General features: G+C 65.0%; 11 protein-coding genes and 1 long non-coding RNA gene across 44 annotated transcripts; 6 read left to right on the plus strand and 6 right to left on the minus strand.

Moving 5' to 3' along the window:
• Nucleotides 209-6470, plus strand: DUS1L (dihydrouridine synthase 1 like). Of its 3 annotated transcripts, XM_021066391.1 has the most exons (15): nucleotides 852-942; nucleotides 1447-1483; nucleotides 1786-2032; nucleotides 2406-2514; nucleotides 2900-2950; nucleotides 3240-3352; nucleotides 3716-3798; nucleotides 3916-4019; nucleotides 4260-4404; nucleotides 4558-4654; nucleotides 4734-4822; nucleotides 5275-5417; nucleotides 5703-5740; nucleotides 5913-5988; nucleotides 6084-6470. In XM_021066391.1, the coding sequence occupies exons 3-15, from the start codon at nucleotides 1796-1798 to the stop codon at nucleotides 6221-6223; spliced, it is 1425 nt and encodes a 474-aa protein (XP_020922050.1). In that variant the 5' UTR covers nucleotides 852-942; nucleotides 1447-1483; nucleotides 1786-1795; the 3' UTR covers nucleotides 6224-6470. The 3 variants fall into 3 exon arrangements, with proteins under 3 accessions (XP_020922051.1, XP_020922049.1, XP_020922050.1); XM_021066392.1 differs by lacking the exons at nucleotides 852-942; nucleotides 1447-1483 and adding an exon at nucleotides 209-268; XM_021066390.1 differs by lacking the exon at nucleotides 1447-1483 and having other exon boundaries at nucleotides 798-942.
• GPS1 (G protein pathway suppressor 1) lies at nucleotides 6615-13173 on the minus strand. 9 transcript variants are annotated; one of them, XM_021066384.1, is made up of 14 exons: nucleotides 11754-11858; nucleotides 10778-10870; nucleotides 10075-10256; nucleotides 9553-9717; nucleotides 8993-9128; nucleotides 8816-8893; nucleotides 8595-8655; nucleotides 8130-8215; nucleotides 7877-7971; nucleotides 7666-7771; nucleotides 7507-7587; nucleotides 7292-7429; nucleotides 7090-7224; nucleotides 6615-7003 (listed from the first exon to the last, which is right to left on the minus strand). In XM_021066384.1, exons 1-14 carry the CDS (start codon nucleotides 11784-11786, stop codon nucleotides 6929-6931), a joined length of 1464 nt encoding a protein of 487 aa, XP_020922043.1. In that variant the 5' UTR covers nucleotides 11787-11858; the 3' UTR covers nucleotides 6615-6928. The 9 variants fall into 9 exon arrangements, with proteins under 9 accessions (XP_020922043.1, XP_020922048.1, XP_020922041.1 ...); XM_021066389.1 differs by lacking the exon at nucleotides 11754-11858 and adding an exon at nucleotides 13064-13173 and having other exon boundaries at nucleotides 6617-7003; XM_021066382.1 differs by lacking the exon at nucleotides 11754-11858 and adding an exon at nucleotides 12301-12325 and having other exon boundaries at nucleotides 6617-7003; nucleotides 8595-8652.
• On the plus strand, nucleotides 11879-16507 carry RFNG (RFNG O-fucosylpeptide 3-beta-N-acetylglucosaminyltransferase). Of its 2 annotated transcripts, XM_021066394.1 has the most exons (8): nucleotides 11879-12212; nucleotides 12744-12792; nucleotides 13306-13408; nucleotides 13507-13660; nucleotides 13911-13999; nucleotides 14086-14251; nucleotides 14619-14704; nucleotides 14778-16507. In XM_021066394.1, exons 1-8 carry the CDS (start codon nucleotides 11925-11927, stop codon nucleotides 14857-14859), a joined length of 1017 nt encoding a protein of 338 aa, XP_020922053.1. In that variant the 5' UTR covers nucleotides 11879-11924; the 3' UTR covers nucleotides 14860-16507. The 2 variants fall into 2 exon arrangements, with proteins under 2 accessions (XP_020922053.1, XP_020922052.1); XM_021066393.1 differs by having other exon boundaries at nucleotides 12111-12212; nucleotides 12744-13408.
• Nucleotides 16450-18684, minus strand: LOC110255929. The gene is made up of 2 exons (XR_002336920.1): nucleotides 18513-18684; nucleotides 16450-16971 (listed from the first exon to the last, which is right to left on the minus strand). It is a non-coding gene; the product is annotated as an uncharacterized LOC110255929 (long non-coding RNA).
• LOC102160997 lies at nucleotides 23772-34478 on the minus strand. The gene is made up of 5 exons (XM_021068067.1): nucleotides 34419-34478; nucleotides 33691-33840; nucleotides 32390-33349; nucleotides 30851-30933; nucleotides 23772-24601 (listed from the first exon to the last, which is right to left on the minus strand). Exons 1-5 carry the CDS (start codon nucleotides 34476-34478, stop codon nucleotides 24127-24129), a joined length of 1728 nt encoding a protein of 575 aa, XP_020923726.1. The 3' UTR covers nucleotides 23772-24126.
• Nucleotides 28530-30767, plus strand: CBR2 (carbonyl reductase 2). The gene is given in 8 exon segments (NM_213827.1): nucleotides 28530-28587; nucleotides 28994-29091; nucleotides 29194-29348; nucleotides 29443-29485; nucleotides 29574-29673; nucleotides 29797-29861; nucleotides 30089-30206; nucleotides 30304-30767. Coding segments are annotated over 8 exon segments (735 nt in total). The 5' UTR covers nucleotides 28530-28535; the 3' UTR covers nucleotides 30408-30767.
• Nucleotides 32881-34792, plus strand: LOC110255927 (L-xylulose reductase). Its single transcript, XM_021066401.1, has 8 exons — nucleotides 32881-32999; nucleotides 33090-33187; nucleotides 33695-33849; nucleotides 33934-33976; nucleotides 34052-34151; nucleotides 34240-34304; nucleotides 34393-34510; nucleotides 34626-34792. Exons 1-8 carry the CDS (start codon nucleotides 32948-32950, stop codon nucleotides 34727-34729), a joined length of 735 nt encoding a protein of 244 aa, XP_020922060.1. The 5' UTR covers nucleotides 32881-32947; the 3' UTR covers nucleotides 34730-34792.
• Nucleotides 35822-38972, minus strand: RAC3 (ras-related C3 botulinum toxin substrate 3 (rho family, small GTP binding protein Rac3)). 2 transcript variants are annotated; one of them, XM_021066402.1, is made up of 6 exons: nucleotides 38817-38972; nucleotides 38223-38294; nucleotides 37931-38048; nucleotides 37756-37818; nucleotides 36404-36563; nucleotides 35822-36286 (listed from the first exon to the last, which is right to left on the minus strand). In XM_021066402.1, the coding sequence occupies exons 1-6, from the start codon at nucleotides 38849-38851 to the stop codon at nucleotides 36156-36158; spliced, it is 579 nt and encodes a 192-aa protein (XP_020922061.1). In that variant the 5' UTR covers nucleotides 38852-38972; the 3' UTR covers nucleotides 35822-36155. The 2 variants fall into 2 exon arrangements, with proteins under 2 accessions (XP_020922061.1, XP_020922062.1); XM_021066403.1 differs by having other exon boundaries at nucleotides 36400-36563; nucleotides 38817-38957.
• On the minus strand, nucleotides 39441-46261 carry LRRC45 (leucine rich repeat containing 45). Of its 5 annotated transcripts, none has more exons than XM_021066372.1 (17): nucleotides 45610-46261; nucleotides 45099-45160; nucleotides 44675-44745; nucleotides 44273-44451; nucleotides 43912-44052; nucleotides 43199-43311; nucleotides 42974-43032; nucleotides 42693-42770; nucleotides 42331-42466; nucleotides 42152-42229; nucleotides 41942-42053; nucleotides 41798-41868; nucleotides 41270-41362; nucleotides 41071-41163; nucleotides 40448-40618; nucleotides 40217-40364; nucleotides 39441-40015 (listed from the first exon to the last, which is right to left on the minus strand). In XM_021066372.1, the coding sequence occupies exons 1-17, from the start codon at nucleotides 45827-45829 to the stop codon at nucleotides 39819-39821; spliced, it is 2022 nt and encodes a 673-aa protein (XP_020922031.1). In that variant the 5' UTR covers nucleotides 45830-46261; the 3' UTR covers nucleotides 39441-39818. The 5 variants fall into 5 exon arrangements, with proteins under 5 accessions (XP_020922031.1, XP_020922030.1, XP_020922032.1 ...); XM_021066371.1 differs by having other exon boundaries at nucleotides 40448-40621; XM_021066373.1 differs by having other exon boundaries at nucleotides 39442-40015; nucleotides 40448-40621; nucleotides 43912-44040; nucleotides 45610-46246.
• Nucleotides 46368-49599, plus strand: CENPX (centromere protein X). Of its 6 annotated transcripts, none has more exons than XM_021066396.1 (5): nucleotides 46368-46500; nucleotides 48249-48300; nucleotides 48498-48551; nucleotides 48814-48893; nucleotides 49138-49599. In XM_021066396.1, the coding sequence occupies exons 1-5, from the start codon at nucleotides 46471-46473 to the stop codon at nucleotides 49582-49584; spliced, it is 663 nt and encodes a 220-aa protein (XP_020922055.1). In that variant the 5' UTR covers nucleotides 46368-46470; the 3' UTR covers nucleotides 49585-49599. The 6 variants fall into 6 exon arrangements, with proteins under 6 accessions (XP_020922055.1, XP_020922057.1, XP_020922056.1 ...); XM_021066398.1 differs by having other exon boundaries at nucleotides 48814-48902; nucleotides 49095-49497; XM_021066400.1 differs by having other exon boundaries at nucleotides 46396-46500; nucleotides 48814-48902; nucleotides 49000-49496.
• Nucleotides 50438-76682, minus strand: ASPSCR1 (ASPSCR1, UBX domain containing tether for SLC2A4). Of its 10 annotated transcripts, none has more exons than XM_021066377.1 (16): nucleotides 76505-76682; nucleotides 75653-75708; nucleotides 72793-72907; nucleotides 71166-71266; nucleotides 64133-64190; nucleotides 63237-63310; nucleotides 62541-62985; nucleotides 55293-55432; nucleotides 54969-55050; nucleotides 54692-54758; nucleotides 53973-54035; nucleotides 53547-53599; nucleotides 51120-51171; nucleotides 50868-50937; nucleotides 50617-50792; nucleotides 50438-50535 (listed from the first exon to the last, which is right to left on the minus strand). In XM_021066377.1, exons 1-16 carry the CDS (start codon nucleotides 76604-76606, stop codon nucleotides 50522-50524), a joined length of 1668 nt encoding a protein of 555 aa, XP_020922036.1. In that variant the 5' UTR covers nucleotides 76607-76682; the 3' UTR covers nucleotides 50438-50521. The 10 variants fall into 10 exon arrangements, 5 of the variants coding, with proteins under 5 accessions (XP_020922036.1, XP_020922035.1, XP_020922039.1 ...); XM_021066376.1 differs by having other exon boundaries at nucleotides 50438-50527; nucleotides 76505-76681; XM_021066380.1 differs by lacking the exon at nucleotides 76505-76682 and adding an exon at nucleotides 76116-76360.
• Nucleotides 88564-99162, plus strand: NOTUM (NOTUM, palmitoleoyl-protein carboxylesterase). Of its 3 annotated transcripts, none has more exons than XM_021066405.1 (13): nucleotides 88564-89385; nucleotides 90794-91029; nucleotides 92226-92581; nucleotides 93700-93752; nucleotides 93834-93929; nucleotides 94382-94442; nucleotides 94658-94716; nucleotides 95133-95235; nucleotides 95723-95914; nucleotides 95998-96098; nucleotides 96604-96751; nucleotides 98173-98220; nucleotides 98453-99162. In XM_021066405.1, the coding sequence occupies exons 2-13, from the start codon at nucleotides 90841-90843 to the stop codon at nucleotides 98757-98759; spliced, it is 1713 nt and encodes a 570-aa protein (XP_020922064.1). In that variant the 5' UTR covers nucleotides 88564-89385; nucleotides 90794-90840; the 3' UTR covers nucleotides 98760-99162. The 3 variants fall into 3 exon arrangements, with proteins under 3 accessions (XP_020922064.1, XP_020922065.1, XP_020922063.1); XM_021066406.1 differs by having other exon boundaries at nucleotides 90817-91029; XM_021066404.1 differs by having other exon boundaries at nucleotides 88564-91029.

Consider the following 103183-nt stretch of genomic DNA (forward strand, 5'->3'; position numbering starts at 1 on the left):
TGGTGGGGTTCATTACTGCCGAACCACAGTGGGAACTCCCGGGAAATTAATTTAATCTCATCGAAAGAGTGGTTCTGCTTCTTTCACAATCCTATCCTCGGGGCATGTGGAAATACTTAAGGATGAAATGGTAAAATGAAACTTGGCTCTGCCAGAGGGAAACCTTTCTGTCTTCCCTTTGGGAGGGTGCTTGGGAGGCCTGCAAACCACGCTGACAAAAGGCGGATGCACTGCGGCGGGGACAGAAGGCGTCCCTCTGTGATGAGAGGTGCGGGGAGAAAGGCAGGGCCAAGGCGCCACGGCGTCTGTAGGAAAGAGAGGCAGGGTTTGGGGGACAAGCAGGTTGTGATTCCGTTGGCCGCGCAGGTGGCGCGGGAACGCCTGGGCTCTAAAGCCGAGAACCTGTGGTTCCGGGCGGCCGAGCGCGGCGCCGTCGGGCCGCGGGCCGGGAAGCTCGCCGGCGTTGCCGCAGTAGCACAGCGGCTTCGCTCCTTCGCCGTTTTCACGAGGTTCCGCGCGGGCCCGGCGGCTCGGGCGCCCAGGCGGCACCCGGCCCAGCGAGAGGCGAGTCCTGCCGCCCCCGGCCCCGGCCCGGCCCCCGCACGCCCGCCTCCCCGCGCCGGGCGGAGCCGCTCTCCGGCCTCCGACCGCCGCCCCGCGCGCCGCGCCTCCGCCGCGGGGCGGCCCTTGCGCAGCCCGGCGCGGTTTCCCGGGGACGCGTTTCCCGCCGCACCGCGGGCCGCCCGGACCGCCCTGGCGGAGCACCTTCCGGCGGCCCCGGCGCGGAGCCCTGCGCTCGGCGGCGGCGGCGGCGGCGGCCCGGCGGTGGCCCCGGCGCGAGCCCGGAGCCGTACCCCGCGGGACCCCCGGCTCCGAAGGCCCAGCTGCGTCGGGAGGAGCCGCAGCCCGGCCCGGACGCCCGGGCGGCCCGGCTCCGCCCAGGTAGGCTCCGTGCGGGCTCGACCCGCGCTTCTCGGGCTCCCGGGGCCCTTCCTCGGGTGGGGGCGGAGAGCGCGCCGCCGGACGCGTCGTGCCCTGGTCTCTGGGCAAGACGTGGGCGGCCGAGGTGATTTTTACACGTAACGTCACAACTTCGCGAAAATATGAAACCCCCGTTGGGAACTTGGTCACTAAGCCGATGACCCCGCTTAATCAGCCCCTACCCAGGTCCGCCAGGTGAGCAGAAGGCGCCTCCCTCCCTGCCAGTCGGCGCCTCCGGTGTTTCCTGTTGTAATCAGGGCCGGGCGGCTGCCTGTTCAATCCTTCAGGGATTTAAGCAGGCTCCTTAGGGGCCCGGCAAGCCTGGCCAGGCTGCGTAAGGACCCCTGGAGGGAAATGCCCTCAGTACACTGCCATAGCGGGCCGACCCTCGGACCGCCAGAGGAGCTACAGAGTGGCCAGGTGGCCGCCTGGGCCCCCTGGTGGCCTCCAACAGTGTCGGCACAGGGGGTCCTGCCTCGGTGGGAGCCCCTGAGAATTGCAGGTGAGAGCTGCTCTGCGCCGGGCCGGCCCGGACGAGGCCCTTACGTTGAATTTCCTCTTCACACCCGTTCTGCCGGACACACACCTCATCCCGCTAAGAAGTGAGGGGTTCAGGCTCAGAGAGGTTGAGCGACCTGCCTAAGGTCTCCCCCGGCGCTGGGGTTTCCTTCTGCTCCTGGTCTGCACCAGCGTCACCCTTCGGGTCCCCGTTTGTGACCGAGAGGCAGCACCGGAGTGGCTTGGGGAGAGGTCGCTCCTGCCCTGTGCCCTGCCGGCCCCTGAGCCCCTGGTTGTACCCCTCAGTGTGGAGACGATGCCAAAGCTGCAGGGCTTTGAGTTCTGGAGCCGCACCCTGGGGGGGGCCCGCCACGTGGTGGCCCCCATGGTGGACCAGAGCGAGCTGGCCTGGAGGTTGCTGAGCCGCCGGCACGGCGCCCAGCTGTGCTACACACCCATGCTGCACGCCCAGGTCTTCGTCCGCGATGCCAACTACCGCAAAGAGAACCTGTACTGTGAAGCGTGCCCCGAGGACCGGCCCCTCATCGTGCAGGTGGGTGGCCCGGCCCCAGAGTGCTGGCGGCGGCGGCGGCGGGCAGGCAGCTTCCCGAGATCAGAGCGGAGGGGCTGCCCTTTCTCCCGGGGTTGTCCCCTTTCCTCTGGTGGCCGGCGCTGGGTGCTCTGCGAGATTTGCAGCACACGCCCCCCAACCCCTGCCACGTGTTCCCTCTGCACAGGCATGGTTAGGACAAGAGTGTGACGGGCCTGCTGGGCGCTGGGGGCGCCGCCTAGCGCAGCCCTGCTGTAAACATGCAGGAAGGGGCGCCCCCTGCCGTCGTTCTCACCCCCACACCCCCCGTCAGCTCTGAACCCCTTGTGGGACCAGGGCCTGGCTCAGGCTCTTGTGACCTCCGTGTCTCCCCCAGTTCTGCGCCAACGACCCAGAGGTGTTTGTCCAGGCGGCTCTCCTGGCACAGGATTACTGTGATGCCGTCGACCTGAACCTGGGCTGCCCGCAGATGATCGCCAAGCGAGGTGATTCGGGTTCCGGGGTTCTGCGTTGAGTGCCAGCCCCGGGCTGGGGCGAGGCTCTGAGCCCAGGGTGTGGCTGACGCCAGGGGCAGCTCGGGGGCAGCTGGCCCTCCCTGGGCTCCTTTCTCTGGAGGGTGGGGACGGGGTTCAGCTGGCTGTCAGAGGTTGTCGGGCTCCCTCGGGACAAGTGTGTCCTGCTGAACCGAGGTCTCCCCGCACCGCCGTGTAGCCGCTCTCCCGGCACCTCAGCTCCTCTCCCCCACTGGCTGGAGGAGTTAGGTGCTGGCCGCTCCGAGCGCGTGTCGGGAGGGTGCTCGGCGCGGGCTGGGCAGCCGGAGGCCTGTGTGGGCCCGGGAGCAGGCGCAGAGGGCGTGCCTGTCGTTCGCAGGCCACTACGGCGCCTTCCTGCAGGAGGAGTGGGACCTGCTGCGGAGGATGAGTGAGTTGGCCGCGTGCTGCCGGCGGGGACTTGGGGCCGCTTTGGGGGCGGGCTCCGGAGAGGACGGGGGCCGGCAGAGGCCTCCTGGCCCTGGTGCTGTCCCTGCTCTGGGAGGTGGCTGTGAGGAGTGGCCTGTCCCGCCGCAGCTGCCCCCTTAGAATCAGAGCGCGGGTGCCGGTCAGAGGCGGCTCTCTCCGCTGCCCCAAGCGGCAGCCCGCACACGGTCCCCTGGAGGCCTGCCCGGAGGTGGCCACCACAGCGCCCGGAAGCCCACTCTGCCTTTCCCCAGTTCTGCTGGCCCACGAGAAACTCTCTGTCCCCGTCACGTGCAAGATCCGTGTCTTCCCCGAGATCGACAAGACGGTGAGATACGCCCAGATGCTGGAGAAGGCTGGCTGCCAGGTGAGGGCCGGGGGCCCTGGGTGGGGCTGGGGGCGGGAGTCCCTGAGACGGATGGAGGAGCCCCACGCTCGTGCCGGGGCGGGGGCAGTACTGGGCAGACCGGCTGCTGGGCCTCGGCCACCTCCTCCCCAGTCCAGCCCACCCCCGCCTCGGGCAGTGGCGGTGCTGCCACTTCCGGGGGACTGGCCCTGGGAAGGGTCTGGGCCTCCCCGCCCCCTCACCCTGGGGGCACACGGGATGGCTCTGCCATGTCACCCGGCCCCGGTGCAGCCAGCCCAGAGGACTGGGCTCGGGACCGAGAGCCGGGCACGGCGCGGCCTCCCCGGAGTGGTCGGGTGCAGTTGAGGGCGGGCTGTGTTCCAGCTGCTGACCGTGCACGGGCGCACCAAGGAGCAGAAGGGGCCCCTGTCGGGCGCGGCGTCCTGGGAGCACATCAAGGCGGTGCGGTGAGCGGACCTGGGGGCCCAGGGTGGGCAGACGGGGGGGGGGGGGGGCTGGCCCTGCCGCGGGGTGAGGGGCCAGCGCCCTCTCTTCTGAGCCGCTGCCGCCCCGCTTGCCGACAGGAAGGCGGTGGCCATTCCCGTGTTTGCCAACGGCAACATCCAGTGCCTGCGGGACGTGGAGCGCTGCCTCCAGGACACGGGGGTGCAGGGGGTCATGAGTGCAGGTGAGGCTGGGCCCTGCCTGCTGTTGGGCCACCCCTGGCAGCCGCTAGAGGGGCTGTCTGCCCGTCTGCCTCGCGCCTCCACAGGCCCAGATGAATCGCCCTCAGGCCGCACGGTCCTCGCCAAGGGCTCCGTCTGCCCTGCGGGGCAGAGCCCTAGGGCCCGTGGCCAGCCTTGCCCTCGGGATGGCGCCACCTGGGGAGGACGTGCGCCCCTGACCCGCGCCCCGCCCCGCCCTGCAGAGGGACACCTGCACAACCCCGCTCTGTTCGAGGGCCGCAGCCCTGCCGTGTGGGAGCTGGCCGAGGAGTACCTGGACCTCGTGCGGCAGCACCCCTGCCCCCTGTCCTACGTCCGGGCCCACCTCTTCAAGCTGTGGCACCACACGTGAGTTGCCCCCCAGGGGACGCGGTCTGGTGACATGGCGAGGGCGGATGCAACGGCCAGGCCAGAGGAGAGAGCGCCCCTCTGCGCCAGGGCCCAGGGCCAGTGGTCGCCGAGCTGGGTGCTGGACCGGCCCTGACGGGGCGGCCGTCTCAGGCTGCAGGTACATCAGCAGCTTCGAGAGGAGCTCGCCAAAGTCAAGACCTTGGAGGGCATTGCTGCCGTGAGCCAGGAGCTGAAGCTGCGGTGCCAGGCAGGTGCCAGGGCGCCAGGCAGTGGGAGGGGCACTTGGGCTTCGGGCCCCTGACCAAGGGCCCCCTGGGCTCTTGCAGGAGGACATATCCAGGCAGAAGGAGGGAGAGAAACCCTCGGGCGGCCTGCCTTTCTTCCACTGGATCTGCCAGCCTTACTTCCGGCCAGGGTGAGCCTCCCTGTGTGTAGGTGGGCTGCGGGGTGGGGGACACACCTGCCTGGCCTTGGCCAAGGTGCAGTGGCTCAGCTGTGTCTCTCGGGCGGTGGCAGGGGCAGGCTCGCGCCTTTGTCAGACGCTTCGGTTTCTATGAGACGCTTCCCTGAGCAGCTCTGCCCTGGGGTCCCGAGGCTGACCCCCTGAGCTTCCTCTGGGTTTTCTGAGGAGGGGACAGACTGTCATCTGAAGCTGCAGCCCTATCCAGGGGCCAGTGGCTCAGACTCTGGTGTCCCCTGGTGTCCCAGCCTCCGCGCCAGCCACTCGGGCCAGCCCTGGCCCAGGCAGCCTGAGCCGAGCTGCCAGGGCCTCGGGAGAGCTGCACGCACGTCCTCACCCCAGGCTGTGGCTGGTGGGCTGCCTCTCATGGGCGTCCCCCAGCTCTGCCCACTCCCCCTCCCTCTCAGGCCCCAGGAGGGGAGCAAGGAGAACGGGGGTGCCCGCAGCAAGCGGGCCCTGGAGGAGGAGGGCAGCACAGAGGCCCTGTCCAAGAACAAGCAGAAGAAGCAGCTGAGGAACCCACACAAGACCTTTGACCCCTCGCTGAAACGTAAGCCGCGGCACCCCCCACGGGTCCCCGGGTTCGGGTGGTGCAGATGCCTCCTGAGTCGTGGGGAGTCCAGCAGGAAGGGCCCGTGACCCTTCCACATGTCCCCAAGGAGGCTGATGGGCCCCCCAGTGGGTGGGGTGAGATTTCCCAGCAGATCCCGCCCAGCGCCCCCCGCCCCCGCAGCCGCCCGGCCCAGGTGGACACCCGATGGGAGCCCCGTGCAGCGGCCGGCAGCAGTGGGTGGGCTCACCTAGGTCAGCTGACACCTCTTTGCTCTCTTCCCAGCAAAATACGCGAAGTGTGATCAATGTGGGAACCCAAAGGTGAGTGCGTCCTCGTGGCCCCACCACCAGCCCCAGCCCCAGGAAGGGCCCCGCACGAGCTGTCCTCGTCCTCAGCCGCGGGGGCAGCCTGGCCACCGCCCAGGGCGGGTGGCTTCTCCCCATCAGGCTGGCTCTGCCCAGGCTCATGGGCTTTCCCGTTTCCCGTGCCCAGGGCAACCGGTGTGTGTTTAACCTGTGCCGGGGCTGCTGCAAGAAGCGCGCTTTCAGGGAGACCGCCGACTGCCCAGGTGAGGGGCGCCCGCCGCCGCCGCCCCCCTGCCCAGAGTCAAGGGACCCTCGGCCTCCTTGAACCCACATTTCCTTCATCTCGCTTCTCTGCCAGGTCACGGGCTACTTTTTAAAACCAAACTGGAGAAGTCTCTGGCCTGGAAGGGGGCCCAGCTGCGGCCGCAGGAACCTCCGCAGGCAGGGCCAGCGCCGCTGGGTGGCCTCCCCGAGGCCGTGGGCAGCGCCCTGACCTGAGGGGCACCTGCAGCCCCAGGCTCCAGGCCTGCCCGCCGACGCCTGGACTCGTGCCCATTAAGGAAACGCCTTTTCTCAGGGAACCTCCTGCTCCTTCACGCGGAAGGACAAGCCGCTCTTCCCCTCGGCCCAGGCCGTGGGCTCGGCGAGGCCACACCGGGGAGCGGGCTCCCCGGCCGGACCTGTCCTGGGCTCCAGCCCGCCTGTGTCCCCAGTGAACAATAAATCACTTCAAAGCCGCCCCATTCCCGGGCCTGAGACCTGGGTGTTGGCAGGGCCGCTAGGGCCCAAGGCACCTCCTGCCAAATAGAGCCTCAGTCTCCTCCGTGCGGCCACCCTGTTCCCGGGGTGGGGGGGGAACCCCACGGAGACAGGAAGGAGCGGCGCCAGGGGCGCTTCTCAGGCTGCCCTTTAATGAACTCAGATTCAACAAGGCTGCGACCCCAAACGACACGTCCCCATGGAGGCTGGGAGGTGGGGCTGCCGGGTGGGGGCCCGGCCCTCCCGTTAAACCCACCTCCTCCCCGGGGCCCCCAGCACAGGGTGAACAGGGCCGTGGGAGAGGGGTGGGGGCCGAGGGCTGGCATCATCCGGCACGTGGGCTCCAGGCACCACCTCCACAGGCACTGCAGCAGCAGGAGGGAGCCCGGGCGTCCGGGGGTGGGGGTGGGGGGCGCAGACCGTCCCGGAGGCCGAAGGGGGCCCTCACATGTTGGTGCTCATCCGGGACTGGCTGTTGGCCGGCGTCAGCTCCCCCTGGCTCCCTTCTCGGGGAGGGGACTGCGGTGGAGACAGCGGCTCAGCCCAGGGAGGGGTGTGTGTGCCCGCCCCCCCTCCAGCCCAGCCCAGGGCGGCCCCCGCCCCACCTTGACGTGGATCTGGTTGCGCAGCACGGCCGCCCGCAGGATCATGGCTTTGACGCGGCGCTGGAACTCCTTGCCCATCAGCAGGGACTTCTCGAAGGTGGTGCTGCGCTGGTCCACGTCCCGGGCGTACAGGATCTGTGGGGGCGCAGGGGTCAGCGGGGCCCGGGTCGCCCGCCCCGCACCCCGGCCTGAGCCCGGCCACCTTGCTGTGGGAGTCGATGCGGGCGTTGATGAGCCCTTCCAGGATGAGCTGCGTCAGCTCGTCCTCCAGCGCCGCCACCGTGGTGTTGAAGGCCGTGGCCATCTTGCGCATGTCGGCCGACACGTAGGGGCTGAAGTACTGCAGGGCGGGGGCCGTGAGCAGAGCGCGGCCCCCCGGCCGCCCCCCGGCCGCCCCCGCCCCCGGCCCGGGTCTACCTGGATGAGGGCCCGGTTGCGGATCTGCGTGTACAGCGTCCTGACGTGCGGAGCCAGGTACATGTCCAGGAGCAGGTTGTCCTGGGGGCAGAGCCGGTGAGGACGGCTGCCCCCCCCCCGCAAGCGGCTGAATGCGCCGCCCCCCGCCTGGCCCCTCACCTTCATCTCGTCCAGCATCTTGAGGCACGAGGCGTACTTGGACTCGTAGAATTTAAAGATGATGTCCCGAACCTGCGGCTCCAGCTCCAGGAACAGCTTGAAGGAGCTGCAGGCGCCAGACTCCTCAGAGCCCGCCCGCCCGCCCACCCGGGAGGGGCCCGGCACGCGGGGCAGAGCCGGGCGCTGGAGCCCCACGGCCGCCCTCCCTCACCTGCTGGAGATGACGTTGCGCTGCAGCTCCTGCCGGTCAAAGGTGGCCAAGGCGCACAGGCCGCCGTAGACGGCCACGTTGCTGGGGGAGAGCAGCTAGGCAGCAAGAAGCGGGGAGCGGAGACCCGGGTCCCCAGCCGTCAGGACACGAGTCCGGCCTAGACCCGCCCACCACCCACTGGGAGAAGCCCACCCAGGGTGCCATGGGAGAGACCCCTCCGCCCCCGCAGAGCCAGACGCTGCTTCGCCCTCACCTCGGGGAAGTCGCAGTGATCGAAGGCGGCCAGGAGGAAGCACTTGGCAGCCTGCTTGTACTTGCGTGCCGCCAGCTCGGCCAGGCCTGGGGGCGAGGGGGAGGCGGGGTGAGGCAGGAGGAAGCTGCCAGGGCCGCGCAGGGCCGCCAAGAGGCGCACCCAGACGGGCCCTCCTCAGCGGCAGGGACAGAAACGCTGGCAGGCACCAAAGACAGTCCCCTGGGCCAGGCGCCCAGGGAGGCCGTGCGGCTGCTGTTGCTACTGCAAAGGGGCTTCTAGCTGATGCCAGCACCAGCTGGGGGTCAGGGAGGGGAGTGACCAGCCCCGGCAGCAGCTGTCAGAAAACAAGGCCTCCCCGAGGGGAACCTGAGCCGGGCAGGTGCCAGGTGCGGGGCGCATGGGTTTCGCTGGCTGGGACAGGGTCAGCTGTGGTGCCTGCCTGCCCCAGTGCCCCTGGGCCCTCACCTGCGGCACACTTGAGCTTGGTGAGGATGGCCTGAGTCTGGGTGTCACGCTCCCCACGCTGCTGCAGGAGAAGGGTGTGCACGTGAGCAGCCCGTAGCCCCCAGACCCTTCCCCACCGCAGGCCCGGCCCCGCCGAGGAAGAGCAGAGGCCAGAAGGACCAGGCCCGCGGGAGCCGGCAGCGGTCAGGGCTCCTGGGGCCGGGGCCCAGGGCTGGCGTTACCTCAGCAATTTCTGGGGTGGACTCGGCCTTGCTGACGTAGCTCAAGACATGAGACCAATTCTGCAAGTACACACTGACCTGCCGGGCGGGGGACGGGCTCAGCCTGGGGCACCCCCTCCTGGCCCACCAGCACCGCTGCCCGGCGGCCCCTCCCACGCCCCCCACACCAGGCCCCACCTTGATGACGTTCAGACACATGTTAATGACGTGCTTGGCGCTGGTGCAGTAGTCGCGGGCCCGGGAATAACACTTGAGGGCGTTGCTGAGGTCCCCACAGTCCAGATAGTGGTCGCCCAGGTCGTCATGGCCCCGCCTGTGGGCCCAGCCACGAGTGGACATGGGTCAAGCCATGAGCCTGGTTAGCCGCCCCCCAGCCCTGAGCACAGCTAAGGCTGCCCCCATGGAGCCCGCCCCCGGCCCCGGCGGGATGGAGCCCACCCCCGGCCCCGGGCACACCTGATGCTGCCGCCGGGATGGAGCCCACCCCCCGGCCCGGGCACACCTGATGCTGCCGCCGGGATGGAGCCTGCCCCCGGCCCCGGGCACACCTGATGCTGCCGCCCGGGATGGAGCCCACCCCCCGGCCCCGGGCACACCTGATGCTGCCGCCCGGGATGGAGCCCACCCCCCGGCCCCGGGCACACCTGATGCTGCCGCCGGGATGGAGCCCGCCCCCGGCCCCGGGCACACCTGATGCTGCCGCCGGGATGGAGCCCGCCCCCCGGCCCCGGGCACACCTGATGCTCTCCTTGATAGAATTGCCCTTGTAATTCTTCAGATCCGTGTCCAGCTTCTCCAGCTTCAGCAGGGCCTTCTTCCGAGTGGCCTCCACCCAGGCCGTGTCCAAGGGCGGGGGCTCCACCCCACTCTCGGGGATGGCGTCGGGCGTGTTCTGCAGCTCCCTGGGGAGGACCCGGCCGTCAGGGGGGCTGGGATGCTGCCAGCGGCCCTCGCCCCATGGGGAGAGCGCCCCGTTGACAGGGGCACAGCTCTGACCACGGAGGCCCGCCGCCTGGCGGGACGGCCCAGGGGGAAACGAGTCTCGGCGCCGCGCCGAGGGGCGAGGGGAACCCGCTGCGGTCTCCGCAGGCTCCGCGCGGCCCAGAACCGCGCGTGCGCACACGCGAGACGCCGCCGCAGACGCGGGGCGGGGCCGACTCTCGGCAGCGCGAGCGCCTCCCGCGTCGAGCGCCTCCCGCGACGGCTGCGCCTCCCGGCTCTGCCACGAGAAAACGAGGTCGCCGGGTCCTGGGCCTCACCTGGTGGCCTCCGAGAGCTTGCGGTGGATCTCCTCGTACATGTCCACGTTGAAGGTCCGCTGCACGAAGGAGAGGGCCATCTTCAGGGCCTCCGCCCGCAGCGGGGGGCAGTGGTCGGCGATGAACTGCAGCCGCTCGATGCGCATCAGGCCGCTGTAGCTGGCCGCATACTGCTCCAGATCCTGGGGGCAGGGGGCAGAGTGCTCGTCCCCCAGGCTGGGACCCCAGACCCCAAGCCCCAGCCAGTGGTCGGGAGCAGTGGCGTGGGGGCACCAAACAAATCGCCGACCGTCCAGGGGCTGAGGAGAGGCCGCTGGGAACGGGCCGGTGAAGGGGCCTCCGGGGTAAAGCTCTGGCCCGGGGTGAACGGCCGGAGGCACGTGGGCACCCGCCCAGACTGCCAGTCACCAGGCTGAGCAGTGAGGAGACCGAGCTTCACAGGCTGGGCCCCAAAGAAGACGTGTCCTTGCAGTGAGATGACCAAAGCGCAGCCTGGCACCCAGGGCTCCTCCGTGGGGGGGGGAGCAGATGAAAGGTCTGGAGCGGACTAGCAACCCATCAGAAATGAGCAACCGAAACCCGAGAGGTTTCCAGGTCAGAAAAAGACGTGGTCGGCGTGGGGAGCCCTAGCCCAGCCCTCACAGCAAGACTGACACCCCAACAAACCCACTGATCCCCTAGGAGCGGCTGCAAGGCTCCCTACCAGGGTGGGGTTCTCCACGACATAGTTGACATCGGGTGCGTTCTGCGGGTCCTCCTGGGGATCCACGTCAATCTGCATGGGCTCCACCGCCCCCTGCAACACGGGCGGCACCTTGGCACCTCTAGTGGGGGATGCCCAGGGAGAGCGAGAGACCCTCACTGTGCCCCAGCTCAGCTCTAACCCGGCTCCAGACAGGCCCCTCCCCACTGCCCGCCACGTCCAGCGCCGCCACATCAGGGAGGGGGCTCCCGGCGAGACCGGCGCTCAGGAGCAGAACCCCGCCCGACTGTGACAGCCTATCTCCGGGGCGGGAACCGGACGCCGGAGGACCGCTTCCCAGGGTCCCCCGAGGGTCCCTACACGCTCCCGGCCACCGTCCTGACGCAGCCTCCTCCGAGCCACGGGGAGGACCCTGGGCGGCCTCGATCGGGCGCATCCGAGCAGCGGGAGCAGCGGCACCCGGCGACGCCCGCCGGGGGCCGGCCGCGGCCGGAGGCGGGAGGGGGGCGCCCGGGCGCCCTGCGCGGCCCGCGCTCGGTGGGCGGGCGGGCTGGTCCCGGCCCCCGTCCTGGAAGGTACCTCATAAAGCAGCGTACAGGCCGACAGGCTGGCGCTCAGGCTGAAGTCCCCGGCCGTGCCCGGCAGGAAGAGCTCTGACCTACCGCTGGGAGGGGCGCAGTGCACATCTGCCACTGACGACGCGGCCGCACGGGGGGCCGGGCCACCCCGCATTCTGTCCTGACTCTCTGCACCCCCCGACCCTGACACAGAGCTGGCTGGCTGCTGAAGGAGAAAGAGCGTTAGCGCGCCGGGCCTGCCGGGCCTGCCGGGCCTGCCGGGCTGCCGGGGCCGACGGGCGGGACGCTGCGGCCGGAGCCCGGGCGCGGGGAGAACGCCGCGCGGGGGGCGCGCACGGCCGGCCCCCCTCCGGCCCGGCGGCGGGGGCGCGGAGGGGCCGCCGGCCGCGGCTCGTTACCTGCAAGTTAAACACCTGAACCGGCAGCGGCATCTTCGCCAACCCCGCCGCGGCGCGCCGTCCACTTCCGGGGCAGCGCGGCTGCCGCTTCCGGGTCGCGGCTCGGGCGGGGCGGCTCTTAAAGGGGCCGCGCCGCGCTGGCTGGGCAGTGCCCGCGGGTCCCGCGGTCGTATGAGCCGCGCGCGGGGGGCGCTCTGCCGGGCCTGCCTCGCGCTGGCCGCGGCCCTGGCCGCGCTGCTGCTGCTGCCGCTGCCGCTCCCCCGCGCGTCCGCGCCCGCGGCGGCCCCGACACGGGCCCGGGCCCCGGGCCCTGACTCGCGCGCGCCCCCTGCCCGGCCCGCCGCGGCCCCCCGACTGCGGCCCGACGACATCTTCATCGCGGTCAAGACCACCCGAAAGAACCACGGGCCGCGCCTGGGGCTGCTGCTGCGCACCTGGATCTCCCGGGCCCGACAGCAGGTGGGTCCCGCTCCGGGGCCCCGCAGACTTCGGGATTCCCGCCCCGCACCCTCCCACGCCCCGAGATCCCCGCTCCCCAGATGCCTGCCTTTGGGATCCCGCACCGCTGGCTTCCCAGGACCTCCACCGCCTTTGGACTCCGCTCCCTCATCTCTAAACTGGCATCCCTCCCTGAACCCCACCCCGGATCCCTTCCCCACCGCTGTGTCCCCAGCGTGGCCGTCAGGCCCCAAGCCCCGAGTACGTGGGGAATGGACGGGCACCCCCAGCACCCACCCTCCCAGATTCCAGGCTCGCATGAGTTCTCCCAGCTGACCCTGGGCTGAGACCCCTGAAACATGCCTGGCAAGAGCAGGGCCACCCCAACATTGCTGGGGACGCTGAGGGTACCGGCAGGCTGCTCTGCTCTCCTCTCTGATCTGCCCAAGCCCAGGCCCAGCCACTTGTGCTTCTGCGGCTTCAAGCCAAGGCCCTGCCAGACCTTGGGGTCCCCAGGGGGTGCCCCTTGACTCCTCACAACTCTCTTTCCAGACATTCATCTTTACTGATGGGGACGACCCCGAGTTGCAGCTCCAGGGTGGTGAGTGCCCCCGTCCCGTCCCGCCCTGCTAGCTGCCTCCTCAGCTGTCTCTCGGTCCAGGGCCACCCGGCCCTATGCTGTGTACGGGGGGGGGGGGGGGGGGGGGAAGGCACCTGCTCAGGGCCACACAGCTGGTGGAGGACAGAGCCCCGATGCCCACCCACCGCTGGCCCCGCATCCAGGGCCCCAGGCCCCAGCCCTGCTCTGCCTCCCTCAACCACGCCCCCTACAGGAGGGCCAGCAGGGAGCCCTCCCTTCCGGGCCTGCCCACCTCAGTCCTGCTCCCTGGCAGGTTTTCTCTCGTGAGATTCCAGGAGGAGGTTATCTGTCTCGACAGCAGCAACAGAGTCAGCCGAGCGAGGCCGGGACAGGGCTGTGATCGGCTCCGACGTCAGGGCCTCGAGCGGACAGACCTTGCGTCGCCAGCTAGCCACATCTTGCCTGACTTCAGCGGGGTGGGTACACTGGCCACAGACTTCCCTGGCACTCGCTCTTCTCCTCCTCCCACCGCAGGCAGCCACGTTGTCAACACCAACTGCTCAGCCGTGCACACCCGCCAGGCTCTGTGCTGCAAGATGGCAGTGGAATATGACAAGTTCATCGAGTCTGGACGCAAGTACGTGGTGGCCGCGCCCTGTCTCCTGCAAGCCCAGGGCCAATGCCGGGCGCGCCCCCTGGTCCGGGCTCACTGCAGGTTTCTGCACACCCCTCCAGGTGGTTCTGCCACGTGGATGACGACAACTACGTGAACCCCGATGGCCTGCTGCACCTGCTGTCCAGCTTCTCGCCCAGCCAAGACGTCTACCTGGGGCGGCCCAGCCTGGACCACCCCATCGAGGCTACCGAGAGGGTCCAGGGAGGTGGAACCGTGAGTGCCGGGGCCGGGGAGGCAAAGCAGAGAGGGGAGACCCCAGCAGGTGTCCCACCCACGTGTCCAGAGCTGAGGCCAGTGAGGGGGAGCCGTGGGAGGGGCCGAAGCCACAGGCGATCGTGGGCACCCCCACCCATTGCGCCCAGGGAGCTTTGGCCACCTGGCCGGAGAGCCCCGATGGGTGGCTGAAGAACAGGCCTCGGGGTGTGCAGGGCGAGGAGCTCTGATCGCGGCCCCTCCTCCCCAGGTGACCTCGGTCAAGTTCTGGTTCGCTACTGGGGGGGCCGGGTTCTGCCTGAGCAGAGGCCTTGCCCTCAAGATGAGCCCCTGGGCCAGGTGAGGGGGGACCTCTTGGGGCCTGGCTGCCTGGGAGGGGGTGCCCAGGGCTGGGCAGGCGCTGACCAGACCCCCTCGGCTCCCAGCCTGGGCAGCTTCATGAGCACAGCTGAGCGGGTGCGGCTGCCAGACGACTGCACCGTGGGCTACATCGTGGAGGGGCTGCTGGGCGCGCGCCTGTTGCGCAGCCCCCTCTTCCACTCCCACCTGGAGAACCTCCCGAGGCTGCCGCCCGACACCCTGCTCCAGCAGGTAGGCGTGCTGGGCCCCTGCCCGCACCTGGCTCCCTGACGGGTCACAGCACCGAGGCACAACTGCCATGGACTCGGGGTCCGGGGCTCACGTGGGGGCGCCTCTGTAAAGGGAGCCACTGGGCTTTCCCAGGGGCCCCAGCTGTCACAGACCCGGCCTGGAGAGGGGAGCAGCTTCGCGCAGGGGGTTGGGGACGGGCGCCAGCCGCCTCCCTGGGGTGTCATCTGTGCTGGCCACACCTCCGGCCCTTCCATGCTGTTCCTGAGCTGACCCCGGGGACGCTGGGGAGGCCAGGCGGCCTCTCCCGTGGAGAACACGGCGCGGTGGGAGATGCTGGCCCCGAGCGTGACGCCGTCCCTTCTCCCAGGTCACTTTGAGCTATGGGGGCCCTGAGAACCCGCACAACGTGGTGAACGTGGCCGGGGGCTTCAGCCTGCAGCAGGACCCCACGCGGTGAGCGGGCAGCGGGCAGGGGTGCCGGGCCAGCCTGCCCTTCCCGCAGCCCTGACCTCCCACTCCCTCCCAGGTTTCAGTCCGTCCACTGCCTCCTCTATCCGGACACGGACTGGTGTCCCGGGCAGAAGCAGAGCGACCTCGCCCCGCGGTGACCCTCAGCCCCTGGCCCAGAGGCGGCTCCGGCTCTGCCCCGCGGTGCAGGCGCAGGGCGAGGCCTCCGCGGGAGCAGGCTGCCCCCTCCTGGGCTCGGTTGGCTCCTCCAGGTGGCTGTGGCCACGGCCTCCCCCAGGCGGGTTAGGGGCACCTGCGGATACTCAGGCCGGCCGGCGGGCCCCGGAGACCCGGTGCTGCGGAGAGGACCGCAGCGCTGTGCTCCTGCCCGGGGGCCCAGCCCCAGTTCTCACCGGAAAGGGCTTCCAGGGCGGCGGCCTGCGCCCCTTACCTGCGGAAAAGGGGCCTCCAGGCCCGAGTGGCGCCTGAGGTGCTGCCGCCGTGCAGAGGTGTCTGCAGAGCCTCCTCCGGGGCCCCCGGGAAGCCGCCCTCCCACCGCAGGCTTGGCGCTGGCGGGCCGGCCCCAGCCCGATGCAGAGGTGCCGTCGTGCGGGCCCCGGGCCGAGGCTCCTCGCGGAGGGGCTTCGAAGACACCGTCGTCCACGCTGGCTCGTCGCTCCGTCCTCGTCCTCCCGCCTCAGGCCCCACGTCCACAAAACAGAAGGAGCCTTGGGTCTGGGGCTCCCGCTGCAGGGAGACAGCCCCGCCCGCCTGCCTTGGCCTTGACGGGGGTCGGGGGGACGAGGGGCCCGCACCTCCTCCTGGTCTCCCGCTCTGTGCCCGCAGCCGCTGAATAAAGGCCCGCTCGCTCCCGAGCTTCCTCGTTGTCTTCGCCAACCAGCCACACCTGGCAGCCCCGTCCTCCCCACCAAGGCTCTGCCCTGAGACCGGCTCCCCAGCGGGCCCGTCTGCGCTCCCGGCCCTGCCGGCGGGTCTCGAGCGGCCACTGGGCTCCTCGGTGTGAGCACAAGTGCCTGTGGACCGGGCTCCCTGCCGGGCGTGCTGGAACCAGGACAGCCCGCCCCGCAGACAGCCCGCCCCAGTGTGAGGCTTGCTGTTTTAGCACATTGTGCGCACCTGTGTGTGCGGCGTGTGGCTGCGCACACACAGGCGTGTGTGTGTGTGTGTGTGTGCGCGCGCGCGCGCGCATGCCGGCCAGGCCGGCAAACCCAAGAAGCGGGTTGAAGTCAGCACAGGCTGTGCTCAGGCTGAGGTTCCCGGGAGAGGAGCTCATGGCGGGTCACCAGGAACTGTCCCTGCTCAGCAGTCACCTCCCCTCACGTGCCCGGACGTGGACGTGTAGCCCCCGAGGCCTAGACCCGAGCTGCGCTTCCCAGACCCCGGCACACTGGGGTGTCCACACAGCAGCCCCCAGGATGCTGCAGTTGGGCTGCCCTGCCCTCCCCAGCCTGGACCGCCCCAGGCAGACGCCTCCCTCGCCCGGGCCCGAACCCCGGCACCCTCCAAGGCGAGTGTGACGGGCCAGCGCCCTGAGGCTGTGGGCACGGCCAGGGGGGTGGTCCATTTATTGCTGAGAGAGAAAAAAGCCTGGAAGGCAACACACGAAGGTGTCTGTGTGTGACGTCGCCCCGAGAGGCAGAAATTGGTGGAAGCGTTTTTTTCCTCTGACCCCTTTTTGGTATTTGGCAAGTAACAACATGTCTCCTCGTGGTCATAAAGCAGACGTATAATCAGGAAAAGTTAAAATTTTGTTAAATTAAGTTTCCAAATTAAATTGTGTATACTTGGCCCCCCATTCTAACGTTTTTTGGACGACTAAGTAAGCACACTCGGTCCCATGGCATTGCATGGCTGGCACTGAGCCAGCCCTGGAGGACTGCCCCGCTCCCCGGGGCCGCAGAGCATTGGCGTGAGGGCTGCGTAACCCCTGGGGGGTGCGGGCTTTCTGGGTGGGGGGCGGGGGGGTGAAAACAGGCATCCTCGTTACGCGAAGATTCTGTGTTTGCAGATTCACCCACTCGATGCAATGTATTCCTACCCCACATCCATACCTGCCTCCTGGTTGCTCTCCGGCTATGGAGACGCTGAGGCTGACCCGGGGAGGCTGGCCTCGGAGACGGGGACAGGACGCAGGCAGCAGGGGGCAGTGCCGAGTAGAGCAAGGAGTCCAGCGGGAATCAACTCATCCTGGAATGAGAGTTCGCTGATGGTTCCACAACTCGGAATGTTAGAAGAGCTACCACAGGTGGATCCTAAAAAAAAAAAAAAAAGGATGCGATTGAACTTATGTGCAGAACAGAAACAGGCTCACAGACTTGGAAAAACTTGGAGACCAAAGGGGACGGGTCCGGGGGCGGACGGGGTGTGGGATGGGCACAGGCGCCCTGAGGTCTATGGGGTGACTGGCCAACGGGGACCTGCTGTAGAGCACAGAGAACTCTACCCAGTCTTCTGGAATCATCTAGGTGGGGAAGGATTCAGAGCGTGAGAGAGAAGTTCCTGCTGTGGCGCCGTGGAAATAAATCTGACTAGGAACCATGAGGCTGCAAGTTTGATCCCTGGCCTCAGCTGGAAAAAGAACCAACTACTGCATTATACCCTTCAAAACTACACTTTTTGGAATTCCTTTGAGGCACAGTGGATTGAGGATCCAGCGTTGTCACTGCACAGCTTGGGTTGCTGCTATGGCGTGGGTTCAGTCCCTGGCGCAGGAACTTCCACATGCCCTGGGAGCAGGAAGGAAAAAACTCATGCACGTTTTAATTTTTGGCTGCGCTTGTGGCATGTGGAGGTTTCCGGGCCAGGGATCAAAACCATGCTACGGCAGTGACCCGAGCTAGAGTGGTGACAACACGGGAGCCTTAGCCTGCTGCGCCATCAGGGAAAGTCCAGGACAGTGCGCTTTTATTCTCTTTTTTGGCTGCTCCAGGCCAGGGGTCAGATCTGAGGCGCAGCCTCGACCCAAGCCACAGCTGCCGGATCCTTAACCCCCTGTGCCAGGCCGGGGATCCAACGTGTGTCCCAGCACGCCCAAGACTCTGCCAGTCCTGCAGCACAGCGGCAGCTCCAGGACTGTACACTTTTTGGTGCGCCTGAGTGCTATCTCAATAAAGACGTTATTTAAAAAAATCGAGCCAAGGAGTTCCCACTGTGGCGCAGTAGGAACAAGTCCAAATAGGAACGGGCTCAATCCCTGGCCTCGATCAGTGGATTAAGGATCCGGCCTTGCCGTGAGCTGTGGTGTAGGTCACAGACCTGGCTCGGATCCCGCGTTGCCGTGGCTGTGGTGCAGGCCGGCCCCCACAGCTCCCATTGGACCCCTAGCCTGGGAACCTCCATATGCCGCAGGTGCAGCCCTAAAAAGACAGGGAAAAAGAAAAAAAAAGCCAGCCTAGGGAAATGTGTCCATCAGGATGGGCCAGGCTGTGCGGCAGGAACTGCTAGGCCCTGGAAGTCTGCGTGTTCAGGTCACACTGTGACACGCATGGGTGCCCCTCCTCTCGGAGAGTCGAGGACCCAGACCCACGGGAAAGGAAGAGGAGTTAGGACGGAGCCACCAGCGCCTCACCACCTGAGCCCACAAAGGACGCTCGTTTCTCACGTTTCACAGGCTTGAAGAGGTCACGCAGCCACCGCAACACCCAGGGAAGCCAGAACGTGAGAAGAGGCCCAGGGTTTGCTGGGTGCTGGGCACCGATGACATGGAACAGGCGCATCGGAGCCCCCACGGGCGAGGCCACACGGGCCGGGTGTGGGGTCCGGAGCGGAGGGGAGTGCGGTGTGGCCCACTCACCTCAGCCCCCTGGATTCCCGGGTGGCTTGGGAAGAGAAGAAACGGGACACAGAGGGTGTTAGTCCCTGCGAGGGCCCCGCGGGGCCTCGGCGGCTGCTGGCGGCCCGCTCTCATCAGAGAAGAAAGACCAACTCCTGTGGTTTCGCCAAGTGCCGCCAGCTGGCAGCTGAAAGCACCCACCTCACCGGAAGCGGGCCGCGAGGTCCAGCAGCGCAGAGAGCTTCTGGAAGGAGTCGTAAAGGCAAGCAACGAAATAAACGAAATAAAGGAAAACAAAAAAGGAAATCAAAGGGCAGACGGACGAGCATGCGGGAGGAAGCGCCCTCGGCTTGAGAGGGCGGCTCTGTGTCGGTTCCACGCACACACTGCGCCGCACGCGGGCGGGACATCGGGAGCCGAGGGCTTCTGCTGGGAAACCCGCAGCCCCGGAGGTGGAGGGCGTGGGCTCGTGTCCCACAGAACCGTCCTGCCCGGGTTAGAACTCAGCTCTTCGTACTGCAAGGGCCGGGGCTCCAGGCCAGACGGGCGGGATGTCACGTTCCGCCCGCAGCCCTTCCCGGGGCCCTGGTCGGAGGGAGCGAAACAGGCCAGCTTCTTCGGCTTAAGGCTCAGCACCTGAGAGGCAGGGAGCCCGGTGTCAGGTGTCACTGGAGCTAAGAGGCCGCGTCCCTCCACTGAGGAACCTGTCGGGGAGTCGGTGCCGTGCACAGTTAGGGGAGGTTGGCCGTCCCTGTCCCTTAAGAGGAGGGGAGAAGCACCCCACTTCCACTTGGCTGGGGCGTTAGCAGCTTTGGAAACTTGACAGGCTGGAAGATGCTGGGTCGAGGTGACTATTCTGCACATGAGCTGCGTTCCAGACCGGGTCCCGTGTCGTCCCCTTGCCCAGCTCTGCTGGCGCCCGGCCTTCCCACGCCCTGTCTAATCCCCAACAGGGCTGGTGGCGAGGGCGGGCCTGGCTCCCCTGAGCTGTGCTCCTTCACTCACCGCACAGGCGCTGGTCTCTCCCTTGAACCCTTGGAACACATTTATAAAAGCTGCTTGCAAGTCTTGCTTGGCGAAGCCAGACAGGTTTGTTTTGTTTTAGGGCCGTACCCACGGCATATGGAGGTTCCCAGGCTACGGGTCTAATCAGAGCTGCAGCTGCCCGCCTACACCACAGCCACAGCCACAGCCACGCGGGATCCAAGCCGCGTCCGCAACCTACACCACAGGTCACGGCAACACCAGATCCTTAACCCACAGAGCGAGGCCAGGGATTGAACTCGCATCCTCATGGATGCTAGTTGGGTTCGTTAACCGCTGAGCCACGCCGGGAGCTCCCCATTTTGCTGCTCCTTTCCACGCCTAGCCTGTTTTCCTGTCCACGACACTCCAGGCCAGAGGCCATAGAGCGACTGGACCCTGTTTCCTTGCCCTCACGTGCTGACCTGTGCCCTGGCAGGCAGTTTACTGACTCATCACTCTGCCCTTGTTTGGCTTTGGTCAGGGGCTTCATTGGGGCCGCCTGTGGGAAAGCTGTGGCGTTTCCCCAGGGCCTCCAGCTTAATGGGATTCGGCTCCAAACTCCCATCTCCCTGTGCATTTTATCAAGGCTTCAGGGACTAGACCAGAGCAGCTTGCCTCGGACTTGGCAGGCCTCCGCTGGCAGAAGAGCTGAGGGGCCGTGACCTGACCCCTTCACCCCGAGGGTGACCTTGGACCCCAGAGCAGGGCCCTCCGCTTTGGACTTGGGGTACTCGGGGCCCTGTGCCTCCAGGCTGAGGTCACCCCCTCCAAATGTAGACTCCAGAAGGGATTAGGGCATCTGTGCCCCAGGCTGGGGCGGGATCCCCCAAGAGACCGCTTGCCTGCCGAAACCCGATGCCGCCCAGCTCTGCATCCCCGCTAATCCTGGAGTGGCCTGGGCGGCTTTCCCAGGGGCATCACCTTACAGGCTCCGCAAGAGCCTCTGTGCCTCAGGAGCTCCCCTCTCCCAGGAGCCCCTCCCTACAGGGAAGAGCTTAGCCTCCTGACAAAGGAGGGCAGGGCCGCTGCCATCCACACCCGCCCATCAGGCCATAATCCTATTAAATGGGGGGCCTTTCCCCACTTGGGGAGCCGTGGGCACTCCAGGGGGCAGAGGAGCCCCAGGGAGTGGGACCCGCCCAGTCACCTTGGCACGAGGTGCCCTTTCATTTCCCCAGACCCCGGTGCCGAGCTGCGGACAAGTCAGCTTCCCGGGGGGCAGAGCCCCCAGGGTGGGGGGTGTCCTGAGAAGGACAGACTCCCCAGTGGGGCGCCGCTACGTCCTGCGCGTCAGCCTGTGCCTCGCGCCCTGCCCCGTGTCTGCGGGGCCCCTCCCCGCGCGTCACTTTGCCCTCCGAGACTCTGGCCCCCATGGCAGGAAGTCACACTCCCTGCAGGTGAGGGAAGAGCACCCAGCCGAGTGCGAGGGGCCAGAAAGGCCACCGGCTGGGGCTGCCCTTCGGGGTAGAGGTGGCCACAGGCGTCCGAGGTCCTCAAAGCAGGCCTGCAGGGGAGTTCCGGCTGGGGCCCAGTAGGTTAGGGATCCGGTGTTGCTGCAGCTGTGGCTCAGATTCGATCCCTAGCCCAGACACGTCCATTTGCCACAGGTGTGGCCAAAAAAGGGAAAAAAGGGGAGGCCTGCAGGAGCCCATGCCCTGGGGGCCTGAGGGCCCAGGGGTGCCCATGGCAGGAAAGGCCTGGCGCTGAGCCTGCGTCGGTCCAGGAGGTGAGGCCCCAGCGGGGCTCCTGGGGCAGCGGGAGCCCTGGGTCTACTTGCAGGGAGCACAGAGGCCTAGGGTCGGGATCTCAACCTGGGGAGCTATGCCCCGCATGGTCAGCTGGCCGCAGGGGCCCTGGCCAACTGCCAGCCACACGAGGACTGTCCTGAGAGCCAGAAGGACCAGGACAGTGGCAGGAAAGCAAAGGCCGGACGGTCGTAGGTCCTTTCTCCTTTCAATCCCTCCCTTGTCCACAAGAAAATAAAATATGCCCTGCACGTGGCCCCCAGTCTCTCTCCCGGGGGGGCGAGCACTTCCCAGCCCCCTCCATGGTGACCTGCAAAGGCTGCAGTCCTGTCCCAGCTCCTGGGCCCTCGAGAGACTCTGCCCAGTGGGCACCCTGAGACCAGGCGGCAGCGGCCAGCGTGCCACAGCCGTCCTCCCTTGGCATCTGGCTGGGGTGACCTGCTCCAGCCAGTGCCAGGGTCCTGTCCCCACTTTAGTGTAGCTGTGCGGCAGGAGGACCCTAAGTGCAGTGACGAGGACACGGCCACACCTGGCTTCGGCTCAGCGGGCATCAGGAATGAACCTGCCAACCTCCGGGTCCTCTACATCCTACCACCCATGTGTGCGTGTGCTCACATGTGCCCGTGTGTCCCCGTGTGTGTGCCCAAGTGCGTGTGCCCACACCGCCCTGTGCCCGGGTGTGCACACACGAGCAGTGACAGGACTGGTGACTGCTTCCAGTGACCTGAACAGGTTCTCCAGATCCCCTTATGCGTTCTCTCGGCCGCACCTGCTGCTTCCTCCAAGAAGTCTGCCTGTGTTGCCTGCAGCCCAACACCGCTCTGGGGATTCAGACCCCATTAACCTCCAATTAGGGTTCACGCCCTGCGACAGGGAGGGCAATACATATATATATATAAAAGGCATCACTCATGGCATATGAAGTGCCCTGGCTAGGGATCAAATTGGAGCTGCAGCCACCGGCCAACCCCACAGCCACAGCTGATCCAAGCAGCATCTGTGAACTACACTGTGGCTTGCGGTAACGCCAGATCCTTAACCCACTGAGAAAGGCCAGGGATCGAACCCACTAGCTCATGGAGAGAGCAGGGTTCGTGACCTGCTGGGCCATGATGGAAATGCAATAGTGCTTTTTCTTTTTTCTTTTGCCTTTTTCTAGGGCTGCTCCCGTGGCATATGGAGGTTCCCAGGCTAGGGGTCCAAACAGAGCTGTAGCCGCCGGCCTCCACCACAGCCGCAGCAAAGCAGGATCCGAGCTTCATCTGCAACCTACACCACAGCTCACGGCAACGCCGGGTCCTTAACCGACTGAGCAAGGCCAGGGATCGAACCCACAACCTCACAGTTCCTAGTCGGATTCGTTAACCACTGCGCCACGACGGGAACTCCAATAGTGCTTTCTTGCTAACAGCCCTATTTATTGATGGTAATAAGGCCCCGTCCACTCACCATGGATGGGGACCAGGCCGGGGCTGTTATCCGAGCCCATGGACTGCCCGCTGGTCGGCCTGCTTGATTGGACGCTCCCTGGGCAGGCCCAGGTCACAGCCCGTGAGCCGTGGGGCCGCAGGCTGGCTGCCCTCCTTGCCTTCTTTTATTCATTTAAATGTTCATGACTTCACTCTGCAGACAGACGCTAGAAGTACACTCTCTGCCAAGGGCGGGGGGAACAGGGACAGCGGGCCCAGCCCCGCCCTCTCTCCTGCAAGTGACAGAACAAACGGAGGGTTGAGAGCCAGGCCAGGGTGCAGGAGCCCAGCGGGGTGGCGCCTGGAGGAGCTGAGGCTCCGCGGACATTCCCAGGTCAGTCTCGAGTGCGGCCTTGCCCCACGAGCACCTGAGGGCTGGCCCTTGGGGGGCCATTCCTTTCAAGGCTGCTTGTCCTGGACCCCGGGCAGCCCTGATCTCAGCCCCCCTCACCCCCCCCAAATGTCCCCTCTGAGGTCCGTTCCAGTTTCGAGTTTCAAGGGCCCTCTCCTCACCCTGAGAAACAAGAAAAGCAAATAAAACCACCCTCCCTCTCAAGGGCTCCAGAGAACGACATGAATAGGCTTCTGGGAAGAACCTTCACCCAGGTCACCCATCGGTCCACCTGCCGTCCCCTCGGGGGCCGAGCCCCCTCCCCCCCCGCCCCCCTGCCGCGCATGCGCGCGCGCGCGCTCACGCCCCCCACTTCAGCTCCCGGTGGCTGCGCTCCAGCCCTCGAAGGAGCCCCTTCCCACGCCGTCCTCCTCGTCCCCACGGCACAGCTCCATGGCCAGCACGTGTGTGCCCGCGTGTGTGTGCACACGAGCAAGTGCGTGCTGCCCTCCCCCTCCCAGGGCAGCCCCCGAGCTGAGTGCAGCCAAGAGCGTTAGAGGAACGAGGCCCGCCCAGCGAGGGCTGGCGGGGACCGCAGGACTGGCCGCAAGGAGCGGTCTGGGAACAGGCAGGGCTCCTGTGGGTTTAGCGGGGGAAGAGGGCAATGAGACTAGCACAAACATCAGGCTCGAGGGGTGCCCGCACGGGCTTTGGTTTCTGATGCCTCTGTGTTAAGGAGGGAGAAGGAATACAAGTTGCTTTTGTTGCAGAAAATTCCTTGGTGCAGAAGGGCCCAGCGGCTGGGGAAGGGAAGGTCACCGGGTCACTCCCGAGGGTGTGGGGCGTCAGAAGGGCTGGGGTTGGAGGCAGAAAGCCCGTGTGTGCTGGGCGGGGCGCCCCGGGCCGAGACGGGGGAGGGGCGCCGAGGGTCTGCAGAGAAGAGGGGGGAGCAGGCCACCTGGCCAGAGGACAGGCGATGTCACCATCCCTGCGGACTCAGGGGGCAGGAGGGTTGTGGTCATAGCTGTTTCCGTCCAAAACAGCGGGCAGGTGCAGTGGCGAAGTTAGGGCCCCGCACACTTGGCTGCTCTCTGCCAAGCCCCAGTGAGCCTGGGGGACTTGTCCTGGCCACGGTCACAGCATCCAAGAGCCAGGATCCAGGAGGCGGCCTCCATGGGCCTGAGCCTGAGCGCCGCCCCGGCTTCCTCAGGTGGAGCCACAGCAACGGTGGGGTTTGTCCCGTGGGTGCCCAGTAAACAGCGGTCTGAGGCCAGGTTCAGGGGACCCCACAACCACGTCCCGGTCCCACGATTTGCTAGGAAATTGCTGTCCTTGAGATAACGGGGGAGGGTTTCGGCCACCCCAAAGCATGTGCAGTTCTGGGCCAGACCTGAGCCACAGCTGTGACCTACACTACAGCTGCAGCAACGCCAGAGCCTGTAACCGCCATGCCGGGCCAGGGATCGAACCTGTGTCCTGATGCTGCAGAGATGCTGCCGATCCTGTTGGGCCACCGCAGGAATTGCGATCACAGTTCTACTAAAGCAAAAGGATACAGAAGGTCAGCCAAGGGAAGGGACACGGAGGGTGGGACCGGGAACCGTCGGAGCTTCCGGGGAGCTCCCACCGTGGCTCCGCGGAAATGAACTCCACTAGGATCCGTGAGGGTGTGAGTTCGATCCCTGGCCTCACTCTGTGATCAGGAGCCACATGGGTGGGGGGTGGGGGGACACTCTGCACCCCACGCCTGCCCCCTTGCCCCACGGCCACGGCATCTGAACCGGGGGGGGGGGCAGAGGGAAGCCCCCTGGCAGGAGGATTGTGGACAAGGAAGGACCCAGAATCCCAGGAGGAGAAAAACAGTCTGCCCTGCGGGGGTGGGGGTGGCCGCATGAGGCCCTCAGGCTGCCTGTCCCTCTGCCCGACTCCGGGTGCCCTCCCGGGTCTGTCTGTTGGCATCCGCTTCCCCTCCCCCAGCCCTTTTCCTTCCCCGGGACGCCCCCTCCCCCACTGCCCCTTGCTCCTGCTCCTGCCGGGACTCCTCGCCATGTCCCCTCCCCAGCGCCGGCCTTGCCCTGCACCTGTGCTCCTCAGCTCAGGTCTAACAGGACCAGCTGGTTGCTTCTAAGTGCCCAGGAGAGGCCAAAGTCCCCTCCAGGGAAGGACCAGCTCAGCCCAAGGCCTGGCAGAGGGGCCTGAACATGTCCGGCGCGGCCCTGGAAGAGGCGCGGATCCCCAGAGGACGCAGGCAGAGACGTCCAAACCCGACACCAAAGCTCAACCTGAATGCTGGGCAACATGGTTCCTGACCCCACAGGGAGCCTGTCGTTAAAGCTGCAGCATCGGCTGGTGATGGTGGCAGCTGGAGCAGGGGCCGGGCGAGGGGGTGATGCTTGGAGCTGCCTGCCCTGGAACTCAGAGCCAGAACCTGCTCCCTCCCCCGGCCCCGCCGGGCTGCAGGGAACAGCTGGTGCTTCCAAGCACACAGCTCATGGGCCCTCCTGCGCCAGACCTCAACCAGAGGCGGCCCTGAGAGAGGGCCTGGCGGGGACAGGTGGGGCTGTAAAAGGCACAGAATCGGGGAGAACGGCCCCGGGACTTGCAGAAGGCGGCGTAGACGGGGCTCCCTGAGCAGGGCTGCCGCATCAGGGCTCGATTGCCAGCAGCCAGGGGGCTCCACCATTGTGCTTAGTTGGCTGGCAAACCTGGGCCCCCAGGTGGCCACTCTAAACGAACAGAAAATGCCCGAATGTCTGTGCCAGGTGGTGGAGCAGGGGGTCAGGGAGCAGAGAGCGAATGTTGCAGTGGACTTAGCTTGTGAGACCCGCTCCCCCCCACTCACCCACCCAGAAAGCCCGGAGATGTGCTTCTCAGTACACACTTTTTTTTTTTTTTTTTTTTTTTTTTTTTTTGCCTTTTAGGACCTTGCCCGCAGCATGTGGAGGTTCCCAGGCTAGGGGTCGAATTGGAGATGTAGCCGCCGGCCTACACCACAGCCACAGCAACGCAGGATCCAAGCCACGTCTGCAACCTACACCATAGCTCACCACAATGCCAGACCCTTAACCCACTGAGCCAGGCCAGGGACTGAACCCACAACCTCATGGTACCTAGTTGGATTCGTTTCTGCTGCTCCTTGACGGGAAGAAATGCATGAGGGCACCCCAGCATCCTCGGGGCTCTGTGGGGCTCTTCTCCTCACAGGGCAAAAGCTGCCATGGAGCTGGGGTTCCTGAATTCGTGGTGTGAGGGGCCCAGGAGGGCAAGGGCCAAGGGCTAGCAAGCACTTGCCAACTTTACTGAGAGTAGCTGCTCCTTGCACCAGCGAGAGCAGGTTTATTCGGGAAGAGCAGAGGAATCACAGCCACAATCAATGAACTAGGGCAGAGCCTGGGAACAAGCGCGGACCCTGCTTTTACAGGGTGAGGAGGGGGCTGTGATAACTAGAATCCATTGGAGGAGCTGGGGGGGGGTTCCAGATACGGGGCTTCCCATTGGTTGGGCTGCGCCAGTCTCTGATTGGTGGATCCTAACCTACTGGAGTGGGGCCAGGATCCAACCCATATCCTCAGGGATACTAGTCCTGTTACCACTGAGCCACAGAGGGAACTCCTGCAGTTGGATTTTCAACTTACTGTGCCACAGTGGGAACTCCAGGAATGCTAGTTTGGAGCATGATGCTTCTCGAATGGCTTGGCCGGGTTGAGTGGGGGTGGGGAGTGGCTATTATCTTTGCAACTCTGAATTATTTCAAAATAAAACTTATCTCTAGAGAAAGACAAATACCATGATATCAGTGAAGTGGAATCACAAATATGACACAAATCAACATTAGCGAATGGACTCAGAGACCTAGAGAATTGATTTGTGGTTGCCAAGGGAGATGGATGGGTTGGGAGTTCAGAGTTAGCAGATGCAAACTATTGCATACAAAGGCCAGATAAACAAGGCCCTGCTGTATAGAACAGGGAGGTGTACGGGATGTCCCGGGAGAAACCACAAGCAAAAGAATACGAACACCCACAAATCCCTCCGCTGTACAGCAGAAATTAACACATCACAGAGTGACAAAACTTCAATAAAATTAAATTTAAAAAAAAGGGAGATGGTGCTTGGGGAAAGACCCCCTGGTGTTCTAGTAACTCCTTCCTCCTGTGCAGTGACGGCCACGGTGGAGGGGCGGCCGCTGGGTTTCGACCTGGGCCGACGGGGGTTGGGACGGCAACGCTGTGAGTCGATGGGGCAGGGGATGGGTGGCAGCTGAGGTCTTCCCAGGCCACAGCCCAGGTGTGTCCCTGTCCCCCAGGCCCCCTGAAGGCCAGCCCCGCGGGCTCAGGACAGGGATGGGAGCCACCATGCAGGTGGCACTGTGGGCACGCGTTCAGCCTCTGCTGCTCAGTGTCGGGCCGGCTGCCCCGTGTGCACAATTGATGTTTAGGGCTCCATCGCCACGGCCTGCACTGCATCCCTCTTAAGAATGAGTTTCTGGGAGTTCCCGTTGTGGCGCAGTTGTTCACGGATCCAACTAGGAACCATGAGGTTGCGGGTTCGATCCCTGGCGTTGCTCAGTGGGGTTGAGGACCTGGCGTTGCCGTGACTGTGGTGTAGGTGTCAGACACGGCTTAGATCCCGTGTTTCTGTGGCTCTGGCGTAGGCTGGTGGCTACAGCTCGGATTTGACCCCTTGCCAGGAAACCTCCATATGCCGCGGGAGTGGCCCAAGGAACGACAAAAACAAAACAAAACAAAACAAAACAAAAGAATGAGCTTCTGACAAAAGTGGGGGAACAAAGCCAGGTTGGCTGTGTCACCCGCGTCCCTGCCAGGGCCAGAGCTCCTTCCTTTTATTTGCCGAGAAATCACAAGACCAAGGGCAGTGCCTGTGCCCTCCAAAGGGCAAGCCCATGGGGGCCTCCTGGAGCAGGCACTTCTCAGAGAGATGGGGGTGGGCTTTCTGACGTGAGTGAGGCCAGGGACCCACCTGCCTACCAGGGCCATGCCTGTGTCAGAGATGTGCGAGTCCCGGGTTGGCTATGGGCAGCTGACGACGACTCTGGAGGCCAGAGTGGCCCCCAGACATCCTTGGTGGGGATGGGGTTGGCGGGGTGCAGGGGGCCAGCCTTAGGCAGACTCTGCCTTGGCTGCTGCCCACAGCAGCAGGCTCAGGGTTGGCAGGGACCAGCTCCCAGCCGGGCCATTGGCCCCCAGCCCGCCAGGAAGGGGCACATGCCATACCCTGGGGTTTTAGCTTTTTTTCCAGAACCTAGGTGGCAGCTTCTGGTGCACCTTTGGGTCATGGGTGAGGAGGGTCGGCCCCTTCCCGGAAGGTAGATTTCTGTGAACAAACAAACAGAAGCGGCACTGAGGCCCCAGCCTCCCCTCCCTGGGCCAGCCCACACACACCCGCCCCACTGCGTGGCCTATAAAACCCCACGCCCTCCTCTCCTGTGGGAGAGAGGCTCGACATTGGCACCATGCAGATGAATTTCAGTGGTCTCCGGGCCCTGGTGACGGGGGCAGGGAAAGGTAGGTTGGAGCCCCGCAGGGGTGGGTTGGGGAGGGGCCAGACCCAGAGCCTCACAAACCTGTTTTGGGATCGAGTCCCTCTGTGCCTGCCACTGTCCCCCCATGCCACCCACCGTGCCAGCCGGTTGAGGCTCCACTGGGACAGGACGCTAGCCTCTCTCTGGTCAGTGAGAACCCCCAGAGGATGCTCCTAGACTCGGTCTAGGCAGATGAGGGATCCAGCCGAGGTCCCTTCGCCTGGCCCAGCAGGAAGGGGCTGCCCTCTGGGCCTTGCTTGGCCAGGCCTGTGACCCCAGCACCTCCAGGGCCACCACCCTCAGAGCGCTCTTTCCCAAGCAGCATAGCTGCAGCCCCCACCCCCAGCCTCAACCCAGATGTGCTGGGCCCTCTGCCTGCACCCCTGCAGGGATTGGGCGGGACACGGTGAAGGCCCTGCACGTCTCAGGAGCCAGAGTGGTGGCCGTGACCCGTACCAACGCCGACCTGGTCAGCCTCTCCCAGGAGGTGAGGCGTGCGCCCCAACGTGGCCCAGGCCTGTGATGCCCGGGGATGCTTCACGAGCCTGCCGGGGCTCCCCTTGGTCACTGGCCTGTGCCCCCCCCCCAGTGCCCAGGGATAGAGCCCGTGTGCGTGGACCTGGGCGACTGGGAGGCCACGGAGCGGGCACTGGGTGGCGTGGGCCCCGTGGACCTGCTGGTGAACAACGCGGCGGTGGCGCTGATGCAGCCCTTCCTGGACACCACCAAGGAGGTCTTTGACAGGTGGGGAGGGGACAGGAGGTGGGCTGGGGAGGGGGCTGCGGAGGACGGGGGCGGGCGTGGCCATCGTCCCTCTGACACTTGACTCTCCCTGCAGGTCCTTCAACGTGAACCTGCGTTCTGTGTTCCAGGTGTCCCAGGTAGGCTGTGGGAGGCGGAGGCGGCGCAGCGCTGGCCTGGCCTGAACCTGGGGGTGGTGGGGTCAGGCTGCCCTGTCTCCGCCTCCAGATCGTGGCCCGGAGCATGATCGAACGCGGAGTGCCTGGCTCCATTGTCAATGTCTCCAGCATGGTGTCCCATGTCACCTACCCCGGCCTAGCTGCCTACAGTGAGTCCTTCTGCCTGGCCTGGACGCCCCCATTCCATGCAGGGGCTGCTGGGGTCCCAGGCTGGGCCTCCTGCAAAGTGCGCTGTATCCCTAAGGGTCCTAAGTGCTGCCCTCTCCCCACAGGCTCCACCAAGGGCGCCATGACCATGCTGACCAAATCCATGGCCATGGAGCTGGGGCCACACAAGGTAGGCATGGTGGGGGGTGGGGGGGCGCGCTGGTGGTGCCCAGGACCTGGGCCTGGAAATGCAGGAGGTCGGCATGGCGGGGGGTGGGGGGTGAGTGGGGAGGGCAGGCTGGAGGCTGGGGATGAGACAGGGCGGGGGGAGGGGGTCGTCAGGGGATGAGTAAGCCAGCTCAAAGCGGTCTGTGAGGGGGCCCGGGCTGAGGCCGCCCCTCTGGCCCCTGGCCCCAGATCCGGGTGAACTCCGTGAACCCCACCGTGGTGCTGACGGCCATGGGCCGTAGTGTCACCTCGGACCCCGAGTTAGCCCGGAAGCTGAAGGAGCGCCACCCGATGAGGAAGTTTGCAGGTCAGCCCGGGCTTCTTGGAGCGGCGGGCCTGGCCGGGGCGGCTGGACCGAACCAGCCAGGCAGAGCCGCGCTAACTCCGCATGCCACCCGCTGCAGAGGTGGAAGACGTGGTCAACAGCATTCTCTTCCTGCTCAGCGACCGCAGCGCCTCCACCAGCGGCTCGAGCATCTTCGTGGACGCGGGGTACCTGGCTTCCTAGAGCCAGGCGCTGGGCACCCGGAGGGACTGCGCGCCTTCCGCCCCGCCCCGCCTCCAGACTCGCTGGGACCCGCCACGCCCACCACCAACCACGCCTCCAACGCAGGCCACGCCCCTCCCGCAGCTCCTCCCCCAGCGCCCAAGGCGGTGCTTGCTGTCCCCGCTCCACCGCTTGGCCCCACCTCCACGCCACGCCGCGGCTCCGCCCCACAGGCCTGTTCCCTACCCGCGCCAGCAGCCCATCCTCCACCCTCAGCGTCTACACCCGCCCGCCAGGAGACCCCTCCCCTGTCGGTCCGCCCACTGTCTCCTCTTCAGGGTTGGGGTGATTTGCCTGAATAAATGGAGGCCATTCTCCTGCAGCCAGTCGTGCCAGGGCTCTGGATGGGCACTCCCCGAGGCTGGGGAGGGCAGGGTGGGGGACTGGGGGGCACACACACTCACCTTCCAAGAAGTAAGGGGGACAGAGATTGGAAGCTAGCCGGATCCACCGCTGACCCCGCCTTCGAGCTGAAAGGTTGCGATTCCTTGCAAGGAAGAGTTTCCTTGCATCCACTTCCCTGCCTCAACACCCAACCAGCTCTGGGCAGAGGGCAGAGGGCAGAGGGCAAAGGGCAGCCTGCAGCCACCTTTCTTCCCCTGCGGCTCTGGCCCCGCCCGGGAGGGAGCTGCGGGGAGAGGCCTTGCACCACAGGCCACCTAAGATGGGATTGAGCCTTCAGCCCGGGTATGAGGGGCAGGGGGTGACCCTGGGGAACCCAGCTCCACTTTGGGGGCACACTTCACCCCATGAGAGGGCAGCCCAAGCTGGGGAGGGATCCACAGCTGCTGCCCTACCTACTGTTGCTGGCCTGACCCTGCAGCTGAGGAGGCTAGAGGGTCTTGCAGGCCCTGTGGGGATTCAGTCAGGTTCCCCTAGGGCACACGCCTTCTGAGTGTGGGTGTGCTGAGCTGGCGCAGTGTCCGATCCCGGGCAAGGGGTCAGGGGCTGGGGGGCTAGGCTGGGGCCCTCCAGGCAATGGTACCACCGGGCTGGGAGAGCATGGGGCCTGTGGAGGTGGGGAGTGCTGAGGGCACCTCTGGCCAACCCCAGGGCCTCCCAGAGCAAGGCTATGCCAAAGCTGCCTTGAGTCAGTCCAGCTGGATCTCCGAGGATCACCGGACAAGTCAGAGGATCTGGACATCATCCGGGTAAAGCCAGTGAGAGGACCTAGCAGATGTCCCCTCCTTGGCTTCTGGCAGGCAGAGAGCAGGGTTTGCCGGGGGGGGCCAGAGGGTAGGGTTGCATCACAGGCCAGGTCTGGTGTGGAGGACTGGCTTGGCTGTCCTCCAGGGAATTCTCAAATCTGGGTCTCCTGCTACCCCTGGCCGCCCTCTCCTGCAGACTGTCCACCCCTCTGGGCCCAAAGCCCCAGTGACCCAGAAGCCCTGCAGTCACCAATTCCTTACCCTTGGCTACAGAAGGTCCTCAGGGCAGTGATTCTAGACTTTCCCACCACGGCCCACAGAACAAAATAGCTTTTACAGGAGCCCGTGCACACACGGCCACGTGAACACACATCTATCTCTAGTTGACCCTGAAGCTGCAGGAAGCAATGCCTGCCTTTGCTGGCCACCGTGTACCCGATGACCCCAAGCCTTCCCACTCTGTCCAAGTTTTCTTTTCCTTTTTTTGTAAAGGCTTCCCCCGAGGCACGTGGAGGTTCCCGGGCTAGGGGTCGAATCCGAGCTACAGGTGCCAGCCTAGGCCACAGCCACAGTAACGCCAGATCCGAGTGGGGTCTGTAGCTTACACCACAGCTCGCGGCAACGCTGGATCCTTAACCCGCTAAGCAAGGTCAGGGATCGAACCTGTCTGTGGTCTCATGGATACTAGTCAGGTTCCTTTCTGCTGAGCCACGATGGGAACGCCTATCCAAGTGTTCAAAGTCCTGGTGGCCTACTGTGGGCTGGCAGGGCGACCCCTTGTTGGCTCTAGCGTACCTTTGCTGGCCTTGGCCTCTTCTTCAGGCTTACTGGGTTGTCCAGACTCTGGCCCCCAGCACCGCAAGGGAGCCGGCGAGAGCGCCTCCCAGGTCTGGGGGCGGGGGGAAGGGGAGCCTGAGATTCTTTTTGCCGAACCGTTCTTTTCAGAAACAAAGCAAACCGTGTTGGCACTGAGTTCTCCGTGTCACGTTTTGCTACGCTCTTGCTGGTATTAGCTTGCACATCTGCTTTTTTATAATAATCTCCTTGGCAGGGGAAAAACGCTAGCGGGACCCGCGGAACCATTTTCACGCCCGGCTTGAGGGTTGCCACCTGGCTGCTTGAAAAACGTCGGGGGTCGAGCGGGGATCCCGCTGGCTCCGCCCTGCCGCGCCCACTTCTTCCGGCCAATCGCCCCGGCGGGGAGGCCGCTATTTCCATGTCCCCGCCCCCGCCAGGACACCGCCTGCGATTGGGCCGCCGAGTCCCGCCCCTCGCCTCGCGCGGACCCCTGCGCACAGCCGAACCCTGGCACTCGGTTGGGCGGACGCAGCGCCCAGAGCGGGCCCAGGCCTCATGGAGTTGGGGCTTGCGGGGCGCCGGGCGCTCGTCACCGGGGCGGGCAAAGGTGGGTCCGAGGCGGCGGCCCGGGACAGGCAAAGGTGGGCCGAGGGGGCCGCCGGGGAGGCGCGCGCGTACTGAGCCGAGCTCCCCGCAGGCATTGGGCGCAGCACGGTCCAGGCGTTGCACGCGGCGGGTGCGCAGGTGGTGGCCGTGAGCCGGACCCAGGCCGACTTGGATAGCTTGGTCCGCGAGGTAGGCGCCGCCCTGCCCCAGCAAAGTGGGCAGCGGGCAGGGCCGGGGGCGGGCCGGGACGTGCAGGCGTCGGGCGCTGGGACTCACCAAGGACCGTAGCACCCCCTCCCCGGCGCGCTGCCTTCGTGGGCCGCCGACTAGGCGGGAGAAAGACGACGCTCCCTGGACTTAAAGGAGGCAGAAATGGCTGCCTTGCAGGCTCGGGACCAGAGACTCTCGCTGGGAGGAAGTGGACTGACTGGCTGGAGGCGGGGCCAGGGCCCTGGTCCCCAAGCGAAGCCCTGAGTTGACCAGGGGCCCAGAGGCCGAGTTAACTCCCCTTCCCCCGCCCAGCCTGGGCTTCCAAGCCCCAAGAAGGCGACCGGCTCCTCTGGGCCCGCTGACCCCTGTCGGACTCAAAGGTCGGCCACACCTGGCTCCCCGTCCCTCTGGTGCAGAGGCCCAGCTGTATACCCTTTCTTGGCATGGAGCCCCTGGTAGATGTGACCCTACCACCTTTATACGCAGTGCCCCGGGGTAGAGCCCGTGTGCGTGGACCTGGGCGACTGGGAGGCCACGGAGCGGGCGCTGGGTGGCGTGGGCCCCGTGGACCTGCTGGTGAACAACGCGGCGGTGGCGCTGATGCAGCCCTTCCTGGAGGTCACCAAGGAGGCCTGCGACAGGTGAGCCAGGCGAGGAGGGGACCCCCCGGGAAAGGGCTGTCTCCTGCCGCAGAACCTGACCAGGGTCTATCCCCCTGGCTCCAGGTCTTTTGAAGTGAACCTTCGGGCCGTCATCCAGGTGTCCCAGGTGAGCTGCCTTCAGGGCAGGAGTGGGAACGGGTGGGTGACCCCCCCGTTCTGCCTCACGCTCTCTGTGATTCAGATCGTGGCCCGAGGCCTGATAGCTCGGGGAGCCCCGGGGTCCATCGTGAATGTCTCCAGCCAGGCCTCCCAGCGCGCCCTGCCTAACCACAGCGTCTACTGTGAGCGAGCCCTGGCCGTGCCCTGCCCTAACCCCACCCCCGCCTGAGCAGCCGGCTCGGGCCCCACACCTGCTGTCCCTCGTCACAGGTTCCACCAAGGGGGCCTTGGACATGCTGACCAAGATGATGGCTCTGGAGCTCGGGCCACACAAGGCGAGCCCCACGGGGATGCCTCCCGTCACCCACCCGGGTGCCCAGGGAGCCCCAGCCCCCTTGCTGACCCCTGCCCGTCCTGGTGCAGATCCGTGTGAATGCAGTGAACCCCACAGTGGTGATGACGCCCATGGGCCGGGCCAACTGGAGCAACCCCCCGAAGGCCAAGGCCATGCTGGACCGCATCCCACTGGGCAGGTTTGCTGGTGAGTTCGGGCCGGAGCCCAGTGGGGACTGGCTCCAGGGGTCTGCCGGGGGTGGGGGGGTGGGGTGGGGGGGGAGGCAGCCCCCTCATCGCACCTGGACCGCACCTCCCCGCAGAGGTGGAGCACGTGGTGGACGCCATCCTTTTCCTGCTGAGCGACCGGAGCAGCATGACCACCGGCTCCACTCTGCCGGTGGACGGAGGCTACCTGGCCACCTGAGCGCCCGCCCCACCCCCACCCCCACCCAATAAACGTGCTGCTTCTGCCCAGTCTGCACACTCACTCCTAGGCTGCTGCCACACACAGCTTGGGCCCGGGTGTGGGGAGTGAGCCCAGGTGGAGACGCCTCTTCAGCTCACCTCCTGGGCCGGCTGGCGGCCTGGCTCCTCTGCCTGAAGTTAGGTCCCTTCCAGAAGGCCAGCTCCTCAGGAGGGTGGTCCATTTGACCAAGGAGGGCCTTTGGCCCTGTCCCAAGGCCCCTAGGGTGGGAGCAGGGGTGGGTTTTGTTTTTGTTTTTGGCTGCCCCCAATACATGGAGTTCCTGAGCCAGGAGTCAACTCTGAGCCCCAGCTGTGACATACACCGCAGCCGTGGTGATGCTGGATCCTTAACCCACGGTGCCGGGCTGCGGAACCTATGACCCCGGCTTCCCAAGAAGCCTCTGACCCCGCTGGACGCAGTGGGAGCTCCAGCAGTGGTGTTTTCAGTAGGAAGGTTGGTTGGTTTTCCCTGAGGTCAAGCGGGGCCGCGCTGGGACTTCACTACTTTGCCGATGACTCGAGGGACGCCTGTACCAAGTCTGCGGACGGTTTCCAGTCCTCAGCTGGGTGAGTGATCTGCCCCGTTCCAAGCACACGGGGCACAGGTCCAGCTGGAGAACTGTCAGTTTTCCTGGTGAAAAACTCCCACCTGTTCGAAGCCCTCAAGGTGGAGACTGGGAGAGACCCCCTCGCCCCCTGCCACCCCTCACCAGGCTCCTCCCACCTCAGCCCCGACGCCCTGGCTCCCGGTGCTCTGTCTTCCTGAACACACAGCTCAGTGTCCCCCGGCCTTGCCCTGGGCTCTGCAGCCCCCCAACTCCACCCACAGCTCAGCTGCTCTGGCTGTGGCCCCCCCAGAGGCCTGAGGAGGGCAGGACGGGCTTGCCCCCCTTTGGTCTTGGTCCCTCCTTTGGAGACAGGACCGCTCAGGAAGCTTCCCCCCCTGTCCTCTGGCCCGGGGTGGAGCGGCAAGCTCACCTGCTCCATACGTGGAGCGGGGAGTTGGGGGTCTAGCACCCCCCAGGGTGGAGGGCAGGCAGGTAAGACAAGGTGGGCAGGAGATGAACGTTTATTGTATAAAATAAGGGGCCACCCCATCCTGGGGCACAAGGACAGAACCCACCCCACCTCCCCCGTTAGGGAAGCCCGTCCCGGGGCTGCCCTGGACCTGCCTCTGCAGCCTGAGGGAGACCCTCTCCCGCCCGGCCTCCCTTGGGAGCCAGGGGAGAAGGCTGGAGCTGCGGCCCAGGAAGAGGCAGCGGAGCGGCCAGGACCCCGTGCTTCGCCCCCCCACCCCCACCACTCCCCCAGCGGACTCAGGGACACCAGACAGCGCAATGCAACAGACGGGGCGGGGCAGGGGCTGCTCCTCCAGAAGTGGGGTTCTAGAAGACCGTGCACTTCTTCCCCGGCTTCTTCACAGGGGGCGGGCACAGTACAGCCCGGATGGCCTCGTCAAACACTGTCTTCAGGCCCCGCTGGGTCAGGGCCGAGCACTCCAGGTACTTGACAGAGCCTTGGAGCAGCAGGGGTGGAAACCACTAGGGGGCAGCCCTCTGTGCCCCACCCCCTTACCCCACAGAGGAGGGCCCCCCTCCTCCCTGGTCCAGCAGGCCCCGCCTTGCCCACTCACCGATCTCCCGGGCCATGGCCAGGCCCTGGGGGTAGGTGATAGGTGCCAGCTTCTTGTCCCGCAGCCGCTCAATGGTGTCCTTGTCATCACGGAGGTCCAGTTTGGTGCCCACCAGAAGGATGGGCGTGTGCGGGCAGTGGTGCCGAACCTCTGGGTACCACTGTAGGGATGGAGGCTCTGATCCCTACCCCTTGGGGGCTGCACCCCTAGCCTGGCCCTCCCTCGTGGTGCCTCCCTAGGCCTTCTTGCTTCACGGGCAACCACCAGGTTTGGCAGGAAAATGACCAAAAGCGGAAGGAGCCAGCCAAGGGGCTTCCCGGCCCATCAGGGCCTCACCGCCAGGAGCCTCCCCCGTCCTGGAGTGAGAGCCTCACTCACCACCCCTACCCCACCCTGGCCCCTCACCTCCCCCCCCCCGGGGGGGCCACCTTCAGACCCCACACCAAGCATAACAGGCATCTCCTCTGCTCTAAAGGACCCCGTGTGCCATTTGCAGCAGAATGGATGGAGCTGGAGACTCTCTCATAGTAAGTCAAGTCAGAAAAGGAAAGACAAGTACCATGTGACATCGCCTATATCTAGAATCTAATAAATGGCCCAAACGAATCTATCTACAGGAAAGAAACAAACCCACAGACATGGAGAACAGGCTTGGGGTTGCCAAGCGGGAGGGGAGGGAGTGGATGGACCGGGAGTTTGGGGCTAGTGGATCTAAACTATAGCATTTGCAGTGGATAAGCAATGAAGTCCTGCTGGACAGCACAGGGAACTAACTTGCGACGGAGCGTGATGGAAAATGACGCGAGAAAAAGGATGTATGTACATGTGTCACCGGCTCACTTTACAGAAACCGACAGAACGTTACAAAGCAACTATGATAAAGAAGATACCTTAAGTTAAAACATCAATGTTAAAAAAAAAAAAGGGGAGTTCCCGTCGTGGCGCAGTGGTTAACGAATCCGACTAGGAACCATGAGGTTGTGGGTTCGGTCCCTGGCCTCTCGAATCCGACTAGGAACCATGAGGTTGCGGGTTCGGTCCCTGGCCTCGCTCAGTGGGTTAATGATCCGGCGTTGCCGTGAGCTGTGGTGTAGGTTGCAGACACGGCTCGGATCCCGCGTTGCTGTGGCTGTGGCGTAGGCCGGTGGTTACAGCTCTGATTCGACCCCTAGCCTGGGAACCTCCATATGCCGTGGGAGTGGCCCAAGAAATAGCAAAAAGACAAAAAAAAAAAAAAAGTTAACTTCCCTACTTAAGATTTTCCAGCAAGAGGCCCCTTCCGGATGAGGACGAGTGCCCTGGGCTCCCCCGCCACCCCACGGGAGACGCACCCTGCTTCCAGCCCTGCCTACCTTGGCTCGAACATTCTCGAAGGAGGCTGGGCTCACCAGGGAGAAGCAGATCAGAAAGACGTCCTTGGAGAAAGAGAGGGAGGCACCCTGAGAGTGGTCAAGGAGGCTCCCAACGTCCCCAGCATCAGGACCCTAGGGCCTCCACCCAAGCCACCCAGACCCTGGGGTCACCTACGGTTTGGGGGTAGGAGAGTGGCCGCAGGCGGTCGTAGTCCTCCTGTCCCGCGGTGTCCCACAGGCCCAGGTTGACCGGTTTTCCGTCCACCATCACATTCGCAGAATAGTTGTCGAAACTGCAGGAGCAGGGCCGTGTCTGGGTTCTCAGGCCTGCACGCACCTGGAGCTCTGCCAGCACCTCGCCCCACCCTGGAGCCCAGACCAGGGCCACCCGGCCCGACCTCGGAGCCCGGGGAGCCCGGTGCACCGGCGCCCACCCGCCCGCCCGCCCGCCCGCGGCGCCTGCTCACACGGTGGGGATGTACTCTCCCGGGAAGGCGTTGGTCGTGTAGCTGATCAGCAAGCAGGTCTTCCCCACGGCGCTGCGGAGAGAGCGCGAGCCATGCGGCTCGCAGGCCGCCTCAGCCGGCTGCCCAGCAAGGGCAGCCCGCTCCCACGGGGCCCAGGGCGGGGACAGCGGTGCTTGCCCTGCAGGTCCGCCGCGACCTACGGACGGAGGGGGAGGGCCGGGGCGGGCGGGCCTCCCGGGGGCAGGGCCCCGGGCAGGAGACGGTGGAGCCGGCCGAGGGTTCAGCCCAGGTGGGGGGCCTGGCCGCACCCACCGGGAGGCCAGGCGGGGCCGCGGGCCGCCGCAGCATCAGGTGGGCCTGAGCCGAAGGCCTGCGCCCCGCGACCGGCCGGGACCTCGCTCCGCCTCGCCCTCTCGCCCCGGCCCGGCCCCCCGGCCCGGTCGGGGGCGCGTCTGCGGCCGCCCCGCCCAGACCCAGAGCCGGGCTCCCCGGGCCGCGCGCGCGCCGCCCACTCCGCCCCGGCCGCGCGCCCCGCCCGGAGGGGCCCCGGGGCCGCCCGCGCCCGGCCGAGCGGCCCGAGCGCCTCGCACTCACCCGTCGCCGACCACCACGCACTTGATGGCCTGCATGGGCGCGGGCCGGGCGGGCGCGGCCGCGAGCCGAGCTGCGGAGAAATGCCCGGCGCCGCAGCGGCCGCGGACCCGAGCCGAGCGCCGAGCCGAGCGGCCGGAGACAGCCGAGCGCCGCCGAGCGCCGGGCGCGGAGACAGCCGAGCGCGGCCGGCGGGGCGGGCGGGGGGCGGCGGACGCGCCTTCCAGAGAAATCTGGTGGGGGGGGCGGGGACACGGCGCCCCCCGAGCCTGTCCCCGAGGCCACAGGCTGTCCCCGGAGGCGATCCACGCCAAGGGGCGGGAGGCGGCGCAGGCAGGCGGCTCCCACCCGGCTGGACAGGTTGCCGTGGCCCCAGAGCACAGGGTTTCTGCTAGGAAGAGCCCACCCGCCCTCCTGCTGGTGCCAACTCGGGTTCCTGCAGTCACCAAAGACCCTCAAGGCGGGCAGCTCCCGGCCCGGTTGTCCCCATCCCCTCCTGTGTGCTGCAGTAGCCCGACCCCCCCACCCACCCACCTGGCAGCAGTTAGGAGGGCGTCGCAGCCGCACCCGGAGGGCCTTTCCCGCAGGGCCCGGGCTGATGCGGGATAAAAGCGCTGGGCCTAAATGTACCACAAAGTGCAAAAATCTGTATTTCGGAACACCCCGCGCTTACACAGCGCCGGTGACTGACCAGTGGGTGGGGCGCTGCTCCCCCACATTTCCTGCCACCACGGTCAGTGTTCTCGTTCCTGCGGCGGCACCAAGGAGTGGGAAGGCGCCAGGCCCAGCCCAGCCCTCTTGGCCGGCCTGGCGCTGGACCCCCAGGCGAAGCCCCTGGTCGTGAGCTGCAGCCGCCCTGGTCTCAGGTCCACCCCAGCACTGATTTTCCGGGTCACCAGCTTGCAGACCCTGCCCCGAGAGCCAGGACCTCTTCCTCCTGAGAAGAGGATGGACAGGCAGGTGTGCCACACAGCTGTCCGACAGATGCCACCTTCCTGTCTCCCCTCACTTTGGGGGGCTCAGGGTCCTCAGAGGGGACCCCTGCACATAAGCCAGGACAGCATTTTGCAGGAAGCTGGCCCTCTGTGCTTCCTCTTCCCGGATTCGGGCGATCTCTGCCTCTTTCAGCCGAAGCTTCTCGCGGAGAGAGGCGTTCTCGCTTTCCCTGTCCAGTAGCGCCTCCCGGTGGTCACTCGCGATCACTGCAAGGGAGGAAGCTCAGTTGAGGAAGGGCGCTGCCCAGGCTCCTGCGGTTCAGGGGGACCACAGGGACTGGGATGGGGCTTGCTCAGGGCCCCCTGGGTGCACAAACACCCAGCGTCCCCTGCCAGCATCCTCCGCCGAGCAGAGTCCCAGGCCAGCCCCTCCTCCTGTGGGACGACCCAGTGAGAAGGCCTTGCCACCTTTCAGCTGGCGCTCCAGGGCTGCCGCCTTCTCCTTGAGCGCTTCCTGGGCCGTCAGCTCCGCCTGCAAGCGGCCATTCTGCTCCTGCAGCTCCAGCCGCACCCTGGTCACCTCAGCCGCCTTTTCTTGGTCCTTATTGCTCAGCTCCTGCCAGGCGTGTGTGTGTGGGGGGTGAGGTGGCCGCTGGGGGCCAGGGGCACCCCTGGGAGGCCCCAGAGTCCGGCTTCTACCTGCTGCAGCTCCTCCAGGCGCCGCCTCAGGCCCTCCACCTGTAGGCCTAGCTGGCTGGCCCGGGCCTGGGCATCGGCCACCATCTGCTTCTGCTGCAGGCAGGCACTCTGAGCCTCGTCCCGCGCCTGCGCCAGCAGCCGCAGCTTCTCCTCCAGGTGAGCCAGGCGCTGCTGCTGTGGGCACAGGAGAGGCGCGGGCCGGCTGCTTTGGCCTGTGGGCCTGAGTTCACGTGGGGAGTGACCCCTCCCCACCAACTCGGCCCGAGGTTTCTTTGCAAAGCATAAACCACCTTGTCAGGAAAGTTAGCACACGTCTTGCCCTGAATGGGCTCAACCTGGACAGAGGGCTTTCCTCCCCCACGGCCCCAAGCTGCCACCCCCCTGCGCTCCCCCGCTTCCACCGCGTGGTCACAGGCTGCACGTTTGGGTCAAACCCCTTCCCCACCTCGGGGCTGGATGGCACGGGCTCTCTGCGGGGGGCCAGATGGGGTGCTTGAGTGTGCTGTCTGCCTCTTCTGTGCCCCAGGAACCCCTGTTCCCCTCTCCCTCTCCGCCGGAGCCCAGCCCCTCCACCCTCGCTCCCTGGTGGGCGCTGCAAGCAGCAGGCCGTGGCCTGGGCTCACCTCCTCCAGACGCACTTGACTCTTGGCCTTGAGAAGCTCCTCTTCAGCTCGGCCACGCTCGCTCAGTGCCGCCGCCTTCACCTGGCTCAGCTCCTGCACCGCAGACAAGCCACCTGGGCCTGTCCTGCCCCTGCCCAGACACCCCTGCCGGCCACACCCAGCCGCTCGAGGGGAGGGCAGGGCCTGGCGCCCAACTCACCTCCTCCAGGGACAGCCGCACGGCCTCCAGCCTCTGCACCCTGTCCTGCATGGCTTTCTCACTCTCCTCCAGGTGGCGCGTCATGTGCTCCACCTGCCCAGGTGTGGGGTGGGCGTGGGGCTGGCAGGCTGGCTCCCCAGCCTCCCCCTCGGGGGACCCCCACCCTGGGGAGCAGCTGAGTCCTGGGGACCCTGTTCCTTCTCAGCAGGGGCTGCCCCAAGCGGCCTCGCAGGAAGTGAGGTCGGAGGATGTGTCCCAGCGTCACCCCACCAGGTACACTGAGCAGCTGGCAGCCTGCCCAGCGGCCCCAGCGCGGTCAGGGTTCCTTCTAGAAACCAGCTGGGAGGTTCTGGGTCTGACATCTGCCAGCACTGTTGGAGAAGGGCCACGGGCCACGGGCACCCCAGGTTGTTGAGGGGAGCCCGGCCAGGAGGGTGCCTTGGGGACACCATGCCACACGGAGGCGTCTGCAGGCCCCGGTGGGGGGTGGGGGGGCGCAAAGGCCCGAGGACGCAACGAGCGAGGCACCTCCTTGAAGCGCAGGTGTTCTGCGTCCTCCAGGTTCTGCCGGGACCGCGTCTTCTCCAGTTCCAGGCGTTCTGGAAGCACCAGGGAAGGGCGTGGGTGGGCCTCCTCCGGCCCCGCCCCGGGTCTCAGGTCCCGCGAGCCCACCTTCAGCCTGCGCAGCCCGCATCTTGAGCTCAGCGGACGTGGTGGTCAGCTCCTGCCTGCTCAGGAACAGCTGCTCCTGCTGAGACTTCACCTTCCGCTCCAGCTCGTCCACCTGGAAAGTGGGCGCCGCAGGAGGGCAGCTGGCAGCCCGGCCGCCGGAAGCCCCGCCCCCGGCTCGCCAGGGGCCCGGCCCCGCCCCCACCGCCCGACCTGGTTGCGCAGCCGCAGGTTCTTCTCCTGGGCGGCGGACAAGTCTCGGAGGAGCTTAGACTCCCGGTCTGCAGCTTCCTGGGGGTGAGACGGAAAAGGGATGCCACGGGCCACCTGCCACCCCGCACCGCCTGCCGGTGCCACGCCTGCCCACCTGCCACCCAGCCCTCCCTGGCCACCTGCAGCTCCAGCCTGTGCTCCTTCGCCTGCCTCTGGGCCAGGCTCCGCTGCTCCTGCTCTGCGGTGGCCAGGCGCTCCCCCAGGTCCCGGGCCTTCTGCTCTGACAGAGCCAGGGCGGCCTCGGCCATCTGCAGCCTGCAAGGAGGCAAGGGCCATCCCCACCCCACCGCTGGCCTCGCCAAGGCCGGCGACCCCTCCTCCAAGATGCCCCCCCAGGTGACCACCCCAGCGGTTTCCCACCTCCGCCTGGTATTCCGGGGACCCGAATCCTTGTCGGGACGGCCCTCCTCTGCCCCTGGGCACGTCTCTCCAGCGTCCTGGAGCCTCCCCACGCCCCCACCCTGCCCTCCGCCCTCCTTACTTGGCCTTGAGGGCACTGATGACAGAGTGCCTCTCACTCAGGGCTTCCTGGAGCCGCCCCACGCGGGCCGCCGACGCCCTGTGCGCAGAGAGAAGGGTCCGAGACACCCGGACCCCTGAGCCCTCCGGGCCCTGAGGCTCACACAGCAGTCCAGCTGACTCCCTCAGCAGACACACCCCACGACCTCAGCCGTGGCCAAGCGACGGGCTGGGGTTAGGTCACACCGGGGCCCGAACCCTGGGCGCCCCCGCTACACCGCCGCCCTGCCCGGCCCTGCTCACGTGCTGCTCTTGGCCATCTCTTGTCTCTGCCTGTCGATTGTCTCCATCAGGTCCAGGAACTGGGCACAGAGCCGGCCAGAGCCCCGTCAGGGCCCAGAGCCCGCCTGCTCTCCAGGGAAGGAGGGCAGCCACCTCACAGGCCCAGAGCAAGGGGGCCGGGGGGGGGCCCTTCGTCTACACAGCCAGGGTGGGTGGGGCCGCAGTCAGAGGCGGCCGTGTCCTCACCTGCTTGGACTTCTCTTCCCGAAGGTGTTGCACCTCCTTGCTGAGGATGTGGGCGCGGGCCTGGCTCTCCCGGACGGTGGCCTGCCGGTCCTGGTTGCGGTCCATGGCTTGCTCTGTTGCAAGGAGCCAACTGATCCTTGTAGCCGGGGGCCTGAGCCCCACGAGTGGCCGACTGCCGGCCCAGCCTATGCGCGGAAGCCACCGTGCAACATCTCACCCCCAAATCGGATGGACCCCTCAGCGCACCAGGCAGATAAGGGGCTCCAAGGGGGTGGGGGTGGGAGGCCCGCAGGGGGAGGAGGGGCAGGCTGTTCCGCTGCCACCAGAGGTAGGTGTTTAGTCCCTGCCCCAGAAGTCAGAGGCCGCTGCTTGGCTTTTAAGAGGTGCGTGTGGGCTCTTAAAAGCCAAGGCAGCGTTTACAAAACGATCAGCCAAGAGCAGCTCTGGGGGCAGAGCAATTACAAGAGCTTGCGCCACAGCAGGCAGGGCAGGGAGCTGAGGGGAGTGGCAGGGCGCTCAGCCGCCCTGGGGCCAGAGGTGGGGTCGTGATGGAAGGGGACTGTGGCACGAGGGGGTGAGGAGCAGCACCGGGCAGTCGGCTCCCACCATGAAGTGTCTCCTCGTGCTGCCCAGAGCAGCTCCTCCCCTGGTAGCCAGGCCTCCGTCACAGGGGCCAGCGCTGTGCCCTGCTCCGGAGTGCAAGCCACCCGTACCCACGGCTCTGAGGACGTCGCTGGGGATGCTGTTCCCAGCCAGCTCCAGCCTCCACAGGGTTCTGTTGCTGGGGAGACAGTTCGCCAGGGCCCGGCCCCCCAGGAGGCCGATGTGATTCCAGCGCAGGTCTGGAAAGAAACCTGGGGTCGCACAGGGTGGGGCTGGGGGCTGGCGCAGCCTGAGACACTTCCTTTGCGGGGCAGCACTGCCTGTGTCGGGGGCCCTCGTTCCCCACACCCTCCGCTCTGGGACAGACCAAAGGAAGCAGCCAGGGCTGAGGGGCCAGAGATGAAGCCCTTGCCCCGACCAAGACCGCCCAGCCTGGTCTGAGGACCAGGGCCCGGAGCCAGGCGGCCTCACCCAGCTGCTGGAGGCTGGCGTTGCTCCTCAGGGCCAGGGCCAGCTCCTCGGCGCCCTTGTGGCTGATCTGGTTGTTGCGGAGGTCCAGCTGCCGCAGGGTACTGTTGGCTGCCAGGGCGCCGCAGAAAGTGGCGAAGGCGTCTTCCCACGGGCCCAGGCTGTTCCACTCCAGGGTGAGGCTGCAGGAAGGGTGCACGGGGGGTGTGTGGCCTCATGGGGCCTCCAGCTTCCATGGGCTGCACCAGGCTCGAGAGGCTGTGGTAAAGAGGCTGGAGCCTCGAGAAACACTCACCCCCGTCCATGCGCAGCCCAGGAAGACTGGCGCGCAGGAGTGCACCGCGTCCTCTGGAGCCAACCCAGAGCCATGCTGAGAAGGAGCAAAGGCTGGGACCGCCACCTCACCTCTGGATGGACTTGTTCTGTCGGAGGAGTTTTCCCAGAGCCTCAGCTCCTGCAGCGCGAAGGTTATTGCCCTAGAACAGGAAGAGGCCAGCCCGTCATTCCTGGAGTCCTGGGCCGGGCTCCGAACACCCTCATTGGGAAGTGGGTGAGGTCACAGCGAGCTATGGGCGGGAAGCGCGGAATCCTTTCAGATTCTGCTTTCCCTGACCACAGTGGCCCCCTGATGCAGGCTCTTGGTTTGCTGTGGAATGCTCTGGAACTCACATTCCTGCCCTCAGAACACTGGCACACGTGCAGGAGACTGAGAGTCAGTGCGTACAGACACCATCTCTCGCCGCCATCGGGATCCCCGGGCCCCAGGACAACTGCAGCTTCGCTACTCTCCCTGGCCGGGGGGCAGGGCCCTAAGCGCAGATCCACCCACCTTTAGATCCAGAAACCGCACCACGGTGTTGACACACAGTCCCTGCAGCAACATCGTGGCTCCTGTAAGGGACCAGGACAGTCACTCTCCGCTCCTGGTGGCTCCATCAGGGGCAGCTCCCCAGACGGAGGGAAGGGACGAGGGTCCCCGACCAGCCAGGGTTCATGCCAAAAATGAGTCAGTCGCCCCACTCCTGTGTCAGGTTTGACACGCGGCAGGTGCGGAGTCCGGCTGCAGACCCCCCCCCATGCGGACTCTCCTAAGCCAGCTGGCTGGGGGCGCTAAGGTTTTTTCGCTACAGAGAGATGCTCCCCAGTTTCCCGAGTGAATGCTGCTGCTTGCTTTGACTACAGTGAAGGGGAGACTCCCAAAGAAGAGGACAGGCGGGCCACCGAGCACCAAGGCCTGGGGGTGCTGAGCAGCAGGGCAAACAAGCCCAGGGACGCCGACCCCTGCCCGCCCTTCGAAGCTGCAAGGGCTGCTGTGGCCACTGCGGTCCGTCGGTGCCCACCCTCGTCGCTCAGCATGCAGTCACTCAGGACCAGTTCCGTCAGCAGCGCCTCCTTCTGCAGCAGCTTGCCCAGAGCCCTGCAGGTGTCCAGCGTCAAGCTCTGTGTGGCCAGGTCCAGCCGGCCCCGCAGCAGCCCGTGCAGCCGCTGCAGGACGGCCTCCTGGGGCTCGGCCCCGCTCTCCTTGCACAGCCGGCTGTAGGCGCGCTGGAGCTCCTCCATGAGGGAAGGGCTGGCGGGGCTTCCGGCAAAGCTCCCAGACAGGCCTCACCCGGAGGCGGGGAGGCTGGGGAAGTGGGCTGCTGGCTCCTGCTCCCCTGCCCCAGTCCTTGCTGGCTGTAAGCCTCCCCCTGGGGTCTACGGAGAGCCCCCGACAGCGCAGGGGGGCGCACACAGACCCTACGCCCTCAGCAACCGCGGAATGAGGAGCAAACAGTTGCTTCAACTGGCGGGAGGCCCCGAGAGGGCGGGGGCGGGTGATCCTCGGGGTCGCCGAAGCCCAGGATCCGGGAGGAGGATGCTCTCGGGGGCGGGGCGTCTAGCGGAGGGGCCGCTCCCGCCCCCGCCCCAGGCCTCGCGCCTAGGAACCCCGCCCGCTTGCCGCGGGGGCTGGCGGCCGCGGTGCCCCTCAGTATCCAGGAAGAGCGGGGCGCGCCGGGAAGGCCTGGCGGAAACTACGACTCCCAGGACGCTTTGCGGGGGCGGTGCGCTCGCTTAGGACCAATTAGGGCGAGGGAGTGGGCGCGCGCGGCGACCCCATTGGCTGGGGGGCGCAGGGGCGAGGCTTCAGAAGGCGCGCTACGGGTCGATTGGCTGGAGGCGCGGGGGCCGGGCTTCTGAGAACGCACAACTTGGCGGCGGTCATGGAGGAAAGCGGCACGGGCTTCCGGAAAGTGAGCGAGGGACTGCGAGGCGGGGCGGAGCGGGACGGGCTAGGGGGCTCGGGGAAGGCACTGGGAGCGAGCTCGGGGCCCGGCCCCCTGCGTGAGCCACGTGTGGGCCCTAAACCAGTCCCCGTCCTGCCGGCCGGTACCTTCTAGGGTCGGCCCATTCCCAGAATCGGCCACGACCCCCATCCCGCGCGTACTTAGTCCTCCGTGGCCCGAGTGGGTGGGTCGCTAGGCCGGCAGGCTCGGTTCCCAAACCCTTCGGGCTGTGAGTGGTCTCTGGGTTTCGCTTTGTTGCTCTGCGCTAAGGGTAGGAAGCACTGAGCTTTTGATAGCAGCCCTTTGTGTACCTGGGTGAGGACTTCCTTGTCCAGCCAGCCCCTAGTGGGGGAGTTCTCCCTCTTCACCCTGGATGGCCACTTTGCCCAGGCCTAGAAGGAGTTAATGCGTCAAAGGGGAAATCACTGAGGCTGGGCCCTCCCTGCACTGTAATAGCTGCAGAGGGGAGCACTGGCTGGGCCTCCTTCTTGGGATCCTGGGCAGCTCTGGAGTCCTAGCCCTGAGGCCTCGGGCTAGAGCTGGGGTTGCCGTCATTACCCACGAGCAGGCCTGTCCCAGGCGAGGGGCACGGGGCCGGGGTGGGGGGTTGTGGTCCTCCACACAGAGAGACAGAGGCTGACCAAATCCCAGATCTCATGCTGCCCTTTGCAAGCTTGGGGACCCCCCTCTCCCAGCTGGTGCTGGCTCCTTTAGTTGTCAGGGTAAGCCGGTGCAGCAGCTGCTCCCCAGGTGGCAGCCTGGCTCTTTCAGCTCTTCCCTGGAGTCTGGGATCTAGTGGGGCAGCAGGGCCTTCTGGGCTTTCTTGGTGGGACCAGCAGGTGGCGCCAAGCTCGCGCGCTCACTCTGGGAGGGTGCGCGAGGCCGCTGCGACGCTGCCGCAGGTACGGGCTGCTGCAAGCTCTCACCCTCCTGAGCCCTGGCCGGGGCAAGCTCCGCTCCCCGTCACGCGCGCTGCTCTCCCGCTTTGCTCAGCAGCTCTGGGCGAGGCCGTGCCATCTCCCGTGGACAAGGCTGGAGGCCTGGAGGGTCCCAGCACACCTTGCCTGCACAACACCCCGTCTGGGCTCCCCCTGCTGCTGTCCTCTTGGCCCCTCGTTCACAGCCTCTCTCGTCTGGCCTCCACCCTCAGCAACCTTCCCCGGTTCTCATCACCAGCGTCTGCCATCTCTCAGGCCCAGCTGCCCACTGGCTGCTCTACCTGGGCTCCTTGGGTGTGTCCCTCACGAAAATGTTCCGAGCTGAGCTGAGTTGCTGGCCCGAGTCCATCTCCTCTCAGTGGTGCCGTCCTCTGGGGCTCAAGCTCCCCCTTGAGGAGACTGGGCCTTGCCCCGCATTTGGCCCATCCTTGCTGTTCAGGAAGTCCCGCTGGTAGCCTGGGCTCCGTCCCTGACCTTGACCGCCCAGCTCCAAGGTTCCTATGGTGCCCTTCCCCACCAGTTACGGGAAGATGCTGTCCATGTTGGCGTGGACAGACCCGTGAAGGGCTCACAGTGGGAGAGCGCCTCGTCCCTGGGCCAGAAGCACGAAACCACTCTGGTCCCGCCGGGAGCCTCCCAGGGAGCGGTCTCCCCGCTGCCCAGTCCCCAGCCCCGGAGAGAGAGCACTTCTAGTGGCAATTACCAGCCTGTCCCATCCAGGACTCAAAGCCTAAAGGGTGGGGTCAGTGGCCCACCTGACACCTCCTTTGTCCCCAGGAGCTAGTGAGCAAGCTGCTGCACCTGCACTTCAAGGATGACAAGACCAAAGGTGCGCGGACCGGAGGCTGGGGTGGGGGCGGGGGAGGCGGGCAGCCAGGCACCGGGACCCTGCACTGCAGCTCTGCAGGGCCAGGGCCTTTGGCCACTGGACACGAAGCACGTGAGCCGGGTCAGAAGCGGCAGGGACAAAAGTGGGGAGGCAGGGAGAGGGCGTGTCCGTGACCCGCTCCCTTCCCCACCTTGCAGTCAGCGGGGACGCGCTGCAGCTCACGGCCGAGCTGCTGAAGGTCTTCGTTGTGGGTGAGCGGAGGGCCCGGCAGGGTCCTCGGGGTCCCGTCCTGCTTGCCCAGACCACCGTGATCCCTTTACACTGTGGTGTTTGGTGGGGAAACCTGGGCACACTCCCACTTTCCCACAAACACCCCAGCTCTGTGTCCCTGGAAAGCGGTGTTTCAGGCCCGACCCCGGTTCTGAGCTGTCAGCTGGCACGGGGGTGGGGCAGCAGCGGGCCCAAAGCCCAGGGCTTGGGGTTCCGCCGTCGCTGCTCACCTGTGTCCTGCAGAAGCGGCCGTCCGCAGCGTCCGGCAGGCCCAGGCGGAGGACCTGACCCGCGTGGATGTGGACCAGCTGGAGAAGGTGCTGCCTCAGCTGGTAGGTGCGCCTCCGGGAGCGGGGCCTGGTCCAGGCGCTGTGGGGGCTGGGCTGGCCGCACCCACAGGTTCTGAGCACGCCCCCCGCCCCCCAACAGCTCCTGGACTTCTAAGGCTTTCCACCTCACCGTGGCTGCCTGCCTGCGTCACGGCCAAGCCCCGTGTCCACGTGTCTTGTGGCTTCTACTTTCAGAAGGGACAGGAGCTGCTGCCCCCAGGTTCTCCTCCGCTCCGGCGACAGGCCAGCGTCCCAGCAAAGCGCCCCTCCCCATGTCATGCTCTGCCTGGATGCGGCAGATGGGGGACTGAGTGGGAACCCGGCCCATGGGGGCTGGCGCCTGGGTGGTGCCCTCCCCTATGCACCCCCAGGAGCAGCCGAGCACCCACTGGGTGGCAGGAGCACACGCAGGAGGAGTGGGCCTCCTGCCAACCGTCCGAGCGTCCTCCACACACAAGCAGAGTCATGGGGCGCTGCCACCAGCGTCCAAGCTGGGCTGTCACCTTCCAGCCACTTGACACTCCTCAGAAGATGCTCCCCTGAGCTGTGCGTTTGTTCTCACAGAGCAGCGTCAGTAAACCAGAGCCGCCTCTCCAGACACAGCCTGTTGCCATTCATCCCCCCGGAGCCGGGCTGCTTCCAAGTCGGGGGGCGGGGGGGGGCGGGTGACGCACAGCAGGTGTGAGGGCCGCGCCGTGGGCCGGCCTCGTGGGGTGAAATTGGGGCCCGTGCACGTGTGGCTGCCTGCCTGGGACCCCACCTACGCCACGGCCTGGGGTGCCCAGGACCAAGTGGGGCTGGCTGCCGGGGGGCACACTGTGGGAAGGGAGGGCCACTGGCCCGGGCCCACACCAGGGACAGGCAGCTCGGAGCTGCTTGGGCCCCTCTACAAGTCTGGTCGGGACACCTGGCTGCCCTCAGGGGCCCACCCCACCCGCAGCACCCACCTCCCACCAATCCCGAAAGTTGCTTGGACTGTCAGAGGCTGCCCCAGGGCTGAGACCACAGAGTCACGACCTGCAGGGTTGGGAGACCCGGCCCATTGGGGAGGGACCCCCGCCCCTACTGCTGCGGGCACCTGGAAGCCCTCCCTCCAGCCGCGGCTCCCCACCTCTGTCTCCCCCTTGCAGCAGGGAGTCTCGGGCTTCAAAGCTCTGGGCGCATGTGGAAGTAATCAGACCTGAGGGGAGAGGCTGGTGACAAGTGCCAGCGCCTGTGCCCCACAGCCACTTTGAAGTGCGTGCAGAAGTGGGGTGGGCGGGGCACCGGGAAACCCCAGGCCAGCCCTGCCCGCCCGCCCTGCGGGGTGGGGGCTGTCCTCCACCCTCCTGGCAGCAGACAAGGGATGCCCGGAGGCCCTTCTCAGAGGAGGAGCGGTCAACTCCATCCGACAGCTAAAGCCCAGGGGCCCTGTGCCCTTGGTGACGGCCTCCCAGGCCCAGGTCACCCTCCAGCCCGGCTACAGACTGGCCAGTCCCAGGGCCAGCAGCAGGCAGGGGGTCCATGGGCCCTAACCCGGAAAGGACGACAGAAGGGGCTGGAGAGAGGCTCGCGTCTTTATTTCCGCTCAGTAGGCAGGGGTCCTGTGGCTGTCAGAGTGGGCACCTCTGGGCTGGTGGCTCTCACCTCTTGGCGGCTGCAGCATGAGAACACAGGGTGACTTCAGGGTCCCAGCCCCCACCCCCCGGCCCCACCCGCCTGGTGGTCCCCATAGTACCTGGCAGCTTCAGCCACTTGGGCACCTTGCCCAGGTCCCTCCTCACGGGCTGGGCCATCCCAGGGCTGGGCGCGGGGGGCCCTGCTGCCTCTTCCTCAGAGGTTGGTTCCAACTCCAGGGGCACAGAGGCAGGGGCTGGCAGCGGGGATGGGGTCCCGGCGGCCCTGGACATGCACCTGAGGACAAAGGCCAAGGAACAGGATAGTGGGCACTGGGCACTGGGCCCTCCCTACCCCTCTGGAGTCACTCACCTGGCCACCAGGACGTCAGCAGCAGATGGGGACACAGTGTGTTCCAGCAGCCTGGGCTCCAAGTAGATGCCTGCGGGAGGTCCAGCCTCACCTCAGGCCACAGGGCAAGGGGCCTGGCCGGGCAGGCGGCTGTCCCAGCCCGAAGGGGGATATGGGGGCATCAGGGCCACTGGCCTCCCTCCCGCACCCGTCTGAGGAGTGGGCATCCACGCCCAGAGCCAGTGGCGGTGGGCGGAGAGAGGGGCCACCCACCTGTCGGCTCCTCGGGTCCGAAATGCACAAGGGCAGCGGGGAAGAGGCTGGCCTGAGGGGTGCAGAGGGAGCTCAGGGGCCAGGGCACCACCCCACAACATGGCCCACCACCCAGCTGCCCTGGCTGGCCAGGGCATCAGACCACAGGATCCTGCCCGGGGCCAGCTCCAGCCCCAGCCGGACGGGCACCTGTGCGCTCCGGCCTTTCTCCCCCCAGTTCCCGGGGAGCAGCAGACATCCTGAAGGAGGAGCTAGGCCTGGCAGCGCCCCCCCCAGCAGAGGCTGCCGGAGGTTTCTGCTCCGGGTCTGGCGTGGGACTGGGTGCCTTCCGGGCAGGGGGCTGGACTGTGGGGCCGAATGGGGCTGCAGCAGAGGAGCGCAGAGCCCCCGGGTCACCACCCGCCTCTGCACCTGAGGATGGTCACGGCTGAGACCCCCAAGCGGGCCTGAGGCGGCAGCAAGGCCACTGCCTGAGGCTCCACGTCTCCGGTCCCTGGTGGAAGGGCCACAGCTGCCAGCTGAGTGTGTCCCCCCGCCCCGTTCTCAGGGCCCAGCTCTTGGAGTTGGGTTGGGGGGTTAGTAAGAGGGAGCTTCCAAGGCTGGACCCAAGGTCACAGCAGAGGCTGAGGCCGAGGGCAGCTGAGAACACTCTGCAACCCCACGCGGCCATGTGGAAGCCCGGGGCGGAGGCATGTGGCCTGCAGGGTCGAGGAGGTGCCCCAGGGCCTCGGACACTGACGGGGGCGGGGGGGGGGCGCACAGGTAGGGTGGTGCCCCAACCCGCCCCGGGTGACCCAGCCAACCGGCCAGGCACTGGGGCCACCCGCCCTGTGGCGCCTCCTGGAGGCGGCTCCTCGTGAACCCGGCCTCCTGGCCTCCCCTCGGCACCTGCTGGAAGCCCCCTACCCGCCGGCTCTGTCTCGGGGTCCCTAAGGGACAAAGAGCTGAGGGCAGCGCGGGCAACCACGGGGACCACTGGGAGGGAGGGTCTACCCTCTGCTCAGGCTGACGAGGTGGTCTTTGGGGCCCACCAGGGGTGGAGCCAGGGCCCTGGGCGAGGCAGTGGGCAGGAGGCTGAGACGGAGGAAAGGAGGGAGGGGCTCAGCCCGGGCAGCAGGCCTGAGGTGGGGGCGCTGGGCAGCTGTGTCCACACTGCGACCTCCGCATCCTCCCGCCCTCGGCCCCCTCGGCCTCTCTCAGCAAAGAGCCGCTCCTGCTCCCGCAGCCAGAGGGGCAGCTGGGCTGCCGTCCCCACACCCACCCGGAGCTGTCACTTTCTGGGGCGCAGGCCTGGCCCCAGGCAGCCCTGCCAGGGACATGAAAGCCGGCCGCTTCCGCGCCCGCTGGCCCGCGGGCGGGAAGAAGGCTTCCTTCCCGGGGCCCTGCCAGCTCTCTGATCACGGGCAGCCAGGGACGCCACCCTGAGTGAGGCCCCGCGGCTCCAGGGGAGCTGATGGATGAAAGGAGACGGCTGCTGGTAGCGGGGGGCAGAGTGTCACCAGGAATCAGGCCACGTGGGTGGGACAGGCGGCACCCAGGGCTCCCAACTGGAGGGAGTGTACGGCCGCGGGCCTCCCCACCCCGAAGCATCTTCCAAATTCAATGTTTATCAACAGGCTGGCCAGTGAGGAGGGCGGGCGGGGACAGGAGGAGGCCCAATGCCTCCGGGGCTCCCAGGGGCGGAGAAGGGGGCGCGGGGGGGAGCCCCCTGCTCCCGCCAACCTTGGCTCCTTTCCTTGGTGAGCTTCCAGCCTCTCTGCGGTCGGTCTGCCCCCCACCCCCACCCCCCGACGGTGGCAGCCCCGGGCGGGCAGCACGGAGGCCCCTCACCCCAACTCGGATCTCTGCGGGGCCTGCTGGCCGCTTGACAAAGGCCAGCCTCTGCTCCTAATTAAAATATCTGAAGAGACTTTGACGAGGAGCCATTAGGCTGGAGGGCTGGGGAGGCCCCGGGCCGCTCTCCCGGGGCGAAGGCACAGGACATTCCTTCTGGCTCTGGACGCAGCCCAGCAGGGCAGCCCATCAGGATCACCACTCCCCACCCTGGGAGCTCCGGGCCCCGGCCAGCGGGGAGGGCCCAGCACGGCATTCCCAGCAGAGGCCACGGGGTCGGGGAGAAAGGCCTGGCCGCAGCCCCTCCAGGCCGGGGCCAAACCTGCTGCCAGCAGCTGGCACCCCCAGGCCTTCCCAGGCAGCTGGCCACCCGTGGCTGCGGCCTCTGACCCTTGAGCCTTCCGGGGCTCCCCACAGCCCAGCAACCAGCCCCTCTCCCCCAGACCAGGGGCAGTCCTGGCAGGGCCGAGGCTGCAGAGCCCCAACCAACTTCGGAGGCGCTCTGCTCCCTCCAGGCCACCCGCCCCTCCCTGGTCCAGGGCCTGTGCCGCTTCGGGCCGGCCCAGCAGCGCCCCCAGCCTGGCAGGCTGGTACCTGAAAAAGGGTCAGCGTGTGGTCGTCCAGGATGGTCTTGGGCGGAGCGATGACTGCGGAGAGATGGGTGTTGTCTCAGCAAGCGCCCTGGCCCTCGGTGCCGCCACGCGGGAGCAGGAGGCCTGCGGCCACAGCTGGGGGGTTTCTGAAGCGGCCCCTCAGCTCACAGCCCCCCGCCCATCGCTCTGCTGCTGCCAAGACCCAACAGGAAGCTGGGGGGAGGGCACGGGGGAGGGCAAGGGGGGGGGCCCACCTGCAGGGTATGCTCGCCCCGCTCAGCGCCTTGTGCGGCCCTGCAGCTCTCCCTGCACCCCACCCCCACGGCTCCTGGGGCAGGCAGAGGGCACCTTCCTCCCTCCCCCTGTGCCCCCATCTGCCCCACGATGCTGTTCACGCGGGAGAAGCTGCCGCAAGCCCCCTACTCACACAGGTGGAAGGGCAGCGCGGGGTTGCCCAGGTGGCTCCTCACAAAGTCCCGTAAGTCCCCCACTGCGGGAGGAAGGGCAGGTGGGTGGGGGCCCAGAGGCAGATCTGCTCTGGTGTTGCGGCCGCCAGGCCCAGCCTCCACGGACGCAGCGGCTCGACCTCAGGCCAAATCCGAGCTTTGAGGGCAGCAATCCAAGCTTGTTCTTTCCACGGTGCCCCCAGCAGTTTGGCAGTGGGATGGTCCCAGCCTGGGACCCCATCTGCTGGGGGACTGTCCCTCCCTCGGCCGTTCGCTCCGCCCACCACCAGCCAGAGCTGCCCCCGGGGACCGGGGACCTTGAGGGCCTGCCTGCCACCCCACCTCTGCAGTCTTGGGTCCGGGTCACCAAGGACCCCACTCAGAACCGGTGGCACTGCTGCCTTCCCCCCAGGTGAGCCACAGCCCCAGGCCGGAGACCCAACAGCAGGTGCTGGGGAGCCCTGGGCCCACCTCCTCTGGGTGCCCCTATCCCACCCGCGCCCAGAACTGCCCGCCTGGCCTGCCAAGCATTTGATGTGAGTCCAGCCCCTAGCCCGCACCTGCCGCCTGCCCCACGGAGACCACAGCACCCGGCCAAGGCCAGCCCTGGAGCCCAGCCCTGCAGCCCCACGGCCCTGAGGGAAGGGGCCTGAGGGGGTCACGGGCCGCCCGCCCCCCAGATGCCCCGAGGGCTGCTCACCGGTCTCACTGGGGCGGAAGAAGCCCTGCAGGATGTGGCGGTCCGGAAACAGGACCCTCAGGACCACCTGCAGCAGGACAAGCCGGCCCGTCAGCAGGGCGCCCGGAGCCCGGGCCAGCGCCCCTCATGCGCTGGCCACGGGCTGGATCCGTCGGACCCCCGGGTGCACGTGTGAAAACACCGACGTTTCTCCTCCTACGTGGGGCCGACGGGCTCGCGGACGACCCGAGGCCACGCAGGCCTGTGCTGCCGCCAGGGGCAGACCCCCCACCCGTACCTTAGGGTAGCGCTGCAGCTTCTCCTTCATCTGGGCCTCCCGGAGGGCCTTGGTCACCAGGGGTGCTTCTTCCAGGCGCTTCCTGGCGGTGGCGGGGAGGTCCCAGGTTTCCCCAACCAGAGCAGAGCCCCCACACGAGCTGGACTCCGGACCTCCCCCCACCCCCTCGGACTGGGTGAGCTGCCCCCCCGCGCCCCCCGGGGCTGGACAGAACTGGGAGCCCCCACCTGCACCCCCACGCCCTCTGAGCTGCTGCCCAGGGCCTGGTGTCAGCACCCCACACGGGCTGGGGGGGGGGTCTCCCGAGGGCCAGGGCACACCCACCGCTCGCTCTTGAGCTGGGCCAGGCGCCTTCGGACGTCGTCCACGGTCACCTCGAAGAACTCATCAGGCAGCTCCGCAGGCCAGGCCTGAAGCAGCACCTCCAGGTCGGGGTGGCACACCACGGGGGCTCGGTCCACCGGCTGGGCAGGCAGAGGGCTCGGCTGACACAGGGCTCAGGAAGGGCTCCGGCTCCCACCCCATGGCACTGGGGCAGACATGCAGCCCCATCTGTCCGCCCAAGGCCAAGGCCACGGAGCCCCTCCTCTACACCTGCCTGCCTCACGACGCCGGTGCCGAGACCCCCACTCACCGACAGGGCACACAGCTCTGGGGTCTGGGCTCAGCCGGGCCAGCTGGCATCCTCCGGCACCCACACCGCTACAAGAACCCCAGCTGCCTCTCTGTTCACTCCCTGTCTCCATGGGGGCTCCCCACGAGTGCCAGGGAGCTGCCTGGCACTAGGGTTCTCCAAAGTGGGGGACAAACGTAGGGAGCAGCGCCCCGGTCAAGGCCACACCGGGGAGGGGCAACCAAACAACAGCCCCTGAATTAAAGGTTTGGCAAACACCTGCCAGCAGTTGGCCCCATGGCCAGGCTGAACCCCCTCCCCTCCCCAGGGGAGCAGCCCGAGCCCACCCTGCCCTCTGCCCACCTTGGGGACACAGGAAGGGACAGTGTCATGCCTAATTGGCAGCAATGACGACAGAAATTTACAAAGCAGGGCCTGCTCTGCTCACAGTACCTCCAGGCGGGAAACCGCTGCGAGGGTAGCTCGAGAGACCGTGGGGGCACTTGGCGGTGCTGAGGCCGCCCGTGGAGCTGGGCCCCCGGCCTGCTCCCGCCTGCCCCTGCCCCATCCCAGCCTCGGCACAGGGCCCTTGCCTCCTGCCTCTCGACACCGGGGCTGGGCTCGGCCGGCTTCTCTGGATGCTGCGTCCTGCGGTCCTGGCCACAGCACCCCCCACCCGCTCCACAGGCCAGACTCTCGGCTTCGGGGAGGGCCAGGCCCAGGCTGGCCGCGGGTGGAAGCTGCCCAGGGCCCCCCAACCACACCCAAGGCCTCGACTGCCCAGGCCGGCAGGTCTCCACTGTCGGCGGGTGTACAGCCGCATGGCGCCCCATGATAACAGGAGGCGGGCTCTCGCCAGGAAGCCCCCCGGTCTTGGGGCACCGGGGCAGGGTGGCCAGGAAGGGCTGGCGAAGGCCGTGGCAGCGGGGCCCGTAGGTGGCTGACCAAGGCCCCGAGGGGCTGTCCCCTCAAAGCCACAACCCTCCTGCAGCCTGCAGGCCGTCCACGCCAGAGCTTTTTATAACAAGATGCCAGGCGCCAGGCTGCCCCCCACAGCCGCGGCGCCTGCATTCCAGAAGGGCCGAGTGTGCGCCTGGGCCCCTGGGGGAGGGCGAGGGCGGACGTGGATGCGCCTAAGCTGGGCACCGTGTGTCTGCCAGGGCCAGGCCCAGGCACACAAGCCCCGGAGCCCAAGCCCCCGAGCCCAACAGCTGCCGTTACGACCCAGCCCCTGGCGGGTCCCACAAGAACAGCAGACAGGCCAGTGGGATGTGTCACCCTGCTGCCAGGGGGCTTCCAACGCCTCCACGTCGCCCGGCCCACAGAGACACCGCGACCAGAGGGGAGGGGCTGGGGTGGAGGGCGGGAGGAAGCGGGGCAGACCCCTCACTTGGGACACTCCCCTGGCAACCGGGCCCTGGGGTGCAGTTACGCCGCCCAGCTCCAGTCCTCGGTGGATTTATGGGGAGGCTTCTGGATGGAGGGCAGAGTCTAGGACGGGGTGCCAGGGAGGAAACGCACAGGGGCAACCACCAGCGGCCTCACACTCTTGCCATGGGGCTCCCCGTGCACTGGCAAGGGCCGCAACTCCAGGGGCCGCGCTGGGGCTCCAAGGTGACCCTCCCCTCTGGTGCCGAGGACACGGGTGGGGTGGCTGGCCTGGAACCCTCCCAACCCCCACCTGCGCGTCAGCTCCTCCAGGGGCTTCCGGGGAGCCGTCAGGCCTGGGTCATCCCAGCCAAGGGACAGGCTTCCCATCACGGGCTCACTGCCCGGCTCCTAAAAACAACTGCCAGCCTCCGGACAGCCCCCACGTGGACTGGCTGACACTGGCCAGCGGTCCAGAGGGCGCCTGGGAGAGCCGGGAGCACCCCCTGCGGGTGACGTTCGGAGGAGGCCTTGGCTGACGGCCGGAGGCTGGACAGATGCGCACTGACACGTGAGCCACCTGGGGACCAACTGTCCCCTGGGATGGCCACTGATGCCTCTGTAAGGAGCCCCTGCCGCCAGGACGGACCCTTCGAGGGAGCCCCGAGGGGAGAAAAGCTTGTGGGCCCTGTCCGTCCTCAACCTCGCGCCAGGTCAGCGTGGCCCCAGGCACAGCCAGGGCCGGGCCTGGAGGGGACGAGGGGCCCCCACAGCCAGTGGACATGCTCCAGGGGCCGCCCACGAAGAGCTGAAGACCCGCCTGGGCACACGGGGGTCCGCCCATGTCAGAAGCAGCCTTGCTGCCGCTGCGGTTTCATTTTCTTGACGCTAATTTTCCAGGACATGGACGACACACTGAGGAAAAATGCGGTGACGCTTTGGAGGTGACCTCAACCCAGACGTGCCCGCGTCCCCGCGAGGACTGTTCTCTTCGATTGCTAACCCTCCCGCCGCCCTCTCGGCGCAGCCGGCCTCGGACCACGGCTGGGGTAACAGCTTCCCCAAGGGGCTCGGAGCCCAACCGCATCGCGGGCGGGCAGGCAGGCGGGAGGGCCGCGGGCCAGCGGGGTCACTCGCCACCGCCCTCTGCAGGGAGTACGGCGCCAGTGCGAGGCCAGGCCTGACCCCGAGCCCCTCGCCAGGCCAGGCGGGTCTCCCCAGGCACGGGGCGCGTGAGCCCCCCAGGGCGCAAAGAAGCAAACGTGGGGCGTGCGTGGGCCCGCCTCACCCCCAGGGGAAGGGGCAACCCACAGAGGGGGCCCCCAGCCGAGCGGCTCTTGGGGCTGCAGGGGTACCCCGGCGGCCGAGCACCCTGCAGTTCCCACTGTCCCGCCAGCCCCGTCACGGCTGAGACTGCAGGACAGCCTCAGCAGTAGGGCATCCGCTGTCGCCGGGCCACTGATACCTTCAGAGCTGCAGAGCTGTCTGCCCACAAACCTGAGTGGGCGTCCTGGCCCAGGCCAAGGCCGAGACCGGGGGCCGTCCACCAGCACCCCCGGGGAGGGCCCCACTCACACTCCCCTGCCCTGGGCCCGCACCTGGCGACGTCACAGAAGGCACTAAGGCCCAGAGATGGGCAGGGACCAGCAAGGGGCACGGCCCTCGGCCCACCCCGGCCCCTGGCACTCGGAACCTGCCTGGAACCGGGAGCAGGACGGCCACAGGCGAGCTGACACCTGCCCAGAGACGGGGTGCGCAGTGCCGAGCGGGTCCCCAGGGCCGGGACCACCCCAGGAGGGTGAGGGGCACAGGGGAGACCGCGGTCAGCCCGCCCTGCCCAGGGGGTCGGGGCCTTTGATCACAAACCGGGCCAGCTGCGTGGGGGACGCCTGCTGGGACCACGGCCAGCAGCACAAAGAGCTGCGGGGCAGCCCCCAGGCCAACGGAAGGGCTTCAAAGGACCTGCCGGGCCGCCGCACAGCCCCGACCTCGCCGGCACCCGGCACCCGGTTCTGTCCGCCAGTAAAACTACCTTCTAATAACCCGTGTTTCGACATCAAAGGCAGGAGCCGCCGCGTCTGTAAACCATCCTGGGCCTCAGCCGAGGACCTGCCTGCATCTCATCCTGTCTCTCCCGACTCTTCACTCAAAGCCCAACCACACACAGGCAGGACACGGACGGGAAACCTGGAAACTCTTTTGATGACTGCAGCGCACCTTTGAAGTTCCCAAAAGTTCCGTTCGGTTCCTTCTCCCCTCCCCCAGGACTTAAGGGGACACAAAGCAGACACCATGTGGCCGGCCGGGCCTCCGGGCGCGCGGCTGTCAGTGTGACAGGAGGCGAGGGGCGGGCGGGGGACGCGCCCCAGTCAACCAGCTGCCGGGGCCCCCAGATCAAAGACCAGCGCTGCTGGCGGCCAGGCGGCCCCTCGCCGGGACCCCTCCTTCCTGGGCCCCTGGGGTCAGCACTTGGGGACGCACGGGGCTCCTGCGCCCGGGACAGCAACCACCTACCAGCCAGCACCAGTCCAGGCCACTCCCCACACGGCCACGGGGCACCAGCGGGTTCCCAGGAGCCGCGAAGGCCACAGCCTTCAGGGAGGGAGGGGCCCTGCCCCGGTGCTGGATTCCTGGCCCCCGAAAGAAGAGCCCTGGAGGGAACCAGGCCCCTGGCCCCAGCCCACTCCGACCACAACGGCCTGCTTTCGACGGCTGGTTCGGGCCCAGTGACGAGGCCACGAAACTGGGGGCTTCATGCTAGTTTCTAAGGCAGCTGGAACCTCCGCATAGAAGCCACCGGGGTCCCTGGAGAAGCCAGAGAAGCACCACCAGCTCCTCCCCAGGACGGGCGTCCACGGGCCGGGGACTGGCTCAGCCCCGCCCCCTCCCATTCGGCAAGAACACAGGGAGGTCCGGGGAGCAGGAGGAGGCGCCTCTGTCGCAGGGCTGAGCCTCCCGCACTCCCAGAGGGGCCCCCACCCTCCCAGGTGTGGGGCCTGGAAGCAAGCGTGAGGAGGGGGCTCCAGCGCGCAAACGCACGTGGACCACCACCAGCGGTGTCGCTGAAGACGCCAACCAAACTGGACCCTGCCCGGCACGCGAGGGGAGCTTGCTGGGGGCACCGATCCGAAACCTCACCACGCGAACAAACGGAAGGAGCCAGAGGCTCAGAATCACCTCAGCGCGGAAAACAGCTGGTGAAGCGCCGTACCCACCTGTGCAAGAGAAAGCCGCTCAGAAAGGCCGGGCCAGAAACCCCGCCCGACACAGGCTTCTCACAGCACACGTCACCCTCCACGGACAAACGGACACCCCAAGATCAAGGACAAGCAAGGATGCCCACGACGTTTGCTGCTACTCAGCGGATACCAGAGACTCCATCAAAGCAACAGGATTAAAAAAAACAACACGAGGAGTTCCCGTCATGGCGCAGTGGTTAACGAATCCGACTAGGAACCATGAGGTTGCGGGTTCGGTCCCTGCCCTTGCTCAGTGGGTTAACGATCCGGCGTTGCCGTGAGCTGTGGTGTAGGTTGCAGACGCGCTCGGATCCCGCGTTGCTGTGGCTCTGGCGTAGGCCAGTGGCTACAGCTCCGATTCAACCCCTAGCCTGGGAACCTCTATATGCCGCAGGAGTGGCCCAAGAAATAGCAAAAAAAAGACAAAAAAAAAAAAAAATAAAAAACAAAACAAAACAAAAAAAAAAAACAACACGAGACAAGTAAGAACATCAAGGAAAGATACAACTGACGTCATCTGCCAGGACGCCAGCTCAAGTTGAGAAGCTGCTGGAGCCACCGAAGCAGGTGAGCCAGGCCACCCAGCATGAAACCCAGCGGACCCCACTCGTGGGGCCGAAGCCTCACCATCCACACTCCACAAGCTCCCCTCAGTGGCAGGGGGGTGGGAGGGCTGCAGTGGTTCTCTGTCACCCAGAAAGGTGACCTGTAAAAAGGGAGTCGCTCTCGGGACTTCCTGCCGCGGCACGGCGGGTTAAGAATCCAACTATGGGAGCTCCTGTGGTGGCTCAGCGGCTAATGAACCCGACTGGCATCCATGAGAATACAGGTTCGATCCCTGGCCTCGCTCAGTGGGTTAAGGATCCGGCGTTGCTGTGGCTGTGGCGTAGGCTGGCAGCTATAGCTCCAACTAGACCCCTAGCCTGGGAACCTCCATATGCCCTGGCTGCTGCCCTAAAAAGACAAAAAAAGAAAAAAAGAGTCCAACTACGCCACTCGTGTCACAGCGAAGAGCAGATTCGATTCCCGGCCCAGCACAGTGGGTTAACAGATCTGGCGTTGCTGCAGCTGCAGTGTAGGTCACATCTGTGGCTCCGATTCAGTCCCCGGCCTGGGCACGTCCATATACAGAGAGTACAACCGCAAAATAAAAACAAAGGGGGGTTCTTTCGGCAGCAGCATCCTTCTCATCACCACGTAAACTGCTGGGGACACGGGTGGGGCAGAGCTGCCCGGATGGAAGGGAAGGACAGAGCAGAGGGGGAGCAGGCTGGAAGGCACACACATGCCTGACGGCTTCAGGGGCTCCGCAGGGACAGCGTGCTGCCCGGGCTGGAAACCCAGGCTGGCCCCACCACCAGGTCTCTCAGTTGGGAAAGACCCCTCCGGCCACCAGCCAGAGGCCGGCCATGCTTGCCTGGGTGGACGCCCCAGAGGTGGGAGAGCCTGGGACCCTGGGGAATCCAGCACACGCTTTTGCTGATGACAGGACGTGAGCGCTGCTGAGGGGCAGTCCCGCAGAGGGACCCAGAGAAGCCTGTGGGAGCCCTGCCGGGACTCGTGAAAGCCCACAGGCGCTCCGATAGAAAGTCCCGCGCCGCCGCCGCCCAGACCCAGCTCCGCGCTGAGGGGCCCACGCCTGTCCTCTCTCGGGACCTCGGACAGGGCTGCAAGCGGCCACACGCCTGGGCTCCCCTCGCTCAGGCGGACAGAGCCAGGGACAGGGGTGGGTGTCAGGCTCGGGGACAGCTGGAGCCAGAGATGCTCAAAGGAGGGTGGTGCCCCGGCAGGAAGGGGCACCCCCAGAGCCCCCCACTGCCGGGAAGGGCCAGGCCGGTCTATCCCAGCTCAGCCAGGGCCGCGTGCCCCCCTCCCGGCTGCGGCTCAGGCAGCTGCTGGCAACTTCCATGCCAAAGAATCCCCACGAGAGATACACGAGGGCCCCCACAGGGCTTGCCTGCCCATGTGGGGCACATGCCACGCGCCCCCCCACACACGCCAGCCGCAGGACAGAGAGTGACTGGGGGACGCCTGGCTCAGGAGGAACTGTGGCCAAACCACCTTCACATCAAAAGCTGCTCAGAACCGCCAGCCCGGGCAGAAGGCAGGGGGCCGGCCCCAGGGCTCTGGGACAGCGGCTCCAGGCTGGGACGTGGCCACAGGGACACACGCGTGTGTCAAAACCCGTCAGGCCGCACCCCTAAACCGATGCTCCAGAAAACGGACTGCAGACGACATGAGACCAAAGAGCGCTTCCCCAAGGAGACGGACAGGCACCCGGCGACCACGCTGCACCCCTAGAGGTCAGGTGCGGGCAGGAGACAGGACCCCAGCGCCCGGCTCGCTCCTTACCGGCTCCAGCTCTGGCTCCGGCTCCTGCTGGGGCTCCTGGCCAGGCCGCGACTTCTTTGGCTTCGAGGGGCCTGCGGGGCTGGAGAAGGACTTGGGTGGTTTGGCTGAAGGTGACACCAGAGGCCTTGCGGCCCCGCAGGGCCCCCCCAGTCGCTGTCCCCCGCCTGAGAAGGGCACGAAGGGGGCAGGTGCGGGCTCCTTCGCGACGGGCTTGGCCTGGGCGTCTGCGGGCGTGGGGCCGGGGCCGTCCGTGAGGCCGGGCCCCGCGCTGGCTGCCGCGTCCTGCCGGCTCACGTCGCCGTGGCTGAGCCCTGCGGGGTTCAGCGGCAGCAGAGGGCTGCTGGCGGCCTGGCCGGCTGGTGTCAGGCGCGGGCTTCCCGGGCTCCTGCTCTGGGCGGCCCCGGGCTCCTGCGTGCCGGCCGCGTCCCAGGGCTTCATGGCGAACCTGAGGGGAGCCCACAAAGTGAGGCTCGGCTCGTGCGGCCCCATGTCTCCACGCGGCGGCTCCCCTCGGGGGCCGACCGAGCCGAGTCCATCCCGGGAGCAGCCCCCGCAGCCGCAGCAGAGCGCAGGGTGTCCGACCCCCAGGCCACAGGCGGGGGAAGCCGCCAGGGGAGGGGCGGGGCTCCCCCTGGCCTGCTTCCCTTCCTCCCAGACCCCACTTTCCTTCCCTGAATGAGACTCCGAGGCCCCCACCTGATGGTGGCACTGCCCCCGGTGAGGCCCAGCGACTGCAGGGTCGTGCTCTGCAAGGCGGCTCTGCCGGTCACCTGCGAGGAGGGAACGCGCCGTCCTGCTGACCGCCCACTGACCGAGCGCCCCATCCGCCTGCCTCTCCCAGCCTGGGCTCTGTCACCAGCACCCTGGGGTCCCCAGCCGGCCCCAGCCCGGCACCAGCGCCCGAGAGGCCCGGGCGCGCAGGGCTTGGGCCTGGGTTAGCCGCATGTGGCCAGCTGACCAGCCCGCCGAGGGCTGGGACTGACCACGATGGCCCTGACCCAGGCCCGGGTGCGAGGCTCAGTGATCTGCCTTCCGGGGGGGGTATGTGGCCCCAAGGGCCCGCTGTTCACATCCCTGGGTCAGGAGCCTCACACTGGGATAAAAGGTGGGCAGGGCCCAGCCCCAGCAGGGGGCCCTTGGGGACGGTGGCCACCCCGCCAGGAAAGGGCACTTGGCCAGGGTCGAAACAAAAAGCCCCTGTGAGCCAGGGGACCCCGCGCCAGGAGGGTCCCCCCGTCACGGGCGGGCGGGCAGGCGGGGACAGGCAGGGCCTCGGTGCCAGGCCAAGCCTGCCCCATGCCATACTCGGTTTTGAAAAGATCAAAACACGGAGCAAAGCAAATATTTATTAAAACGAAACCACTTTTGTGACTCTTGGGCTTTGAGAGGAGCTGGGAAAACAAACAGGGCTCTGAGGGAGGCTGGGAGCAGCCTGGGCGGCCCTTGGTCGCTTCCCGCGGAGCCGGCGTCGGGCCTTTTTTCCATGAAACACACCAGGCTTTCAAGGCCCGAGCCTCCCAGCCGCCGCTTTGAAGGCAAGTCTGAGAGCGAATTTTCCAGGCTGGAAAGTGAGGGCGGGCGCGGGCACCTACCTCGTCCCGCATGTACACGCAGACTGGGCTCGCCTGACACGGCCGCTCGAGACGCTCCCTGCAGGGACAGCGAGCGAGACATCACAGACCCGTCTCCGAGGAGGACTCGTCCGCCCTGGCCGTCAGCCTACGGCCTGGCGGCGTCTCCCACCTGCCCCGGCCTCCGAGCACCGGGACGACATGGAGCAGGGAGACGGGCAGCGCCAGCCCCCCCGGGACCAGCCTCGCCCAGGCCACCACCAACCCTGCCTGGGCTTGGGACCAAGAAAGTCCCAGAGGGGCCGAGACCTGGGCTTTTATCTGAAGCCGTTGCCCGTGTCCCCTGAGAGGTGGCTGCCCCAGAAGCACAGGGAGCATGGGGCTTGGGTCCACCACACGACCTCCAGGACACAGCAGGGCAAGGCCGGGACGAAAGCGGCGGGGCAGCGGCCTGGCCACGGCGCCCTCCCTGTACACCAGACCCCAGGACGGGAGGGAAGGGCCCCGGGGGACGCCCAATCGGAGGATGGGGGAGGGTGGGGGCCTGCAGGTGCACAACCAGGCCCGCACCCGGGACAGCCGGCACCTCCCACACCGGCCTGCGCTGGCCATCGCGGTTACAGGCCGCGAGGTGACCAAGCCCTGGCTTTGGATGGTCACATCACTGTAGCAGGCCTGTGACAACCAAGCAAAGTTCACTCTGCGTTTCTGACACACGAGTGCAGACCTCGCCCCCAGATAAATGTCTGACCCAGACGGACCAGCAGCGCTCCAGGCCTGTCCCGCCCTCCAGAGAGGCCTGGGCCGCCAGAGCAGGAGGCCTGGCACGTCCTCAGGCCGCGCGGCGCTGCCCTGCCAGGCCCCAGGGCTCAAACAGACCCGGCCGGGTGGGAGAGCCGACGGCTGAGCCGGTCACCACACCTGACGCTGACACTTGCCACCTGGCCCGTCCCCGAGACCCGTGCCACTGTCCTCTAAGTGCCTTCAGCACGTCCTCTCGTTTGCTATCGGTTTTGCTTCTATGAGGCCCCCAGGACTGACAGACAACCCAGAGCCCGCCCTGGGAGGCCCTTGGAGCAGGTCCCGGCCACCTCCCACCGGCTGGCACCCGGGGGAGCTCAGCCCATGCTCTCCGCCCCCCGCCCCCGGCCTGTGCTCACAACAAAGCCGCCCCCAGGGACGCCTTCCAGCTCTCAACCCGAGCAACTCGGGGGCCAGCCAGGCAGGCGTGACCCTGCACACACAGTGGGGCCAGGCTCAGGGAAACGTAAGACCCCAAAGTGGTGGAGAGACAGCCCTGGCCAGGCCCACAGGCTCTTCATCCTGAAGCCACGATGGAGGAGGCGCAAGAGAAGATGCTCCTGCAAACCAGAGCCACCGGGCCGGGGGGAGGGAGGGGGGGAGCCGCTGGGACGCGGCCCCTCTCAGCCGCGACAGAGGCAGTGGCCACCTGGGCTCAGGAAGCTGGCTGCCCGCCTGCCACGCGACAAGCAGAGTGCTCTCTGCTCTCGGGGGCTCTGGCCAGGTGTCCTCCTCACAACCCCTGCCCAGCACCCCTGTGGCCAGTGCGGGGCTGCACGTCACCCGCGGGGCGGAGGGCACAGCAGCGCCCGGGAAGGGAAGGCCTCCGGACATCAAACAGCAGGCTGGCTTTGATGTCGCCGCTCCAGAGGGATCGGGTTCCGCGGGAGGCATCTGAGGAGAGGCCCGTAAACACGCCGAGGGGAGGGGCAGCCGCGCGATCGCTTCCAGACTTTCCCGGCCAATTAGCGGTGCTCTCCCGTCTGGCCAAGGACAGTAGACCCGAACCTTCCAGCGCATCGGGCGCTGCTACCACGCCCTGCAACAGACCGCCAAAGCCCCCCGTGTCTCCGACGGAGATAGCTTAGCGGGGGCTGGGCCTGCCCCATACCCCAGCCAGGCACTTGGCCCAGAGGGACAGTGCTGGGGAGAGGCTGGGGGGGGGGGTCCTCCCGACATCCAAGGCCAGCAAGCCCGCTCCCCACGCCAGGCCAGGGGCCAGCGGGGCAGAGGTGCTACCGCCGCCGTGCTTCTCCCCGTCACGGACGCAGCCGGACAGCTCCCGGCAAGGCACTGCTGTGAACCGGGGGGCGAGGCCAGAATTGGGAGCCCCTTCTGTTTTTGTCACCCGTTGGGGCCTGACCAAGTTGGACTGGTACAAACACAGATGCCACCAACACAAGCTTGGCACCATAGCCCCCCGACGCAAGAACCACCAAAAGTGGCTCAGATGAACTGAGCTGTGACTTCGGCTTCAGAGGAGCTCCTGCTGCCACAAGGAGGCCCTCGGTGGCTGAGGCCACATCCCAAGAGGCCAGGTGACGTGCACCCACCACCCAGCTGCCCGGCCCACACAGAGATGAGGGAGCACTGGGGGGCACAGAGGCCGAGGCCCAGCGGCAAAGCTGAGCGCCTGCGGCCGGTTTCCAAAGAAAGGGAGCCCCAGGCCTCTCAAAGACGGCACCCTCGACGGACACCCTGGCATCTACGCCCTGGCCGTGCCTGCAAGGCCCTGGGCACAGAAACCCATCCCCAACCTGACCACAGGCGGGCCCCGCCCGCATGGGCAGCCCCTCCCTACAGCCTGCTGTGCCCCAGGGGCCACGCGACCCAGAGAACAGGCGGATGGCCAGTCTCTCCGGGACGCTGGAATCAGTGGGATGAACACGGCTGAGAGCCAGGGGCGGGGGCGGGGCTCGGCTCCAACACAGGGCCAGACGTCGGGGGGAGACCCCAGCCTGGGGGTGGGGGGCGCCCAGAGCCCCCCCCGCAGCAGAGGCAGGCTGGCCGGCCCACAGCGAGCCAGCGCCCCCCGGGGTGGCCACCCTTCCACGCAGCGCTGAGCTTCGCAGGGCGCCCCGCACGGAGGGAGGCGGCTCCAAGCGTGAGACGCGCCAATTTCCAGACCAACGAGGAATGTAAAGTATCTCCTTTCGCGCTGATGACACGTTCCGAGGATAATGTTTTGGATGTTCTGAGTCGGTTAATTATATTCCTGAAATTAATTGCACCTGTTTCCGCTTTCCTTTGATGTGGGTACGAGACAATTCCGAATTACCTCCTGTCCCCACGTGTGGCCCACACGCCCATCCAGTGGACAGCTAGTCGCTCAAGACGCTGGGGTCGAGCCAGGCCGCCATCCACCCAGAGCTCCACGCAAAGGGCCCGCACCGCTCACCTCCAGCAGCTCTGGCCGCGTCCGGCACGCCCGCTGCTCTCGTGAACCACTTCAAGCAAGAAAAACCGGCTCCGTGACAGACTCCCGTGGGGACCAGGGCCGCCCAGAGCTGCTGGGAGCCAGCGCAGCTCCCGCACCTCTTGCCTTGGGCTCGGGCCGGCGGGCAGGCGCTCCGGCATCCACAGGGCTCCGCGGGGTGGGACGCAGACAGCGGCTCCTGCACGGCTCCTGCATGGCCCCAGCGCAGCCTCGCCAGCTCACCACTTTGGGGCACGCGCTCCCTCATCTGGACTCAGCTTCAGCGCTGGCAATGCCAGCTTCCCAGCAAAGGCCTGGAGCTGAAGCCTAGACAAGTCCCACCCGCGGTTCCAGCAATCCTGCCTCTAAAGCCCCGGCCCGGCGGTGCAGACCTCCTGCTGTGCACGAGAGACAGCGGAGAAAGGCTTTGGAACACGAACACACACACACACACACACACACACACACACACACACACACACACACACACAGAGGCAGGACGGCGCAGAAATGATGCCCAGGGGATCCTGTGAAGACACGACGGTCCCAGCCCAAGAGCAGGTGCGTCACGCCACGTGTTCAACGCCCTGTGTGAGCAAAGGACTGGCCCGGCACAACCCCTGCCCTGGCCCACGTTCCCTGCCTCGTCACCCTGCTGCTTCTGCCACTGTCCCCGCTGCTCCCCAGTGCTGTTTCTTAACGTCTTAAGCCCAGTTTACGGAGCCAGTCGGCCCGAAAGGCTCGTGCGACCCGTGTTCCCGGCACCTCGGCCCTCCCCAAGGCGACCCCTGGACCGGGACGCAGCCCAGGAGGGCACGGCCATCCTCATGATGGGGTGACCCTGGCCCCCCGACAGGGCAGCCAAGGAACCGCCGGGTCTCGGGAAGGTGGACCCCAGACTGCAGAGTCCAGCATGCTCCCCAGGCCACCCCTTGTTTCGACGACCGCAGCCTGAGCAGGGGCTCTGGCGACTCGGGGCCCCTCAGCTCCCTGCCCTCCATGCCCGCCCTTCCGTGCAGCAGCCAACAGCTTGTGCAGAGGCTGCGCGTAGCAGACAGGTGATCTTTTGGGTCTAAAAACAGCTTTTTTGTGTGTGCTCACTCCTCACTAATCTGGCAAAGTAGAACATTCTAGAACAAACGATCTTCCTATGGCACACTCCTTCCTGGTGGTGGTGCCAGGCAGGGTGAGGCCTTCAAGCAGGCCAGCCGTCCCCAAGCCTGTGGAGCCAGCCCCTGGTCCGCAGCTCCCGACGAGGCCCTGCCGGTCACTCGGGCCATCACGGCCTTCAGCTCCGCCCCGTGCTTCTCTGTCCCCTTTCTAGAGACGCGGAAGCCCACAGCCTGGCCGTCTGGACCCTTCCTCTGGCCTCCATCCTCACGCTTGGCCACCGGGCTCTGCAGCTCCTCCCCAGGAGGCACCTCAGCCAGGACGGCAGGGACCCGGCACTCCAGATCCAGGCATCAGCTCCCAGCCTCACAGGGCCCAGGAAGGATGCGCTCTGGCAGGCTGCAGACAGGACAGACCGGCTGACCCTCCAGCATATGAGCAGGAGGGCAGATCCTCAGGCCGCCAGCTGTCCCCAGACATGTGGCATTCGGTCACACATGCCAGCGATCACAGCCCTCGATCCCCAGCCGTGGCCCTGCTCCACCTCCTGCCATGCTCTCCTCTCCACGCTGCGCCCGAGCCGCTGCAGCGACACTGGATCCTGAACCCGCTGTGCCACAAGAGAACTCCTGAACGCTCTTTTTCGATGTCACCCATCTCCAGGTCCTCAGAGACGGGGAACAAACTGCCACCTGTCCGGACGGCCGCCACCCCTTCTGGCTGCCTTGCTCGGACTGGGCACGTGGGGCCATGGGGCTCCTGTTCACGCCTGGGGCTCTGGCTGCAGTGCAGCTGGCTGTCGGTACCCAGCTGGTAACTGGGGAGCCAGCGGAGCCCCCAACGCCGAGAGCCGACAACAACGTGGGAGCCATGGGTGCCTCACACTTGCCCACCCCCGTTCTCGGAACAGTGCGGGCACCCCCCCGCCCCCGCCGTCCAGAGGGCCCCGCCTCGCCCAGCACACAGTGGAAGGGAATCCTGGACCCCACTTCATCCAGCACTGGCCCGCCACCCCAGACCCTCCCCACCCACATCCGCGGCAGCCACTGCCCGTCCTCCAGGCCGTGTCACTGCCGACCCCCTAACGGCGCTCGGCCTCCTGGGAGAAGGCAGAATCGCAGCGCTCCACGGGTGCTCCTGCTCAGTCCGGCCCCGGGCCCTCTGCCCGTGCGGGCCCTCGGCCCCGGCAGCAGTGCCTTCCCTTTGCAGGTGCAGCTGGCTCCTCCCAGGCCTCCCCAGCCCCCAAGGCAGTGTCCCTCCTTCCTGGGGAAATCTGAGCGCTCTGAACACCCGCCAGGGTGGGTACCGGTCAGGTAGCTCTGCAAGCCCTGGACCAGCTTCCCCACTGCAGCCCCGGCCGACTGTGCCGAACAAACGACAGAACAAAGAGAAACAAGCAGAGGCCCCGTCGTTTCAGCAGCGCAGCCAGCAGCTGGGCAGGGAGGTGCTGGGCCCCAGGCCCTGAGCTTTGAGGAGTACCCCCCAAAACCCTGAACAGCAGCCCAACCCCCCAGGGCCTGGTGGGACAACAGGTGCCCAGAGCTGCACAGGGAGGCAGCGCTAATGCCACTGGAGGCCATGCAGGTGGCGGGGGTGCAGTGGGGGGGGTCCTTTCAGAACGCGTCTGGCGGGGAGCAGAGGCTGGCTGCCGGGGACCAGGCCCCTAGGAGGGGTAGGGACGCTGGGGCTTGGCACTGCTGCCCCCGCGGCCTCATCTTACAAAGAACAGGGAACAGAGGGCCACCAGCACCAGAGAGGGCTGGTGAGGAGCTCCCGGAGGCAGCTCGGGTGGGGCTCGGGTGGGGCAGCAGGAATTGGCTGCTGGACGGCTCGGGCAGCAGGTCCCTCGTCCGCTCGGAGCAGGCTTCCCTAGGGTGGGGCCCTGCCCAGAGCCCCTGCCCCGCAGGCAGACTCAAACCAGGCCCCATTCTCGGCACTCGAGACACAAGAACGCATCCTCTCATCACCCTCGGGAGGCCCAGAGAGGGTGAGCAACTTGCCTACAGCCACAGAGCAGCCACTCTATCCTCGCGTCCTGGGACGGAGAGTTTTAAAAGTGGACTCATGAGACTTCCCTCCCACAACGAAGAAACAAAACTTAGAAGGTGACCCTTCTGACACACACAGGAGCAAAGTTTAAACATTCGACCCCTGGCCTGGGAACCTCCGTATGCCGTGGGTGCAGCCATAGAAAAGACAAAAAGACCAAATAAATAAATAAATAAATAAATAAAAATAAACATTAATCCCCAGACAGAACTAACACGTGACAGCTGTCGGCAAGATTTTCTCTTTAAACAGAGCCGGTGCCCGGCACTCCCTCACGGCTCAAGGAGCCGGTGCTGTCAGCGCTGTGGCTCTGGTTCCTGCTGTGGCGCAAGTTCCATCCCCGACATGGGAACTTCCGCATGCTGTGGGTGCAGCCAAAAGAAAAAGAGCCCCAACCACAGCCCAGCGTCACCTTAAAGAGTTTACACCAGCGGCGGCAGCGGGGCGGGGGCTCTCAAGCTCCCCCCAGCCCCAAAGCGTGTCTTGCTCTCCAGGAGGGGGAGGTCTAGCTGTCCCGGGACCCCCAGGGAGGACCAGCTGCCGGCAACCTGCGTGGCTGGTGCGGCTGAAGAACGGGCGCGGCCCTCGTTTCCCACCCGCGGGTCTGGATCGGCCGGGCCGGGCGACGTCCCCGGCCCGGCGCAGAGCCTCGCCTGCGAGCTGCTCGCCGACACTCACCTGATCTGCGCAAAGTGGCAGAGGAGCTCCCAGAGCGTCCGGCCTGAGCAGAAAGCGTCTTGCAGCCGGGAGCCGTCGTCCAGCTGCAGGGCAACGCGCACCTGGGGGAGACGCGCGCCAAGTCAGGGAGAGGTCTGAGCCCGGGGCGCGGGGAGCCAGGCTGAGCGCTGCCCTCACTCGCCAGAGTAATTCCTTACTTTTTTTTTTTCCAGCCAAGTTTGCAGCGTGCAGAAGTTCCTGGGCCTGAGCTAGAACCCGCGCCGCAGCAGCAACCTGAGCTCAACCATGACAGTGTCAGATCCTTAACTCACTGCGCCACCAGGGAACTCCCCAGGGTAATTTCTTACCTAACAGGTAACTAACTCCCCCTGTCTACTGAATTCCCTTTCTCATAAACGAGCACACTGCTTCTGTCGGCCCATCTTGAGTGACTGCCTCCCTGAACAGGGACACAGGTCTACGACCTGGGAAGGGGTAAATACCTCTCAGGTCCCTCTGCAGAACGACAGACGTGCTACCGCAGGACCGGAGCCCCACAATGCACCGGCTCTGCCCCAGCTGCCAGGGCCGGGCACAGACTCACCACACCATGGCTCCTCCTGCCCAGAAGCGGCCTTAAACTCTTCAAGGGCATGTTTATCTATTATTTAGTTGTCTCTTTAGGGCCGCACCTGTGGCACGTGGAAGTTCTCACGCTAGAGGTCGAAGCAGAGCTGCAGCTGCCGGCCTACGCCGCAGCCACAGCACCACCAGATCCCAGCCATGGCTGCGACCTACACCACAGCTCACGGTAACACCAGATCCTCGACCCACTGAGCGAGGCCAGGGATGGAACCCGAAACCTCATGGATGCTCGTCAGGTTCTTAACCTGCTGAGCCACAACAGGAACTCCAGGAGCATGTTCATTTACAATTAATCCCAATAACTAACAAAGGAGGGACGGCTCCTCCAGGCCGCCCTCCAGGAACCTGTGCAACAAGGCAGGGTTCCTTCCACGTGAAAGGCTGAGAATCACAGCGGCAATGGGAGAGGGGCAGTGGGCTCAGCCCCAGCTGCCTGACTCCCGGGGGCCTCTGGAGAGAGCTGACACCCCAGGGCCCGGGCCTTCCTCCCGCCTGCTGGGAGAACACAGCCAGGTGTGAGCTGGCAGCAGTCCCTTAACTGCCATCTCTGTGCCCAGTGACCCTACAGTCATTCGCTAACCCCCTGGGCTGGGACCAGGCTTACTGGTCTGGTGGAGAGCAGCGTGTGGGCCGGAAGACCAGGACTCCGGGCGGCAGAGCCCTGCGCCCCAGCCGTGCCTTCACCCCAGAACTGAGGCCGCGTGGCCTCCGCAGAGCCCTGCCGGCTCAAGATTCTCAGAGATTTTCTGGCTGGAAACATCAGGTCCCATGGTGAAGGCTGCCCGCGTGCGGATGGGGACACAGCACAACCCCTCTCCACCCCCCCCCAAAAGGCCACGCAGCACAGAGAACGCAGACTCTCGTCTCCCACCAGCAGCTCTCGGAGAGCAAGGCGGGAAGGCGGTCTGCTGAAGCCTCCTGCGGCCCGGACCACCTGAGCCTGAACGAGAAGGGGAAGGGCAGGCAGGAGTGGTGCTGCCAGCCCACCGCGAGGGCCACCTACCATGGTCTCAGGCCCCTCGCGGCTCCGGGAGATGGGCACCATCTCCAGCTTGGCGTTGTTGGGCAGGTTGGCGAATCGCCACTGCAGAGACAGGTCCAGCACATTCCTCTGAAACCTGCAAGACAGACCAAAGCCACGGGCTGCCTGCCGACTCGAGCCCAGCCCAGGGCTGCCGGGAGCTGAGGGACGCCCGCATCCCGCCAGCGATCCCGCAGCCTGCAGAGGCAGAGCAGGTCCCAGCTCCCGTGGCGGGTCTCGGGAAGGAAAGAGAGCGCGAGCTGCAGGGACAGAAAGCACACAGACGGTCACCCTGGGGCTCCTCCGATGGGGCAGCGCTGTGGGACCCGCCCAAGCGCAGACTCGGAGAATCAGAACATACACAGGCATGACGGACGCGCGTGCGCCCTGCTCTGCTCAGGAAAGTTCGAATAGAGCCCTGTCATCACCGCCCAGAGCTGTGGCGGCCTGGCCGCTGCAGCCACGCTCCCCGTGCAGCCAGCCACTGGCCAAAATGACCGGCTCCAGTCACTCCTGCTTCCTGCCGTTCTCTGAAGCAGAGCCACAACTCTGAAGACAAGCAACAGAGGCAAAGGTTCTAGAAAAGCACAAACAGGATGACCCGGCCTGAAGTCCCCAGGGAGTGCCAGGCCCTCACGGTGGCCGGGATTTGGGGATGAAGGGCTGAGACCACCATTCCTGGCTGGCCAAGCCAGGTCCTCCAACCCTGGGCCAGCCCGTAAGTCCCTCTGCCCGTGTCCTGCACGTTTGAGCCACTGCACAGGGACCTGCAGCTTTGAGCCTCCAACAAGTAGGCGAGGCCTGGAGCGTCCTCTGACCCTCTCGCACAGCTTGAGTCCAAGTGGGGGCGGTTCTTGGAAGGAACTGGGGGGAGCCCAGCGAACTGCTGCGTAGGAGGGAAATATCCCAGGCCAGGAGAGATGGGCACAGGGCGAACCCCGGCACCTCTCTCGGCAGCCTGCCTTCCTGGGAAGCATGGCCAGGGTCTGGGTCAGCACGCTGTACAAACGGGAAACTCAGATGAGCAGCACCAACAGGTGGCCCGGGCCACCCCAAGGCTGCGCTGGGCCCACCACGCGCAGGGCCTGACGTCCCGCTCAACGCACCCCCGTCTGGACTGACACAGAGTCCGACGCCCACCACTGAGGAGGAAAGAGGGGGCCGCAAGGGACTCAGAGACCTGGACACTGCCTCACCTGGGGGCAGGGAGCGTGGCAGCCAGGCGGCCTCTCCTCCAGACCCCCTCAGCTCCCAGGAAGCCTCCGGGAACGGGAACCAGCACTGCTAACCCCAGAGATCAGCTGGGCCTGAGAAAAGCTCCTGCCCACGGCACAAACCGCCACCGCGGTGCGGCTTTGATTTTACAGGAGAGGAGGGCAGAATGCACGGCCAGGAGAGCGAATAAGAGAACATACTTATGCTGCTCAGAAGTCAGACGGTGAGCTCTCTTTTTACCGAAGGCTGGGGGGGAAATGACAGTGCGGGTGAGAGACTGTGAGATCGGACGTCTCCAGGCGGTCACCCGACTGCACGAAGGCTGAGGTGCCTTTGCAAACAATGAGTTTCTCAACGGGGAACACAGCACCTGAAGACAGGAGAGGCAATCCTCCACGCTGCCGGAAGCTGCCATACAACAACCTCGACACCGAGGCGAGACGGGACAGCAGACCCCAGGGGAAGCCTGGGAGCTTGTGCTGGGAGCCCTGGCGGTGAGCAGAAGGGAGCTCACATGCGTGCACCTGTGCACACGCGTGCACCCGAGGCTGCCTTCCTTGGCAGTGGCAGCACTTTTTAAACAAATCACGCAATTGGTGGCTGCAGAGAAGACAGGAAAAAAATCAATACGCGCAGTCAAAGGCCTGACATTCTGACCAGCTCCAACCAGACACCACGTGGATGTCTCAGGCAGGTTCAGAACACAAGAGCGGAAAGGGGACCACCCAGCTCTGTGCCTGGAGGCCAGGGCACCAGCCAGCCCAGGTGCCTGGGATTTTCGGGGGCCGCAGAAGGAAGCAGGGATCCAGGATGGCGTGAGGGCCTCTCTGCTCAGAACCTCCTCTGCACAGCCCCACGCGACGCACAGACAGGCTCCCACTCCTCGGGCTCCTCGCCATCCCTGCCGTGAGGACACACCGCTAAGGTGGCAAGCTCCCGCTACGGGACAGAAACCCATCCACCAGTGTGGGGTTTTGACCCCTGGAGAATCTGGTGCAAGCTCTCTCTTCGGAAAAACGCCTGCGCACAGAGAACTGTGCACACAAACACAGGGGCTCTGAGGCCCCAGAACCCCCTCTCGTTTGCAGGTTTCTTCGAATTTCTCCACGGCCACCTCCTCTCGCCCTCAGAGCCCCACCAGGACCTTACAGCACCAAATGCATAAAAACCCTCTGCAGTGCGCAGAATGGTAACCCCTAGAAGGATCTATCCACCCCCTGACCCCCCAAACTCGTGAGTGTGACCTATGGAAACAAGGCCTTTGCAGAGGGTGATCAAGACCCTCGAGATGACGTCATCCTGCATGACCCGGGAGGCCCTGAATCCACGGACACACGTCTTCATGAGGGACAGAAAGAGAGAGAGACACAGCACACAGGAGCAAGGAGGCAGCGGATGGGGAGGCAGCCGCAAGCCTCGGGTCACCTGGAGCCCCGGAGCTGGAAGAGGCAGGACCAGATCCCCCCAGACCTCTGGAGAGTGCGGCTCCACCAGCACTGTACCGGGGGCTCCTGGCCTCCCAGGGGTGAGAAAGTAGGCTTGTGTCCCTTTAAGCTGGGGAGGGCGGGCTGGGGGAGGGGAGGGGAGCTGGGGAGAGGGGAGAGTCCACAGTGGCCAGAGCACTCACTTCAGGTCGTACTCGTTGGGGTTGAAGTCCTGCCGCCGGCACGTGTCCTCCAGGACCTAGGGGTGAGATGAGGGCATGAGCCACTGCATCCGATGGGCGTGGGGGTGGTAGGCAAGTGACACTGAGGCACCCAGGGCACAATTCGCCCCTTGGAGAGCTGCTTGGCTCTGCCGGACACAGCCCAGTACAAGCCATGAGAGGGACCGACCACTCAAAGGCACGCACGTCTCACTGCGCACTGTCCTCCTCCGCACTGGACCTGCCTTGTCACCCCAGCTCTTGCGGAGGGCCCTGCACACCGGGTCCCCAACAACCCGTCCCCACAGACCTCTTCCCACACACTCAGGGACTCCCCCTCATAGAGAACCAGCTCGAGTGGGTCCTGCCCGCCCCCCCGGGAGGGAGCCCCCTTCTGCGCCCTGCACGCCCAGAGATGTCACCACCGGCTCGGCCCCCGCCGCACCGTGTGCGCGCACGGTCGCCGACACAGCCGCGCTCAGCAGGCACTTTCAACGTGGTAGGCTCGACGTCGGCCGGCTGCCCGGCGAAGTGCCGCCAGTGACTCAGCACAGCCGGCGGCAGCGCACCGCGCCGGAGAGCGTCCCCGGGGTGGGGACCGGGGCTGGGGGCGCCGCCGCCTCCGCCGAGGGCGGCAGGGGCCGCGACCCCCGCCGGCCCCTCAGTGCCGGGGGCCCGGCGCCCGCCGCGCCAGGAGGCCGCCCATTGGCCACCGCAAGCCCCGCCCCGCCGGCTCCGCCCGGCCCCGCCCCCGCGGCCCTCGAAGCAACCGCAGCAGCGGCCGGCGCCGCGCCCCCGACCCCCTCCCGCCGCCCCCCCTGCCCGCGGCCGCACCTGCAGCAGCACGGTGCTCGGCGTCACCTTCACCGTGTGGCGCCGCCCGTTCGGGGCCAGCACCGACACCGCGGAACCCCCGCCGCCTGCCGGGGCCGCCATCTTCCGCTCACGTGACCCGCCGCCGCCCGCCCAGCGTCAAACAACTTTATCCGCTACAGCGGGACGCACGGCCACGCGGGGGCGGGGGCGGGGCCGGGGCGGGGCCAGCGCGCCTCCGGACCCGCCCCTGCCTGGCCACGCCCCCCGACGCTTCCGCTGGGCCCCCGAGCGCCCGCCCAGCAGTGGTCCCGCGAGGTCACCCCCGCGGGGCCACGTGGCCCGGGTCTGGGCTGACCGTGTGGGCCGCGAGCGCACCGAGGCGAGGGCTCCCTGCCCTAGCCCTGCCCCCTTTGGTCCTGAGCTGTGAGATCAGGCCCCGCACCTCTGCCGAGTGAATGCGTGCCGCCTTGAGAGGTGGTGTGAGGGTCAGGGAGCGGCCGCGGGGAAAGGCCAGCCAGAATCTGCAGACCCAAGAGCAGATGCGGTGAAAGTCTACAACGAGCATTCGGTGCCCTCAGTCTTGCAGCTGCTGAACCGCGTGGCAGAACTTGCCCCCCACCCCGACCAATTCCAGCTGCTCAAGTCAGGGGAGGCCGGAGAAGGGAGGCGTAGGGTGTGGGATGGCATGCTGCCACCCTGGTGGTGTGGGTGCTGCTAGGCCTTTGTGTAGCTGACACTTGCGTCTCACAAAAAGCCTGTCCTAACAGAGGGCCGCATGCATATGCTAGAAAACCGGAAAGCCTCCGGGTAGTCACTGCCCCAGGGCCGACCGCACACAGTCCAACAGGCATGCGCCCTGTGCAGCCTCAGTGCCCTAAGCACACATTGCCTGGTTGCCATCAGCCAGACCCCTCCCCTGAGGCTGGGGAGTATCACAGGACCCAGGATGTCAAGTTCGCTGGCTGGGAGCTGACTTCCCTGACCTGCTCCGTCCCCTCCTTCCTGCTCACAGGGACCTCACATCCACCTGTAGCTGAGCATGTGAGGCTTGGGAACGGACACCCTTGGGGCAAATTTTTTTTTTTTCCCATTTTTGGCCGCCCTTCAGTGTATGGGGCTCCCAGGCCAGGGGTCGGATTGGAGCCACAGGGATGACCTAGGCTGCCACTGCGGCAGTTCTAGATACCTAACCCCCTGTGTGGGGCCAGGGATTGAACCCGCATCCCCGTGGCCCCCAAGATGCCAATCCTGTTCCGCCACAGCAGGAGCTCCACTTGGGCAATTCTGACACTGCCTGGTCAAGCGCTCCAGCCCACCCTTCTGCCCCTCAGGACCCCACATGCAGGTCTGCAGCATCCGGTCCCCTCGCACCCCAAGTTGCCCCCAGCCAGGCCTCTTCGGCACTGCGGGGTTTCCTCTAAGGCTCATGTGTGCTGGGACAGGTTTTTCGTGCCTGCTCTCTTGTTTACCGTCTCCGCCAGGGGCAGTCCCATCTGCCTGGTCCTCCACTGGCGGGCATGCAGAGCAGAGCCTGGCAGGGGCCGGTGCTCCGCAGACACTGCTGGAGGAATGACTGTTGATGGGGGGACAAACAAATGCATGGTCCCCCCACATGCGTCTTCCCCTCCTACCGATGCTGCTCGCCGGGCTGGGGTGGAGCGCCCCAGGCGCAGTGTAGTATATGTGTGGGCGCTGGCAGGAGAGGTAGGGAGCAGAACAGACCCGCTCCCTCAGTGGCCTGGCTGGGCTGGGCCTGGTGAAGACCAGACCCTGTGAAGCCAGCCCCAGAGATGACCTCTGGGTGCTGCTCGGCCTGAGCTTGACAAGCCTCCAGAGACAGGAAAGGCCCAGCAGAGTCTCCCCTGAGATACAGGGTTATTTCAGGCTGGAGGTAAAAATTCCAGTGGCTCCACTCCATAGCAGGAAGGACCCTCAACTGGCCCACAGGCAGGTTGCACATAGATAAGAAATCAGCCATTCCTTTCGTGGCTCATCGGTTAATGAACCCGACTAGGATCCATGAGGATGCGTGTTATATCCCTGGCCTCATCCAGTGGCTTAAGGATCCCGCGTTGCGGTGGCTGTGGTGTAGGCCGGCAGCTGCAGCTCCAATTCCCCACCTAGCCTGGGAACTTCCATATTCCGCAGGTGCACCCTAAGACCAACAACAGCAACAACAAAATCACACAGCTTCAGGGGAGGCTGCTCCCTGTGCTTGTCTTCCTAGGCTCCCCTTGCAGCTCTGCACCTTCCCGAGAGGCCCCATTGCCTCCTGGTCCTGCGTCCTTCGGGGCGGTCAAGGCACAGCTGGGAGCTGCCCAGGTTCCAGGTGTGATCAGGGGAGTGGGGTGGGGTCAAAGGTCATCTTTGGAGCATTCTCTGGTGGCTCAGCAGTCTAAGGATCTGCCAATGTCACTGCTGTGGCGCTGGTTCCATCCCTGGCCCAGGAACTTTGCAGTGCCACAGGCTTGGTGAAAAAATAAGAAAAAAATAAGAAAGAGAAGAGTTCCCATCGTGGCGCAGTGGTTAATGAATCCGACTAGGAACCATGAGGTTGCGGGTTCGGTCCCTGGCCTTGCTCAGTGGGTTAAGGATCTAGCATTGCCGTGAGCTGTGGTGTAGGTCGCAGAGGCGGCTTGGATCCCACGTTGCTGTGGCTGTGGTATAGGCCAGCAGCTACAGCTCCTATTAGACCCTTAACTTGGGAACCTCCATATGCCGTGGGTGCGGCCCTAGAAAGGCCAAAAAAAAAGATGAAAAAAACCAAAAGGATAAGCATAAGAAAGCGAGATGGAAGGAGGGGAGGAAGTGGAGGACAGATTCAGGGTGGCTGGAGACTAGAGGCAGCGGGGATGCAGGCGGCCACACCTCTTGGTGCCGGAGCCATCCAGTACCTGGACACACCAGCCTAGGCTGGATGAGACTGTAACGTGACACACGCACCAGGAGGAAGGCAGGTGCGTTGTGAGCACATCACTGGCCTGTTGTCAGGGGCTGGTTTTGCCAGATGTTACCACTGCCAACGAGTGGGAGGAACACAGGAGGCCTTGCTCTGTGGCGTCTCTACAACTATCTCAATGAACATTTCAACGTAAACAATGACAAATCTACAAGCTAAATGTTTAAGACAATAGGAGTTCCCGTCGTGGCCCAGAGGAAACGAATCCAACTAGGAACCATGAGGTTGCGGGTTCGATCCCTGGCCTCGCTCAGTGGGTTGGGGGTCGGCCGTTGCCATGAGCTGTGGTGTAGGTCACAGACGCGGCTTGGATCTGGCATTGCTGTGGCTGTGGTGTAGGCCAGCAGCTGTGGCTCCGATTCGACCCCTTAGCCTGGGAACCTCCATATGCTACAGATGCAGCCACCCCAGAAAGCAAAAAATTAAAAAAACGTTTTTTAAAAAAAAAATAAAAAGATTTAAGACAATAAACTGCTATTCATCACCTCCTCTGTACCTCCTCCTAGATACACCAACTGTCATTTCGCCGCATGGGCCTTTTCTCTCTGCATTTATATACACGCATCCATTTATATTTGAACATACGCTGAAGATACGCAGGCACTTGCCCTCCAAATCCGCCAGCAGTGCCTCCTGAGAACCAGGACTGTCGCCCATCACCACACCCACAACCACACAGTCGCGGGTACAATGATGCCGTCTAACTCGGTCCCCTGTGGCATCTTCCCTCCTTGCCCAAAACGGTCCTCTAGAGCTGGCTGTCTCCTTGCATGTGGTGGTCGGGTCTGTTTACACGCCCTCTAATCGGCCCGTCCCCCACTGTTTGTTTTAGTTTTTCATGACGTTTGCGTTTATGTAGCGTCCACAGGCCGGATCTGCCTGGCCTTTCCTGGAGTTAAACATTCAGGGCAGTGAGGCCATTTGAGAGGACAGCCCCTCAGGAGATCCAGGATGCCAGCGTGTCCCATTAGTGGGGAACAGCGGTTTACACACTGGGTCAAGGTGAGGTCACCAGGTCTCCCTGTTTCAGGTCCCTTGCAGACGGAATCAGCTGTGGGGGGGTTAATTCTTTGAGAGCACAAATACAACATTTTTCCAATAACTGCTTGCACAGTGGTTTCAGCATCACCCCATGGTCCTTGCCCGAATCCATCACTACAATTACTGTAAAATTACAAACTTCCCACCTTATCATTTCTCTAAAATTCTTTTTTTTTTTTTTTTGGTCTTTTTGCCATTTCTTGGGCCGTTTCCAAACCACATGGAGGTTCCCAGGCTAGGGGTCTAGTCGGAGCTGTAGCCACTGGCCTACGCCAGAGCCACAGCAATGCAGGATCCGAGCCGAGTCTGCAACCCACACCACAGCCCACGGCAACGCCGGATCCTTAACCCACTGAGCAAGGCCAGGGACCGAACCCACAACCTGTTCTTAGTCGGACTCATTAACCACTGAGCCACAACGGGAACTCCTAAAATTCTTAAAGATTAATATGAACTCATGGATTCTTTTTCTTCATCACTTTTTTTTTTTTTTTTTTTTTTTTTTTGACTGCTGCCTGCAGCATGTGGAAGTTCCCAGGCCAGGGATCAAACCCCCCACAGCAGCGACACAAGCTGCGGCAGTGGCAATGCTGGATCTTTAGCCTGCTGCGGCACAGATGAACTCCCAGTTATTCTGTTGATGCTCGAACTTGATCCAAATGTAGCCAGCGAGGTGCCCACCACTTCAAGCTGGCTCCTGTGCTCATTTGGGGAAGGGCAGTGACTTTTTTTATTTTTATGTCATTTCAAACTTAGAAGTTGCGAGAGCAGTACTACGAACTCCTACATATCTCTTAGAAAGACTCACCAAGAGTTCCCGGTGGCTCAGCGGCATTGTCACTTCAGTGGCTCGGGTCGATGCTATGGTGTGGGTTTGATCCCTGGCTGGAGAAATTCCACATGCTGCAGCTGCTACCAAAAAGAAAAGGAGTCCCCATCATGGAGCAGTGGAAACCAATCCGACTAGGAACCATAAGGTTGTGGGTTCGATCCCTGGCCTTGCTCAGGGGGTTAAGAATCCGGTGTTGCCATGAGTTGTGGGCAGACATGGCTTGGACCTGGCGTTGCTGTGGCTGGGGCGTAGGCCAGTGGCTGCAGCTCCGATTTGACCCCTCGCCTGGGAACCTCCACATGCTGCAAGTGTGGCCCTCTCCCCGAGTGCTCCCCTGTGTGTGTGTGTTTACTTATTCATATACAAAGCTGTTTTGAAGCATCTGAGAGTAAGCGGAGACACTGTGCACCTTTCCACGCAAGACCTCAGCGTGCATTGCTCACGGGCAAAGCCATCTCTCACATCACCGCCAAACCGTGACACAACCATGGGAGATCCGTGCCTGATGCCTCACTCCAAGCTGCCCTGACATCTTTCCTGCATCCTTTTGATGCATTCGCTGTTCACCGAGCACTTCCTCACTTCTGCCACAAGAAGGCATCCTCGGCTAGCCCAGGACGTCCCTGCCCCTGCTCTGAATGCACCATTTCTCCGGAACCCCTTCTAGAGGGACGGGATTTAGAAACCCAGGTCCAGAGCTGAGCGTGCTCAATGCTCCTGGGGTGCCTCTCCTCTGCGGGCCGTCTCAGGCGACAGAGCAGTCCCAGCATTCTGAATTTACCTGAGTTCCTCGCGCTCCAAACCTCCCCCCAGTCTTCCTCTTCTTCCCTCCTTCCATATGTGCATCCAGCTGAATTTTAGGAAATGACCAATATCCAATCATTTTCTTTACTTTTCTTTTCTTTCTTTCTTTTTTTTTTTTTTTTTTTTTTTTTTTTTTTGTCTTCTTAGGACAACACCTGCAGCATACGGAAGTTCCCAGGCTAGGGGGTCAAATTGGAGGTACAGCTGTCAGTCTATACCACAGCAACAGCAATGCCAGATGTGAGCAACATCTGCAAACTACATCACAGCTCATGGCAATGGTGGATCCTCAACCCGCTGAGCGAGGCCAGGGATTGAACCTGTGTCCTCATGGATACTGGTGGGATTCATCACCGCTGAGCCACAAAGGGAACTCCCCAACCATTTTCAGTCTACAAAAAAGGCACATCTGGAGTTCCTGCTGTGGCGCGACGGGATGGGCCGCATCGCTGCAGCGCCAGAATATGGATTCGATTGCTGCCTGGCCCAGTAGGTTAAAGCATCTGGCGTTGCCCGAACAGCAGCTGGGATCTGCTCCCTGGCCCAGGAACTCCACATGCTCCAGGGCAGCTAAACAAACAAACAAAAAGGCACATCTACATGATTTAACCAATTATTCTCTTCTCCACATTGAGAACTCTTGCTTTCAGCAGCATGAATGTATTTATTAACTTGCTCTGCTCCAAGATACCCTCCAAATAGCTTTGGAGTGACCACAACAATCCTGCTACTAACGAGATGTACTAAGGAAATCTCAAGCTCTATTTGTAATTATTTTTTTCCTCAGAATATATCCCACTAGTGAAATACAGGGGGTTGTGTTCAAAATTCTTTGAATTAATTCTGTTTTTTTTTCCTCTGTGGTTACGTTAATTTGATACACAGGTTCACTTAGTACTGAACGTTAGGGTCTATTTTCATTCTTTTTTGATTTACTGTGTTTTGGTTTTTTTTGTTTTTTGGTTTTTTGCTTTTTAGGGCCACGCCTGTGGCATATGGAAGTTCCCAGGCTAGGGGCCGGATCAGAGATATAGCTGCTGGCCTGCACCACAGCCACAGCAACTCAGGATCTGTGTCTGCGGCAGCTCGCAGCAACGCTGGAGCCCCAACCCAGTGAGCGAGGCCAGGGATCAAACCCACATCCTCATGAATACTAATCAGATTTGTTTCTGCTGAACCACGACAGGAACTCTGACTTAACTAGTTTTTGATTCAAAAATTATAAGTATATGGGGGTTCCCATTGTGGCTCAGCAGTACAGAACCTGTCTAGGATCCATGAGGTTGGGGGTTCGATCCCTGGGCTCACTCAGTGGGTTAAGAATCAATCTGGCGTGGCCATGAGCTGTGGTGACAGTCACAGACAGGATCAGATCCTGAGTTCCTGTGGCTATGGTGTAGGCCGGCAGCCGCAGCTCCAATTCGACCTGGAAACTTCCACATGCCACGGGTGTGGCCTTAAGAAGAAAAAAAGCTATAAGTATTTGGAGTTCCCTGCTGGCTCAGAGGTTTAAAGATCTTGCACTGTTACTGCTGTGGCTCAGGTTCAATCCCTGGTCCCACAACGTCCACATGCCACGTGCGTGGCCAAAAAAATGAAGAAACAAAATGACCCATGGCCAGAAAAGAGTCACTTCCTCCTCATCCACTTCCACTGTCTCCCCAGAGAGCGCCTCTTCTTCCGGTTCTGGGGAAGCCGTCCTGCCTCTCCTTCTGCAAAGATGAGCGTGTGCACGTATCAGAGGCTAAGTGGACACAGACGCAGATGCTTCCTCGCCTTCCTTCTTACAGGTGACACAGCACACGCCCTCGCTGGTTCTCTTCTCTACAGCCTGCGTGACCCACTCTGGGACCGCGCCTTGCCCCCTCCCTCCACGGTTCGGGCCACCCGGAGCACGAAGTCATGAACACTGTAGAGCCTGTCACAGCATCCAGACAGCCCGGGGAGTGGGCAGCACGTGGGGTCCAGGCTCCTGCCCGGAGCAGAGCTTTGACGCCTCCTGTCTGCCGGGACCGCTGTTCGTCAGCTGTAAAACTGGACCCGGGGCGGTGGAGGTGAGCCAGGCAGGACATGACAGGCAGTGGCTCCTCCCGGTGGCCGTGGGAAGCCCTGGCCTGGGGCTGAGCTCCTGCCCCCAAGCGCCACAGGATCTCGCCTCAAGGCTGGCCCAGGGCCGCCGGAATGCTGGGTGCGGGGTCAGACCAAGGCTGTATCTTCCAAAGAAACGCTGTCCAGACTGCAGTCCCTATTGCACTTCTGGTCACAGGTTAAGGCTTCTGAGGCTGCTCTGAGTTGGACCCGGCTGCTTAGGGTCCAGCCAAATGCATGTCAAACATACATATGTAAACATATGTATATATTTAAGACGGTAAAATTGCATCTTAAATATAGCCTAAAGTCTACCTTCTGACAGACCCTTCGGGAAATTATCTGTATTATCACTTAGGCAGTGGCTTTCTCCACTGCCAAAGGAAAAAAATGGACAAGTTCCTGGAGTTCCCGCTGTGGCCCAGCGGGATCAGCAGTGTCTCTGGAGCGCTGGGCCGCAGGGTGGATCCCCAGCCCCCCACAGTGGGTTAAGGATCCAGCTTTGTCACAGCCGCAGCATAGGTTGCAACCTGACTTGGATCTGATCCCTGGCCTGGGAACTCACATGCCGTGGGGCAGCCAAAATAATTTTTTTTTTAATTTAAAAATTAAAAAACTTTTTTTTTTTTTTGGTCTTTTTGCCTTTTCTAGGGCCGCTCCCGCGGCAAATGGAGGTTCCCAGGCTAGAGGTCAAATTGGAGCTGTAGCCACCGGCCTCCACCACAGCCACAGCAACGCATCTGCAACCTACACCACAGCTCATGGCAACGCCGGATCCTTAACCCACAGAGCAAGGCCAGGGATCGAACCTGCCACTTCATGGTTCCTAGTCAAATTCGTTAACCACTGAGCCACGATGGGAACTCCTAAAAATTAAAAAACTTTTGAGCAAAGTAGGCTCCTGGTGGCCAGCTGCCGCCGCCGCCCTCGCCGCGCTCCCCCACGTTCCCTGAGCCATCCCTCACCTCCGTCCCCAGCCAAGCGGCTCACCTCTGGGGGCCTCCCTGACCCCGTCCCACCTGCCGCCCTCTGCCTGCTTTTCCCATGTCGCTCTCCTCTGCATGCACATCCTGGAGCCCCTGGGGCAGCTGTTTTCCGTCCTCTGCTCCCTCGCCCCCAGCAGACAGCCGTGGGACAGGGCTCGGGGAATGAGTGCCTGGAGCTGCCCCACGTCTGGTCTCAGGGGGTGGCTTCCAGGCCGGGCAGACACCCGGACAGCTAAGAACCTCAGCGCGAACTCACACATGGAAGAAAGGTCCCACTACTGATTTCACAAAAGGAGTTGAGTTTCTAAGTTGCCATCCCACCGACGGGCAGGATAACCAGCACCCGAGACTCGTGACTCGGGCGCTGGCTGGGTCCTCAGCGCCCTCCCGCGAGACGTGGACTCTGACTCCCAGGGGAGGCGGCGGCGCTGCTGCAAGAAAAGCCCTCGGCGCGGTCCTCCCCCCAACCAGTTCTCAGGAGCAAACTCAGTGGGGTCCGGAGAGGGCGGGGAAGGCCACCTTCCAGCTCCTCCTCGCTGGCATCTTTCCTCCTGGGCAGCGGCTCGACAGCTAGCTCTTCTCAGGATCTGCTTTGAATTAAAAAGTGCTGTGGCCCTTTAAGAGAAGCATCCGCCACCCCCGCCCGCCCTGCTGCCCCCTTTGAAGTCTCTGGCGCTGAAAGGTTCCCAGTGGCAGATCTGAGGGTTTGTTTCTGCCTCCCGAGAGGCCACGTGCGGATCACGGGGGGCGGGGGGGGGGGGTGTCACATGATCGGCCAGGCCGCCCTGGCCTGCAGCTGCTTTGCAGCAGGCACGGAGGACCAGCCGGCTCCTTGGCTGGGGACAGCCTGCTGGAGCTCCCTCGGTCTCGCAGAGCCAGCAGCTGGGGGAGCGAAGGAGCAGGCCCTCCCCTCGGGCCTGGGGCGGCCGGACCTCCCTCGCCTCTCACCTGCACGGTGAGACACTCTGGTGACACCCGCAGATGTGTAGGAAGCCCGTCCATCCCCCTGCCCTTCCTGCCCCGGGCTTTGGAATGTGGCCGTTCCCAGGAGGATGCAGGGACCCTGACGACCCACAGTTAGAACAGGTCGGCGGCGGCCTGGCTTCCTGGAGAGTCCTCCAGCCGGGACTGCCCAGCAGCCAGGTGGGCTGTGCTGTGCGGGGAGAGCGGGATGGGGCAGGGGTGCCAAGGCCCGCCCCGGGGGAACCCCCCCACCCCCGTGTCCTCCGGGCGCAGACGTGGGGGCGGGGCTTGCAGCTGAGTGACAGGAGCACCGGGGACTCAGCTTCCTCGCGAAGCCCTAGGGGCTCTCACCCACGTGCTCTCAGTTCCACAGGCGACCCGGGCCGGGCTCCCTTGCCGCCCCCCGCCCCCCGCCCCTGCACTGGACAGCCCCAGGCCAGGGCCTTTTCTCCTCGTGGCCCGGGATGGGGGGGGTAGGCTCCTGATGATGGATGGGGTGACTGCACCTGGGCTCGAGGCCCCTCCCCCAGCTCAGAGCTGCCAGGGGAGGGGCCTCCACTCGGAGCTCCGAGCCAGCCCCTGGGGGGAGTGCGGTGGTCTGCCCGCTTCCCTGCCCTCCTGGGCCTCAGAGGCCAGCAGCTGGGACGCAGAGCCGCCCAGGTGGTTGTGCGAGGCGGGGCGGCTGAGGCCGGCAGGCAACAGCTGGGCCCCAGACGGGTGGGCGGCAGCTGCAGCACAGAGCAGCCCCCTGCTGGGAGCTGGGGCTCAGGGGTCCCCAGGAGGGAGTGGCTGTGTGGTAGGGGGCAGTCCCAAGTCCAGGCATGGGCACTGGGTCTGGAGCTGCTGAGCATCCCGAGGCCCTGAAGGCCCAGTCCCAGGAGGGACCCCCGTGCCACTGCCCCAAGCCTGCCCAACTCAGGCCCTAGCTCTTGTTTCCTGAAATATTTCATCTCCAACACTCCTTTCCCAGGAATTGCCCCCTTGCCCTTGCAGGGACCGAACTCTCATGATCTAGCTCTGTGCCCCCTCCCCTATAACTTTTTCCCCACAGGAGCAGCCCCTGAACCCCCATCCTATACCTGAGGACACCCCTCCAAAAGAGGCAGAGGCCGCCTTGCACCTGGGCATGCATGGGCTCTAAGCTTGGCCGGAAGCCCCTGCCACCCGCCAGAATGGGAGCCAGGAAGCCAAGAGGCAGGAACGATGCAGAGCCAACCCTGGACCTGGCACGTGGTGGGGCGCAGAAGGGTGGGTCCCACGTGCAGCATGTGTGGTGTCCGCGGTCCATGGGGACACTGTAACAAGGCCATTTGGGACATTGTTCCTGCGTTCCCTCCCCAAGCCTGAGTGCCTGCCCTCCAGACATCCCACAGGCCCTGCGCCCGGGACCCCGGTCCACCCTGGTCCCTGAAGGATGGCTGGCTTCCACCAGGGAGTCATAACTGCCGTGGGTCACATGCTCACTGGCCATGAATCCTGCCTCATTTCATGCCCCTGAGACCCTGAGAAGCAGGTACCATTCTCCCGCACCTGAGGTTCAGAGAGCCAGCTGCCAGCCCTGCATGCTGCATTCAGGGTCCCCAGATACATCCCCCAGGGTCCGCTCATCTGTGCAATGCCGGGATGGGGGCACACACATCCCTCGCGCCCGCAGGATCTCCGGGGTGGGACCAGCCCACCCCTCTCATCTGCCTGCCCTCCCCGCCCCCAGTCACCTGGTGCCCCAGGCCCAGCGTGCTGGCCGGCACCCATCAGACCATCAGCGATTGGAGGTTTTTTAGGTAAAATTTATAATGCAAAACCTCTTTAAAGTGTACGATTCCACTTAGTACATGCAAAAAACACAACCATCAACACGACAGAAGAACACTTTCATCAACCCGAAAAGAAATGCTGGGGAGTTCCTGTTGTGGCGCAGTGGTTAACGAATCCGACTAGGAACCATGAGGTTGCGGGTTCGATCCCTGGCCTTGCTCAGGGGGTGAAGGATCTAGCATTGCTGTGAGCTGTAGTGTAGGTCACAGACGTGGCTTGGATCCCACATTGCTGTGGCTCTGGCGTAGGCTGGTGGCTACAGCTCCGATTCGACCCCTAGCCTGGGAACCTCCATATGCTGCAGCAGTGACCCTAGAAAAGGCAAAAAGACAAAAGAAAAAAAAAAAAGAAAGAAAGAAAGAAAGAAATGCTGGGAGTTCCCGTTGTGGCTCAGGAGTTCCCGTGTGTCTCCGTGAAAACAAATCTGGCTAGCATCCGTGAGGACGCGGGTTCAATCCCTGGCCTTGCTCAGTGGGTTAAGGATCTGGCGTCGCTGTGAGCTGTGACGTAGGTCACAGACTCGGCTCAGATCCCGCGTTGCCGTGGCGGTGGCGTAAGCCAGCAGCTGGAGCTCCAATTCATCCCCTAGCCTGGAAAGTTCCATGTGCCACAGGTGTGGCCCTAAAGAGACAAAAGCAAGAAGAAAGAAAGACAGAAAAGCTGGATTCATTAGCAGCTGCTCCCTATTCTTCTCTGTCTCCTGGCAACCACCAATCTCTGTCTGTCTCTAGAGATTTGCCTGTGCTGGATATTTCATGTAAACGCAATCACACAATAGGTGGCCTTTTGTGTCTCACTTACTTTCCTCTCCTTCATGTTTTTAAGATTCCTCTGTGCTGTAGTGTGTGTCCTTTTTATGGCTTTATTATAGTCCATTATATGGAAGAACCACATTTTTCTTTATCCATTTTGCTCCTAAGGGACATTTGGGTGGGTTCCACCTTTTTGGCTAGAGTGAGTATTGCTGCTGTGAACCATCACGAGCAAGCTTTTGTTTGACCACCTGTTTTCATCTCTTTTGGGGCCATGCCTGGGAGTGGAATTGCTGGGTCACGTGATCCTTCAACACGGAACTGACTGAGGAGCCACCAAACTCTCTCCACAGCGGTTGCGCCATTTGATGTTCCTGCCAGCAACACACGGTTCCAATTTCTCCACATTCTCGCCAACACTTGTTTTCCATGTTTTGATCTCAGCCATCCTAGTGGGTGTGAGGTGGAATCTGACCTGCTACTGTTCGCCCACCTCCTCTCCCCTCCTACGGGTCCGGCCTCTGGTTCACTGGGTTGGGTGCAGGCAGCCTGGAAACAGAGGCCCAGTGCTGAGTGGCTCCAAGGACCTGCCATCCCGGGGACCCCTTCCCAGGTGTGAGAGCTGAAAACCCTGCGTGGGGGAGTCCGAGGTGCAGAAGGTAAGGCTGGCCTCTCAGGGGCGGCGGTCCAAGGGCAGAGCCAGGCTGTCTGAGTCCAAAGGGGGATGAGGTGTGAATACCAAGCGTCTGGGGGGGTTGTCTAGGCTTGAAAGGAGAGGTTTGGGGGAAGGCAGAGACAGCGAGGGACAGGCGAGTTCCAGAGAAGGCTCTTGGCTTCTGCCAGGGGTGTGGAATAAACCAAACAGGAACTCGCTTTGGTGCAGGCTAATTCTCATTCCAGCAATGCCAGTGTTTACAGCAGGCACCCCCCCACCCCCGGCCCTGCCATTTCCTTGGCGATCAGAACGGCTGTCCCTGCAGCACGGGGCATGTTCACGCATGGGCTCCCGTAATCCCACAGCGGCCCTCTGATGCAGGCACGGTCATTGCCCGGCTTTAAAGAAGAGGAAATGGAGGCACACAGAGAGGTCACGGGCCTCGCCCAGGATCGCCCCTCCGGGAAATGGCTCAGAGCCAGGACCGCGAGGCGCACACTTTGCAGTCATGCCATCCGGCTTGAAGCTGCATGTCCCGGCCTGGGACTTGGGATAACAGGTTCCTAGAGGAAGCTCCCCAGCGCGGGGGCGGGGGGCCACCTTCGTAAGGAGGACCTGTGTCTGATGTTGCCGCCTCTGGCCAGTCCCATGCATGGCCTTTATCCCAGCTTGATAACAGGAGGATGGCGGGTGTGGATTTGCCAAGGACCAGAGCTCACTCTTGGCTCTTTTGCTGCTAGCGCCTCTGACTCTCAGTCTCCCTCATCAGGGAAATGGGTGCACAGCTGGCCCACAGGTGCTTTTGTTTGTCACCATCTGCCTTATCCTGCATGGAGTGACCCCGGCCAAGACCAGCCTCTGGAGCACCTTAGGTTTTGAGGTGGAGGTGACAGCCAAGGGGGTCTCAAGTCCCCAGGCTGGTGTCCCACTGCCTCCACTGGAGCCTGGCAGAGCAGGCTGCTGCGTCGTAACTTTCTAGCGGGCAGCTCATTGCTCAGCTGGGGACCGGGCAGGACGCTGCTCACGACCACTGGGGCAGGAGGCCAAGGCAGAGGCAGGGTCCTCGGTGCAGCCAGAGGCTCCGGCAGCCTCCATTCTCCTGCTCTGGAGGGGCTGCAGGTGCCTCCCCAGGGCGCAGCTTCCCCACTGCCCTGAGTTAGGAGGGCGCTCAGGGATCCCGCCCCAGCTCTAGACCCCTGTGCCCAAGCGAAAGGTCTGTTTCCTGCCTTGAAGGTGGCACAGTGACATCCACGGAGCTGTGGCTGGGAGGGGAAGGAGAGGTCTACCAAAGCTGGCTATGGCACTTTGTGTGCGGAGAGCGAATAAAAACGTGTCTGTCTTCTGTCTGCCCACCCAGCCGGGAGGAAGCCTCCTAAGTAAACACCTGCCCCCACCCCACTTTCTTTTCTGAGGAGGAATCTCTTTCCGTCCCCAGGGAGGGCGCGGGCAAGGTGAGAGGATGCGGCCGACGCACTATGTTGCGTGGAGGTCGCTGCACAGAGACCGCGGCGGCAGCTCTTCTAATGTCGCCCACGCCACGGAGGCGGCTGGAGCCCAGAATGGTTCTCAGGGGTCCCCGGCGCCGGGCGCACAGCCAGGGGGCACCCGGGGAGGATCCAGAACCCCAGCCCGAGGCCTGCTGACCTCGGTAAGCGGCAAGGCCCCCTCCGCCTCCACTGCCTGCGAGGGCCGCCCAGCTCCTGTCCACCCAGGCGCGGGACGGGGCGGCTTCCCCCGTGGCGCCGGGCCGCGGCGCCCGTTCCCTCCCGTAGGTCTCCGAGGGCGCCGGGGCCTCGCGCCACACCTGTCCGCTCCTCCGGGAGGCCCCGGCAGCAGCGGCGCCGGCCCCTCGGCGCGGAGCCCTGTGTCCGCCGTCGCTTTGATCCCGGGGGCCCCGCTGGATAAAAGTCCCGGGCGGCTCCGCGCCAGCGCCAGAGGGGAGGCAGCCGAGCCGGGCGTACCAGCGGGCTGGCGCTGGGCGAGCGACGCCGAGGAGCAGGGGCCGCGGGGCCGCCCGCGCCGGCCGCGGTGAGCGCGGGGCCTCGGGTCGGGCCAGGGTGGGGGATGCGGCCCGGGGTCCCCGTCGCCTGCCGGCTGCTCGGGGCCCGGGCGGCGCAGCGAGGGGCGCTCCGGCGGCTCAGGTGAGCGCGCCCCCTGCGCCCCCGGCCCGTCGGGCCCGGGCGGCCGCGTGGCGGGTGGCGCTCCCCCCGCGCGGAAAAGCCCCGCTCCTTCCCCGCCCGCCCCCCCTTCCGGCCGCCCGGGGGCGGGGGCGGCGGCGCCGGGCTGGCCGCGGTGAATGAGCCGCCGCCGGGGCCGCGGGGCCGCGCTGCCCCCCACGGAGCCAGGCCGGGAGCGCCTCCGGCGGCCGCGGCGGGATAGTCCAGGCCCCTCCGTCAGGCTTGCGGTTTGGGAAGAAAAGGCGATGCCTCCGCCAAGAAAAGAGCGAGCGCGGCCCCCTCCCCCTCCGCCGAGCCCGGGCGGCGGCGGCGGCGGCACATCTAAGGCGCGGGCACCCGGGCCGCCGCGGCCCCCGCAAACTACGCCCAGGCTCGGCCCCCGCCTCTCATTGGCGCGGGCCAGAGCCAGCGCACCCAGACCGTGCGCTGCCCTCGGCCGGCCGCGCGCGGAGCCCGAGCTGCCCAGGCCGACGGCGCCCGGCCCCGAGAGCCTCGACGCCGAGCCGCCCGCGCCTCCTCGGCCGGGCCCAGCGCGGGGAGCGGGGCGAGCGAGCGGGCGCGGCTGGCGCCCCGCGGCCCGGGCACCCCCGGCCCGGCGCCCCCGCCGCCCCCGCCGCCGCCGCCGCCGCCGCCGCCGCGCCGCCTCAAGGCCGCCCGCTCTCCGCAGGTGGCCGCGGGCCCGAGCGGCGCGGCCATGGGCCGAGGGGTGCGCGTGCTGCTGCTGCTGGGCCTGCTGCACTGGGCCGGGGGCGGCGAGGGCAGGAAGACCTGGCGGCGCCGCGGCCAGCAGCCGCCCCCGCCGCCCCCGCCGCGGGCCGAGGTGGCGCCCGCGGCGGGGCAGCCGGTGGAGAGCTTCCCGCTGGACTTCACGGCCGTGGAGGGCAACATGGACAGCTTCATGGCGCAGGTCAAGAGCCTGGCGCAGTCCCTGTACCCCTGCTCGGCGCAGCAGCTCAACGAGGACCTGCGCCTGCACCTCCTGCTCAACACGTCGGTGACCTGCAACGACGGCAGCCCGGCGGGGTAAGGCCCGCACCCGCCCGCCGCGACCTGCTTGCCCCCGTCGGTGGCCCCGGGGCTGCAGGCCGCCTTGTCGCCGGCGGGCTCGCGCCACCCACCTCCCTGTCCCCGCTCGGACGCACGGAGTCTCTGCGCCGGAGCCTCCCTGCTGGTGGCAGCGGTGCTCGCCCACAGGGGCAAAGGCTCCCGTCGGGGCCTCAGGGACGCTTGACCCCGGGGACGCTGGCCCCGGGGAGGGCCCTGCTTCGTGACTCGCCGCGCGGAGGGGGTGGGGCAGCTGTTGCAGCGCTGGTCCGGGACCAGCCCGGGCACTGACCCCTCGGCTACGGGGTGCCCAGCCCCTGTGCTCGCGTCCTTCGGTCCCTGGGCGGGGAGACGGCAGTCGGCGGCGAGTGGCCCTGGCTCCAGAAGGAGGAGGTGACACAGGGGGGCGGGGAGAGTCCTGCCGTCTTCCCACCCCCACCCCAGCTCGACTCGCCTGGTTTACTGCTGCCGGGACTGCCGGGGGTCCCAGCCAGCCGGAGGGACAGGCAGGGGGCGCAGGTGGGACAGAAGGACCTGGGGGGCGGCGGTCACCCCTCTCCAGCCCGAAGTAGAAAAGGAAGGACGCGAGGCTGGGGCTTGGGGAGGGGCTGGGGGCGCCCGTGCCCTCAGCGACGCCACTGCCCGAGGAACCAGATCCTGGGTCGAGCCTCGGTGGGAAGGCTGCGACCCGGACTCGGCGGCGCCGGCGCCCCTCCACGCCCGCTTGCCCGACCCCAGGGCCCCTGCCCGACGCTCACGCTCCAAGAGCCGCTGCGCGTCCCAGGAGGATCCCGGGCCGCGGCGAAGACCCCTCCCCCGCCCGGCCGCGGGCGCCGAGGTTACAGCGGGTCCCGCGCGGGGCGGGCCGTGGGGATTTTCCACGGACCATGCAGCCCCTCGCCTCCCATCCCCGCCCCACGAGCGCCACCTCCCGGGACTGGTCGCCGCTGGCGGGGCCGGCGCGCTCTGCGGGGGCCTGGCCGCTGGCGCCCCCGTGCGGCCCGCGGGCCCCGGCGACAGGTGGAATGACCCCTTGGGCCCTGGAGCCAGGCCCGGGAGCCCTCGCTGACCGCCCGCTCCGCCCACTTCCCTTACAGCTACTACCTGAAGGAATCCAAGGGCAGCCGGCGGTGGCTGCTCTTTCTGGAAGGTGCGTCCCAGGGGCGGAGGCAGGGGGGTGTGGGCTGGGGTCCCTGGGCGCTGGACCCTGAGGTGGTGGCTGTGCCCGCAGGAGGCTGGTACTGCTTCAACCGGGAAAACTGCGACTCCCGATACGACACCGTGCGGCGCCTCATGAGTTCCAAAGACTGGCCTCGCACCCGCACAGGTCAGAGACCAGGGGCTGCCAGGAAGTACCCCCACCTGGAGGGAGGGGCTCCCAATTGGAAGTCCTGGAGGAAGCCCCTCCTCCTCACTCTCTGGAGCCCCAGAGAGGCCCCACCCCCAGTTTAGGGAGCGCTCACTCTCACCTTTCTCTTGTTCCGCAGGTAATTGCCCGGGGCTTACCGCAGCTGCGCAGTCCACGGCTGGCCCCTGGGTCAGCGCAGCGGGTCGAGGGGGGGCGGTGGAGGGCCATGTCCAGTTGCCCGGGCCTGGCTGGGCATCCTCTTTCGTCCGTCACCAAACCCATCCGTTCCCTACTTCCCAGGCAACTTTGGTTTGGGCAGGTGTCACCGCCCACTTTGCTGGGGCCGACTAGGATCCCCTCACCCCCCAACCTCCCCCTAGTCCTCATCTCACACGCCCCCTGCCACCACTGCCTCTGTCCCCCTGCCGCAGGCACGGGGATCCTGTCCTCCCAGCCAGAGGAGAACCCGCACTGGTGGAACGCCAACATGGTGTAAGAAGGAGCGAGGAGGTCCTTCCCGGGGAGTCTGGTCCTGGGTCTTCCTGAGGGAGTCCGTCCTGGGGGATCCTGCCCTTGAAGGGTCTTCCCTGCAGAGGTCCTGCCTAGGGGAGCCCTCTCCTCAGGAGTCCCTCCTGGGAGGGTGGTCCGCCCTGGGAACCTCGGGCGGCAGAGGAGCGTGGCGGGCTCACACCATCCCTGTGTCACAGCTTCATCCCCTACTGCTCCAGTGACGTCTGGAGTGGGGCTTCGTCCAAGTCTGAGAAGAGTGAGTCCCCTGCCTTCCCCCCAACCCCTCTCGGCGACAGGGGTGGGGGCAGAACATCTGGGGCGACGCAGCCTTTCAGCCTTGCAGCTCCCTCTAACCCTTGCCAGTGTGTCCCGGAGTGCCTGCCCCTGCCCCCCACCCCCGCCTGGCTCATCCAAGCCTGGCCTGACCCCTGGGGCATCCCTGCCTGGCTCGTCCCTGGCCCTGGGGTGTCCTCACGCCTGGGTGTTCGAGAGCCCCCAGGACAGCATCGTGCCTCGACTCGCCTCTCTCCGGTCCACCCCAGCCCCTGGTCCCTGCCCTCCCGGAAGACCCTCTGGACCCCCAGCTGTAACCCTTCTCCCTGCAGCCGGCGGGTCGGAGGCCTTGTCCTCCGCCCAGGCCCCCACTTGAAGCTCCTCTCCTCCTCTGTGCAGACGAGTACGCCTTCATGGGCGCCCTCATCATCCAGGAGGTGGTACGAGAGCTCCTGGGCAAAGGGCTGAGTGGGGCCAAGGTGCTGCTGCTGGCCGGGAGCAGGTGGGCGGGGCAGGGGCTGGGGTGGGAGTCTGGATACGGGGCGGGGGGCAGGGACACGCCCGCAGGGAGCCGCAGCGTGGGGTGTCTCCCAGGCAGCGGAAGCTGTCCAGAGGGTGCTCTGGATCTGTCGTTGTGTGTGACAGACACCGGGGATGGCAGTAACCCCGGTGGCTAGTTAGGGGTTGGCTATGGACCAGCGTGCTGCCCAGGCCTGGGGTCCCATACCCCCCTCCGCAGGCATGCCGTGCTCCCGGGGCACGTCCCAAAATGGACGAGGAGGCAACCGAGGCGGGCAGGCAGGGAGGGAGGAGGAAGCGGGCTGGCTGACCCTAAGCTCTGCGTCAGCACCTCAAGCTCTGCCAGCCCCTCTCTCCTCCGAGACCCCAACGCGCCCACAAGCTTCGGGACCCCTGCTCCTCCGGGGTGGGCTTGGGGCTGGGGGGTGGTCCTTCCTCGGCCGCCTGGCCTGACGCCCACTTCCCTGCAGCGCGGGGGGCACGGGGGTGCTACTGAACGTGGACCGCGTGGCCGAGCAGCTGGAGGAGCTGGGCTACACCGCCATCCAGGTGCGGGGCCTGGCCGACTCGGGCTGGTTCCTGGACAACAAGCAGTACCGCCGCACCGACTGCATCGACACCATCACCTGCGCGCCCACGGAGGCCATCCGCCGGGGCATCAGGTGCCGGGGGGGGGGCAGTGCCGCGGGCCTGGGGCGGGTGCCCCTGGGGGCGGGGGCAGCCTAACCGGCAGCGTGTGGCCCAGGTACTGGAACGGGGTGGTCCCAGAGCGCTGTCGGCGCCAGTTCAAGGAGGGCGAGGAGTGGAACTGCTTCTTTGGCTACAAAGTCTTCCCAACCCTGCGCTGTGAGTGCCCCTCCGGCGGCGGCAGGGCCGGGGCGTGTCCACACCTCTGTGCCTCCGGGATCCCAGCCTAGAGTCCAGCCCTCAGAGGCCGGGCCAGGACCACTGTCCCACTCCCCCCCCCCGAAGGGTGACCGAGTCATCTGGGTTCGGCTGGGACCTTCACAGGCTCGGTGTGGAAAATCCACTGGGTTCCAGGCAAACCAGGATGGTTGCCCACCCTGTTCCCACCCAGTGCTGCCCCCCCCGGGGGGTGGCTTGGCCATCCTTCCGCGCCCCACACTCGAGGCAACATCCTCACACATTTTGGTCCAAGTAGAGAATCAGGGAGGCAGGCAGAGGTGGGGAGGGGCAAGGCGCTGCGGGGAGTGGCACCCCCCCCCCGCCCTGAGGGAGCACCCTGCTGGCCCCGGGAGCCTGCTGTAGAGCCGCCTGCAGCCTCGGACCTGACTGAGCCGGGGTGGGGGGCGGAGCACCGAGGCAAGGCCCAGCTGAGCCGTCCCCCCAGGCCCGGTGTTCGTGGTGCAGTGGCTGTTTGACGAGGCCCAGCTGACAGTGGACAACGTGCACCTCACGGGGCAGCCGGTACAGGAGGGCCAGTGGCTGTACATCCAGAACCTGGGCCGAGAGCTGCGGAACACGCTCAAGGATGTGCCGTGAGTGCACCGGGGAGCACACGCCCCCCCAGGTAGACAGGCAGCCGCTTAGAGGCTTCGAAGATGCAAAACAGGAAGCAGCCCCAGGGGCCTAGGATAGGTGATGAGCTGGGGTCCGTCTAGGCAAGGGGATGTTAGCTGGCGCTGGAAGGGGAGCCACGGAGCCACGGAAACACATGGTGGAGCCAAACATGCGAGTTACCCGGTGAAGGAAGCTGGTCTGCGAAGGCCACATGCCCCGCGATTCCAACCCTGCGCCAGCCTGGGAGAGGCAGAAGCCCGGACTCGGTAGAAAGATTAGCGGTTGCCGGGGGCGGGAGGGAGGGTGGCGAGGTGGAGCAGAGAGGGTTTTGGGGGCCCAGAGACAGCACCGTGTGGTACCACCACGGCGGACACGTGGGTCCAGACTCGTGGCAGGGACGACACCAGGCATAAGCCGTGCTGTAGACCGTGGACTCCGGGGGCGATGGTGCGTAGGTTTGCTGCTGTAACCAACGTCCCCTCTGCTGGGGGACACTGGTCGTGGCGGAGGCTGTGCGTGCATGAGAGCAGGCGCCAAACGGGATGCTCCATGTCATCCATCAATTCTGATGCCACCTAAAGCTCCTGTTAAAAACTTAGCTGAGGAGGGCGTTCCCGTCATGGTGCAGTGGTTAACAATCCGACTAGAAACCGTGATGGTGCGGGTTCAATCCCCGGCCTTGCTCTGTGGGTGAAGGATCTGGTGTTGCCATGAGCTGTGGTGTAGGTCGCAGACGCGGCTCGGATCCCGCGTTGCCGCGGCTCTGGTTTAGGCCAATGGCTACAGCTCCGATTCGACCCCTAGCCTGGGAACCTCCATATGCCACGGAAGTGACCCTAGAAAAGGCTAAAAGAGAAATAAAAAAGCTAAGTTGAGGAGGAGAGTTCCTCTTGTGGCTCAGCTGTGAATGACTAGGATCCATGAGGATGCAAGATCGATCCCTGGCCTCGCTCAGTGGGTTAAGGATCCCATATGGCCGTGAACTGTGGTGTAGGTCACAGACGTGGCTTGGATCCTGCGTTGTTGTGGCTGTGGTGTAAGCTGGCAGCTGTGGTTCTGATTTGACCCCTGGCCTAGGAACCTCCATATGCAGGAGTGCAGCCCCAAAAAAAAGACCCACTAAGTTTATTTAAAAAACAAAAAACAAAACACTCCATGGTCCAGAAGAGCCCCCTCCCAGCAGGATTTGGAGGCAGGAAAGAACAGGGTTTGCTGGGAGCAGGCGGCTGCTGGGGACAAGGCCTGGGCCGGAGGAGTACTGGCTGGCACCATGACAGGAGGGAAGCAGGGCCAGGCAGAGGATGGGCCCCCAGGGGAGTGGGCTGGAGCGGCTGGGGCCCGCTGGCCCTGGGGTGCCGGGGTGGCACATGGTTACTCACAGGTTGTCTTCTCCCGCCAGGGCCAGCTTTGCCCCCGCCTGCCTCTCCCACGAGATCATCATCCGAAGGTCAGTGTCCCCGCCTCCTGGGCCGGCTCACACCCGTGGCTCCCATTCCAAGCATCCACCGAGCCCCCCTCCCCAGTGTGCTGCCCACTGGCCTCCTGGGCTCTGGCTTTCTTTGGGGAGCTTTTGAGAACCACTTATATACAGCTAGCTGTGTGTCAGGGACCCCGTGGCTGCAATGCTGTCCCCTGCTTGGGCTGCACCCAAGGGACTCCGCCTGGGTTTCTGTCTGCAGCCACTGGACGGACGTCCAGGTCAAGGGGACCTCGCTGCCCCGGGCACTGCACTGCTGGGACAGGAGCCTCCACGACAGCCACAAGGCCAGCAAGGCCCCCCTGAAGGGCTGCCCCGTCCACCTGGTGGACAGCTGCCCCTGGCCCCACTGCAACCCCTCCTGCCCCACCATCCGGGACCAGCTCACGGGGCAGGAGATGAACGTGGCCCAGTTCCTCATGCACATGGGCTTCGACGTGCAGACGGTGGCCCAGCAGCAGGGCCTGGAGCCCAGTAAACTGCTGGGGATGCTGAGCAGCGGGAGCTAGGGCCTCCCCAGGCCCCTCCCCTCCAGGCCCTCCTGCCCTCCCAGGACCACAGGCTCTGGCTGTCCCCCCCACCCCCGGGTCTGGATGGCCTCCCGGCAGCCCTCACCGCCTCTCTGCCCCGGCCTCCCAGAGGCCCAGCCGGAGACCCAGCTGTGGCCCTGGGACCCTCCCCCCGCCCCTCCTCCTCTGCCTCCAGCCCGTGGTGGGAGCCAGAAGCACTGGACTCCTCAGCCCCCGGCCCGGCTCCCGGCCTCCCCTGCCCTTTTGTATTATTTTATAAAGTGACTTTTTTATTACTTTAATTTTTTAAAAAAGAAAATTAAGCAAGAAATATATGGTGAATGATATTGTTTTGTAACATATTTTTTTTAAATAATGAAAAAAAAGTTAACAAAGAGCCTCACCCTGTGGCCGTGTTTATTTGAGGGGGCACTTCGCCCACTTCACCCCTCCCCCCACAGGGCCCCTGACCTCTGACCCCTGCTCCTTCTGTTCATGCATTCAGCCAACAGCAGCCAAGGGCCTGCCTCGAGCGAGCCCCCAGCACTGTGGTGAGCTCTCTTTCCTCTTTATTTTGTTCTTGGGGTGACATTCACAATGCACACCCACCGTTTCTTTTTTTTTTTTTCTTTTTTTGTCTTTTTACAGCTGCACCTGCAGCATATGGAGGTTCCCAGGCTAGGAGTCCAATCCGAGCTACAGCCGCTGGCCTACACCACAGCTATAGCCACGCAGGATCCAGGCCTCGTCTATGACCTACACCACAGCTCACAGCAACGCCGGATCCTTGACCCATTGAGCGAGCCCAGGGATCGAACCTGCATCCTCATGGATACTAGTCAGATTCATTGCCACTGAGCCCCGATGGGAACGCCACACTCAGCATTTCTGAGTGCACAACCCAGCATCTGTACACCTGCAAAGCTGTGTCTCCCCCAGGAACCCCCAGTTTCAAAACTTGATCACAAAACACTTCCTACCCAGCTAACACTTGCTCAGAAGTTTCTACTATGCTTTTTTTCACAAGTGCACACTTGCAGGTGGTGGAGAATTTGATGCAAAGAGATGGGGGATGAAAATCCTTCCTCGGGCCCAGCCCCTGGCTCTGGGCACGTGTGCACACGTGCACGCGCACGCACACAGAGGCGCGCACGCACACATGCACTGCTTTTCCTTCCACAAGTGACTACCTGCCGCGCTTCTGCCACCCGGTTTCTTTTTTTTTTTTTTTTTGTCTTTTGTCTTTTTTGTTGTTGTTGTTGTTTCTATTTCTTGGTTCTTGGGCCGCTCCCGCGGCATATGGAGGTTCCCAGGCTAGGGGTCCAATCGGAGCTGTAGCCACCGGCCTACGCCAGAGCCACAGCAACGCGGGATCCGAGCCGCGTCTGCGACCTACACCACAGCTCACGGCAACGCCGGATCGTTAACCCACTGAGCAAGGGCAGGGACGGAACCCGCAACCTCATGGTTCCTAGTCGGATTCGTTAACCACTGCGCCACGACGGGAACTCCCTGCCACCCGGTTTCTGGCACCTGGTTTCCACCCCCTGCGCGGCCGGCAGACTCAGGGTTCTGCGCGGGCGGACACTCGGGGCGGCGGGTTCTGTGCTTTGCACCCTGTTCAGGTACGAAGGGTGCCGGCGTCCGTGCGCGTGGCCAGGGTAGCCTCGGCATCCACCCAGAGGTGGGATGCAGGTCAAACCCAGCGAGCCGCTGTGGTTCCGGTGAGCCGCGGATCAGCACCCCCTGGCGGCCGAACCCTGCTCCCCCAAGGACTGTGCGTCCTCCGCGCTCCCCGCGCTGAGCGCCCGCGCGCATGTGTCGCCCCGATCCCCACAGTCGCCCTGTCCTAAGGTCTTGTCCTAAGCCCCGATTTACGATAAAGAAACTGAGGCCCAGAGAGGCTGTGAGAAGGGCTGGGAGGACCAGAGGGCAATTCCAGCCAAGTCGGCCTGGCCTCTGCCGCCAGCATCTCAGGCAGCCTGCGCCTCCGTTCCCAGCGTGGGAGGAAGCGCGCAGACCCCTCCTTCACCCCTAACAAGACAGGGCTGTGCCCGGGCTCTGACCAGGTCTGGACCCGCCCGGGGCTCCCTCATCACCAACATCGGCTTCCCGGGGAGGACGGGGGTGGGGGTGGGGGTGGTGCTAGGGGCCCATTGGTGGCCTCCTCTGTGGACTGCTCCTCTGGGAACCACAGAATCCCAGTAGCCAGGGGAGACAGTGGACCTAGAGATGGGGTGGATAGAGACTGGAGGTGACAAAAAGACGGGGTCCCCGGGGACGGTGCTGGTTGGAGGAAGCAGGCCCCTCTGTGACGTCCCGCGGCAGGGATCCCCGTGGGAGAGCCTGGCTGTCACCCACCCAGAGAGGCTTGCTGGGAGGGAGGGGCCCCCGAGCGGTCAGAGCTGGGCGGGGACCAGTTCTTTGTGTGGGGAAGGGTGGCAGACGGTGGCACCGGGCTGACAGGTGTCTTGCTCCGTTTGAGGTGGGCTGAGAGGGTGAGAGAGCAGCTCTGTGTGTCTCTGGGGTGCCAGAGGCCCCCTGAGCGTCACGCTTGTGGGTTAGGCCTGGTGGGCTTTCGTCAGGCGAATGGGTCTTTCTTCCCATGTTCCCGACAAAGAAGGACGCCGGCTCGGCCTGCCTGCGGCCTCTGGGCTCCACGGCGGGGACCAGAGGCCAAAGGAGTCCAGGGCCTCTGAGGACAGTGGGTGCCGCCGAGGCTGCCGTGCTTAGTGCGCTGTCCACAGGGACATGCCGAGGGCTCTGTCTGGCTTCCTGACTTTTCTGCAAATGTGGCCACTTTACACGTCGCGTGATTCCTGCACCAGCAAAAATGCGCAGGACAGAAGCCACCAATATGCTCTTCAGTAGATGAGCGGAGAAATGAACCACAGTCCTCCAGACAGCGGCTGTCACTCGCGCTAAAAAGAAAGGAGTGCTCCATTTTCTTCTGGCAAAGTGGGTTAAGGACCTGGCGTCACTGCTTCGCCTCACTGGTGTGGTGTGGGTTTGGTCCATTAAAAACCTAAAACCAGCAGTTCCTGTCGTGGTGCAGAGGAAATGAATCCGACTAGGAACCATGAAGTTGTGGGTTCGATTCCTGACCTTGCTCGGTGGGTTAAGGATCCCGCTTTGCTGTGGTTGTGGTGTAGGCTGACAGCTGTAGCTCCAATTGGACCCCTAGCCTGGGAACCTCCACATGCTGTGGGTATGGCCCTAAAAAGCAAAAAAAAAAAAAAAACCCACTAAAACCAAAACCAAACACAGCAATAAAGTCACAGGGAGACGTGAAGAGAAGAAACCCAGAAATTTTGGTACAACCTGATGTATGTGTGATATTTGCGGGCCCTTTTAGAAAAATTCTTTACTTTTTTTTATATTTTATTTTTTTATTTTTTGTCTTTTTAGGGCCACACCCTCGGCATGTGGAGGTTCGCAGGCTAGGGGTTGCATTGCAGTTGCAGCTGCTGGCCTACACCACAGCCACAGCAAAGCAGGATCCAAGCCACGTCTGCAACTCAACCTACACCATAGCTCACGTCAATGCCAGATCCTCAACCCACTGAGCGAGGCCAGGGGTCGAACCTCAGTCCTCATGGAAACTAATGAAGGTTTGTTACCTGCTGAGCCACAACAGGAACTCCTTCACTATGTTTTGAATAGCAATGTTTTGTTTTGTTTTGTTTTTTTTGTCTTTTTGTCTTTTTGTTGTTGTTGTTGTTGCTACTTCTTGGGCCGCTCCCACGGCATATGGAGGTTCCCAGGCTAGGGGTTGAATCGGAGCTGTAGCCACTGGCCTACGCTAGAGCCACAGCAACGCGAGATCCGAGCCGCGTCTTCGACCTACACCACAGCTCACGGCAATGCCGGATCGTTAACCCACTGAGCAAGGGCAGGGACCGAACCCGCAACCTCATGGTTCCTAGTCGGATTCGTTAACCACTGCGCCACGACGGGAACTCCTTGTTTTTAAATACAAATATTTGTTACAATTGGTGAAAATACACAGTAGCAAGGAGCATACCTACCACTCCATCTCCGGCTCCGACACCAGCCTGCAAGAATGAGAAGAAACATTCATGGAGAAACACCTGCTTCTAGGGCTGGCAAGAGGACAGGACACGCCCAGGGCACCATACAGCACCTGTGATGGGAGGTGCTAAAAACACCCTCCACCCCCCCATGGTGGTGTGTGGCTCTGAGCCATGGAATAAGTGCCTGTCGTGGCTTAGTGGGTTACAGATCCAACTAGTATCCGTGAGGATTCAGGTTCCATCCCTGGCCTTGCCCAGGGAGTTAAAGATCCAGCGTTGCCCTGAGCCGTGGTGTAGGTTGCAGGTGTGTCTCGGATCTGGCGTGGCTGTGGCTGTGGCTGTGGCGTAGGATGGCAGCTGTAGCTCTGATGAGGCGCCTAGCCTGGGAAC

This window comes from Sus scrofa, chromosome 12 (genome assembly GCF_000003025.6).
Source record: "Sus scrofa isolate TJ Tabasco breed Duroc chromosome 12, Sscrofa11.1, whole genome shotgun sequence".
NCBI lineage: Eukaryota > Metazoa > Chordata > Mammalia > Artiodactyla > Suidae > Sus > Sus scrofa.

Excerpts from the sequence above, each read along its gene's own strand:
- LRRC45 (XM_021066371.1), bottom strand. The coding sequence starts at position 45,829 with ATGGAGGAGCTCCAGCGCGCCTACAGCCGGCTGTGCAAGGAGAGCGGG. Across the intron at positions 41,164-41,269 it reads TGCGGCTGTCCCTGGAGGAG|GAGCTGAGCCAGGTGAAGGC; the intron begins GTGAGTTGGGCG and ends TCTGCGGTGCAG. Across the intron at positions 40,016-40,216 it reads CCTGGAGCGCCAGCTGAAAG|TGATCGCGAGTGACCACCGG; the intron begins GTGGCAAGGCCT and ends CCTCCCTTGCAG.
- NOTUM (XM_021066404.1), top strand. The coding sequence starts at position 90,841 with ATGCGGCCGACGCACTATGTTGCGTGGAGGTCGCTGCACAGAGACCGC. Across the intron at positions 96,752-98,172 it reads AACACGCTCAAGGATGTGCC|GGCCAGCTTTGCCCCCGCCT; the intron begins GTGAGTGCACCG and ends TTCTCCCGCCAG. Across the intron at positions 98,221-98,452 it reads CACGAGATCATCATCCGAAG|CCACTGGACGGACGTCCAGG; the intron begins GTCAGTGTCCCC and ends TTCTGTCTGCAG.
- RAC3 (XM_021066402.1), bottom strand. The coding sequence starts at position 38,851 with ATGCAGGCCATCAAGTGCGTGGTGGTCGGCGACGG. Across the intron at positions 38,049-38,222 it reads GGAGAGTACATCCCCACCGT|TTTCGACAACTATTCTGCGA; the intron begins GTGAGCAGGCGC and ends CTGCTCCTGCAG. Across the intron at positions 37,819-37,930 it reads CACTCTCCTACCCCCAAACC|GACGTCTTTCTGATCTGCTT; the intron begins GTAGGTGACCCC and ends TCTTTCTCCAAG.
- RFNG (XM_021066393.1), top strand. The coding sequence starts at position 12,867 with ATGCTGTGTACGGGGGGGGGGGGGGGGGGGGGAAGGCACCTGCTCAGG. Across the intron at positions 13,409-13,506 it reads TTCATCGAGTCTGGACGCAA|GTGGTTCTGCCACGTGGATG; the intron begins GTACGTGGTGGC and ends ACACCCCTCCAG. Across the intron at positions 13,661-13,910 it reads GGGTCCAGGGAGGTGGAACC|GTGACCTCGGTCAAGTTCTG; the intron begins GTGAGTGCCGGG and ends CCTCCTCCCCAG.
- CENPX (XM_021066395.1), top strand. The coding sequence starts at position 46,471 with ATGGAGGAAAGCGGCACGGGCTTCCGGAAA. Across the intron at positions 48,301-48,497 it reads CAAGGATGACAAGACCAAAG|TCAGCGGGGACGCGCTGCAG; the intron begins GTGCGCGGACCG and ends CCCACCTTGCAG. Across the intron at positions 48,903-48,999 it reads AGAAGGTGCTGCCTCAGCTG|CTCCTGGACTTCTAAGGCTT; the intron begins GTAGGTGCGCCT and ends GCCCCCCAACAG.
- DUS1L (XM_021066392.1), top strand. The coding sequence starts at position 1,796 with ATGCCAAAGCTGCAGGGCTTTGAGTTCTGGAGCCGCACCCTGGGGGGG. Across the intron at positions 4,405-4,557 it reads TTCAAGCTGTGGCACCACAC|GCTGCAGGTACATCAGCAGC; the intron begins GTGAGTTGCCCC and ends CGGCCGTCTCAG. Across the intron at positions 5,418-5,702 it reads CTTTGACCCCTCGCTGAAAC|CAAAATACGCGAAGTGTGAT; the intron begins GTAAGCCGCGGC and ends CTCTCTTCCCAG.
- LOC102160997 (XM_021068067.1), bottom strand. The coding sequence starts at position 34,478 with ATGGCCTTGGCCTTCGGGGGGTTGCTCCAGTTGGCCCGGCCCATGGGC. Across the intron at positions 33,350-33,690 it reads GCTCTACCCCGGGGCACTGC|GGAGCGTCGTCTTTCTCCCG; the intron begins GTATAAAGGTGG and ends CTTTAAGTCCAG. Across the intron at positions 30,934-32,389 it reads AGAGGCCAAGGCCAGCAAAG|GAATCGCAACCTTTCAGCTC; the intron begins GTACGCTAGAGC and ends CTTCCTTGCAAG.
- LOC110255927 (XM_021066401.1), top strand. The coding sequence starts at position 32,948 with ATGGAGTTGGGGCTTGCGGGGCGCCGGGCGCTCGTCACCGGGGCGGGC. Across the intron at positions 33,850-33,933 it reads ACCAAGGAGGCCTGCGACAG|GTCTTTTGAAGTGAACCTTC; the intron begins GTGAGCCAGGCG and ends CCCTGGCTCCAG. Across the intron at positions 34,305-34,392 it reads TGGAGCTCGGGCCACACAAG|ATCCGTGTGAATGCAGTGAA; the intron begins GCGAGCCCCACG and ends GTCCTGGTGCAG.
- GPS1 (XM_021066383.1), bottom strand. The coding sequence starts at position 11,786 with ATGCCGCTGCCGGTTCAGGTGTTTAACTTGCAG. Across the intron at positions 10,871-11,753 it reads TTCAGGTGTTTAACTTGCAG|GGGGCGGTGGAGCCCATGCA; the intron begins GTAACGAGCCGC and ends CCCGTGTTGCAG. Across the intron at positions 7,588-7,665 it reads AGATGCTGGACGAGATGAAG|GACAACCTGCTCCTGGACAT; the intron begins GTGAGGGGCCAG and ends CTCTGCCCCCAG.
- ASPSCR1 (XM_021066376.1), bottom strand. The coding sequence starts at position 76,606 with ATGGCGGCCCCGGCAGGCGGCGGGGGTTCCGCGGTGTCGGTGCTGGCC. Across the intron at positions 64,191-71,165 it reads TGCCACTTTGCGCAGATCAG|GGAGCGTCTCGAGCGGCCGT; the intron begins GTGAGTGTCGGC and ends CTGTCCCTGCAG. Across the intron at positions 54,036-54,691 it reads CTTCCGCCCCAGTGAGACCG|TGGGGGACTTACGGGACTTT; the intron begins GTGAGCAGCCCT and ends TTCCTCCCGCAG.